General features: G+C 51.8%; 13 protein-coding genes and 1 pseudogene across 13 annotated transcripts; 2 read left to right on the top strand and 12 right to left on the bottom strand.

Annotated features, from left to right (window-relative positions):
• Positions 1-2,867: 2,867 nt before the first annotated feature.
• LOC128937059 (uncharacterized) lies at positions 2,868-14,798 on the bottom strand. The gene is made up of 4 exons (XM_054276416.1): positions 14,737-14,798; positions 10,698-11,331; positions 10,496-10,624; positions 2,868-3,812 (listed from the first exon to the last, which is right to left on the bottom strand). The coding sequence occupies exons 1-4, from the start codon at positions 14,796-14,798 to the stop codon at positions 2,868-2,870; spliced, it is 1,770 nt and encodes a 589-aa protein (XP_054132391.1).
• A 1,482-nt stretch (positions 14,799-16,280) lies between these two features.
• On the bottom strand, positions 16,281-17,200 carry LOC128937000 (mas-related G-protein coupled receptor member H-like; annotated as a pseudogene).
• A 24,660-nt stretch (positions 17,201-41,860) lies between these two features.
• Positions 41,861-42,778, bottom strand: LOC128936983 (mas-related G-protein coupled receptor member H-like). The gene has a single exon (XM_054276297.1). It carries the CDS (start codon positions 42,773-42,775, stop codon positions 41,861-41,863), a length of 915 nt encoding a protein of 304 aa, XP_054132272.1. The 5' UTR covers positions 42,776-42,778.
• A 6,141-nt stretch (positions 42,779-48,919) lies between these two features.
• Positions 48,920-49,840, bottom strand: LOC128936990 (mas-related G-protein coupled receptor member H-like). The gene has a single exon (XM_054276303.1). The coding sequence runs from the start codon at positions 49,838-49,840 to the stop codon at positions 48,920-48,922; it is 921 nt and encodes a 306-aa protein (XP_054132278.1).
• A 24,965-nt stretch (positions 49,841-74,805) lies between these two features.
• LOC128936977 (mas-related G-protein coupled receptor member H-like) lies at positions 74,806-75,726 on the bottom strand. The gene has a single exon (XM_054276289.1). It carries the CDS (start codon positions 75,724-75,726, stop codon positions 74,806-74,808), a length of 921 nt encoding a protein of 306 aa, XP_054132264.1.
• A 3,788-nt stretch (positions 75,727-79,514) lies between these two features.
• On the bottom strand, positions 79,515-80,483 carry LOC128937058 (mas-related G-protein coupled receptor member H-like). The gene has a single exon (XM_054276415.1). The coding sequence runs from the start codon at positions 80,481-80,483 to the stop codon at positions 79,515-79,517; it is 969 nt and encodes a 322-aa protein (XP_054132390.1).
• Positions 80,484-88,807: 8,324 nt separating this feature from the next.
• On the bottom strand, positions 88,808-89,725 carry LOC128936982 (mas-related G-protein coupled receptor member H-like). The gene has a single exon (XM_054276296.1). It carries the CDS (start codon positions 89,723-89,725, stop codon positions 88,808-88,810), a length of 918 nt encoding a protein of 305 aa, XP_054132271.1.
• A 3,157-nt stretch (positions 89,726-92,882) lies between these two features.
• On the top strand, positions 92,883-94,986 carry LOC128937057 (mas-related G-protein coupled receptor member A1-like; the record flags this gene model as incomplete). The annotated part of the gene is given in 5 exon segments (XM_054276414.1): positions 92,883-92,904; positions 92,907-93,185; positions 93,188-93,420; positions 93,423-93,600; positions 94,982-94,986. Coding segments are annotated over 5 exon segments (717 nt in total), but the record flags the coding sequence as incomplete, so codon positions are not given.
• A 1,366-nt stretch (positions 94,987-96,352) lies between these two features.
• On the bottom strand, positions 96,353-97,273 carry LOC128937056 (mas-related G-protein coupled receptor member H-like). Its single transcript, XM_054276413.1, has one exon. It carries the CDS (start codon positions 97,271-97,273, stop codon positions 96,353-96,355), a length of 921 nt encoding a protein of 306 aa, XP_054132388.1.
• A 3,401-nt stretch (positions 97,274-100,674) lies between these two features.
• LOC128937054 (mas-related G-protein coupled receptor member H-like) lies at positions 100,675-108,005 on the bottom strand. Its single transcript, XM_054276412.1, is given in 4 exon segments — positions 100,675-100,869; positions 100,872-101,254; positions 101,257-101,559; positions 107,939-108,005. Coding segments are annotated over 4 exon segments (948 nt in total).
• Positions 108,006-109,190: 1,185 nt separating this feature from the next.
• On the bottom strand, positions 109,191-110,075 carry LOC128936353 (mas-related G-protein coupled receptor member D-like). The gene has a single exon (XM_054275224.1). The coding sequence runs from the start codon at positions 110,073-110,075 to the stop codon at positions 109,191-109,193; it is 885 nt and encodes a 294-aa protein (XP_054131199.1).
• A 9,349-nt stretch (positions 110,076-119,424) lies between these two features.
• On the top strand, positions 119,425-120,142 carry LOC128937053 (mas-related G-protein coupled receptor member X2-like; the record flags this gene model as incomplete). Its single annotated transcript, XM_054276411.1, is given in 3 exon segments — positions 119,425-119,602; positions 119,605-119,837; positions 119,840-120,142. Coding segments are annotated over 3 exon segments (714 nt in total), but the record flags the coding sequence as incomplete, so codon positions are not given.
• A 3,256-nt stretch (positions 120,143-123,398) lies between these two features.
• On the bottom strand, positions 123,399-124,319 carry LOC128937015 (mas-related G-protein coupled receptor member H-like). Its single transcript, XM_054276348.1, has one exon. The coding sequence runs from the start codon at positions 124,317-124,319 to the stop codon at positions 123,399-123,401; it is 921 nt and encodes a 306-aa protein (XP_054132323.1).
• Positions 124,320-133,648: 9,329 nt separating this feature from the next.
• Positions 133,649-134,569, bottom strand: LOC128937036 (mas-related G-protein coupled receptor member H-like). The gene has a single exon (XM_054276391.1). It carries the CDS (start codon positions 134,567-134,569, stop codon positions 133,649-133,651), a length of 921 nt encoding a protein of 306 aa, XP_054132366.1.
• Between the last annotated feature and the right edge of the window lie 4,084 nt (positions 134,570-138,653).

The following is a 138,653-nucleotide window of genomic DNA, read 5'->3' as shown; positions in this document are numbered from 1 at the left end:
ACCTTATGCCATTGGTCTGGCTTGGAAGGCTGCCAAGGCTATAAAAGTAGCATACTGTACCCTACTAACCTTGAAGAAGAGGAGCTGAAACCCTTCACAGCACCCTGAATAAAGACATCGCTGTGGAATCACTCAGCCTCGGCTCCTTCTCCTCTCTCTCAGTCTGCTGGAGCCTCAAGGCAAAGCGCAAACTTCCTAGCAGCAAGCTGAAATCTAAAGCTGGCTAATCAGTATAAGAGCTGAATATATCACAAGCTTGCTAGGGGTTTGACTCTGTGGCCTTGGTCTGAGCAAGCAGCCTATGGCGCTCTCTCCCTCTGGGGAAGGAGCTCCCTGGATAATGCTCTGCTCTTGATAAGACCAGATTAAGGCTCATTACTGGGCCATCATGTCTGTGCCAGCCCAGCTCTGGGCACTGGGGATCATGGTTTCTCCAGGGATCACAAGCCATGGCTGTGTCCCCTCTGAAATCAAGACATTTTACGTCTAACCAAATAAGTGTGTTAGATTAATAACAATTTTCCATCAAAATTGTGAACATATTGGAAATTTATTTGCCATAGATACCTCCAAAGAAACAACAATTTTCAGGCATTTTTATACACCATAATATCCAACATTTTTTATAGATGCTCCCCAAAGTGCTCCAAATTTCTTACCTCATGGTACTGATGTCTTGTTTAATTCCTACCAGAACTTGCAGAATCTCTTTGTTTAATGGATAACCCGTGTTTTTCCCAGGCAAATAGTTTTGTACTGGCAGTACACCAATGCTAGCGAAGAACCCCCTTGCCCTGGCTCCCTGCAGTGTTTGTGGGTAGGAGGGAGAGGCTGGGGAAAAAAGGGTGGTTTAAAGTTTTATATTACTTCTCATTATCATCCTCTGACTCTGTATATAATAAATTTACTTAATACCATTAAATTTGAACAAATTTTTCTATTCTTGGGGTGTTTTTTCTCCCAGTCCTCATCTCAACTCATGAGCCCTTTCTTAATTTTTGTTTCCCTCTCCTCTGCCCAGCTGAGAGCAGGAGAAGGTGAGTGAATGTCTTTCATGGGTGCCTGGCGTTTGGCCAGTGCCAAACCACGACAGGCTTGCAGCAGGTTATCAGCATCAGAGCCCACATTTCTTACTGACAGTACCCTTGATGGTGCAATAAAAGTTATTGGAGATCAGATGTTGGGGTGCTGGGGTGCCCCTTGCAGCCCTTCACCAGAGCTCATCCTCCTCCTCCTCAGCCTTGGGAATACTTGTGGTTGTTTTTTCCTCATCTCACCCTTTGCAAGCAGGGACACCTTCCACTAGACTGGGCTGCTTCAAACCCCATCCAGCCTGGCCTGGAACAATTCCAGGGATGGAGTGGTCAGAGCATCTCTGGGAACCTGTGCCAGGGCCTCTCTGCCCTCACAGGGAGGAATTTCTTCCCAATATTCCATCTAACCCAGTTCTCTGGTAGTGGGAAGCCATTCCCCCTTGTCCTGTCACTTCAGGCCTTTGTCCAATGCGCCTCTCCAGTTCTTGGAGCCTTTTTAGGCCCTGGAAGGGGCTCTAAGGTCTCCCTGAAGCCTTCCCTTTTCGAGGCTGAACAGCCCCAGCTCAGAGACCTCAGAGAAGTCACAGGGAGGGGGTTGATGCCCCGTGGAGACAACGGTGACAAACACAGACATCACCCTGCTCCTGGAAGGGGGTGGCTGTGCTGAGGAGCACGGACGTCTCCTCCCCTTGGAGCTGCACCATCTGAGCCTGCTGAGGGAGAGGCCAAAGCCAGGGCAGAGGAAGAATTTCTGAAGGCACCAAAGAACCAGCAAGGATATCAGTAAAAACAGTAAAATCAGTAAAAAGGTTTAACAATGAGCAACAGCACACCAAAGCGCTGTCCCTGTGTGTGTTTTTGTGTGTGTTCAAGGGCATCTGACAAAAGGACACAGGGTAGGGATAAAAAGAAGGTTAAGGATAAAAAAGAAAAGAGCCTAAAAGATTTACAGCACTCCAACTTAACAGTATTCCATTTATAGTTTCAAGTTAGCCATTCAACAGAGGAACATCTCTTAACTGCTTTAACTTACGTCTTATACTTCCTTCCATGCCTGCCCCAGTGAGATGTCTCAGGTACTACTAACACAGCTGAGAGAGCAGCATTTCTGCCACATTTGCCAGAGCAGATGCAGACGTGTGTGCACACAGCCAGCCAGGCAGGCAGAGTGAGTGCAAGGTGCCTGTGAGCAATTGCCCTGGCAGGCAGTGAAATGCTCCCTGCGGATCCCTTTGCATCTCCCTGGGCCAAGGGCTGGGCCTGGAGCCCTGGCGGGATGGGCCCAGGAGCCGTGGGCGTTCGGGGATCAGCCCAGGGCAGCAGCCGGGAGAGATCCCAGCTGGGAGAGGCCCCAGTGCCAGGGAGCTTCTGCTCAGCGCTGCTGGGCCCAGCAGAGCTCCAAGGCTCTCCTTTGGGGCCGCTGCTCACAGGGCCCCAAGGCATGGGCGGCACTCACAGCAATGGCTCAGCCTGGCCACACTTGGGGCCGGCAGCTTCCTGGGACAGTGGCAGAGCAGGGATGCTGTGGCATCCAAGGCAGTACAATAATTTCCAAGGCTGTTGATAAAAGCCCAGGAGGTGGTTGGACAGCAGCAGTTGCTGGGAGCAGAGGGTGTTTCTGATCAGCGCCACAGGAGCTGAGCCCAGGGGCTGCTCCTCAAGGCTGAGGCCTCCCAAGCACAGATCAGAGCCCAGAGCGACCTGGAAAGGGGCTGGGGATGCAGCAGCACAGGGAGGGTGATCCTGTGGGTATTTATTGATCAGGAGACTCAAGGAATTTCTCAGCCACTGTCCCAGGGTCCTTCAGCAGTGCAGTGGAAGGGATCAAGAGGCTCAGGCCTCTCTGTACATGGTGGTCTCATGGCTGTGGGCAGTGTTTTCTTCTGGCTCCTCAAAGACCCTCTGGAGGGAGAGCAGGAGGGACTCCACAGAGCAGGGCCTCCAGCACCTCCCCACCAAGAAGCAAATGATGGGGTTGCTGCTTCTGTGGATGCAGATGAGCAGGAAAAGAACCTGGGAGGGCAAAATGGTGTAGCTGAGTTCCTGCAGGAAATGGCAGAGGATGAGGGGCAGAGTGAAGAGCACAAAGAGGCAGATAACAATATCGAGTCTCTTGGGCTGCTGCTGATGGGAGCCAGGCTTGAAATGAGTGAAGACAATTTTGCTGGAAATGAGGATGAAGGGAGCACAGAGGAGGAGGTTGAAGGCGTGCATGGAGATGTAAGAAACCCAGCAATGCTCAGATAACAAGACAATGCATGGAGAAAATATTATGGCAATGACAATGATGAAAGTGATGAAGAAGGCCCCGAGCATGGCATGGATCACCTTCAACAGCTGCTGGGGATGGTGGCAGCAGTGCCAGAGCGGGCAGTGGGTGGACCTGCACCTCTTGATGCTGATGAATGTCAGTGTGCACAACCACACGCTGTGTGACACTGCTGAGATCCTGAAAAGCAACCCCACGTACTGCAAGGGCATGATGCTAGAGCAGGACACATTCTCCAGCAGGAAGAGCAGAGTGGAGGGCAACACAAAGAGGAGGAGGAGGAAGTCCAAAAAAGTCAGCATCAGAATGTAAAGGATGGTGTTGTTCCTGGACAAAAAGTGGGACCCAAGGAGCCAGAGCACAGCCCCATTCCCAGCCAGCCCACAGAGGCAGATGACCAGGGTCACACTGTGGGTGGCCACACTGGTGACATCTGTCTCACAGAGATCATCTCCTTCAGTGGGTGAGGCAGGAGATGGGGACACGGTGGTCACCTCCAAGGGTGGACGCTGGGCAGGCAGTGGGATGTGGCCCCTGGCTGTGGTCAGAGTGGATGGGCAGTCAGTGCTTGGAGAATGCAGGGATGGACCATGTGGCTCCTCAGCATCTCCCTACTGTGGGAAGGGTTCAGTGGGGATGAGTGAGATGTGCAGGGGAGGAGGGCAGTGGGAAGAGGAGGGTAGTGGGAATTGTGGGTTGGGAGAGGGAAGCAGTGTGCTTGGACTGTTCAGCAGGAGATGCAGAAGGGAAGTGCTGGATAGAGGAGGGAGGATCTGGGGAGGGCCCTGCGGTCACTGGGAGAGGGTGGCAGGAATAGAGCAGCTGCTGCAGGAGAGGAAGGTGGGGTAGGGAGGAAGGCAAACATTCCACTGACCTGTTCCCTGTGGGGCAGCAGCAGGCAAAGGGGTCTGTGCAGATCAGCGGTGCTTCCTGGTCCCTCTTGCTCCTTTGGGATCCATGTCCTAAAGCAGCTCCTGCCAGGTCAGGGACATGAAGGAGAAAGTGCCCAGCTCACCAGGAGCTCCCCATTCCCGTCCTGCTGGCTCCTCTCTGTATGTTCTGTCCTGGTGTTGCTCCCCAGATGTCAGTGGAGTCAAAGGGGAGTTGGAAATTGCAGCTTTTGGTATTTCAGAACCTCACTTCCTCAGTGTTTTTGTCTTGGTTTTTATCTTCTACAGAGGAAGTAGCTTTTGAGAAAAGCACCAAATGAAACATTTTGCAAATGGCTCCTCATTTCCTTCTGATGAGAAACATTCCTGTCCTGCAGAGTGTCCCATTCTCCAACTGCCTTCCCTCTCCTGATAGGTTTCTACCATTCCTTGCTTCTCTCTCCTGCGGTGTCACTGTCCCTCCAGCAGCAGAGGGATGCTGGTGGTGCTGGTGGTACTGGAATGCTGGCAGTGCTGGCAGTGCTGGTGAGTCAGCTGGCTGCTTGTCAGAAGTAACTCCTATTTAGGGAGGAGCTCTGGGATCATTGCCAAAGCCTCCCCTGGGTGGAAAGAAGCAGAGCTGAGCTTGTCCCTATCCTATCCTATCCTATCCTATCCTATCCTATCCTATCCTATCCTATCCTATCCTATCCTATCCCAATCTCTGCACCCCATCCCCACCCCACTCTCCATCCTCACCCCATCCTATCACATCCCACAGCTTTCCCAGATGGAGCCGTTCCCCCACTCTGAGCGTGGCCTGTCAGGCTCTGCTCTCCTCTGCCTTTGCCAGCATCCAGACCCCCTCCAGCCCCCTCTGACCCTCTCCTGACCCCTCCAGCCTGCTCTGACACCCCAGAACCCACCCAGGGCTGATTTTTTCCCCTGACAGTCACAATCCTCCCCTGCTCCACCAGGGACCCTGGCAGTGTCCCTGCTCCTCTTGGCCACAGGGTTCTAGGACCCAGGAGGGAGGAGGAAAGCCCAACTCCAATGTGCTCCTCAGGATCACACAGGATGATAAATGTGGCTGGAGCCAGTGCAGAAACAGATTTGCAGGCCTGCAGTGGTTTTGGGGCAAGTTCTGTAACAAGAACTCTGTGAAGAAGCAAGAGCACATGGCCAAAGGAAAAGTTCAAGGCAAGGTCACCTTTAATATCTCAGCACTCAGTGAATGCAACCACCAGAGACCCCTCTGAATGATCCTTTAGGGTCAGGAAAGGACTTGGAGTGGGACACATGGATATTAGTTCTAGGAATATTATATTTATGTATTAGCTAAGAAACACACTTAAATGACCGTGTATGGTTATGATGGATAAAACCCCCGTTGTAACCCCTGTAACCACACACAGACTAGGGAGAGATCCTTCTGTATGTGCCTTGCAGCTAGGGAATTCCTGCTTCCTAATGCTTCCCATTGTGTTAGAAAGTTTATTTCAGCTGATCTCAGTGTCACGATATAGAGGGGAAGCACAGGGCAGAGGAGGGGGGAGCTTTGGAGGGCACTGGGGTCACCCAGAGAGGGTGTCAGGAACAGAGCAGCTGCTGCAGGAGAGGAAGGTGGGGTAGGGAGGAAGGCAAACATTCCACTGACCTGTTCCCTGTGGGGCAGCAGCAGGCAAAGGGGTCTGTGCAGATCAGCGGCGCTTCCTGGTCCCTCTTGCTCCTTTGGGATCCATGTCCTAAAGCAGCTCCTGCCAGGTCAGGGACATGAAGGAGAAAGTGCCCAGGTCACCAGGAGCTCCCCATTGCCGTCCCGCTGGCTCCTCTCTGTGCCCTGTCCTGGTGTTGCTCCCCAAGGCTTGGTGGAGTCAAGGGGGAGCAGGAAATTGCATCTTTGGCTACATCAGAATTTCCCTTACTCTGAGTTATTTGTCTTGACCATTTTTTTCTGTCATAGAGGAAGTGGCTTGATATGCAGATTTCTTTGAATGGCTCCTCATTTCCTCCTGATTATAAACTCTTTTCCAAATGGGACATTCTTCAAATGCTTTCCCTCTCTCAGCAAGTTTCTACCATTCCTCATTTATCTACCCTGAGGAGTCACTGTCCCTACAGGAGCAGAGAGCTGCTGGTGGGTCTGGTAGCACTGGAATGCTGCTGGCAGTGCTGGAAGTGCTCACAGCACTGTGCAAGCATCTGGGTGCTTCTCAGAAACAACTCCCATTCTGGGTTGATTTTCAGGATCATTGCCAAAACCTTCCCTGGCCCCAGGAAAGCAAACCGAGCAGAGAATTCCCATTTCTGTGATTGCAATGCAGACTCACACAGCCCAAGGGAAGGAGAGCACTGAGTTGCTTGCAACCAGGTCAGCAGCACTTAGAGCCCACCCTGATTACTGCAAATCCCCTTGATGATGCAATGAAAGCTATCAGGGACCAGGGTGATGTGATCCCCTTTCCAGCCCTTCATTAGGGCTCATCCTCCTCCTCCTTAGACACGGAAGCCCTTGTGTTTGTTTTTACCTGACCCCATCCCTCTGAGCAACCTGTGCCAGGGCCTCAGTGCCCTCACAGGGAAGGATTTCTTCCCAATGTCCAATCTGACCCCACCCTCTGTCAGTGGGAAGCCATTCCCCCTTGCCCTGTCACTCCATGCCCTTGTCCAAAATGCCTCTCCACCGGTTCTAGAGCCCCATCAGCTCCTGGATCATGAAGTGTTTGCCCTTGAAAGGATTGGGCTGGTGAGGGGTTGTGAGATTCCACAGCTAGGGACACAAACATGATGTCAGCAGGAAGAGAGGTGACAGTTGTGGTCCCAGGGCCAGCAGTTTCCAGCAGGAGCATCCCAGATCCCTGAGGCACATGTGAGACTGGGTGGGAATCATCTCACCTCAGCTTCTTAGGAATTCCTTGAATTCACTGTGGGCTGCTGTCTGACTGCCAAGAGAGTGTAGAGGATGACTCAGATGAAACCTGCAACTTTCTAAGGATCAATGCCGAGAGAGCAGCATGGATTTACCTTCTCTCTCAGAAGAAATGTAATTGGTGAAATCCTAAATCATCCCTCTGCTGTGTTCCTGTGCTCCAGCCAGCCCGGTGGGAAGGCATCCCAGGGGAGCTGGAATGAGGAGAGCCACAACAACTGGAGCCAGTGTGACAGCAGGCAGTGGAGCAAAGTGCCTGTCCCATTGCTGCTGCTGCTGCTGTGCCTGTGTGGGATGGTGGGAATGGGGCTGTGCTCTGGCTCCTTGGCCAACAGCAGTGCCCTCCCTCTGACTGACTTCCTGGCTGGGAGCTGTGCAAAGGAATTCACCCCCTCTGGTAGTGCTGCCTTCCAGAGGGCTTTTGATGTCTTTGTGCCAGAGCTAGGGAATAGGGACAATAGAGGGGAGTCATCATCAAGTGGAATCATCATGAAAAAGAGGCATCATAAAATAGAACAATAAAATATCCAGAGTTGGAATGGAGCCACAAACACCATGGAGTTGAGCTCCTGGCCCTGCACAGGACATCCCAGCAATCCCAGCCTGTGCCTAAGAGCATTGTCCAAATGCTCCTTGAGCTCTGTCAGGCTGGTGCTGTGTGCAGGAGGGGAACTCCTGCTTGGGGTGGTTGCTGGATGACCTGAGGAATCATCATGGAATAGTTTGGGTTGGAAGGAACCTTAGAGATCATCTCATTCCATCTCTCCTTCTGCCATGGGCAGGGAAACCCAGGAAAACTTTTGGTTTGAAGTCGGTGCTCTTTAGAAAGGAAGGTCAGGGAGGGAGTGGCCTGGGTGACAGTGGAGACAAGGAAGGTGCTGGGAACTTGGAAAAGTACAGTGAGGATCATGATCTTATTGCACTTGCCTTGAGAGAATCCCCTTGGCTGAAATGTCATTCCCTGGATAAGATGTTGTGGAAAGATCCTACTCTCCACTGGGCAGAAAAAGTGGAGACAGGGAGAGAAAACCCCTTTCAGAGGTCAAAGTGTCTCTGTTCTCTTAATTATAATCAACTTGTTAGGAGTTAGAAATGCTTATGAGCATTATAAATGTTCCTAAGATCTTAAACCTCATGTGTGTCTCAAAGTTTCACTCCACAGAAGGCTTTCACTCAGTTCCCTTTCCAGAAGCAGTGGTGCATTGGTTTCCCTGGATTTAAGGCAATGGGAAAAGGAGGGACAACTTCCCCCTGAGCAAGAGATGTGGCTGCTGCCCAGGTCTCTCCCAGCAGGAATCAGGAGCTCTTGGCACTGCCAACATCATCCCAATCATTGCAGGCACGTGCCTTAGGAAGGGCTCTGGTATGAGACAGGAACCTGCCCTGCTCCCAGAGCAGCCAGAGGCTTTAGAATGGGATAAAAGAAGGAAATGAGCCATGTTGGATGCTGTTCAACAGGGACAGGCTCAGCAGTCATGCCTGGATGCTTTTTATTCAACAAATTTTGGGTCCGATATTACCCCAATGCAGGCAAAAAACCCCCATGAATCCAAATCTGATTGAGGGGTAGTTTCAGAATGACAAAGATCAGGAGAGGCTGGACTGTGGCTGGAGCTGCTGTGCAGAGTGGCTGTGCAGCTCCTCCTGAGGGTGGCCAGGTTCAGGATGGAGGTGCTCAAGGGCTTCCCTGGACACTGATGCTGGGGAACCAGAGCATGGATGGCCCCATTCTGCAGAAGAGCAGCATAACCCCCTAATCTCTGTGCAATTCAATGGTCCGAGCATCTGGTGATGGGAATTTCCATATTCCATGTACTTTCTGGATACAGGCACAAAGGATCAGTGGAGTTCACTCTGAACACTGCATTTTACTCTGAAGGATTTGATTCTGGAATTGAAGAATGTGAGACATTCCCAGTGAAAGGATAAGGGAATGTTGCTGTCCCTCCCCAGCTCTGCAGCCCTACCTGGTGTCCCTTCCCATCAGCTGGGAATGCAGGGCCGGCTCTGCTGGACAGAAGGGGAAGGATGCTCCCTGTGATCCCAACCCCTCTCCTGCCATCCAGAGGCACCAGCCCTGCAGGGATTTGGGAAATCACTGCGACCCCATGCTGGGTGTGTCCCCAGGGATTAAGGTGTCCCATGCTTTGCAGGCAAGAGCTCCCTGGAAACACCAGGGAACTCATCTGCTGAGGCAAAGGAGATGGAGTTCATTCCCTGGGGCTGAGGCCATGAGGGTCATTGCATGGGGAATAGAGCTGGGGAACAGCACTGAGCCCAGCTGCACTGCTTGGAGCCATGTGGATCCAGGATCAAGGATGAAACCATGCTCTAATGTGCTCCCTGCAGAGCATCCCGCAAAAATCACCCAAGGCAATGCTCCTGCTCCCTTTTGCTGCAGGAATACAGCACCATGGGGAGGGTGATCCTGTGTGTATTGATTCATCAGGAGGCTCAAGGAAACCGTCAGCCATTCTCCTCAGGTCCTACAGCAGAGCAGTGGAAGGGATCAAAGTGCTGTGAGAGTCTGTTCGAAATATCCTTGATTTTTGCGTCATGATTGCCAGGAAGACCACCAAAAAGTCAAAAACTGTTGAGCGGGTGGGATATGGGGAATCACATTCTTCTTAGCTCAATGTGTCCACAGGTGTTGTTTGATAACACGCCACGCTGATCTTGAAGGGGCACCCTGCCCTTTCTGAACAATGGACCTGGACTTTCTCCCCACCTCCTGGCCTGTCTGGTTTGAGCTTTGGGGTGGTCCCTCTTCCTAGAGAAGACCCCTCTCGCCTGCCTTCCACCATCATGACAGACAAGCAGAGATGTAGGCCTCTTCATCAAGGAACCAAGACAAGAAACTCCTGTGCAAGAAAACCCCCCTCACACCTTCTTCCAGAGACTGGGATGGAACCGTTCTCAACTCGGGGGAGGTGTGCAGTGTGGGGAGGAAAAGCTGCCCAGAGTAAGCGCAGTGTGAGCACTGGGCCGTGAAAACAATGGTACCTGTTGCCTGGCTTGAGTTTGTGTACCCCCTATTCTTTTCCCCCTCGCAGACCTTTGTTTCGGCTGAGAAACCATTCCCCTTCCCCCAGTGAAAGATGGTATAACTGGGGTCCTGGTCAGCTGTGCCTTTTGAGATCTCCCTGGACGTGGCCTGGTGAGCTTTTGACGGCTGGACCTCAGAGGATAAAAGCAGCATCACGTTTCGGTAGCTATATCCATCTCCCATCCTTTCCTCCCTCTTTTCCTTATCTTCTCCTTTTTTCCCTGGTTCCCCCCTCACCAACGCATTTCTGTTGTGTTTAAGTCAATAAAACTGCATTTGTTGATTTTGTTACTGCAAATCCCCTGTGCCTCTGTGTGTTCTTTTTGCACCTTAAAATCACCACGTTACCGATTCACTAGGGCGGATCGCGAGAAGTGCCCCGACCGCTGAGTCCATGATGGACTCATCGCTGTGGGCGATGTGTTCTTCAGCCACCTCAAAGACCCTGTTTTCTTCTGCCTCCTCAAAGACCCTGTTCTGCCTCCTCAAAGACCCTCTGAAGGGAGAGCTGGAGGGGCTCCATGGAGCAGGGCCTCCAGCATCTCCCCACCAAGAAATAGATGAAGGGTTTGATGCTGCTGTGGATGCAAGTGAGCAGGAAAACAACTTGTGAGGACACAGTGCTGTAACCGAGCTGCTGCAGGAAATCACACAGATTGAGGAGGAGATTGAGGAGCACAATGAGGAAGATAATGATGGCGTACCTCTTGGGTTGCTGCTGCTGGGAGCTCTGCCTGGCGTTAATGAAGCTGACTGTGCTGGAAATGAACACGGGTGCAACGACGAGGAGAAGGATGAGGGTGTACATGGAGATGAGAGCTGCCCGGCAGTGCTGCTGCTCTTGTGATGGGCACAGGAATGTCACTGTGGGAATGACAACAAACAGAGCGAAGAAGGCACAGAATTGGAAACTAAGCACCAGCCACACCAGGCGCAGAGAAGGCTTCCAGCAGCAGCAGAGCCAGCAGAGCTTGTACCACATAAAGGTGTTCTGCATCATCCAGAGCACCCTGTAGGTGGAGACCACTGAGAGCTGGAAAAGGATGTCCAGGTACATCAAGGGCAGGATAGGAGGGCAGGACACATCCTCCACCAGGAAGAGGAGGGCGGAGGGGAGTGCAAAGAAGAGGAAGAGGAAGTCAGTGAAAGCCAGGTCAAAGATGCCAAGGTTGCAGGTTTTCAGTCTGAGGAGCCAGAGCACAGCCCCATTCCCAGCCAGCCCACAGAGGCCAATGAGCAGTGTCACACTGTGTATGGCCACGCTGGTGACATCTGTCTCACACAGATCATCTCCTTCAGTGGGTGAGGCAGGAGATGGGGACACGGTGGTCACCTCCATGGATGGACGCTGGCAGGCAGTGGGATGTGGCCCCTGGCTGTGGTCAGAGTGGATGGGCAGTCAGTGCTTGGAGAATCCAGGGATGGACCATGTGGCTCCTCAGCAGCTCCCTGCAGTGGGAAGGGTTCAGTGGGGAGGAGTGAGGTGCGAGGGTTTTCAGCAGGGCATGTGGAAGAAAAGCTCAGGGCAGAGGAGGGGGGAGCTGGAGGGGGCACTGGGGTCAGCGGGAGAGGGTGTCAGGAACAGAGCAGCTGCTGCAGGAGAGGAAGGTGGGGTAGGGAGGAAGGCAAACATTCCACTGACCTGTTCCCTGTGGGGCAGCAGCAGGCAAAGGGGTCTGTGCAGATCAGCGGCGCTTCCTGGTCCCTCTTGCTCCTTTGGGATCCATGTCCTAAAGCGGCTCCTGCCAGGTCAGGGACATGAGGGAGAAAGTGCCCACATCACCAGGAGCTCCCCATTCTCATCCTGCTGGCACCTCTCTGTGCCCTGTCCTCGTGCTGCTCCCCAAGGCTAAATGGGGTCATAGGGCAGGCGGAAATTGTTTTACAACTTCAGCTACGTCAGAGCTCCACTCCCTCATAGTTATTTATCTTGATTATTTTTTTTTCTTGGCCCCAAAGGAACTGGCTTTTGTCACAAGTCCACATGAAGGATTTTGCAAATGGCTCCTCTATTTCTTCTGATTAGAAACATTCCTTCCCTGCACAATGTCCCATTCTCCAACTCTCTTCTCTCTACCATTCCTCATTTCTCTTCCCTGAGGGGTCATTGTCCCTCCAGCAGCAGAGGGATGCTGGTGGTGCTGGTGGCACTGGAATGCTGCTGGCAGTGCTGGCAGTGCTGGTGAAGAGTCTGGCTGCTTGTCAGAAACTGCTCCCATTTTGGGAAAAGCTCCAGAATCATTGCCAGAACTACCCCTTTGCCCAATGAAGCAAAACTGAGGCAAGAATTCCCATTTTTGCATTCTCCCGCAGGCTCACACAGCTCAAGGGAAGGACAGCACTCTGTTGCTTGCAGCCAGGCTATCAGCAATTGGGGCCCACCCTAATTACTGCCAATCCCCTTGATGATGCAATGAAAGCTATCAGGGACCAGAGTGCTGTGAACTCCCTGCCAGCCCTTCTCCAGAGCTACTCCTGCTCCTCCTCAGTCCTCGGAACGCTTGGGGTTGTTTGTGACACCTGATCCCAGACTGTCCCTTTGCAAGCAGAGATAACTGCCACTATACCAGATTGCTCCAAACCCCATCCAGCCTGGCCTTGGTGACTTTCAGGGATCCAGGGACAGCCACAGCCTCACAGGGCAACCTGTGCCTGGGCCCCAGCACCCTCACAGGGAAGGATTTCTTCCCAATATCCAATCTGACCCCACCCTCTGTCAGTGGGAAGCCATTGCCCCTTGTCCTGTCACTCCATGCCCTTGTCCAAAGTCCCTCTCCACCTCTCCTGGAGCCCCATCAGCTCCTGGATCATGAAGTGTTTGCCCTTGAAAAGATTGGGGTGGTGAGGGGATGTGAGATTCCATAGCTGGGGACACAAACACGGTGTCAGCAGGGAAGAGAGGTGACAGTTCTGGTCCCAGGGCCAGCAGTTTCCAGGAGGAGCATCCCAATCCCTGAGGCACATGTCAGCCTGGGTAGGAATCATCTCACCTCAGCTTTCTAGGAATTCCTTGGAATTCACTGTAGGCTGCTGTCTGACTGCCAAGGGAGTGTAGAGGATGACTCAGAGGAAACCTGCAACGTTCCAAGGATTAAAGCCACGGTGTTGTCAATGCAGAGAGATGGGGAGACTGACTTGGTGATCAGAATCCAATTTTATTGTGGGATACAAATCTTTATATACTATTTCAGGGGGACTAGTAATGTGTACTACAATGATTAGGTTAAAATCACATACACAATGTTATGCATCTAACAACATCTCTTGCTTCCAGAGTTTAATGGGATTTTCTTTTTCCGGTAAACCTGCCTTATTAATTCTTTTTGCAATCTAGGTCTAATTTTCAAAGTTCTGTTTGCTTTTGCCAAGGCATTCTGTTATCAAACTCCTATGTTAACCAGGTCCAAAGTCCATCATCTGTCTTGTGTCCCCCAACATTCCAATACCATGGGAGTAGCATTGATTTGCCTCTTCTCAGAAGAAATGACCTGGCAGAACTCCTAAATCATCCATCTGCTCTCTGCCAGTGCTCCAGCTCATGCACAGAATTTATTATTGTATGAATCCTCTTGGAAACTGAATGTTTAAGGTGAAGTACCACTGAACTTGCAGTATACAAGTGGGAAAAATAGATTTGAATCAGAAATCAAAGTTTAACAGGACATTTGTACTGCAGGGTACCAAAGATCCACCTCAAGAATGAGAGGGGGCAAGTTCAGGCTGTTCAAAAGACAAGATTTTGGGATTGAGGTTGCTATAAAATAGAATAGAAGCTGAGATGGAGCCCAAGTGCTTTGGGCACAGGTGTGGTTGCTGAGGCTCTCTCCCGTTGCTCATTTCCCGGGCAGAGTGAAGAGCAGCTGAGGAGCAGAGCCCTGAGCCCGTGGCAGGCTCTGAGGCAGCTGCCTGTGTGTGAGAGCCCTGGAGAACACGAGGCAGCACGGAGAGCAGGGGCTGTGGCAGGAGCTGGGACAGAGCCCGCGCCGGACGCTGCTCGGGCTCAGCCCGCGGGCTGCGCTCCCCTTTGCCAAGGGACCATTCCAGGGAACCTCCTGCAGATCCCGGCCCAGGGACAGCAGCTGGAGCCTGGCAGCTGCGCAAAGGAATTCACCTCTTCTGTAATTGTTGTATTGCAGAGCTCTCTTGAGCATGTACCTAGGGAATAGGGACAACACCTGGGAGTCATCATCAAGTGGAATGATCATGAAAGAGAACCATCATGAAATAGAGCCACTCTAACCCAGTGTTGGAAGGGAGCCACAAGGTTCATGGAGTTGAGCTCCTGGCCCTGCACAGGACATCTCAACAATCCAGCCTGTGCCTGAGAGCATTGTCCAAATGCTCCTTGACCTCTGTCAGGCTGCTGCTGTGTGCAGCAGGAGAACTCCTGCCTTGGCTGGATGCAGACTGACGTGAGGAATCCTCATGGAATTGTTTGGGTTAGAAGGAACGTTAGAGATCATCTCATTCCATCTTTCCTTCTACCATGGTACAGGACATCCAGGAAAACTTATGTTTGAAATCTTTGCTCTTTTGAAAGGAAGCTCAGGTAGGGGTAGGCCTGGGTGACTGGGAAGTAGAAAACGTACATTGGAGGATCATGATCCTCCTGCATTTGCCTTCGGAGAAATTCCCTGGCTGAGTTGTTCATCCCTGGAAAAGAGGTTGCACCTTGGAAAGTGTCTTTCCAATAAACAGGAAAATGGGAGACAGAGAGAGAAAAACCTTCTCAGATGTCCAGGTGTCTCACTCTCATGTGTATGTCCAAAGCCTGACTCACCGCACAGGGCTTTCACTCTCACCTGCCTTTGCAGAAGCAGTGGCACGTTGTTTTCCCCTGGATTTAAGGCAGTGGGAAAGGAGGGACAACTTCCCCCTGAGCAAGAGATGTGGCTGCTGCCCAGGTCTCTCCCAGCAGGAATCAGGAGCTCTTGGCACTGCCAACATCATCCCAAGCATTGCAGGCACGTGCCTTAGGAAGGGCTCTGGTATGAGACAGGAACCTGCCTTGCTCACAGACCAGCCAGAGGCTTTAGAATGGCATAAAAGAAAGAAATGAACCATTTTGGAAACTGTTTAACAGGGACAGGCCCTGCAGTGAAGCCGGGATTTTGTTTATTCAACAAATTCAGAGGCTGGGACTACCACAGGGGAAAGCAACAAAAACCATGAATGCAAATCTGATTGAGGGGTGGTTACAGAATGACAAAGATCAGGAGAGGCTGGGCTGTGGCTGGAGCTGCTGTGCAGAGTGGCTGTGCAGCTCCTCCTGAGGGTGGCCAGGTTCAGGATGGAGGTGCTCAAGGGCTTCCCTGGACACTGATGCTGGGGAACCAGAGGATGGATGGTCCCATTCTGCACAAGAGCAGCATAACCCCCTAATTTCTGTGCAATTCAATGGTCCAAGCATCTGGTGATGGGAATTTCCATATTCCATGTACTTGGCACAGGAGTTCAGTGGAGTTCAGAATTGACCCTGCACTTTACTCCGAAGAATTCAATTCTGGAATTGAAGAATGTAAGAAATTCCCACTGAAAGGATAAGGGAATGTTGCTGTCCCTCCCCAGCTCTGCAGCCCTACCTGGTGTCCCTTCCCATCAGCTGGGAATGCAGGGCCGGCTCTGCTGGACAGAAGGGGAAGGATGCTCCCAGTGATCCCAACCCCTCTACTGCCATCCAGAGGCACCAGCCCTGCAGGGATTTGGGAAATCACTGCCACTCCATGATGGGTGTGTCCCCAGGGATTAAGGTGTCCCATTCTTTGCAGGCAAGAGCTCCCTGAAAACACCATGGAACTCATCTGCTGAGCCAAAGGAGATGGAGTTCATTCCCTGGGACCGAGGCCATGAGGGTCATTGCATGGGGAATAGAGCTGGGGAACGGCACTGAGCCCAGCTGCACTGCTTGGAGCCATGTGGATCCAGGAGGGAGGAGGAAAGCCATGCTGCAATGTGCTCCCTGCAGAGATCCCACAAAAATCAGCCAAGACAATGCCCCTGCTCCCTTCTCCTGCAGGAGTACAACATGACGGGGAGGGTGATGCTCTGGATATTTATTGATCAGGTGACTCAAGGAATCCCTCAGTCACTGTCCTAGGGTCACTTAGCAGTGCAGTGGGAGGAATTAACAGGTTCAGACCCCCGTGTTCATGGCAGGATCATTTCTCCATGCAGTTTCTTTTTCTGCTCCTCAAAGACCCTCTGGAGGGAGAGCCGGAGGGACCCCATGGAGCAGGGCCTCCAGCACCTCCCCAACAAGAAGTAGATGAAGGGTTTGATGCTGCTGTTGATGCAGGCGAGCAGGAAAAAAACCTCTGATGACACAACGATGTAACTGAGTTGCTGCAGGAAATTCCAGAGGCTGAGGAGGAGAGTGAAAAGCGCAATGATGAGGATAACGATGTCGCGCCTTTTGGGCTGCTGCTGCTGGGAGCCCACCTTGGAATTAATGAAATCAACTGTGATTGAAATGAGCATGGGTATAACAAAGAGGAGCAGCATGATGATGTACATGGGGATGAGAGCTGCCCGGCAGAGCTCCTGCTCATCTGATGGGCACAGGAATGTCACTGTGGGGATGACAGCAAAGAGAGCAAAGAAGGCCCAGTATTGGACACTTTCCACCGCCCACGTCAGGCGTAGAAGAAGGTTACAGCGACAGCAGAACTAGCAGAGCTTGTCCATATATACAACACGTCTCCTGGGCATCAGCCATAACAGCGCCCAGTAGTAGGAGACCACTGAGAGCTGGAAAAGGAAACTCAGGTAGAGCAGGGGCATAACAGGAGAGCAGGACACATCCTCCACCAGGAAAAGGAGGGCAGAGGGGACTGTGAGGAGGAGGAAGAGGAAATCAGTGACAGCCAGGACAAAGAAGCCATAGTTGGGGATTTTCAGGTTGAGGAGACCGATGACAGCCCCGTTCCCAGCCAGCCCACACAGGCAGATGAGCAGGGTCACACTGTGTATGGCCACGCTGGTGACATCTGTCTCACACAGATCATCTCCTTCAGTGGGTGAGGCAGGAGATGGGGACACGGTGGTCACCTCCATGGATGGACGCTGGGCAGGCAGTGGGATGTGGCCCCTGGCTGTGGTCAGAGTGGATGGGCAGTCAGGGCTTGGAGAATCCAGAGATGGACCATGTGGCTCCTGAGCAGCTCCCTGGAGTGGGAAGGGTTCAGTGGGGAGGAGTGAGATGTGTAGGGGAGGAGGGCAGTGGGAATGGTGGGGTGTGAGAGAGAGGTGGGAGGGTTGGGCTGTTTGGCACAGGGCAGAGGAGGGGGGACCTAGGGAGGGCCGTGTGGTCACCAGGAGAGGGTGTCAGGAACAGAGCAGCTGCTGCAGGAGCGGAAGGTGGGGTAGGGAGGAAGGCAAACATTGCACTGACCTGTTCCCTGTGGGGCAGCAGCAGGCAAAGGGGTCTGTGCAGATCAGCGGCGCTTCCTGGTCCCTCTTGCTCCTTTGGGATCCATGTCCTAAAGCAGCTTCTCCTAGGTCAGAACCATGCAGAAGAATGTCTCCACATCACCAGGAGCTCCCCACTCCTATCCCTCTCTGCCCTGTCCTGGTGATGCTCCCCAAGACTCAGTGGGGTCACAGGGCAGTCGGAATTGGTTTTACAACTTTGTCTGTATCAGATTTCCACAGCTTAGTGTTACTGATCTTGACTTTTTTTTCCTTTGCTACAAAGGAGGTCGATTTTTAAATGGCTGTGCAATATTTTCTGATAAGAAACAGTCCTTCCCAGCTTAAGGTGCATTCTGTAACTGCCTTCCCTCTCACAGTAGGTTTCTACCATTCCTCACTTCTCTTCTTTGAGAGGTCATGCTCCCTCCTGCAGCAACAGAATGCTGGAGCTGCTGGTGGCGCTGGAGTGCTGGCAGTGCTGGTGAGGCAGCTGGGTGCTTCCCACAAGTAACTCCCAGTCTAGGAATGGCTCCATGATACTTGCAAAAAGATGCCCTGGGCCTAAGGAAGCACAGTTGAGCTGCTTCCTTGTTCTAACCCCATACCATCCTCATTCCTGCCCCCACTCCCCATCCCCACCCCGCTCTCCATCCTCACCCCATCCTATCACATCCCACAGGTTTCCCAGATGGAGCTGTTCCCTCACTCTGAGCGTGGCCTGTCAGGCTCTGCTCTCCTCCAGTGCGGAGATTTGGGATTCACGGCTTCCAGACCCCCTGCAACCCGCTCTGACCCTCTCCTGGCCACTCCAAAAATGACTCCAATACCCCAGATGCCCCTGGGACCCCGTCCCCCCCCGAACACCATTGATCTTCCCCTGCTCCACCAGGGACTCCTGGCAGTGCCCTGCTCCTCCTGGCCATAGGGTTCTTGGACCCAGGAGGGAGGAGGAAAGCCCAGCTCCAAGGTGCTCCTCAGGATCACACAGGATGATAAATGTGGCTGGAGCCAGTGCAAAAACAGATTTGGAGGCCTGCAGGGGTTTTGGGGCAAGTTCTGTAACAAGCAGCAAGAGCACATGGCCAAAGGAAAAGTTCAAGGCAAGGTCACCTTTAATATCACAGCACTCAGTGAATGAGACCACCAGAGACTCCTCTGAATGATCATCCAGGGCCAGGAATGGACTTGGAGAAGGAGGTGGATGCATGGAAATGAGTCCTAGGAAAGTGATGTTTATATATTAGATAAGAAACACACTTTATTGACTCTGTGTGGTTGTGATGGATAAAACCCCTGTTGTAAAGTCTCACCCCAAACAGAAATTTGGAGTGATCCTTCTGTGTGTCGTCTGCTTCCTCATGCTTCTCATTGTGTTGGAAAGTTCATTCTGGCTGATTTTGGTATCACTCCAAATTCCCATCTCCACTCCTCATGCCATGCCATGCCATGCCATGCCATGCCATGCCATGCCGTGCCATGCCATGCCATGCCATGCCATCCCATCCCATGGCCGCTCCCCATGTTGAAGCTCTGTCCCTCAGGCTCTGCTGCTCTCCCATCAGGACATTTGGGATCAGCACCATCCAGATCCTTCCTGGCTCCTCCTGCTCCCTCCCACACGCCCAGACCCCCGGGGATGCTGCCCCCCCTGCCCGCCAGCCCCGCTGCACCCGGGAGCAGGGACATCTCTGCTGTGACACTCACAGAGCCCTCGGGGTGGGGAATGCTGAGCGCCTGGGCCATCGTGTCCGTGCCAGCCCAGCTCTGGCACTGGGGATCATGGCTGCTGCAGGGAGCACAAGCCATGGCTGTGTCCCCTCCCTCCAGCCACATTCCCGGCTGGCAGCAGCAGCCAGAGGAAGCCGGGAAGCGCTGGCAGAGGGGGCAAAGGCAGCTCAGGGTTCATGGTGCTGTTTATTGATATCAGACCTCAGTGGGATGCAGGAACCAGGTGCCAGGGGGAATTCTGGGGTCACAGCCGTGTTGGGAAGGATCCCTTTCAGGAAAGCAGGTTTTAAGTGTTCTGGGAGGTGTGAGAGAGGAGGGAAAGCCATGCTCCAATGTGCTCCCCGCAGAGCATCCCTCCCACATGGCCCTTGGCAATGCCCCTGCTGCCTTCCCCTGCAGGAATTGAGGTGGGAGGGTGACCCTGTGGATGTTTATTAATCAAGTGACTCAAGGAAACCCTCAGGCAATGTCCTGGGGTGCTTCATCAGTGCAGTGGAGGGGATCAACAGGCTCAGACTGCCATGGAATCACTGAAATCATTCCCTGGTGGAACCATTGCTGCTGGCAGTGTTTTCTTTTGGCACCACAAAACCCTCCAGAGAGATTTCCTGAGGACCTCAAGGAGCAGTTCTTCCAGCATCTCCCTGCCTGGCATTAGATTATGAGTTTGATGATGCTTTTGATTCAGGCAAGCAGGAAACCAGACTGGGAAGGCAGAATGGTGTAGCTGAGCTGCTGCAGGAAATTCAGAGGCTGAGGGGGAGAGTGATGAGGAGAGAGAGGAAGAAAATAATTTGGAGCCTTTTGGGCTTGCCCTTGTCTGAGCAACATGAGTCCTGAATGCAGAAGAATATACTGGAAATGAGCATGAAGGGAGCAAAGAGGAGGAGGTGGAGGGTGCGCATGGAGATGAGAGGCCATGGCAGTGCTCTTCATGAAACTGGCCCAGGGAAGCCACTGTTGGATTGAGAGCAATGACACCAAAGAAGGCCACTGCAGGGCACTCATCACCATGCATGGCAGGTGCTCAGAAAAGAAAGAGGAGCAGCAGCAGAAGAAACTGAAGGCTGCAGAGCCTAACCCTGACTTGTTCATGAAGAGCACACAGTACAGCCCCAGCACATGAGTGACAGCGGGAAAAGGAAGCTCAAGGACCCCAGGGGCATAATGGCAGAGCAGACCACATCCTCTACAAGGAGGAGCAGTGTGGGTGGGAGCGTGAGGAGGAGGAAGAGGAAGACAGCACTAGCCACGGTGAAGATGAAGTTGGTGGTGAAGCCGATGCGGAGGAGGCAGATTACAGCCCCGTTCCCAGCCAGCCCACAGAGGCAGATGAGCAGGGTCACACTGTGTATGGCCACATCAGTGACATCTGTCTCAAACAGATCATCTCCTTCGGTGGGTGAGGCAGGAGATGGGGACACGGTGGTCACCTCCATGGATGGGTGCTGAGCAGGCAGTGGGATGTGGCCCCTGGCTGTGGTCAGAGTGGATGGGGAGTCAGTGCTTGAAAAATCCCAGTATGTGGCTCCTCAGCAGCTCCTGGCAGTGGGAAGTATTCAGTGGGGAGGAGTGAGATATGCAGGGGAGGAGGGCAGTGGAAATTGTGGGATGGGACAGGAAGGCAGTAAGTTTGGGCAGTTCAGCAGGGGATGTGGTAGGAAAGCGGAGGACAGAGAAGGGGGGAGCTGTGGAGTGCACTGCGGTCACTGGGAGAGGGTGTCAGGAACAGAGCAGCTGCTGCAGGAGAGGAAGGTGGGGTAGGGAGGAAGGCAAACATTCCACTGACCTGTTCCCTGTGGGGCAGCAGCAGGCAAAGGGGTCTGTGCAGATCAGCGGCGCTTCCTGGTCCCTCTCGCTCCTTTGGGATCCATGTCCAAAAGCGGCTCCTGCCAGGTCAGAGAGATGAAGGAGAAACTGCCCCGATCACCAGGAGCTCCCCATTCCCATCCTGCTGGCTCCTCTCTGTGCCCTGTCCTGGTGTTGTTTCACAAGGCTCAGTGGGAGAGACAGAAATTAAATCTTTTGCAATGTCAGAATTTCCCGTCCTCTGAGTTATTAGTGTTGACTATTTTTTCCATAGAGGAAGTAGGTCAACATACAGATTTCTTTGAATGGCTCCTCATTTCCTCCTGATTATAAACTCTTTTCCAAATGGGACATTCTCCAAATGCTTTCCCTCTCTCTGCAGGTTTCTACCATTCTGCATTTATCTACCCTGAGAGGTCATTGTCCCTCCTGCAGCAGAGAGCTGCTGGTAGGGCTGGTGGCACTGGAATACTGCTGGCAGTGCTGGAATTGCTCGCAGCACTGTGCCAGCAAGTGGGTGCTTCTCAGAAACAACTCCCATTCTGGGAAGGGCTCTGGGATCATTGCCAAAACCTTCCCTGGCCCCAAGAAAACAAATTGAGCAGAGAATTCCCATTTCAGTCATTCCAATGCAGGCTCACACAGCCCAAGGGAAGGACAGCACTCAGTTGCTTGCAGCCAGGTCAGCAGCACTTAGAGCCCACCCTAATTACTGCCAATCCCCTTGATGATGCAATGAAAGCTATTAGGGACCAAATTTTGGGGTGTTGTGATCCCCTTTCCCGCCTTTCATTAGAGCTCATCCTCCTCCTCCTCAGACATGGGAGCCCTTCTGTTTGTTTTTACCTGACCCCATCCCTCTGGGCAGCCTGTGCCAGGGCCTCAGCACCCTCACAGGGAAGGATTTCTTCCCAATATCCAATCTGACCCCACCGTCTGTCACTGGGAAGCCATTGCCCCTTGTTCTGTCACTCCCACTGCTGCTGCTGCTGCTGTGCCTGTGTGGGATGGTGGGAATGGGGCTGTGCTCTGGCTCCTCAGCTTCTGCATCCACAGGAACCCCATCACCCCCTGTGTGCTCAGCCTGGCCATGGCTGCCTCCACCTTCCTGCTCTCCATCACCATCACCCTGGGGATATTTTCTGTCCCAGAGAGCTTCTGCCACCAGCTGGGCTCGTGGGCTGTGCCAGCTGGGCTGAAGGTCCCCATCCTCTTGGCTTTCACTGCTGCTGTCTCCTCTCTGACAGCCCTCAGTGCTGTCACAGCTCTGTTTGTCCTCCCGTGTCCTGCTGGCCCTGCCACTGCTCCCAGTGCTTCCCGGTGCTCCTGTGTGCCCTGCTCTGGCTGCTCTCCTTGCTGCTCACTGCCACCCTCCATTGCTGCCCTTTGGTGCCCATGGCCTTGGTGCTGAGCTGCCCCTTCTCAGTGCTCAGCCTGCCCTGTTCTGCTCTGGCCATGCTGGGCAGGCTCCTGTGCTGCTCATGGAAACAGCTCCCAGGGAAGCTCTGTGCCCTGCTCCTGCTGCTCCTGTCATCTCCTTCCCCTTCTTCACTGCTGATTTTGGGCACTGGCTCTTGCTGAGGGCGTTTGACTTCTCTGTCTTTGCCCCCAGCCCCTCTCTCCTGCTCACCTGTGCCCAGAGCAGTGCCCTCCCTCTGACTGACTGCCTGGCTGGGAGCTGTGCAAAGAATTCACCCCCTCTGGTAGTGTTGCCTTGCAGAGGGCTTTTGAGGCTTTTGTGCCAGAGCCAGGGCATAGAGATAACACGGAGCAGTCATCATCAGGTGGAATCATCATGCAAGATAGTCAGCATAAAATAGAAGCATAAAATATCCAGAGTTGAAAGGGACCCACAAGGATCATGGAGTTGAGCTCCTGGCCCTGCACAGGACATCCCAACAATCCCAGCCTGTGCCTGAGAGCATTTTCCAAATGCTCCTTGGGCTCTGTCAGGCTGGTGCTGTGTGCAGCAGGGGAACTCCTGCCTGGGGCAGTTGTGGGTGACAGGAGGAATCATCATGGAATGGTTTGTGTTGCATGCTGGTTTAGGGAAAATTTGGAGGAAACCTTCAAATGGGATCCCTCTAGTAAACAAATTCAAGCAGCCTCTCCCTCCCAGCTGGTTCAGGCAAAGATTTCCTTAGAGAAGGTGAAAAAACTGTTTAATTAATAAGCAAAGTACTCAGAAGCATAAGGAATTAAAACAATATTAAGCAATAACATCTATTTCTGTTCTGAAGAGTTGGCAAATTCAGACATTCCTTGTTGTGGAGTGTAGTTTGGCTCACTCAGTCCCTTATCAGTCCCTCTGGTGCTGGAAAATGCCGCGTCCCAGGCCCTGGTGGGCCACAGGTGTGAGCTCCCAGTGCTCTTCTGGGTTTTCAGTCCAGAGCAGGTTTGAACAGTTCCAAGCCAAAGGAAAACCACAGTCCAGGGAACTTCTCTGCCTCAGCCAGCTGAAAATAGCTAAAAGCAAAGGAGAGCTCTGTGCTGCATGTCTGTGCTGCAGACAGCACGGTCTGGGAGCAGGAATGGGGAGGAGTGAGCGCAGCTTCTGAAAACAAACTGCTGCATCTGCTCTGCCTCTCTTTGCTCAAGAGCCAGTCTGAAATGTGCAAAACCTATTTCTGGGCTAAACAGATGAATGGGGACACAATTCAGCATCATAAAGTCATCCCAGGACAGGTTGGAACCAATGGTAGAGATCATCTCATTCTATCTGTCCATCTTCCATGGGAATGGACAGCCAGGAAACGTTTTGCTTTGAAGTCTTGTTCTTTTGAAAGGAAGCTCAGGTAGGGAGTGGCCTGGGTGACACTGGACACAAGGAAGGTGCTGGGAAGTAGAAAAATGAGATTGGAGGATCATGATCGTTCTGCACTTGCCTTGGGAGGGACGCTCTGGCTGAGTTGTTCTTCCCTGGACAAGATGTTTCACCATGGAAAGTTTTGTCTCTCCAGTGGACAGTAAATGGGAGACCGAGAGAGAAAAACCCTCTAAAATGTCAAAGTCTCTCTCTTCTATTAATTATTAACACATCTGTTAATACATGATCCTATGGTGTTTAACCTCATGTGTGTATCCAAAGCCTGACCAGCCACATCTTTCATTCTCACTTCCCTTTCCAGAAGCAGTGGCACGTTGCTTTCCCCTGGATTTAAGGCAGTGGGAAAAGGAGGGACAACTTCCCCCTGAGCAAGAGATGTGGCTGCTGCCCAGGTCTGTGCCAGGAGGAATCAGGAGCTCTTGGCACTGCCAACATCATCCCAAGCATTGCAGGCACGTGCCTTAGGAAGGGCTCTGGTATGAGACAGGGACCTGCCCTGCTCCCAGAGCAGCCAGAGGCTTTTGAATGGGAAAAAAAGTCTGAAATGAGCAATTTTGGACACTGTTTAACAGGGATAGGCTCTACAGTGAAGCCTGGATGTTGTTTCTTCAACAAATTCAGAGGCTGGGACTACCACCGTGGAAAGAAACAAAAACCATGAATGCAAATGTGATTGAGGGGTAGTTACAGAATGACAAAGATCAGGAGAGGCTGGGCTGTGGCTGGAGCTGCTGTGCAGAGTGGCTGTGCAGCTCCTCCTGAGGGTGGCCAGGTTCAGGATGGAGGTGCTCAAGGGCTTCCCTGGACACTGATGCTGGGGAACCAGAGGATGGATGGCCCCATTCTGCACAAGAGCAGCATAACCCCCTAATTTCTGTGCAATTAAATGATCCAAGCATCTGGTGATGGGAATTTCCATATTCCATGTACTTTCTGGATACAAGCACAGGAGTTCAGTGGAGTTCCCCATGGACCCTGCATTTTACTCAGAAGGATTCAATTCTGGAATTGAAGAATGTGAGACATTCCCAGTGAAAGGATAAGGGAATGTTGCTGTCCCTCCCCAGCTCTGCAGCCCTACCTGGTGTCCCTTCCCATCAGCTGGGAATGCAGGGCTGGCTCTGCTGGACAGAAGGGGAAGGATGCTCCCTGTGATCCCAACCCCTCTCCTGCCATCCAGAGGCACCAGCCCTGCAAGGATTTGGGAAATCACTGCCATCCTGTAGTGCTGGGTCTGTCCCCAGGGATTAAGGTGTCCCATTCTTTGCAGGCAAGAGCTCCCTGAAAACACCATGGAACTCATCTGCTGAGCCAAAGGAGATGGAGTTCATTCCCTGGGGCTGAGGCCATGAGGGTCATTGCATGGGGAATAGAGCTGGGGAACAGCACTGAGCCCAGCTGCACTGCTTGGAGCCATGTGGATCCAGGAGGGAGGAGGAAAGCCATGCTGCAATGTTCTCCCTGCAGCGCATACCACAAAAATCACCCAAGGCAATGCTCCTACTCCCTTCTCCTGCAGGAATACAACATGACGGGTAGGGTGATCCTCTGGGTATTGATTAACTGGGAAGAGCCAGGAAACCTTCAGCCTCTGTGCCGAGGTCCTTCAGCAGAGCAGTGGAAGTGATAAGCAGGCTCACACCCCCATGTCCATGGCAGGATCATCTCTGTGGGCATTGTTTCCTTCTGGCTCCTCAAAGACCCTCTGGAGGGAGAGCCGGAAGGACTGCACAGAGCAGGGCCTCCAGCACCTCCCTGCCAAGAAGTAGATGAAGGGTTTGATGCTGCTGTTGATGCAGGTGAGCAGGAAAAAAACCTGTGAGGACACAGCGATGTAACTGAGCTGCTGCAGGAAATTGCAGAGGTTGAGAAAGAGAGTGAAGAGCACCATGATGAGGATAACAATGTCGCGCCTCTTGGGTTGCTGCAGCTGGGGGCACCACTTGGCCTTAATGAAATCTGTGCTGGAAACAAGCATGGGTGCAACAAAGAGGAGAAAGATGATGATGTTTGTGGAGATGAAAACTGCCTGGCAGTGCTTCTGCTGGTGTGATGGGCACAGGAATGTCACAGTGGGAATGACAGTGAATACAGCAAAGATGGCACAGTATTGGACACTGTCTACCACCCACCTCAGGCGCTCGGGAAGCTCCCTGCAGCAGCAGCGCCAGCAGAGCTTGTAAGCATTCAGCAGAGGGCTGCCGAGCATCAGCCAGAACAGTGCCCAGTAGTAGGAGACCACTGAGAGCTGGAAAAGGAAACTGAGGTGCAGCGGGTGCAAGATAGGAGAGCAGGACACTTCCTCCACCAGGAAGAGGAGGGTGGAGGGGACTGTGGAGAGAAGGAAGAGGAAATCAGTGACAGCCAGGACAAAGAAGCCATAGTTGGGGCATTCCCGGTTGAGGAGGCCGATGACAGCCCCGTTCCCAGCCAGCCCACAGAGGCAGATGAGCAGTGTCACACTGTGTATGGCCACGCTGGTGACATCTGTCTCACACAGATCATCTCCTTCAGTGGCTGAGGCAGGAGATGGGGACACGGTGGTCACCTCCATGGATGGACGCTGGGCAGGCAGTGGGATGTGGCCCTGGCTGTGGTCAGAGTGGCTGGGCAGTCGGTGCTTGGAGAATCCAGGGATGGACCGTATGGCTCCTCAGCAGCTCCCTGCTGTGGGAAGGATTCAGTGGGGAGGAGTGAGATGTGCAGGGGAGGAGGGCAGTGACAATGGTGGGGTGTGAGAGGGAGGTGGGAGGGTTTGGCTGTTTGGCAGAGGATGCAGAAGCAAAGCTCAGGGCAGACAAGGAGGGACCTGGGTAGGGCCCTGCGGTCAGCAGGAGTGGGTGTCAGGAACAGAGCAGCTGCTGCAGGAGAGGAAGGTGGGGTAGGGAGGAAGGCAAACATTCCACTGACCTGTTCCCTGTGGGGCAGCAGCAGGCAAAGGGGTCTGTGCAGATCAGCAGCGCTTCCTGGTCCCTCTTGCTCCTTTGGGATCCATGTCCTAAAGCGGCTCCTGCCAGGTCAGGGACATGAAGGAGAAAGTGCCCAGGTCACCAGGAGCTCCCCATTCCCGTCCTGCTGGCTCCTCTCTCTGTGCCCTGTCCTGGTGTTGCTTCCCAAGGCTTGGTGAAGTCATGGGGGAGTAGGAAATTGCCTCTTTGTCTATAGCTGTATTTCACTTCCTCTGAGTTGTCTTGAACATTTTTTCCTGCCATAGAGGAAGTAGCTTGACATGCAGATTTCTTTTCATGGCTCCTCATTTCCTCCCGATTAGAAACTCTTTTCCAAATTGGACATTCTCAAAACGCTTTCCCTCTCTCAGCAAGTTTCTACCATTCCTCATTTATCTACCCAGAGGAGTCACTGTCCCTCCAGCAGCAGAGAGCTGCTGGTGGTGCTAGAATGCTGCTGGCAGTGCTGGAAGTGCTCACAGCACTGTGCAAGCATGTGTGTGCTTCTCAGAATCAACTCCCATTCTGGGTTGATTTTCAGGATCATTGCCAAAAGCTTCCCTGGCCCCATGAAAGCAAAGAGAGCTGAGAATTCCCATTTCTGTCATTGCAATGCAGGCTCACACATCCAAGGGAAGGACAGAACTCAGTTGCTTGCAGTCAGGTAAGCAGGTCAGCAGCACTTAGAGCCCACCCTGATTGCTGCCAATCCCCTTGATGATGCAATGAAAGCTATTAGGGACCAGGTTTTGGGGTGCTGTGATCCCCTTTCTACCCCTTCATTAGAGCTCAACCTCCTCCTCAGACATGGGAGCCCTTGTGTTTGTTTTTAACCTGACCCCATCCCGCTGGGCAACCTGTGGCAGGGCCTGAGCACCCTAACAGGGAAGGATTTCTGCCCTAATTTCCAATCTTACCCCACCCTCTGTCAGAGGGAAGCCATTCCCCCTTGTCCTGTCACTCCATGCTCTTGTCCAAAGTCCCTCTCCACCTCTCCTGGAGCCCCATCAGCTCCTGGATCATGAAGTGTTCGCCCTTGAAAGGATTGGGCTGGTGAGGGGATGTGAGATTGCATAGCTGGGGACACAAACAGGGGCCAGCAGTTTCCAGCAGGAGCATCCCAGATCCCTGAGGCACATGTCAGCCTGGGTAGGAATCATCTCACCTCAGCTTTCTGGGAATTCCTTGTAATTCACTGTACGCTGCTGTCTGACTGCCAGAGGAGTGTAGAAGATGACTGAAATGAAATCTGCAGTTTTTTAAGGATTAAAGCCAAGAGAGCAGCATGGATTTGCCTCTGAGAAGAAGTGACATTGCTGACATCCTAAATAATCCATCAGCTGTGTGCCACTACTCCAGCCCACAAACAGAATTTATTATTGCACAAATCTGTTTGGAAACTGTGTGGTGAAGGAGATGTGCCACTGAAATTGTGACATATACACGGCAAAATTAGATTTGATTTAGAAAGAAAAGTTTAACAGGGCATTTGTAGTGCAGGGTCCTAAGGATCCAGCCAAGGAATGAGAGGGAAGAAGTTCAGGCAGTTCAAAAGACAAAAATTTTGGAACTGGGGTTGCTTTAAAAATCGAAGAGAAGCTGAGATGGAGCCCAAGTGCTCTGGGCACAGGTGTGGTTGCTGAGGCTCTCTCCCGTTGCTCATTTCCCGGGCAGAGTGAAGAGCAGCTGAGGAGCAGAGCCCTGAGCCCGTGGCAGGCTCTGAGGCAGCTGCCTGTGTGTGAGAGCCCTGGAGAACACGAGGCAGCACGGAGAGCAGGGGCTGTGGCAGGAGCTGGGACAGAGCCCGCGCCGGACGCTGCTCGGGCTCAGCCCGCGGGCTGCGCTCCCCTTTCCCAAGGGACCATTCCAGGGAACCTCCTGCAGATCCCGGCCCAGGGACAGCAGCTGGAGCCTGGCAGCTGAGGGCAGTGCACTGCGGGCAAGTTCTCCAGGCTGCCAGAGGAAACCAGGTCAGACTCTTCCCTTCCACCTTCGTCAGGGCCCCCTCATTGGGTGGAACCTGGTTATTGATTTTGGGGGCAGAACTGAGGTCTGTAGGGAATTAAGACCTATAAACACTGTGGGAAAAGGGAGGGAATATTGTAATGAGTGTCCTGCTGAAGGAATGCAGCAGCTCAGTGATATCAACTGACACCTGAGAGTCCAGCTCAGATCCATCCCAAAGCCATTTGCTCTCTGATATCTCCATGGGCAATCCTCTCCTTCTCTAGTTGTTTTCCTGCTCCAGCTCTGTCCTGTCCACAGCCAGGAAGGAGGTATCTCCCTGGCTTTTGTGCCAGGCACACAGGACCAGGCTCCCACATCCTCCTTGCCATCTGTCCTGTCCCTCACCCTTCCCTGTGCTGCTCCACATGGAAGCTGTGGGTGGGAAAAGATGGGAAAGCCACGTTTGGGGGACAGCAGCGTTGCTCTGGTGTGTCTGTTTGTCAGCCCTGCAGCTGTGTGAGGGCAGGAGAAGCAGCAGAGGTGTCACCATGAGCACTTTGTCCCCTGGCACGGAGGGAGCCAGCCCTGCCTGCTGGAGCCAGCCCGGTGGGAAGGCATCCCAGGGGAGCTGGAATGAGGAGAGCCACGACAACTGGACCCAGTGTGACAGCAGGCAGTGGAGCAAAGTGCCTGTCCCGCTGCTGCTGCTGCTGCTGCTGCTGTGCCTGTGTGGGATGGTGGGAATGGGGCTGTGCTCTGGCTCCTTGGCCAACAGCAGTGCCCACCCTCTGATTGACTTCCTGGCTGGGAGCTGTGCAAAGGAATTCACCCCCTCTGTTAGTGCTGCCTTCCAGAGGGCTTTTGAGGCTTTTGTGCCAGAGTCAGGGCATAGAGACAATACAGTGGAATCATCAACAGGTGGATTCATTATGAAAGATAGTCAGCATAAAATAGAACCATAAAATATCCAGAGTTGCAAGGGAGCCACAATGAGCTTGGAGTTGAGCTCCTGGCCCTGCTCAGGACATCCGAACAATCCCAGCCTGTTCCTGAGAGCATTGTGCAAATGCTCCTTGAGCTCTGTCAGGCTGGTGCTGTGTGCAGCAGGGGCACTCCTGCCTGGCTGGATGCTTGATGTTATGAGGATTTCTCATGGAATGGTTTGGGATGTGTCCAGAATTAGGGTAAATTTGGGAGGAAACCTTAAAATGGGATCTTTCTAGAAAACAAATTCAAGCAGTTCCCCCCTCACCCCCAGCTGGTTCAGGAAAAGATTTCCTGAGAGAAAAGTGGAAAACACTGTTTATTTAACAAGGAAAGTATTCACAAGCACAAGAAATGGAAACAATATTCAACAATAAAATCTCTTGATGTTCTGAAGCGTTGGCAAATTCAGGAAGTCCTTGTTGTGGAGTGTAGTTTGGCTCACTCAGTCCCTTATCAGTCCTTCTGGTGCTGTAAATTCCCTGGCCCAGGCCCGGCCTGGTGGGCCACAGGTGTGAGCTCCTGGTGCTCTGCTGGGTGTTCAGTCCTGGGTAGATTTGAACAGGTCCAAAGAAAAAGCAAAAAATCCCACAGTCCAGGGAATTTCTTTTCCTCAGCTAGCTAAAACTAACTAAAAGCAAAGGAGAGTTCTGTCCCAATGTCTGTCCGTCTGGAGACAGCACAGTCCATGAGCAGGAATGTGGAGGAGGATGTGCAGTGTCTGAAAACAAACTGCAGCTTCTTCTCTTCCCCCATTCACTCTCTGAAACTAGTCTTAAAGGTGCAAAACTACTTTTCAGCATGAACAGAACAAGATGATTGGGGATAAAAGCATCATAATATCAATCTAGGACAGATGGGAATTTCCATGTTTAAAGCTCTTTTTGGTCGCCTGCACAAGGGTTCAATGGAGTTCAACTTTGATCCTGCACTTTGATATTCAGAAGGATTTATTTCTGGAATTAAAGAATGTAACAAATTCCCAGTGAAAGGATAAGGGAATGTTGCTGTCCCTCCCCAGCTCTGCAGCCCTACCTGGTGTCCCTTCCCATCAGCTGGGAATGCAGGGCCGGCTCTGCTGGACAGAAGGGGAAGGATGCTCCCTGTGATCCCAACCCCTCTCCTGCCATCCAGAGGCACCAACCCTGCAGGGATTTGGGAAATCTCTGCCACCCCGTGCTGGGTGTGTCCCCAGGGATTAAGGTGTCCCATTCTTTGCAGGCAAGAGCTCCCTGAAAACACCATGGAACTCATCTGCTGAGCCAAAGGAGATGGAGTTCATTCCCTGGGGCTGAGGCCATGAGGGTCATTGCATGGGGAATAGAGCTGGGGAACAGCACTGAGCCCAGCTGCACTGCTTGGAGCCATGTGGATCCAGGAGGGAGGAGGAAAGTTCTCCAATGTTCTCCCTGCAGAGCATCCCACAAAAATCACCCAAGGCAATGCCTGTGCTCCCTTCTCCTGCAGGAATACAACATGACGGGTAGGGTGATCCTATGGATATTGATTAACTGGGAAGAGCCAGGAAACCTTCAGCCTCTGTGCCGAGGTCCTTCAGCAGAGCAGTGGAAGTGATCAGCAGGCTCACACCCCCATGTCCATGGCAGGATCATCTCTGTGGGCACTGTTTCCTTCTGGCTCCTCAAAGACCCTCTGGAGGGAGAGCCGGAAGGACTGCACAGAGCAGGGCCTCCAGCACCTCCCTGCCAAGAAGTAGATGAAGGGTTTGATGCTGCTGTTGATGCAGGTGAGCAGGAAAAAAACCTGTGAGGACACAGCGATGTAACTGAGCTGCTGCAGGAAATTGCAGAGGTTGAGGAGGAGAGTGAAGAGCACCATGAGGAGGATAACAATGTCGCGCCTCATGGGTTGCTGCAGCTGGGGGCACCACTTGGCCTTAATGAAATCTGTGCTGGAAACAAGCATGGGTGCAACAAAGAGGAGAAAGATGATGATGTTTGTGGAGATGAAAACTGCCTGGCAGTGCTTCTGCTGGTGTGATGGGCACAGGAATGTCACAGTGGGAATGACAGTGAATACAGCAAAGATGGCACAGTATTGGACACTGTCTACCACCCACCTCAGGCGCTCGGGAAGCTCCCTGCAGCAGCAGCGCCAGCAGAGCTTGTAAGCATTCAGCAGAGGGCTGCCGAGCATCAGCCAGAACAGTGCCCAGTAGTAGGAGACCACTGAGAGCTGGAAAAGGAAACTGAGGTGCAGCGGGTGCAAGATAGGAGAGCAGGACACTTCCTCCACCAGGAAGAGGAGGGTGGAGGGGACTGTGGAGAGAAGGAAGAGGAAATCAGTGACAGCCAGGACAAAGAAGCCATAGTTGGGGCATTTCCGGTTGAGGAGGCAGAGCACAGCCCCATTTCCAGCCAGCCCACAGAGGCTGATGAGCAGTGTCACACTGTGTATGGCCACGCTGGTGACATCCGTCTCACACAGATCATCTCCTTCAGTGGCTGAGGCAGGAGATGGGGACACGGTGGTCACCTCCATGGATGGACGCTGGGCAGGCAGTGGGATGTGGCCCTGGCTGTGGTCAGAGTGGCTGGGCAGTCGGTGCTTGGAGAATCCAGGGATGGACCGTATGGCTCCTCAGCAGCTCCCTGCAGTGGGAAGGATTCAGTGGGGAGGAGTGAGATGTGCAGGGGAGGAGGGCAGTGACAATGGTGGGGTGGGAGAGGGAGGTGGGAGGGTTTGGCTGTTTGGCAGAGGATGCAGAAGCAAAGCTCAGGGCAGACAAGGAGGGACCTGGGTAGGGCCCTGCGGTCAGCAGGAGTGGGTGTCAGGAACAGAGCAGCTGCTGCAGGAGAGGAAGGTGGGGTAGGGAGGAAGGCAAACATTCCACTGACCTGTTCCCTGTGGGGCAGCAGCAGGCAAAGGGCTCTGTGCAGATCAGCGGCGCTTCCTGGTCCCTCTTGCTCCTTTGGGATCCATGTCCTAAAGCGGCTCCTGCCAGGTCAGGGACATGAAGGAGAAAGTGCCCAGGTCACCAGGAGCTCCCCATTCCCGTCCTGCTGGCTCCTCTCTCTGTGCCCTGTCCTGGTGTTGCTTCCCAAGGCTTGGTGAAGTCACGGGGGAAATTACCTCTTGGTCTATATCTGTATTTCACTTCCTCTGAGTTGTCTTGAACATTTTTTCCTGCCATAGAGGAAGTAGCTTGACATGCAGATTTCTTTTCATGGCTCCTCATTTCCTCCCGATTAGAAACTCTTTTCCAAATTGGACATTCTCAAAACGCTTTCCCTCTCTCAGCAAGTTTCTACCATTCCTCATTTATCTACCCAGAGGAGTCACTGTCCCTCCAGCAGCAGAGAGCTGCTGGTGGGGCTGGTAGCACTGGAATGCTGCTGGCAGTGCTGGAAGTGCTCACAGCACTGTGCAAGCATGTGTGTGCTTCTCAGAATCAACTCCCATTCTGGGTTGATTTTCAGGATCATTGCCAAAAGCTTCCCTGGCCCCATGAAAGCAAAGAGAGCTGAGAATTCCCATTTCTGTCATTGCAATGCAGGCTCACACATCCAAGGGAAGGACAGAACTCAGTTGCTTGCAGTCAGGTAAGCAGGTCAGCAGCACTTAGAGCCCACCCTGATTGCTGCCAATCCCCTTGATGATGCAATGAAAGCTATCAGGGACCAGGTTTTGGGGTGCTGTGATCCCCTTTCTACCCCTTCATTAGAGCTCAACCTCCTCCTCAGACATGGGAGCCCTTGTGTTTGTTTTTAACCTGACCCCATCCCGCTGGGCAACCTGTGGCAGGGCCTGAGCACCCTAACAGGGAAGGATTTCTGCCCTAATTTCCAATCTGACCCCACCCTCTGTCAGAGGGAAGCCATTCCCCCTTGTCCTGTCACTCCATGCTCTTGTCCAAAGTCCCTCTCCACCTCTCCTGGAGCCCCATCAGCTCCTGGATCATGAAGTGTTCGCCCTTGAAAGGATTGGGCTGGTGAGGGGATGTGAGATTGCATAGCTGGGGACACAAACAGGGGCCAGCAGTTTCCAGCAGGAGCATCCCAGATCCCTGAGGCACATGTCAGCCTGGGTAGGAATCATCTCACCTCAGCTTTCTGGGAATTCCTTGTAATTCACTGTACGCTGCTGTCTGACTGCCAGAGGAGTGTAGAAGATGACTGAAATGAAATCTGCAGTTTTCTAAGGATTAAAGCCAAGAGAGCAGCATGGATTTGCCTCTGAGAAGAAGTGACATTGCTGACATCCTAAATAATCCATCAGCTGTGTGCCACTACTCCAGCCCACAAACAGAATTTATTATTGCACAAATCTGTTTGGAAACTGTGTGGTGAAGGAGATGTGCCACTGAAATTGTGACATATACACGGCAAAATTAGATTTGATTTAGAAAGAAAAGTTTAACAGTACATTTGTAGTGCAGGGTCCTAAGGATCCAGCCAAGGAATGAGAGGGAAGAAGTTCAGGCAGTTCAAAAGACAAAAATTTTGGAACTGGGGTTGCTTTAAAAATCGAAGAGAAGCTGAGATGGAGCCCAAGTGCTTTGGGCACAGGTGTGGTTGCTGAGGCTCTCTCCCGTTGCTCATTTCCCGGGCAGAGTGAAGAGCAGCTGAGGAGCAGAGCCCTGAGCCCGTGGCAGGCTCTGAGGCAGCTGCCTGTGTGTGAGAGCCCTGGAGAACACGAGGCAGCACGGAGAGCAGGGGCTGTGGCAGGAGCTGGGACAGAGCCCGCGCCGGACGCTGCTCGGGCTCAGCCCGCGGGCTGCGCTCCCCTTTCCCAAGGGACCATTCCAGGGAACCTCCTGCAGATCCCGGCCCAGGGACAGCAGCTGGAGCCTGGCAGCTGAGGGCAGTGCACTGCGGGCAAGTTCTCCAGGCTGCCAGAGGAAACCAGGTCAGACTCTTCTCTTCCACCTTCACCAGGGCCCCCTCATTGGGTGGAACCTGGTTATTGATTTTGGGGGCAGAACTGAGGTCTGTAGGGAATTCAAACCTATAAACACTGTGGGAAAAGGGAGGGAATATTGTAATGAGTGTCCTGCTGAAGGAATCCAGCAGCTCAGTGATATCAACTGATACCTGAGAGTCCAGCTCAGATCCATCCCAAAGCCATTTGCTCTCTGATATCTCCATGGGCAATCCTCTCCTTCTCTAGTTGTTTTCCTGCTCCAGCTCTGTCCTGTCCACAGCCAGGAAGGAGGTATCTCCCTGGCTTTTGTGCCAGGCACACAGGACCAGGCTGCCACATCCTCCTTGCCATCTCTCCTGTCCCTCACCCTTCCCTGTGCTGCTCCACATGGAAGCTGTGGGTGGGAAAAGATGGGAAAAGCCACGTTTGGGGGACAGCAGCGTTGCTCTGGTGTGTCTGTTTGTCACCCCTGCAGCTGTGTGAGGGCAGGAGAAGCAGCAGAGGTGTCACCATGAGCACTTTGTCCCCTGGCATGGAGGGAGCCAGCCCTGCCTGCTGGAGCCAGCCCGGTGGGAAGGCATCCCAGGGGAGCTGGAATGAGGAGAGCCACGACAACTGGACCCAGTGTGACAGCAGGCAGTGGAGCAAAGTGCCTGTCCCACTGCTGCTGCTGCTGCTGCTGCTGTGCCTGTGTGGGAGGGTGGGAATGGGGCTGTGCTCTGGCTGCTTGGCCAACAGCAGTGCCCATCCTCTGATTGACTTCCTGGCTGGGAGCTGTGCAAAGGAATTCACCCCCTCTGTTAGTGCTGCCTTCCAGAGGGCTTTTGAGGCTTTTGTGCCAGAGTCAGGGCATAGAGACAATACAGTGGAATCATCAACAGGTGGATTCATTATGAAAGATAGTCAGCATAAAATAGAACCATAAAATATCCAGAGTTGCAAGGGAGCCACAACGAGCTTGGAGTTGAGCTCCTGGCCCTGCTCAGGACATCCGAACAATCCCAGCCTGTTCCTGAGAGCATTGTGCAAATGCTCCTTGAGCTCTGTCAGGCTGGTGCTGTGTGCAGCAGGGGCACTCCTGCCTGGCTGGATGCTTGATGTTATGAGGATTTCTCATGGAATGGTTTGGGATGTGTCCAGAATTAGGGTAAATTTGGGAGGAAACCTTAAAATGGGATCTTTCTAGAAAACAAATTCAAGCAGTTCCCCCCTCACCCCCAGCTGGTTCAGGAAAAGATTTCCTGAGAGAAAAGTGGAAAACACTGTTTATTTAACAAGGAAAGTATTCACAAGCACAAGAAATGGAAACAATATTCAACAATAAAATCTCTTGATGTTCTGAAGCGTTGGCAAATTCAGGAAGTCCTTGTTGTGGAGTGTAGTTTGGCTCACTCAGTCCCTTATCAGTCCTTCTGGTGCTGTAAATTCCCTGGCCCAGGCCCGGCCTGGTGGGCCACAGGTGTGAGCTCCTGGTGCTCTGCTGGGTGTTCAGTCCTGGGTAGATTTGAACAGGTCCAAAGAAAAAGCAAAAAATCCCACAGTCCAGGGAATTTCTTTTCCTCAGCTAGCTAAAACTAACTAAAAGCAAAGGAGAGTTCTGTCCCAATGTCTGTCCGTCTGGAGACAGCACAGTCCATGAGCAGGAATGTGGAGGAGGATGTGCAGTGTCTGAAAACAAACTGCAGCTTCTTCTCTTCCCCCATTCACTCTCTGAAACTAGTCTTAAAGGTGCAAAACTACTTTTCAGCATGAACAGAACAAGATGATTGGGGATAAAAGCATCATAATATCAATCTAGGACAGATGGGAATTTCCATGTTTAAAGCTCTTTTTGGTCGCCTGCACAAGGGTTCAATGGAGTTCAACTTTGATCCTGCACTTTGATATTGAGAAGGATTTATTTCTGGAATTAAAGAATGTAACAAATTCCCACTGAAAAGATAAGGGAATGTTGCTGTCCCTCCCCAGCTCTGCAGCCCTACCTGGTGTCCCTTCCCATCAGCTGGGAATGCAGGGCCGGCTCTGCTGGACAGAAAGGGAAGGATGCTCCCTGTGATCCCAACCCCTCTCCTGCCATCCAGAGGCACCAACCCTGCAGGGATTTGGGAAATCACTGCCACCCCATGCTGGGTGTGTCCCCAGGGATTAAGGTGTCCCATTCTTTGCAGGCAAGAGCTCCCTGGAAACACCATGGAACTCATCTGCTGAGCCAAAGGAGATGGAGTTCATTCCCTGGGGCTGAGGCCATGAGGGTCATTGCATGGGGAATAGAGCTGGGGAACAGCACTGAGCCCAGCTGCACTGCTTGGAGCCATGTGGATCCTGTAGGAAGCAGGAAAGCCATGCTCCAATGTTCTCCCTGCAGAGCATCCCACAAAAATCACCCAAGGCAATGCCTGTGCTCCCTTCTCCTGCAGGAATACACTAATAAAGGCAGGGTGATCCTGTGGATATTGATGAATCAGGAGGTTCAGGCCTTAATGAAATCAGTTGTGCCAGAAATGACCACAGGTGCAACAAAGAGGAGCAGCATGATGATGTACATGGAGATGAGAGGAACACGGCAGTGCTCCTGCAATAGTGGGCACAGGGATGTTACCATGAAAATGACAATGATGAGAAGACCGAAGGCCCACTTATGGACACTGATCTGCCCCCGCCTCGGGCACTCGGGAAGCTCCCTGCGGCAGCAGAGCCAGCAGATCTTGCACATATACAGCATTGTGCTGTTGACTATCAGCCACAACAGCCCTATGTAGTAGGAGATCGCTGATATAATGAAAAGGACACTCAGGTACAGCAGGGGCAGAATAGGAGAGCAGGACACGTCCTCCACCAGCAGGAGGAGGGCAGAGGGGACCACAAAGAGGAGGTAGAGGAAGTCAATGACAGCGAAGCCAAAGATGCCAGAGTTCCTCGTTTTCAGGCTGAGGAGGCCGATGACAGCCCCATTCCCAGCCAGCCCACAGAGGCAGATGAGCAGTGTCACACTGTGTGTGGCCATGCTGGGGACATCTGTCTCTCACAGATCATCTCCTTCAGTGGGTGAGGCAGGAGATGGGGACACGGTGCTCACCTCCATGGATGGACGCTGGGCAGGCAGTGGGATGTGGCCCCTGGCTGTGGTCAGAGTGGCTGGGCAGTCAGTGCTTGGAGAATCCAGGGATGGACCATGTGGCTCCTCAGTAGCTCCCTGCAGTGAAAAGTGTTCAGTGGGGAGGAGTGAGATGTGCAGGGGACGAGGGCAGTGGAAATGCTGGGGTGGGAGAGAGATGTCGGAGGGTTGGGCTGGTGTGCCAGATCGAGAAATAACAGAGAACAACATTTTCAACTCTTTTGGACTTGCTTAAAGACTAACTGGGGAAAAAGATAAAAATATGTAAGGATGTGGAGCCCAGGGATAAACGTGGCTGGAGCCAGTGCAGAAATAGATAAGGAGGTCCGCAGTATTTTTAGAGAAAGTTCTGTAACACGAAGCAACAGTCCATGGCTGAAGGAAAAGTTCAAGACATGGTCACCTTTAATGTCTCAGCAATTAGGGAATACAACCACCAGAAGCCCCTCTGAAAAAACCTCCAGGATCAGAAAAGGACTTCCAGAAGGAAGAGTTTGCATGGAAATGAGTTCTAGGAAAATAATGTTTATGTTCTAGATAAGAAAAACTTTTAATGTATGGTTATAATGAATAAAAAGGATGTTGTGAAGTCTCACAACACAAACAGAAATAAGGAGAGATCCTTCTGTGTGTCCTGCTGCCCAATAATTCCCTTGGTAACAACATTGGTTGATGTTAGGAACTTTATTCTGTCTGATTTTGATATCACTCCAGATCCATCCCATCCCATCCCATCCCATCCCGATGGGTTCCCAGTCCCCGGCCTCTCCCTGGCTGCAGGTGTGGCCTGTTGGGCTCTGCTGCTGTCCAGTGGCAGATTTGGGATTGGTGGCACCCAGAGCCCTCCTGCCCCCTCCAGCCCCTGTCTGCCTCATGCCTTGGGCTGGCTCCCTGGAACAGAGGCCAGAGCAGGTGAAGAGAATAAAAGGAGGCATTGATGAAAGGCCTTCAAAAGGTTCACCTTGGGCTCTCAAAGCCTCCGAGAGGGGCTGCACCCAAAATGGACAATGGTCATGAGTTTTCCAGACAGATATCAGTTTGGTCCATTTACAAATCTGGGGTTAATCCTCCAATGACAGCTTCAGGTAATGAAGTCATTTAGCCCCAGTTTGCCCTCCCCAATTCACTTTTGTCTGTACTTTTCTAGGCCTGAGGCAGTAGAGTGTCCGTGAATTTCAGGCCTAGAGGGATTGTTTTGTCTGACCAAAATGTGCAGACAGTTAAATAACACTTTTCCATGGAGTTTAGAGTAATGCACTAATGCAGTACAGGATATGAAAAATAGAAAGGCTAAAATCCTAAGGCATCATGCCCCCTCTGACATCCTCTAGAAATTGCCCCCAGGCTGCCTTCCCCTCCAGACAGCCCCGCTCCTCTCCTGCCCCACTCAGGAGCCCCAGCAGTGTTTCTGCTCCTCCTGGCAATTCCATGCTTCTCCAGCCCAATGAACAGCAGTGGAGCCATCCCTGTAGTGCCTCTGGTTTGTGTCCAGAGGAGATTGGGGGGCTGGAGAGCAGGGATGGAGCTTGGCAAGGGGCATCTCCAAGAGAAAGACGGCCCCAAAGCCTTCCGGGGCAGGCTGGGGTGAGCAGCCCGTGGGGAGGGACTGGAGCCTGAGGCCCGGGGCTGGGAGGGATGGGAAGGATGGGAGGTGGGTGGGCTGCATGGGGAGTGGGATGGGAGGGTGGTGTGGGAGGGGTGGGACATGATGGAGCTGCTGGGAAGATGTGGTGGGAAGGTGTGGGGTGTGGTGGGGCTGGAGAGAAGGTGTGGGGTGTGGTGGGGCTGGTGGCCTCAGGGAAGCCCCAGGGAGGGGGGTGATGCCCTGTAGAGCCCATGGTGACAAACACAGGTGTCACCCGGCTCCTGGAAGGGGGTGGCTGTGCTGAGGATCACGGCCTCCTCCTCTCCTTGCTGCTGCACCACCTGAGCCTGCTGAGGGAGCAGCTGAAGGCAGTGGAGAGGAAAAATTTCTGAAGGCAGAGACACCTTTGCACCTGGGTCACAAAATTGAAAACTGAATATCTTTGAGGAGATCTCTGCTGTGACACTCACAGAACACTCGGAGTGGGGAATGCTGAGCCCCTGGGCCATCCTGTTTGTGCCAGCCTAGCTCTGGGCACTGGGGATCATGTTTGCTCCAAGGAGCACAAGCCACAGCTGTGTCCCCTCTGACACTCAGACTTCTAAGTCTTACAGCAAATGTGTCTTAGACTAGTAACAATTTTGAATCAAAATTGTGAACATAATGGAAATATATTTGCGATAGATATGTCGAAAGAAAGAAGAGTTTTCAGGCATTTTTATACACTACTGCGAGAAACAGAATTCACTGCTTAGAGTTTTTAATATTTAATAATAATAATAATGATAGTTTTTAAATGTTCAATAATATTAATAGTAATAGCATAAAAAAGGACACTTTCCAGGGCTGGGTTGCTCCTGGCAAAGAGCCAAATAATAGGGAGAGAAGGGAATGTTGTGTATACAGACAATATTATTTTTGTACTGTTACATTGCTGAAATGCATGCATATTCATGTGTTTCATGCATTATTCAAACAGTCTTGCGAGCTTTCTGATGTTTCAGCAACTCCTTTGCCTGATTTTTTCACACTCCGGCTTCTCTGCATGACATCCTGGGTTCAGGTCAATGTGTTTTATTTCTTCTTGTGCCTCCACGCTGCTGTTTCCCATCCTCTGATGAGATTTTACTGCGTCCTCCTTAAATCTAACATGGTATTCTCTAATTGTCCTCCTGGGCTGTGGTTTGAGTCATGGTTATCACTTGGACAGGTTGGTCAGTGGATGCCTTACACTGTTTTTAGTTACACAAAACCATTTTTCATATCTTATGTTTTGCTGAGGTCTGTTATACAATACATTCCTCACAGTATTATTTCCAAAAGTGATACATAGATATTATATTCATTACACTACTATTTCTGTGAGCAATACAGTGCATACATAAGTTGATAGATTATATTATACTAAGATGCAGCTAAAAATAGTTCTAATTCATACGATTTCTAAATAATTATAATCAATAACAACATGCTAGGCTAATACATAAATGCAAAAGCCAATATTATCTGGTCAATTCCAGACTACAATATCCAAGATTTTTTAATAGATACACCCAAAAGTGCCCCCAGTTTCTTACACCAAGGTATAGATGCTTTGTTTCTTTTAATTACTACCAGAATAGGTTGTCTGAGTTTAATGCATAACCCAGGATTTTCCAGCTAAACAATGTTTTATTAAATTTGATGTCTTGGTTAGACAGTTGCCACTGATTATGTCTTCTGAGGTGTACAAGCTTAGGAAATGGCTCTCTTATTGCCATTGCAATTTAACTCTTGCCATTTATTAATCAAGTCCTCTGGTGTGTATAGGCTTCCAAATTCCTAGTTCTCTCAAGATATCATTCTTATTCTTTGGCATCCAATTAATTTTCTAGTTATATGATGACCATGCAAATACTTTATTGAATTTTCTTCTCCAACTATTAAGTAAGATCTCTAAGGCCTATGGGTCAATTGAGTTTTCTACTGACACTCAGCCAACACAGATCTAAATCAAAACCAGCTAAAATCTAGAGTCAAATATGCCTTGACTAATTAAACATAGTTCATTATGAAATTTCTAAACAGTCACAGAATTCCTGGCTAACTACCTCTCTGTCCCCTCCCTCCAGCCACATTCCCAGCTGGCAGCAGCAGCCAGAGGAAGCCGGGAAGCGCTGGCAGAGGGGGCAAAGGCAGCTCAGGGTTCACGGTGCTGTTTATTGATATTAGTCCTCAGTGGGATGCAGGAACCAGGTGCCAGGGGGAATTTTGGGATCACAGCCGTGTTGGGAAGGGTTCTTTTGGGGGTAAAGTGCTCCAGGACCTCTGAGGAAGGAGCAAATCCATGCTCCAATGCGCTCCCTGCAGAGCATCCCTCCCACATGGCCCCTATCACTGTCCCTGCTCCCTTTCCCTGCAGGAATAAGGGTGGGAGGGTGATCCTAAGTCGCTGCCCCATGGTCCTGCATGGGGGCACTTGAGGGGTTCAGCAGGCTCAGACCCCCCTGTCCATGGTGGCATCATTACTGGGGGCAGTGCTCCCTTCTGGCTCCTCAAACACCTTCTGGAGGAACCCCCTGAGGGACCCCATGGAGCAGCGCCTCCAGCACTTTGTTACTGAGATGTAGATGAGGGGGTTGATGCTGCTGGGCATGCAGGCAAACAGGAGAACAACCTGGGGGGACACAGTGGTGTAGCCGAGCTGCTGCAGGAAATTCCAGAGACTGAGGGGGAGAGTGAGGAGCACAGCCAGGAAGAAAATGATGTCAAGCCTCTTGGATTGCTGCTGCTGGGAGCTACCCCTGAAGTGAATGAAGAGGATTGTGCTGGAAATGACCATGGATGGAGCAAAGACGAGGAAGTTGAGGATGTACAGGGAGATGAGAGCTCCCTGGCAGAGCTTGTGTTCCTGTGACTGGCACAGGGAATTCACCGCAGAAATGGCAGCAATGGCAGTGATGGAAAGGGCCCAGAGCATGGCACTGACCACCACCCATGAGAGGCCCTGGGGAAGGTGGCAGAAGAGCCCAGGTGGGCAGAGCATGGACCTGCCCCTCTCGATGCTGATGGCCGTCAGCCGGTACAGCCCTACGCTGTGGAACATCGGGAAGAGGAGGAAAAGGAAGCGTATGGATGCTGGGGGCATGATGGAGGAGCAGGAGAAATTCTCCTGCAGGAAGAGCAGAGCGGAGGGGACCATGAAGATGAGGAAGAGGAAGTTGATGAGGGCCAGGTCAAGGATGTAGGCAGTGATGGGTTTCATAGTGTCCCTGTGGATGCGGAACCCGAGGACCCAGAGCACAGCCCCGTTCCCAGCCAGCCCACAGAGGCAGATGAGCAGGGTCACACTGTGTGTGGCCATGCTGGGGACATCTGTCTCACACAGATCATCTCCTTCAGTGGGTGACATGGCAGGGGGGACGTAATGCTCATCCACATGGATGGAAGCTGGGCAGGCAGTGAGATGTGGCCCTGGCTGTGGTCAGAGTGGATGGGCAGTGAGTGCTTGGAGAATCCAGGGATGGACTATGCAGCTCCTCAGCAGCTCCCTGCAGTGGGAAGGATTCAGTGGGGAGGAGTGAGATGTGCAGGGGAGGAGGGTGGTGGAAATTGTGGAGTGGGAGAGGGAGGTGGGAGGGTTGGGCTGTTTGGCAGGAGGCTGATAAATAACACAGAGAATAAACATTTTCAGTTCTTCTGAATTTCTTCAAAAGCAAAGTGGCCAAAATTTAGAATGATGTGTTATAGATGGATAATGGGATGATTGGCTCTCAGTTAAGGGATGAATACAGTGTGAATATTACGAGAAGCTTTATTTATATATAATTATGTCATTGCAGTCTGTTGTTTAGATGTCCCCTGTTCTCCCCATAGTCCCCTTCTCTCCCCTCTGTACTGTTGCCATCAGAGATCCTGAGTCATCTAGGACAGGTAGAAAGAAGGGGTGTACAAAATCTTGTTGCTGGGGGGGGGAAGAGGTGCAGCATGAGGACACCTGACCCTCCAGTCAAGCTGCAGGAAAGCAGGCTCCAGCAATAAACACAAAGAAGGGCTGACTGACAGACTTTGGGAGGGGCCAGGTTTAGCTGATGCAACCCCCCGGGGTATCAAAGGTGAAGCATCCATCCTGAAGATCAGCCAGCCACGTGGTGGGCAGCCATGAGGGAAGCTCCCAGGCCTGCTTCTCCTTATTTAGTCCTTTTGTTGCATTTTTATTAAGGTTTATTGACCATTTAAAATTAAAAAAGTGGGTGATTGTTTCTCACAGGATGTAAAGGCTGGCACACAGGATGGCAAACATGGCAGGAACCAGTGCAGAAACAGATAAGGAGGCCTGCAGTGATTTTGGGGCAAATTCTGGAACAAAAAACAACAGTGCATGGCCAGAGGAAAAGTGCAAGGCAAGGGTACCTTTAATATGGCAGCATTCATTGAAAGTGAGCACCAGAGAGACACTGCTTAATAAACTTCCAGGATCATAAAACGACTTCCAGGGGAAGGTGGATGCATGGAAATGAGTAGTAGGAAACTGGTGTTTGTGTATTAGATAAAATAACTTCTAAATGGCTACATATGTTTCTAATGGATTAATTCTGTGTTGTAAAATCTCACCATACACACAATACAAGGAGAGATCCCTCTGTGTCCTGTGCAGGTCAAGAATTCCTGCTTCCTCATGCTTTGCATTGTGTTAGGAAGTTTGTTGTGGCCCATTTCAGTATTAGGATACAGACGGGATGCACAGGAAAACAGAGAGGATCTGGGGAGGGCCCTGCGGTCACTGGGAGAGGGTGTCAGGAACAGAGCAGCTGCTGCAGGAGAGGAAGGTGGGGTAGGGAGGAAGGCAAACATTCCCCTGACCTGTTCCCTGTGGGGCAGCAGCAGGCAAAGGGCTCTGTGCAGATCAGCGGCGCTTCCTGGTCCCTCTTGCTCCTTTGGGATCCATGTCCTAAAGCGGCTGCTGCCAGGTCAGGGACATGAAGGAGAAAGTGCCCAGGTCACCAGGAGCTCCCCATTCCCATCCTGCTGGCTCCTCTCTCTGTGCACTGTCCGGGTGCTGCTTCCCAAGGCTTGGTGGAGTCAAAAGGGAGTAGGAAATTTCATCTTTGGCTACATCAGAATTTCTCTCACTCTGAGTTATTTGTCTTGCCCTTTTTTTTTCTGCCATAGAGGAAGCAGCTCGACATGCAGATTTCTTTGAGTGCCTCCTCATTTCCTCCTGATTGGAAACTCTTTTCCAAATTGGACATTCTCCAAATGCTTTCCCTCTCTCAGCAGGTTTCTACCATTGCTTATTTATCTCCCCTGAGAGGTCATTTTTCCTCCAGCAGCAGAGAGCTGCTGGTGGGGCTGGTAGCACTGGAATGCTGCTGGCAGTGCTGGAAGTGCTCACAGCACTGTGCAAGCATCTGGGTGCTTCTCAGAAACAACTCCCATTCTGGGTTGATTTTCAGGATCATTGCCAAAACCTCCCCTGGCCCCAAGAAAGCAAACTGAGCTGAGAATTCCCATTTATGAAATTCCAACGCAGGCTCACACAGCCCAAGGGAAGGACAGCACTCAGTTGCTTGCAACCAGGTCAGCAGCACTTAGAGCCCAACCTGATTGCTGCCAATCCCCTTGATGATGCAATGAAAGCTATCAGGGACCAGGTTTTGGGGTGTTGTGATCCCCTTTCCCGCCTTTCATTAGAGCTCATCCTCCTCCTCCTCAGACATGGGAGCCCTTCTGTTTGATTTTACCTGACCCCATCCCTCTGGGCAACCTATGCCAGGCCCTCAGCACCCTCACAGGGAAGGATTTCTTCCCAATATCCAATCTGACCCCACCCTCTGTCAGTGGGAAGCCAATCCCCCTTGTCCTGTCACTCCATGCCCTTGTCCAAAGTCCCTCTCCATCTCTCCTGGAGCCCCATCAGCTCCTGGATCATGAAGTGTTTGCCCTTGAAAGGATTGGGCTGGTGAGGATTAAAGCCAAGAGAGCAGCATGGATTTGCCTCTTCTCAGGAGAAATGCCATTGCTGACATCCTAAATCATCCCTATGCTGTGTACCAGCGCTCCAGCTCACACAGAGAATTTATTATCGCATGAATCTTCCAGGAAACTGTATGGTGAAGGTGAAATACCACTGAAATTTCAGTATACATGTGGGAAAACTAGATTTGAATCAGAAATCAAAGTTGAACAGTACAGTTATAGTGCAGGGTCCTTAGGATCCACCTCAAGAATGAGAGGGGGCAAATTCAGGCTGTTGAAATGACAGGATTTCAGGACTGAGGTTGCTATAAAATAGAATGGAAGCTGAGTTGGAGCCCAAGTGCTTTGGGCACAGGTGTGGTTGCTGAGGCTCTCTCCCGTTGCTCATTTCCCAGGCAGAGTGAAGAGCAGCTGAGGAGCAGAGCCCTGAGCCCGTGGCAGGCTCTGAGGCAGCTGCCTGTGTGTGAGAGCCCTGGAGAACACGAGGCAGCACGGAGAGCAGGGGCTGTGGCAGGAGCTGGGACAGAGCCCGCGCCGGACGCTGCTCGGGCTCAGCCCGCGGGCTGCGCTCCCCTTTCCCAAGGGACCATTCCAGGGAACCTCCTGCAGATCCCGGCCCAGGGACAGCAGCTGGAGCCTGGCAGCTGAGGGCAGTGCACTGCGGGCAAGTTCTCCAGGCTGCCAGAGGAAACCAGGTCAGACTCTTCCCTTCCACCTTCACCAGGGCCCCCTCATTGGGTGGAACCTGGTTATTGATTTTGGGGACAGAACTGAGGTCTGGAGGGAATTAAGGCCTATAAACACTGTGGGAAAAGGGAGGGAATATTGAAACGAGTGTCCTGCTGAAGGAATCCAGCAGCTCAGTGATATCAACTGACACCTGAGAGTCCTGGTCAGATCCATCCCAAAGCCATTTGCTCTCTGATATCTCCATGGGCAATCCTCTCCTTCTCCAATTGTTTTCCTGCTCCAGCTCTGTCCTGTCCACAGCCAGGAAGGAGGCATCTCCCTGGCTTTTGTGCCAGGCACACAGGACCAGGCTCCCACATCCTCCTTGCCATCTGTCCTGTCCCTCACCCCTCCCTGTGCTGCTCCACATGGAAGCTGTGGGTGGGAAAAGATGGGAAAAGCCACGTTTGGGGGACAGCAGCGTTGCTCTGGTGTGTCTGTTTGTCAGCCCTGCAGCTGTGTGAGGGCAGGAGAAGCAGCAGAGGTGTCACCATGAGCACTTTGTCCCCTGGCACGGAGGGAGCCAGCCCTGCCTGCTGGAGCCAGCCCGGTGGGAAGGCATCCCAGGGGAGCTGGAATGAGGAGAGCCACGACAACTGGAGCCAGTGTGACAGCAGGCAGTGGAGCAAAGTGCCTGTCCCGCTGCTGCTGCTGCTGCTGCTGTGCCTGTGTGGGATGGTGGGAATGGAGCTGTGCTCTGGCTCCTCGGCCAACAGCAGTGCCCTGCCTCTGATTAGTTCCTGGCCGGGAGCTGTGCCAAGGAACTCACCCCCTCTGTAATTGTTGCATTGCAGAGGGCTTTTAAGTATGTGCCTAGGGAATAGGGACAACACAGGGGAGTCATCATCAAGTGAAATCATCATGAAAGAAAACCATCATAAAATAGAGCCACTCTAACCCAGAGTTTGAAGGGAGCCACAAGGAGCATGGAGTTGAGCTCCTGGCCCTGCACAGGACATCCCAACAATCCCAGCCTGTGCCTGAGAGTAATGTCCAAACGCTCCTTGAACATTGTCAGGCTGGTGCTGTGTGCAGCAGGAGAACTCCTGCCTGGCGTGGTTGCTGGATGAAGTGAGGCATCCTCATGGAATGGTTTGGGTTGGAAAGAACCTTAGAGATCATGTCATTCCATCTCTCCTTCTGGCATGGGCAGGGAAACCCAGGAAAACTTTTGGTTTGAAATCGTTGCTCTTTTGAAAGGAAGCTCAGGTGGGGAGTGGCCTGGGTGACACTGGAAACAAGGAAGGTGCTGGGAAGTTGGAAAAGTACATTGAGGATCATGATCCTCCTGCATTTGCCTGGGGCGAAACCCCCTTGGCTGAACTGTCATTTCCTGGACAAGAGGTTGCACCATGGAAAGTTCCTACTCTCCACTGGGCAGGAAAACAGGAGACATGGAGAGAAAAACCCTCTCAGATGTCAAAGTGTCTCTGTTCTCTTAATTATAAACAAGTCCTTAGGAGTTAAAAATGCTTATGAGCATTATAAATGCTCCTAAGGTGTTTAATCTCATGTGTGTCTCAAAACGTGACTCTACACAAGGCTTTCACCCTCACTTCCCTTTCCAGAAGCAGTGGCACATTGGTTTCCCTGGATTTAAAGCAGTGGGAAAAGGAGGGACAACTTCCCCCTGAGCAAGAGATGTGGCTGCTGCCCAGGTCTCTCCCAGCAGGAATCAGGAGCTCTTGGCACTGCCAACATCATCCCAACCATTGCTGGCACGTGCCTTAGGAAGGGCTCTTCTATGAGACAGGGACCTGCCTTGCTCACAGTCCAGCCAGAGGCTTTAGAATGGGATAAGAGAAGGAAATGAGCCATTTTGGACACTGTTTAACAGGCACAGACTTTGCAGTGAAGTCTGGATGTTGTTTATTCAACAAATCTGATTGAGGCATAGTTACAGTAATGACAAAGATCAGGAGAGGCTGGGCTGTGGCTGGAGCTGCTGTGCAGAGTGGCTGTGCAGCTCCTCCTGAGGGTGGCCAGGTTCAGGATGGAGTTGCTCAAGGGCTTCCCTGGACACTGATGCTGGGGAACCAGAGGATGGATGGCCCCATTCTGCAGAAGAGCAGCAGAACCCCCTAATTTCAATTAATTAAATTAAATGGTCCAAGCATGGGGTGATGGGAATTTCCATATTCCATGTACTTTCTGGATACAGGCACAGGAGTTCAGTGGAGTTCACTATCGACCCTGCACTTTACTCAGAAGGATTCAGTTCTGGAATTCAAGAATGTGAGAAATTCCCACAGAAAGGATAAGGGAATGTTGCTGTCCCTCCCCAGCTCTGCAGCCCTACCTGGTGTCCCTTCCCATCAGCTGGGAATGCAGGGCTGGCTCTGCTGGACAGAAGGGGAAGGATGCTCCCTGTGATCCCAACCCCTCTCCTGCCATCCAGAGGCACCAGCCCTGCAGGGATTTGGGAAATCACTGCCACCCCGTGCTGGGTGTGTCCCCAGGGATTAAGGTGTACCATGCTTTGCCGGCAAGAGCTCCCTGAAAACACCATGGAACTCATCTGCTGAGCCAGAGGAGATGGAGTTCATTCCGTGGGGCTGAGGCCATGAGGGTCATTGCATGGGGAATAGAGCTGGGGAACAGCACTGAGCCCAGCTGCACTGCTTGGAGCCGTGTGGTCCAGGAGGGAGGAGGAAAGCCATGCTGCAATGTGCTCCCTGCAGAGCATCCCACAAAAATCACCCAAGGCAATGCCCCTGCTCCCTTCTCCTGCAGGAATACAGCACCATGCGGTGGGTGGTATTGATTAATCAGGAGGCTCAAGGAAACCTTCAGCCTCCTTGGGCCCTACTGGGATCCTTGAGGAGAGCAGTGGAAGTGATCAGCATGTTCAGACCCCCGTGTCTATGGCAGGATAATTTCTGCAGGCTGTTTTTACTTTTGGCTCCTCAAAGACCCTCTGGAGGGAGAGCTGGAGCGACTGCACGGAGCAGGGCCTCCAGCGCCTCCCTGCCAAGAAGTAGATGAAGGGTTTGATGCTGCTGTGGATGCAGGTGAGGAGGAAAACAACTTGTGAGGACACAGCGATGTAACCGAGCTGCTGCAGGAAATTGAAGAGGTTGAGGAGGAGAGTGAAGAGTGCAATGATGACGACAACGATGTTGCGCCTCTTGGGTTGCTGCTGCTGGCAGCCCTGCTTGGACTTGATGAAATCGACTGTGTGAGAAATGGCCACAGGTGCAGCAAAGAGGAGCAGGATGACGGTGTACATGGAGATGAAAACTGCCCGGCAGTGCTCCTGCTGCTGTGATGGGCACAGGAATTTCACCGTGGGAATGACAGTGAAGACAGCAAAGAAGGCCCAGTATTGGACAGTGCCCAGCACCCACAACAGGCGCTCGGGAAGCTCCCAGTGGCAGCAGAGCCAGCAGAGCTTGTACACACACTGCACATTACTGCCACCTATCAACCACAACAGCCCCCAGTAGGGGGACACCACTGACAGCTGGAAAAGGAAATTCAGGTACAGCAGGGGCAAGATATGAGAGCAGGACACGTCCTCCACCAGGATGAGGAGGGCAGATGAGACCGCAAAGAGGAGGTAGAGGAAGTCCATGACAGCCAGGTCAAAGAAGTCAGAGTTCCTGCTTCTCAGGCTGAGGAGGCCGATGACAGCCTCATTCCCAGCCAGCCCACAGAGGCAGATGAGCAGTGTCACACTGTTTATGGCCACATCAGTGACATCTGTCTCACACAGATCATCTCCTTCAGTGGGTGAGGCAGGAGATGGGGACACGGTGGTCACCTGCATGGATGGACGCTGGGCAGGCAGTGGGATGTGGCCCCTGGCTGTGGTCAGAGTGGATGGGCAGTCAGTGCTTGGAGAATCCAGGGATGGACCATGTGGCTCCTCAGCAGCTTCCTGCAGTGGGAAGGATTCAGTGGGGAGGAGTGAGGTGGGAGGGCAGTGGCTATTTGGCAGGGAATGTGAAAGAAAAGCTCAGGGCAGAGGATGGATGACCTTGGGTTGGCCCTGCGGTCACTGGGAGAGGGTGTCAGGAACAGAGCAGCTGCTGCAGGAGAGGAAGGTGGGGTAGGGAGGAAGGCAAACATTCCACTGACCTGTTCCCTGTGGGGCAGCAGCAGGCAAAGGGGTCTGTGCAGATCAGCGGCGCTTCCTGGTCCCTCTTGCTCCTTTGGGATCCATGTCCTAAAGCGGCTCCTGCCAGGTCAGGGACATGAAGGAGAAAGTGCCCAGGTCACCAGGAGCTCCCCATTCCAATCCTGCTGGCTCCTCTCTGTGCCCTGTCCTGGTACTGCTCCCCAAGGCTTGGTGGGGCCATAGGGCAGGTGGAAGTTGTTTTACAACTTTGGCTATGTCACAGCTCCACTCCCTCTGAGGTATTTATCTTGATTTTTTTTTTCTTTGCCACAAGGGAATTGACTTCTGTCAACAGTCCGCCTGAAGAATTTGCAAATGGCTCCTCATTTCCTTCTCATTAGAAATACTCCTTCCCTGCCAAATTTCCCATACTCCATTCACTTTCTCTCTACCATTCCTTATTTTTCTTGTCAGAGGTGTCAATGTCCCTCCTGCAGCAGAGGGATGCTGGTGGTGCTGGTGGCACTGGAATGCTGCTGGCAGTGCTGGCAGTGCTGGTGAAGAGTCTGGCTGCTTGTCAGAAACTGCTCCCATTCTGGGAAGAGCTCCAGAGCCATTGCCAAAATCTTCCCTGGGCCCAAGGAAGGACAACTGAGGCAAGAATTCCCATTTTTGTCATTCCAATGCAGGCTCCCAGAGCCCAAGGGAAGAACAGCACTCAGTGTCTTGTAGCCAGGCTATCAGTAATTGGAGCCCACCTTAACTACTGCCAATCCTCTTGATGATGCAGTGAAAGCTATCAGGGACCAGGGTGCTGTGAACTCCCTGCCAGCCCTTCTCCAGAGCTGCTCCTCCTCCTCCTCAGTCCTGGGAACACTTAGGATTGTTTTTGTGGCTGTCTGATCCCAGACTGTCCCTCTGCCAGCAGAGACACCTTCCACTATGCCAGGTCTCTCCAAACTCCATCCAGCCTGGCCTTGGACGCTTTCAGGGATCCAGGGACGGCCATTGCCTTACTGAGCAACCTGTGCCAGGGCCTTGCCACCCTCAGGGAAGGATTTCTTCCCAATATCCAAGCTATCCAATGGCTTCCCACCCTCTGTCAGTGGGAAGCCATTGCCCCTTGTCCTGTCATTCCATGCCCTTGTCCAAAGTCCCTCTCCACCTCTCTTGGAGCCCCATCAGCTCCTGGATCATGAAGCGTTTGCCCTTGAAAGAATTGGGCTGGTGAGGGGATGTCACATTCCATAGCTGGGGACACAAACACGGTGTCAGCAGGAAGGGAGGTGACAGTTCTGGTCCCAGGGCCAGCAGTTTCCAGCAGAAGCATCCCAGATCCCTGAGGCCCATGTCAGCCTGGGTGGGAACCATCTTGGAATCCACTGTAGGCTGCTGTGTGAGTCCAAATGGAGTATAGAGGATGACTCAGATGAAACCTGCAACTTTCTAAGGATTAAAGCCATGAGAGCAGCATTCATTCTCAGAAGAAATTTCATTGCTCAAATCCCAAATCATCCCTCTACTGTGTGCCAGTGCACCAGCTCACACTGAATTTATTATTGCATGGATCCTCTTGGACGCTGCGAGGTGCGTGTCCAGTGCCAAATTATGGTATACACGTGGGAAAACTAGATTTGAACAAGAAATCAAAGTTTAGCAGCACATTTGTCGTGCAGGGTCCTAAGGACCCACCCCAGGAAATAGAGGGGACAAGTTCAGGCTTGACCATTCCAGGGAACCTCCTGCAGATCCCGGCCCAGGGACAGCAGCTGGAGCCTGGCAGCTGAGGGCAGTGCACTGCGGGCAAGTTCTCCAGGCTCCCAGAGGAAACCAGGTCAGACTCTTCTCTTCCACCTTCGTCAGGGCCCCCTCATTGGGCTGTGTGGTGGTTTTGCACGGGAGGTGTTTACAGAAGTGGCGTCAGTTTCTGTTGAACGCTCAATCTGTAGAGCGACTGGGAAAGCTGTGTACGCCTCTGTGAAAAACACATGTTAAAGATGGAGAATCTCGGGAAAGCCCTTTCTCTTGTGGCAGGTACAGCGGTATCCCAGCTGGGCGGCCCTGCCGTGGAGCCGCCCCCTTCCCGGGGCTGCCCCGGCCCAGCCTCGCCTCTCGGCCTCAGGCAGGGCAGGGCAGGGCAGGCCGCAGAGCCGATGCTGAGCTGAGCTGTGACTCTGACATCTTGCTCAGCCTCGCCTCTGCCTTAGCCTGAGCCCCATGGCCCGAGCCGGACCCCAGGAACAGCCCCGGGCCGGGGCCAGAGGTTCGCCCATCAACTCCTCCCCTCTGGTCCCAGCTCCCCAAAACACCGAGCCCCGTCTGACCATCTACAAGCCTTCAGCAAGGTATTAACTCGTTCAGTCCTTCAGTCCTCCCTTGAGTGAGAGAAAGGAACTACATACAAGCATGTAAAAAGCAACATAAAAACATCAAAGTCAGTAAAGGAACTGTTAGATCCCAGACAGGAGGGATAAGGAGATACCTTGATCTTAAGGCTGCAATCCTCTTGTAAAGTTATAAAGAAAAGACTCTGTTTCCCTATAACACATGAAAACATGAAGAGATGAAGAGTTCCAATTGTGATAAGTAGGTATGATTCGTGCTGATAAAAATTGAAACAATAATCAATATTGATACACTAATTAATATTTGAGAATAATAAAATAGTTAATAGTTAAAAGTTGTAATGCCAAAGAAGAGAGGGAAAGGAGGGGCTCCACCCCCCCTTCCCAGCAGATGCCCTCAAGGACCACAAGAAAGAAGCTGAAGATACAGTTGCTAAAAATGACCAAGAACCTGGTTGGGTCCCAAGAAAAGGCTAATTATAAGGGATTTATTGTCTTGATATGTAGATGCAGTGATACGTTAGTCTTGGCTTACATTGTTCTGGCTTGGTGCGCATGTGTAACCCAAAGGTGAATTAAAGGACAACGAAGAAGACTACAGAGCCTTCATCAGTGACGACCCCCAAAGACTTGTGCGACCACCAAACCGAGTGGTGGCGCATGCGTGATAAGCAAGGTAATGAGGGCAGAGATAGAGATATGACGAACCAAAAATAGGAGGAGATGGTATTGACACATGGTATATAAAGGGTAATTTTACTTAGCAAGCTCGTACGTGAGGTGGCAAGGGCCCCAGAACCCTGCCCTCTGTACCCCCCTCCCCCCCCCCGGTTATCGTTTGCTTATGCGCTATTATTGGAAACACATTATGCCTTATTTTAATCAAATTATACTGTATCCAATTTTTTATTTTTTATTTTACTATTAAATTAAAATTGTTACTACTTTTAATATTGTTTGGGTTTTTTTATGATGGGATAATTGGGCAAACAAAATGATCCCAAAGCCATTTGCTCTCTGATATCTCCATGGGCAATCCTCTCCTTCTCCAATTGTTTTCCTGCTCCAGCTGTATCGTGTCCACAGCCAGGAAGGAGGTATCTCCCTGGCTTTTGTGCCAGGCACACAGGACCAGGCTCCCACATCCTCCTTGCCATCTGTCCTGTCCCTCACCCCTCCCTGTGCTGCTCCACATGGAAGCTGTGGGTGGGAAAAGAGGGAAAAGCCACGTTTGGGGGACAGCAGCGTTGCTCAGGTGTGTCTGTTTGTCAGCCCTGCAGCTGTGTGAGGGCAGGAGAAGCAGCAGAGGTGTCACCATGAGCACTTTGTCCCCTGGCACGGAGGGAGCCAGCCCTGCCTGCTGGAGCCAGCCCAGTGGGAAGGCATCCCAGGGGAGCTGGAATGAGGAGAGCCACGACAACTGGAGCCAGTGTGACAGCAGGCAGTGGAGCAAAGTGCCTGTCCCGCTGCTGCTGCTGCTGCTGCTGTGCCTGTGTGGGATGGTGGGAATGGGGCTGTGCTCTGGCTGCTTGGCCAACAGCAGTGCCCATCCTCTGATTGACTTCCTCAGGGGCTGGGAGCTGTGCAAAGGAATTCACCCCCTCTGTTAATGTTGCCTTGCAGAGGGCTTTTGAGGATGTGCCAGAGCCAGGGCATAGGGACAACACAGTGGAATCATCATCAAGTGGAATCATCATGAAAGAGAGACATCACAAAATAGAACCATAAAATATCCAGAGTTGGAAGGGAGCCACAAGGATCATGGAGTTGAGCTCCTGGCCCTGCACAGGACATGCCAACAATCCCAGCCTGTGCCTGAGAGCATTGTGCAAATGCTCCTTGAGCTCTGTCAGGCTGGTGCTGTGTGCAGCAGGGGAACTCCTGCCTGGGGCTGTTGTGGGTGACACGAGGAATCATCATGGAATGGTTTTGGTTGTGTCCTGGTTTAGTGAATATTTGGGAGCAAACCTTTAAATGGGATCCCCTTTCAGAGGCTTTCTCAAGAAAACAAATTCAAGCAGCCTCTTCCCCAGCTGGTTCAGGAAAAGATTTCCTGAGAGAAAAGTGGAAGAACTGTTTATTTAACAAGGAAAGTATTCACAAGCATAAGAAATGAAAACAATATGAAACAATAAAATCTCTTGCTGTTCTGAAGAGTTGGCAAAATTCAGCCAGTCCTTGTTGTGGAGTGTAGTTTGGCTCACTCAGTCCCTTATCAGTCCCTCTGGTGCTGGAAAATGCCGTGTCCCAGGCCCCGCTGGGCCACAGGTGTGAGCTCCCAGTGCTCTCCTGGGTTTTCAGTCCAGAGCAGGTTTGAACAGTTCCAAGCAAAAGGAAAACCACAGTCCAGGGAACTTCTCTGCCACAGCAAGCTGAAAAAACCCAAAAGCAAAGGAGAGCTCTGTGCTGCATGTCTGTGCTGCAGACAGCACGGTCTGGGAGCAGGAATGGGGAGGAGTGAGCGCAGCTTCTGAAAACAAACTGCTGCATCTGCTCTCCCCCTCTTTGCTCAAGAACCAGTCTGAAATGTGCAAAACCTATTTCTGGGCTAAACAGATGAGTGGGGATACAATTCAGCTCATAAAGTCACTCCAGGACAGGTTGGAAGGAACAGCAGAGATCATCTCATTCCATCTCTCCTTCTTCCATGGGCTGGGAAAACCAGGAAACCTTTTGCTTTGAAGTCTTGGTCATTTGAAAGGAAGCTCAGGTAGGGAGCTGTCTGGGTGACAGTGGAGACAAGGAAGGTGCTGGGAAGGAGAAAAAGTACATGGACGTATAATGGTCCTTCTGCACTTGTCTTGGGTGGGACTTCCTGGCTGTGCTGTTCTTCCATGGACAAGAGGTTGTACATTGGAAAGATTTGCCTTTCCAATGGACAGGAAATGGGAGTCAGGGAGAGAAAAACCCTCTCAGATGACCAAGTCTCTCTCTTCTGTTAATAATCAACAACTCTGTCAATAAATGCTCCTTAGGTGTTTAACCTCACATGTGTCTCCAAAGCCTGACTCATCACCCACAGCTTTCACTCTCACTTCCCTTTCCAGAACCAGTGGCATGTTGGTTTTTCCTGGATTTATAGCAGTGGGACAAGGAGGGAGAACTTCCCCCTGAGCAAGAGATGTGGCTGCTGCCCAGGTCTCTCCCAGGAGGAATCAGGAGCTCTTGGCACTGCCAACATCATCCCAAGCATTGCAGGCACGTGCCTTAGGAAGGGCTCTGGTATGAGACAGGAACCTGCCCTGCTCCCAGACCAGCCAGAGGCTTTAGAGTGGGATAAAAGAAGGAAATTAGCTATTTTGGACACTGTTTAGCAGGCACAGGCTCTGCAGTGAAGCCTGGATGTTGTTTATTCATCAAATTCAGAGGCTGGGACTACCACAGTGGAAAGAAACAAAAACCATGAATCCAAATCTGATTGAGAGGTGGTTACAGAATGACAAAGATCAGGAGAGGCTGGGCTGTGGCTGGAGCTGCTGTGCAGAGTGGCTGTGCAGCCCCTCGTGAGGGTGGCCAGGTTCAGGATGGAGGTGCTCAAGGGCTTCCCTGGACACTGATGCTGGGGACACAGAGGATGGATGGCCCCATTCTGCAGAAGAGCAGCAGAACCCCCTAATTTCTGTACAATTAAATGGTTCAAGCATCTGGTGATAGGAATTTCCATATTTCGTGTACTCTCTGGTACAGGCACAAAGGATCAGTGGAGTTCACAATTTACTCACAAGGATTTAGTTCTGGAATTGAAGAATGTGAGACATTCCCACTGAAAGGATAAGGAAATGTTGCTGTCCCTCCCCAGCTCTGCAGCCCTACCTGGTCTCCCTTCCCATCAGCTGGGAATGCAGGGCCGGCTCTGCTGGACAGAAGAGGAAGGATGCTCCCAGTGATCCCAATCCCTTTCCTGCCATCCAGAGGCACCAGCCCTGCAGGGATTTGGGAAATCACTGCCACCCCGTGCTGGGTGTGTCCCCAGGGATTAAGGTGTCCCATTCTTTGCCAAAAAGATCTCCCTGGAAACACCATGGAACTCATCTGCTGAGCCAGAGGAGATGGAGTTCATTCCCTGGGCCCGAGGCCATGAGAGCCATTCCAGGGGGAATAGAGGTGGGGAGCAGCACTGAGCCCAGCTGCACTGCTTGGAGCCATGTGGATCCAGGAGGGAGCCTGAAAGCCATGTTCCAATGTGCTCCCTGCAGAGCATCCCACAAAAATCACGCAAGCCAATGCCCCTGCTCCCTTCTCCTGCAGGAATACAACACCACAGGGAGGGTGTTCCTGTGGATATTTATTCATCAGTTATTCCTGAATAATATAAACGAAAGCTCTCAGCCTCTGGCCCAGGTCCTTCAGCAGAGCAGTGGAAGGCATCCACAGGCTCACATCCCCATGTCCCTGGGGGACTCAATGCTGTTAGCTGTTCTTTCTTTCTGCTACTCAAACACCCTCTGAAGGGAGAATCGGAGGGACCTCACTGTACAATGCCTCCAGTAGCTCACAATGGAAAAGGTCCTCCAGGAACTCCCTGCAAGAAGTAGATTAAGGGTTTCATGCTGCTGTTGGTAGGGTGAGCAGGTAAACAGCCTGGGAGGGCACATCGATGTACCCAAGCTGCTGCAGGAAATGGCAGAAGCTGAGGAGGAGAGTTGACAGTGCAGTGAGGTGGAGAACCATGTCACACCTCTTGGGGTGCTGCTGCTGGGAGCCCCACTTTGCTCTAATGAAATCAATTGTGCCAGAAATGGCCACGGGAGCAGCCATAAGGAACAGGATGATGGTGTACATGGAGATGAGAGGCAGCCGGCAGTGCTCCTGCTCTTGTGAGTGGAACAGGAATGTCACCATGGGAATGACAGTGAGAAGAGCAAAGAAGGCCCAGGACTGGACACTTCCCACCACCAGCTACATTGGCTCGGAAAGGTCCCAGTGGCAGCGCGGGAAGATCTTGTACATGTAGAGCACAGTGCCAGCCGGCGTGAGCAAGAACAGCCCCCTGTAGCACAGACCACTGAGAGTTGGAAAGGCAAACGCAGGTACAGCAGGGGCATTACAGGAGAGCAGGACACGTCCTCCAGCAGGAAGAGGAGGGCAGAGAGGACGGTGAGGAGAAGGAAGAGGAAGTCGGCAACAGGCAGCTTGAAGATGCCAATGTTATGGGTTTTCAGGCTGGGAATGGGACTGTGCTCTGACTCCTCAGATGAGCAGTGTCACACTGTGTATGGCCGCACTGGTGACCTCTATCTCACACAGATCATCTCCTTCAGTGGGTGAGGCAGGAGATGGGGACACGGTGGTCACCTCCATGGATGGACGCTGGGCAGGCAGTGGGATGTGGCCCCTGGCTGTGGTCAGAGTGGATGGGCAGTCAGTGCTTGGAGAATCCAGGGATGGACCATGTGGCTCCTCAGCAGCTCCCTGCAGTGGGAAGGATTCAGTGGGGAGGAGTGAGATGTGCAGGGGAGGAGGGCAGTGGAAGTTGCTGGGAGACAAAGGTAGGAGGCTTGGGAGTTCAGAAGAAGACACAGAAGGGAAGCTCTGGGCAGAGGAGAGGAGAGCTGGGGAGGGCCCTGCAGTCACCGGGAGAGGGTGTCAGGAACAGAGCAGTTGCTGCAGGAGAGGAAGGTGGGGTAGGGAGGAAGGCAAACATTCCACTGACCTGTTCCCTGTGGGGCAGCAGCAGGCAAGGGGTCTGTGCAGATCAGCGGCGCTTCCTGGTCCCTCTTGCTCCTTTGGGATCCATGTCCTAAAGCGGCTTCTGCCAGGCCAGGGACATGAAGGAGAAAGTGCCCAGGTCACCAGGAGCTCCCCACTCCTATCCCTCTCTGCCCTGTTCTGGTTTTGCTCCTCAAGACTCAGTGAGGTGACATTGCAGTCGGAATTGGTTTTACAACTTTGGCTGTGTCAGAGTTCCACAGCTTAGTGTTACTGATCTTGATTTTTTTTTCCTTTGTCTCAAAGGAGGTGGGGTTTTTAATGCTATGCAATTCCTTCTGATAAGAAACACTCCTTCCCAGCTCAAGGTGCATTCTGTAACTGCCTTCCCTCTCACAATAGGTTTCTACCATTCCTCACTTCTCTTCCTTGAGAGGTCATGCTCCCTCCTGCAGCAACAGAATGCTGGAGCTACTGGTGACACTGGAATGCTGGCAGTGCTGGTGAGGCAGCTGGGTGCTTCCCACAAGTAACTCCCAGTCTAGGAATGGCTCCATGATACTTGCAAAAAGATGCCCTGGGCCTAAGGAAGCACAGCTGAGCTGCTTCCTTGTTCTATCCCTTTACCATCCTCATCCCTGCCCCCACTCCCCATCCCCACCCCGCTCCATCCTCACCCCATCTGTGGGATTTCTGGGCTGTTCAGATGGTCTGGGGAAAAGCCCAAAGATGGCCTTGGGCCCCCGGGTTCGAAAGGACGAGAGGAAGCTTCGGATTTGTTCTCGGTCTCGGTGTTTATTAATTGCTTATCTAAAAGATTTTCTCTTGGCCTGACAGAGTTCTGCTCAGCAGTCAGCCATGGGCACACACTGAAAGCCCCTGGGGCGGTCACCTATCTTTATACCCGGAGTTACGTATACAATATTTATCATTTTTCTCCAATACCCTCTACCCTTATTAACCAGTGTTCCCCTAGTAAGGTCCAATCCCGGAGTGCCAACATCACCACAGAAGATGGAGGTCTAGAGGAAGAAGAAGAAGGAGAAGGGCACGCCCCAATTCCTCCATCTTACTTCTCTAGACCCCCCTGTACAGAAATCTTAAACCCTGTATCTCACACTCCAATTAACTTGTCCCTTCACCATTCACCCCAGTGAAATCCTCCCGTCCTCATACTGATGTCATCTCCCATGTGGGATCAAAGTCCAGCCACCAGACATCTCTGGCAGCATTCCAGGACTCCCGAGCCCCCCAGGGGGGGTCTTGTTCACCCTGCACCCCAGTTCTGAGAGACTGAGATCCCACATCTCCCCCTTCTGTTTGCACCAAAAAGATCTTTTTCGCCATCCGATTCATTGCATGTTTTAAACATGCAAATATGCATGGGACAACAAGTATGAGGACTAGGAGAACTATTAAAACATAAAACCCTATTTTTAAGATTCCTCTCCAAATGGGAGAGATGTCAAAGAATTCTGCCAATTGATCGATCCATGATCCTGTGATCTCACCAAGCTTATTTATGCTGTCCTTTATATTTTTGATATTTTCATGAATTGACTTTGAATGATCTGAGAGATTCATGCAGCACATCCCTTCGAACTCTTCACACCCATGTCCATGAGCGAGCAATAGATAATCGATTGCTGCTCTATTTTGAAGAGTCGCCTGTCTCACACTACCGACGTCTTTTAACATATCATCCAATGTGACAGACACAGACTGCGCATGTTTGCTCAACCAACAACCCATGCGGTCGATCTGAGTCAAGGCCACCCCCGATGCTGTCTGAGGTGAGAAAATTGCTGTAGCAATACTCGTTTTCTTGTCCCAAGAAAACATTTCATCATTGCAATCTGCTGCATATTGCTGTATTGATCTTTTTTCTCTGTGCCTTCCCTCTCTTAACATGTTTAAATCAGGCGATAGCATTGAAATTTCCCCAATGCTGCATGGACCTCCCGTGGCATTAGCAGGAATGCCGTGCCAAATTCTGTCCCCGCAAATTAAGAACAGACCCCGCGGCAATTGCACCGGAACTTGGATCGATCCTTTGGTAGTTCTCTTTGTATATTTACACCAAGCTGAGGCATTCTTATAAAATTCATGAGTGGGAGTTAAATCAATAGTTTTCACCTTTGTGTCTTCTGGAGCCTCAAACCGCATGCAGAGTTTCATTGTCATGGACCCAAAAATCTCCAATTCCTGAGGTTCTGTAGAAGCCACAGGAAGCAGGTGTGTCCAAGCACACCACTCTTTTATAGGATTTTTAATGACCTGCGAAATGTTAATTGCAGAGTGCCCTGGAACTGGCCATTGGTCCACTGGCAATCCAACCATGCATGCTGAAAACGGTTTACCTGGTCTTGAATGTGTCAGGCAGATGCTGTCTAAATTCGCTGCCCGAGCTAAAGCCTCCCATACATTTTGCCTTGGTTGACTAACAGGTAAATCTCCCCCACTGCTTACTGCAATGAATGAAAAAACAATGCACATAAGCATCATGAAACCCATTACTTTGCTTTTGTGTGAAAACCCCCCAAGGTCCTTGGTTTCTTTTTTATTTCTCTTCTGGGTCGTTTTTCGCAGTCTGAGTCTCGACTTCTGTCTGAGTACTCGTCTCTTTGTTTCTTGGATCAGCGTTCTCGTGCTCTCGTGTTCGGAATGGCTTCACATGCCGCACCGACACCCACTTCAGACCTCGATCTGTGGAGATACAAGCGAAACCCTTTCCCCAAGAGATTAGTCTGAAAGGACCCTCTATTTGACCTGTTTCTGGGTTTCTGACCAAAACCAAAGGATCTCCCTTTAGCTTTGCCTGTGTGTTGTTTAGAAAATGTCTCACGATCGGTGGATCAGATGGATAATCCCTTTGTTGTGTTAACATTGTTTTCTTCGAGGTGCTTTTCTTTTTATATATTGTTGGAAAAAATTGCTGCATTGTTGCAGTCTCGCCACGAGATGGCGCTGTGGCTCCGCCGAGCCGACCCGGCATGTCGTGCACTTCTGCCCTCCTGCCACTAGGTGGCGCTGTCACCGGCCCCCCTGGCTCGGATGACGGTGCAATCTCGACTACCCTACTTCCTCTTCCGGCTCGGCGTCTCCCGTGAGGGGAAGGAACTGAAACTCCGAGGCTCGAGACTAAAGGCACCAGATCTGGAGACGGTGTGGAGCCGCGGGACGTAGAATCCCTAACACGGCCCCTCCTCACCCGCGACGTCGCAGGGGACCGGGCTCGGGCCCGCCCGCGTCTTACTCTCTGCGCGTGCGTGCTCTCTGAGCTACTTCCGGTGTCCCCCAGGGTGACGTCATCATCGTCTCCCCCCTGTTTCACCTCCGAAGTTCCCGCCCCTCGGTCTGTCCCAGAATCCGACCCCTCCTCCTCTGATGTTGTGTTCGCCTCCCCCGCCGGCACCCCGGCTCTACCCGCGATTCGAGCTGATCGTCGCACCGGCTCTGACATCACACCCGCGCGCCTCCTGCGTCCCGCCGCGGCGGCCCTCCGGGGCTGCGCGTTTTCCCTCAGCCCGCCTTGCGCGCTCGCCGCCCCCGCGCTGGTATGTGAGTCTATCCCCCGGTTTTTGCGAGTTTCGCCCTCCGCGGGCGTGTCCTCATCCTCACCGGCGCTGCTCGCGCCCGCCGCCGCCGCCGCGTCGCCGCTTTCGCCGCGAGCAGGCCCCCCCCCCGATCCCTTATCTTCCTGCTCCCCCCCTTCTGCTCCTGACTCCTCCACACTCTCTGGAGTTTCAGGACGCCCTTGGGGTTTGTTGCATTTTTTGATCGGGGGTTTTAATATTTTTTCCTGCTCTCTTTTTTCGAGAGCCTTTTCCCCCTGGCCTTTTAAAGCCAGAGCAATTTTTTTCCCGGAGCTCTGCCGCTCCGCCCCCTGCTCTGAGGGTGCCGCAGCTTCTCGCTGCTTCTCCAGTTTTTTAGACTGGACTGCAATACCTTGTAACATGATTCTTGCCGGCGAGAGTAGCTTTAACGCTGTCTCATCTTTTTTTGTTGCTAAAATATATAAATGCCTATTAATCTCTTGCCAAAACCCGACTTCGAACAACAGACAAGTCTCTGCAAGTGGGTAATTGAGCCTTGCCCATAATAACAGCTGTTTTAATTCTTTCTTTGGGATCCCTTCTGTATATAATTCTGCTACACTTTGTAAGGTGGATAAGATTTCCCGTTGTTCTTGGGAGAGTGTTGCCCCCATAGTATTATTTTGGCCTTCTTACCGAATTTGTCGCCAGCGTGGTCTGGAGGCCCTTGTTCTCCGTCCAGCAGATTACGAGGGATGGATCAGAGGCGCCTTTCTGGTCCCAGTCCAGGCCGCTCTGCTACGAGCTGTCTTCAGCAGAAGCTGAGAGATGGGATTTCTCAGTGACTGCTGATTTTTGCAGCTTCTCCCGGCCGGTTTTTTCTTTTTCTTCTTTCTTTCTTCAGGCTTCCCTCCTCTGGAGTTATCAGTGCTGTTCTCTTGGCTCTTCAGCTCTTCAGGGCTTTCCCCCCCCCGAAAGGTTTGGTGGGAGATAGCCCGCACAGCGGACACCAGTTGTGGGATTTCTGGGCTGTTCAGATGGTCTGGGGAAAAGCCCAAAGATGGCCTTGGGCCCCCGGGTTCGAAAGGACGAGAGGAAGCTTCGGATTTGTTCTCGGTCTCGGTGTTTATTAATTGCTTATCTAAAAGATTTTCTCTTGGCCTGACAGAGTTCTGCTCAGCAGTCAGCCATGGGCACACACTGAAAGCCCCTGGGGCGGTCACCTATCTTTATACCCGGAGTTACGTATACAATATTTATCATTTTTCTCCAATACCCTCTACCCTTATTAACCAGTGTTCCCCTAGTAAGGTCCAATCCCGGAGTGCCAACATCACCACAGAAGATGGAGGTCTAGAGGAAGAAGAAGAAGGAGAAGGGCACGCCCCAATTCCTCCATCTTACTTCTCTAGACCCCCCTGTACAGAAATCTTAAACCCTGTATCTCACACTCCAATTAACTTGTCCCTTCACCATTCACCCCAGTGAAATCCTCCCGTCCTCATACTGATGTCATCTCCCATGTGGGATCAAAGTCCAGCCACCAGACATCTCTGGCAGCATTCCAGGACTCCCGAGCCCCCCAGGGGGGGTCTTGTTCACCCTGCACCCCAGTTCTGAGAGACTGAGATCCCACACCCATCCTATCACATCCCACAGGTTTCCCAGACGGAGCTGTTCCACCACTCTGAGCATGGTCTGTCAGGCTCTGCTCTCCTCCAGTGGGGAGATTTGGGATTCACAACCTCCAGACCATGTCCAACCCGCTCTGACCCTCTCCTGGCCACTCCAAAACAGACTCCAATACCCCAGATGCCCCAGGGACCTCGTCCCCCCTGAACAGCCTTGATCTTCCCCTGCTCCACCAGGGACCCCCGGCAGTGCCCTGCTCCTCCTGGCCATAGGGTTCTTGGACCCAGGAGGGAGGAGGAAAGCCCAGCTCCAATGTGCTCCTCAGGATCACACAGGATGATAAATGTGACTGGAGCCAGTGCAGAAACAGATTTGGAGGCCTGCAGTGGTTTTGGGGCAAGTTCTGTAACAAGCAGCAAGAGCACATGGCCAAAGGAAAAGTTCAAGGCAAAGTCACCTTTAATATCTCAGCACTCAGTGAATGAGACCACCAGAGACCCCTCTGAATGATCCTCCAGCGCCAGGAAAGGACTTGGAGAAGGAGGTGGATGCATGGAAATGAGTCCTAGGAAAGTGATGTGTATGTATTAGATAAGAAAGACTCTGTAATGACTGTGTGTGGTTATGATGGGTATAACCCCTGTTGTAAAGTCTCACCCCAGACAGAAATATGGAGAGATCCTTCTGTGTGTCCTCTGCTTCCTAATGCTTCTCATTGTGTTGGAAAGGCTATTCTGGCTGATTTTGCTATCACTCCAAGTCCCATCTCCACTCCTCATGCCACGCCACGCCCCGCCCCGCCCCGCCCCGCCACGCCACGCCATGCCATGCCGTGTGGTGCCATCCCATCCCATCCCATCCCATCCCATCCCATCCCATCGCATCCCATTCCATCCCATCCCATCCCATCCCATCCCATCCCATGGCCGCTCCCCGTGTTGAAGCTCTGCTCGTCAGGCTCTGCTGCTCTCCAATCAGGACATTTGGGATCAGCACCATCCAGATCCTTCCTGGCGCCTCCTGCTCCCTCCCACACGCCCAGACCCCCCCGGGGACACTCCCACCCCTGCCCGCCAGCCCCGCTGCACCCGGGAGCAGGGACATCTCTGCTGTGACACTCACAGAGCACTCGGGGTGGGGAATGCTGAACCCCTGGGCCATCGTGTCCGTGCCAGCCCAGCTCTGGCACTGGGGATCATGGTTGCTGCAGGGAGCACAAGCCATGGCCGTGTCCCCTCCCTCCAGCCACATTCCCGGCTGGCAGCAGCAGCCAGAGGAAGCCGGGAAGCGCTGGCAGAGGGCGCAAAGGCAGCTCAGGGTTCATGGTGCTGTTTATTGATATCAGACCTCAGTGGGATGCAGGAACCAGGTGCCAGGGGGAATTCTGGGGTCACAGCCGTGTTGGGAAGGATCCCTTTCCGGAAAGCAGGTTTTAAGTGTTCTGGGAGGTGTGAGAGAGGAGGGAAAGCCATGCTCCAATGTGCTCCCCACAGAGCATCCCTCCCACATGGCCCTTGGCAATGCCCCTGCTGCCTTCCCCTGCAGGAATTGAGGTGGGAGGGTGACCCTGTGGATGTTTATTAATCAGGTGACTCAAGGAAACCCTCAGGCAATGTCCTGGGGTGCTTCATCAGTGCAGTGGAAGGGATCAACAGGCTCAGACTGCCATGAAATCACTGGAATCATTCCCTGGTGGAACCATTGCTGCTGGCAGTGTTTTCTTCTAGCACCACAAAACCTTCCAGAGAGATTTCTTTAGGACCTCATGGAGCAGTTCTTCCAGCATCTCCCTACCTGGAATTAGATGATGAGTTTGATGATGCTTTTGATTCAGGCAAGCAGGAAACCAGGCTGGGAAGGCAGAATGGTGTAGCTGAGCTGCTGCAGGAAATTCCAGAGGCTGAGGGGGAGAGTGATGAGGAGAGAGAGGAAGAAAATAATTTGGAGCCTTTTGGGCTTGCCCTTGTCTGAGCAACATGAGTCCTGAATGCAGAAGAATATGCTGGAAATGAGCATGAAGGGAGCAAAGAGGAGGAGGTGGAGGGTGCGCATGGAGATGAGAGGCCATGGCAGTGCTCTTCATGAAACTGGCCCAGGGAAGCCACTGTTGGATTGAGAGCAATGACAGCAAAGAAAACCACAGCAGGACACTCACCACCATGCATGGCAGGCACTCAGAAAAGAAAGAGGAGCAGCAGCAGAAGAAACTGAAGGCTGCAGAGCCTAACCCTGACTTGTTCATGAAGAGCACACAGTACAGCCCCAGCACATGAGTGACAGCGGGAAAAGGAAGCTCAAGGACCCCAGGGGCACAATAGCAGAGCAGACCACATCCTCTACAAGGAGGAGCAGTGTGGGTGGGAGCATGAGGAGGAGAAAGAGGAAGACAGTGACAGCCAGGTTGAAGATGAAGTTGGTGGTGAAGCCAATGCGGAGGAGGCAGAGCACAGCCCCGTTCCCAGCCAGCCCACAGAGGCAGATGAGCAGTGTCACACTGTGTATGGCCACATCAGTGACATCTGTCTCAAACAGATCATCTCCTTTAGTGGGTAAGATGGGAGACTGTTGAAAGCGAAGGGAGAAGACCCATCTTTTTGTTGATCAGCATCGACTCCGATTTATTGACCAAATCAGCCACTTTATATAACAGTGTTAATTAACTTCATGCATATTGGAAAATTCAAGCTCACGATAGGTTACAGAGAAAACTCTAACCCCTCCTTTTGTTTTACAATACCTGTGGTTTGTTTATTGAAAACAGGACCAGCGTTCTCACTGTGATATGAAAAGTTCTCAAAATCTCCACATCTGTTCCCAAAGCAGCTATCTGTTCCCAGAGAGCCCAAGGACAGAATGTTTTGCCTGTTATGGGAAGACTGTCTGAGAATCTTATTGTTTATAAAGTGGTGCCTGAGAGCCTAATTATTTACAGAACGAAGCCTGGGAAATGCTGTTTTACAGCTACCTTTTTTTACTTTTCCCTCAGCTGTATACCTTCATGGCCTCTTTCTTTTAACCATGCTTTAACCAGACTCTCCACAGGAGACGAGGATTCAATGGTCACTCCATGGATGGAGACGTGGCAGATAGTGGGATGTGGTCTGTCCTGGGGTGACGTTATGATGCTTGTATCCCCATTCATCTGTTCTGTGCCTTTAAGACCGGCTCTGAAGAGTGGAAGTTTTGTTTGGGTTTCTCTTATCAGGGACACAGAGACGAACAGTACATAGGGCTGTTTTTCACTTCTTGCTTTCAGCTTGCTGCTTTGCTTGCTCTCTTTGCTGCTCTCGCTTCTGCTCTGCTTTGGCCTCTGCTTATTAGCTAGTTCTAGCTAAACAGTCCACATCCCTTCCTGGACTGTTTCTCCCCTCCTGTTCCTGTGACCATCTCGAACCTGCTCCGGACTGGGACCCAGGAACACCGAGGTTTGGCTGCAGCAGTTGCCCAGCACCGAAGGGACTGAGAACAGAGCAATCACCCCCGAAAGAGACTTTCTGATTTTGTCATCTTCCTCAGAGCGGTGTCATCGGGTATAGTTCATTTTGTGTGTTGGGGGGTGCTGTGCCTGAAATAAACAGGTTCTTTCCACCTCTCTCCAAGGAATTTTTTCCCAAACCGGTTGTGGGGAGGGGCCGTGTGGGTTTTGCTTTCTGGAGGGGCCCTCCTTTGCAGATTCTTTAACAAATTTGCCCTAAACCAGGACAGGTCCCAACTTCAGATCTCTTGTGTTTGTTTTTACCTGACCCAACCTCTCTGGGCAGCCTGTGCCATGGCCCCAGCACCCTCACAAGGAAGGATTACTTCCCAAGATCCAATCTGACCCCACACTCTGTCAGTGGGAAGCCAGTCCCCCTTGTCCTGTCACTCCATGCCCTTGTCCAAAGTCCTCTCCACCTCTTCTAGTACCCCATCAGCTCCTGGATCATGAAGTGTTTGCCCTTGAAAGGACTGGGCTAGTGAGGGGATGTGACATTCCATAGCTGGGGACACAAGCACAGTGTCAGCAGGGAAGGGAGGTGACAGTTCTGGTCCCAGGGTCAGCAGTTTCCAGCAGGAGCATCCCAGATCCCTGAGGCACATGTCAGCCTGGGTAGGAAGCATCTCACGTCAGCTTGTTAGGAATTCCTTGGAATTCACTGTAGGCTGCTGTCTGACTGCCAGGGGAGTGTAGAGGATGACTCAGAGGAAACCTGCAACTTTCTAAGGATTAAAGCCAAGAGAGCAGAATGGATTTACCTTCTCTCAGACGAAATGTAATTGCTGAAATCCTAAATCATCCCTCTGCTGTGTGCCAGTGCTCCAGCTCATGCACAGAATTTATTATTATATGAATCCTCTTGGAAACTGTGTGCTGAAAGTGAAATACCACTGAACTTGCAGTATACAAGGGGGAAAACTAGATTTGAACCAGAAATCAAAGTTTACCAGCACATTTGTAGTGCAGGGCCCTAAGGATCCACCTCAAGAATGAGACGGGACAAGTTCAGGCTTTTCAAAAGACAAGATATCGGGATTGAGGTTTGTATAAAATAGAAGGGAAGCTGAGATGGAGCCCAAGTGCTTTGGGCACAGGTGTGGTTGCTGAGGCTCTCTCCCGTTGCTCATTTGCCGGGCAGAGTGAAGAGCAGCTGAGGAGCAGAGCCCTGAGCCCGTGGCAGGCTCTGAGGCAGCTGCCTGTGTGTGAGAGCCCTGGAGAACACGAGGCAGCACGGAGAGCAGGGGCTGTGGCAGGAGCTGGGACAGAGCCCGCGCCGGACGCTGCTCGGGCTCAGCCCGCGGGCTGCGCTCCCCTTTCCCAAGGGACCATTCCAGGGAACCTCCTGCAGATCCCGGCCCAGGGACAGCAGCTGGAGCCTGGCAGCTGAGGGCAGTGCACTGCGGGCAAGTTCTCCAGGCTGCCAGAGGAAACCAGGTCAGACTCTTCTCTTCCACCTTCACCAGGGCCCCCTCATTGGGTGGAACCTGGGTATTGATTTTGGGGGCAGAACTGAGGTCTGGAGGGAATTCAAACCTATAAATAGTGTGGGAAAAGGGAGGGAATATTGAAACGAGTGTCCTGCTGATGGAATCCAGCATCTCAGTGATATCAACTGACACCTGAGAGTCCAGCTCAGATCCATCCCAAAGCCATTTGCTCTCTGATATCTCCACAGTCAATCCTCTCCTCTCTCCTACAATTGTTTTCCTGCTCCAGCTCTGTCCTGTCCACAGCCAGGAAGGAGGTATCTCCCTGGCTTTTGTGCCAGGCACACAGGACCAGGCTCCCACATCCTCCTTGCCATCTGTCGTGTCCCTCACCCCTCCCTGTGCTGCTCTACATGGAAGCTGTGGGTGGGAAAAGATGGGAAAAGCCACGTTTGTGGGACAGCAGTGTTGCTGTGGTGTGTCTGTTTGTCACCCCTGCAGCTGTGTGAGGGCAGGAGAAGCAGCAGAGGTGTCACCATGAGCACTTTGTCCCCTGGCACGGAGGGAGCCAGCCCTGCCTGCTGGAGCCAGCCCGGTGGGAAGGCATCCCAGGGGAGCTGGAATGAGGAGAGCCACGACAACTGGAGCCAGTGTGACAACAGGCAGTGGAGCAAAGTGCCTGTTCCGCTGCTGCTGCTGCTGCTGCTGCTGCTGCTGTGCCTGTGTGGGATGGTGGGAATGGGGCTGTGCTCTGGCTCCTTGGCCAACAGCAGTGCCCACCCTCTGATTGACTTCCTGGCTGGGAGCTGTGCAAAGGAACCCAACCCCTCTGGTAGTGTTGCCTTCCAGAGGGCTTTTGAGGATGTACCAGAGCCAGGGAATAGGGACAACACAAGGGAGTCACCATTTAGTGGAATCATCATGAAACAGAGGCATCATAAAATAGAACCATAAAATATCCAGAGCTGGAACGGACCCAAAAGGATCATGGAGTGCTATAGTTGTTACCCTCTGCAAGAGGCCCAGGTAAAACCCGAGTGGGAACAAACATGCGATACATTAAAATCATGCTGCTGGCTGTTAATCAAAGTTCAACATATTCTTAACTCTGTCAACAAAAGATGTTATTAACATGTTTTAAATAGAAGATTTTAAAATGGAACACAACATTGGCAGCATATGTAGAATTAGTTCTGATATTTTGTTTTTCTGTGAAAATAACTGAAAGGTGTATCTGATAACAGCCAAATCTAAAATCTGCACAGAGGCATCCTTTAACATTGATACCCTCTTATGCCACTGGGCAGAGTCGCCTCCATGCCAAATCATAGCAGCTTTGTGTGTTTTGATGGATGCCTCTTTAAAAACAGTTGGTCCATTGACAGGGGTCTGTACTGTGGTGGCAGCTTTCCATACAGGGGGAGGTTTCCCATATCTGTCCATAAATGATGTGAGAGATAGTGGATAGGTAATTGGCGAAAAAATTTTGCAAGCATGATTTGAAAATTGGTGTCCTCTGATAGCAGCCATGCCACATTGTCTTTTCTTGCCGGCATGTAGATGGTATGTGGATCCTGGCCATGGAGAATTTGTAGTCGCTCTCTACCTTTCTTAACTGAGAACATATCATTAACAGTGCACACAGTCTTTGTTGCTGTGTAAGGCAAGCATAACCATTCTAACACTTGCAAAGGGTCTTTATCATTAACAAACCATTGAAACAAAACAGCTGAAGGTTAAAATTTGCTAGCAGTTATAGCAAGGTACACAGATTTGTCAGGATCCAATCTCCAATTCTTTCAGTTTTCTATTGCTTGAGCACAGTGTGCAAGGGCAGTTTTAGCTTCTGGGGTCAATTGTCGAAGTGAGTACAGGTGGGGGTTTCTTCTGAGTAAGCCAAATAATGGGTATAAAAGCTCTGTAGACAAACCAAAAATAGGACACAACCAATTCAAGGAACCTACCAGTTTCTGTAATTAATTTCAAGTTAGGGTATCTTTAACACAAATCCTTAAAGACTGAGGGCTGATGGTCTGTTGAGTAATTCTCCATCCTAGATAATGCCATGGGGACTCACAGTGAGTCCTGCATTTTGAATTGTCTGCATGACAGCTACCTGAATAGAACATAAAATGGATTGATCATGAGCTGCGAGTAAAATGTCATCCATATGGTTGCAGTAGGAAATTTATGACAAACAGGCTGTAGGGCAAGATCCCTCTGGCAACACCTGCCTTGTGGCAGTACAGTCCAGTGAAATCTCTTCATTGGTTCTGTGTGGTTTAAGGCAGGCATGGAAGAGGCAAACTGAGGTGCATCATCAGGATGTAGAGGGATGGGAAAAAACCAGATTTCTAGCTCTAAAATTAGTAAGGGCCAATTGAGGGGAATCATTGTGGGTGATGGAAGCCCAGGCTGCAGAGCCCCCATAGGTTCAACAATTGCATTTACTGCCCATAGATCCTGTAATAATTGTCGCTTGCCATTTTGCTTATGTGCACAGTATATAAGGGTGTGCCAGGGGCTAGAAGATGGACTGATATGGCCTAAGGACAAGCGTTCTTCCATAAGCTGTTTTAAATTTAGTAGCTGTTCCTTTCCTAGGGGCCATTGGTCGACCCACACAGGGTCCTCAGTCTGCCATGTGAATTTACATGTGTCCAGTACTTGTGTTTGGAATGGCTGATCAATGGCCCCTATGAAAAAGGCCCTGCTGTGAGGTTGAGTCTATTTGTATGGTTGTTCCAAATTGTTCTGGGACAATTTGGAACAACCATACAAATAACATTACATGTATGGTATAGAGGCAAGGAATGGGGCAGTCCAGGCAGTTTGCCCATCAGAGCCAAGGACAAGGCAAAGGTGAGTGCTCTGTCTAGGGTGCTGCATCCCTCCCACCCCAATTAGGGATGATGCACAGCTGATTGTGGGCCATTCATTACTTTTAATGATACAGACATCAGCTCCCCTATCAACAACCCCTTTAAATTTTTTGCCATCTAACATTGGGCTAATTAAAATTGGCTGAGCTGATCTAATAGAGCTTGTCCAGAAAATTTGTGGCTGACCTGTGGTGTCAAAGTTATCTGTAGCACTTTTGCCCTTGCCACTAGGGGTTTTGTTGGAGAAGGGAATAAGTTGTGTATAGGTTGACCTGCAGGTATAAAGCAGGGTGGCATGGGGGCCCATTGTATAATCTGTATTTTGCCCTCATAATCTGAATTAATAATATTGGACAGTACAAAAAGTCCCAACCTGGTGGCAGAGGAATGCCCTGTTAACAAAGCATGAGTGTTATTACCAAGGGGTCCCCAGACCTAAATGTACCAAACATGTCATTGGAGTTATGGATTCTTGGGAGGCAAGATCCAGCCTGGCACTGCCTGCAGTTGTAGGCAGGAGCTCGCTTGCTAAAAGTCTTGTCTTGAATTGTATTTGGTTCTCCGGGGCAAGTGGACCAGCCCCCAGTTGGAAGTTTCCTGGCTGTGTAGCATTCCAATTCACAGAGTACTGGGAGCGGCAGTCAACAGCCCAATGCTTTCTCCTTCCACACCTGGGACAATCTTTAGATGGTATTTTTATCCCACCCCCTTGTTGAAGGCAATCCTTTTTAAAATGACCCATCGAACCACATTTAAAACAGCCCCCTGCCCGCGTGTCCGGAATGCAGAAATGTACGGTTAAAGCCGCTGCCAGAGAATTAGTGTTACCAGCAGTCATTCCCATATTTTGGCATGCTCTGACCATATCTGCTGTGTGGGTTATGAACAGCGAGCAATGCATTTCTACAATCTTTGTTTGCATTTGTAACATCAAGCAGCTGCAACAGAATAACTCTGGCGGCTTGCAGTCTGTCCAGGAACTGCATTATTAACTCTGCTGGAGCCTGTAAAGTCTTAGCAAAACACAGGTTAGAATCTATACCCGTCCCTGGGAGTCGCCGCAGGGCCTGCAGGGCTAGGCAAGCAATGATATCACATGCATCACGTGGGTGGCCTGCCTGCACTGCACAGACTGCAGAGGGACCCTCTCCGGTCAGCTGCACAACAGCGACTGGTGCATTTCTGTCCTGCAGCGCTTCTGCCTGCACTGTACACAGCTCTTGCTGATCTGAGCCAGACTGCAAACTGAGTCACTGTTAGGATCATTTTCGAGATGCTTTTCCATTATGCTTTTCGTGGGGAGTGAGGATGTACGTGGTCCTGAAAGATTGTAGGTGGTTTAGGGTGAGATGGGAGGATGTCGCTTTCTTTTACTAACACCCTCAGTTCTGTAATTACTTTATAGTCTAGCTCCTGATGTGCCGGCCGATGCTTCAGCTCATCTATTACTGGGTAGGCTGTAACGACCACCAAATCACCCTCCTCAATGGCAGCTTCCTTCCATTTTTGCCAGAGCTGGACTGCTGCATCGCCATTTAGGGCAGGAAGTGAGCCACTGCCCACTTGAGAGATGAGAGTTCCGCGCCCAGGGGTCCTGCCGTGCAGGAATTTTTATCGGGATAAGGCAATCCCCCAGGGCCTGGGTTGATCTCAGGGTAAAGCAATTCTCCAGGGTTTGGATTATTCTTGGGGTCAAATACGGGTTCTAGTGGCACTGAGGGTTTGGGGGAATTAATGGCCAAAGCTGCGAAATGGCCGACATTCGCGTGACTTCCTTTAATGGCCGCCATGATTGTCCCCCACGTAGTGAGGTGCCCGCAAGCTTCGGCACTGCTGTACCTGGCAATATCAAAAAGTCTCTGCTGTATTGCTTGCCAGGTTGCTAATCCCGCTAAAGGGAAAATCTTTAACTTGATTAGACATCCAGTCCAGCAAGGTCCTTAGTTTCACATCAGCCATATTAATCGATTGCTGATGTAGGAGCTGCCTTGCCTAGCCCAAGCTCCTACTTTGTTCCAGGGATATTCCACCTCCAACACATTCTCTCACAGGCCTACTCACCTCCTTGGAGAGGTTGGCGCACTTTTAAATTCCTGAGTTCCTTCCCAAACTTCTCTCGGATCCTTCACCGAATCCTTTTCCCAGACTTTTCTCAGCTGGCTCCTTGCCCTAGTGGAAGCTGCTACTGGACTGGACAGCACATCCTGTGCCGCGTTTGTAGGTCCCGATTCGGGCCTGCCATTTGTAGCACTTGGAACAAAGCGACATGGACTCCCTTATACATCCAAAGGAGATTGCTTCATTGTAAAAATTGGCTGCTGTTTATACCTTTAATCTCAACCTGACATAATGGAAATTAAACTGAGGCCTAATAGAACTTAACAGAAGGAGGGCACCCATTGACTGGCTCAGCTGCATTGCTGCTATGAACATGTCCTACCATCCAATCAGCTTCCTGCTCATACGCTGTCTGCATGTTCCGCCAGCCAATCAGTTTCCTGCTCACATGCTGTTCATGTGTTCCCCCAGCCAATCACAATCTCACTCCCATCTGACTCTCCCCTCACTCCTGACTGCCTCTCAGCCCTCAGGCACCTCCCACCCGCCCAGCCTGCAGCTCTGCCTTTCCCTCAGGGCCTTCTGGCAAGCACAAGGCTTAAAAACTTCAGCAATTATAACAACTATAACCCCGTGTCCTACAGTCAGTTGTACCACACTGGAATCAAACTGAAACCAGAAATCCAAATCTGATTGAGGGGTAATTTCAGAATGACAAAGATCAGGAGAGGCTGGGCTGTGGCTGGAGCTGCTGTGCAGAGTGGCTGTGCAGCTCCTCCTGAGGGTGGCCAGGTTCAGGATGGAGGTGCTCAAGGGCTTCCCTGGACACTGATGCTGGGGAACCAGAGGATGGATGGCCCCATTCTGCACAAGAGCAGCACAACCCCCTAATTTCTGTGCAATTCAATGGTCCAAGCTTCTGATGATGGGAATTTCTATATTCCATGTACTTTCTGGATACAGGCACAGGAGTTCAGTGGAGTTTGCTATCGATCCTGCACTTTACTCAGAAGGATGTAATTATGGAATTCAAGAATGTGAGACATTCCCATTGAATGGATAAGGGAATGTTGCTGTCCCTCCCCAGCTCTGCAGCCCTACCTGGTGTCCCTTCCCATCAGCTGGGAATGCAGGGCTGGCTGTGCAGGACAGAAGGGGAAGGATGCTCCCTGATCCCAATCCCTTTCCTGCCATCCAGAGGCACCAGCCCTGCAGGGATTTGGGAAATCACTGCCACCCCGTGCTGGGTGTGTCCCCAGGGATTAAGGTGTCCCATTCTTGCCCCAGGGAGCAGGCAAGAGCTCCCTGAAAACACCATGGAACTCATCTGCTGAGCCAAAGGAGATGGAGTTCATTCCCTGGGGCCGAGGACATGAGGGTCATTGCATGGGGAATAGAGCTGGGGAACGGCACTGAGCCCAGCTGCACTGCTTGGAGCCATGAGGGAGGAGGATCCAGGAGGGAGGAGGAAAGCCATGCTCCAATGTGCTCCCTGCAGAGCATCCCACAAAAATCACCCAAGGCAATGCTCCTGCTCCCTTCTCCTGCAGAAATACAACACGACGAGGCGGGTGATCCCATGGATATTGAGTAATAAGGAGACTTAAGGAATCTCTCAGCCACTTTCCCCGGGTCCTTCAGCAGATCAGTGGAAGGGATCAGCAGGCTCAGACTCCCGTGTCCATGGCACTATCCTTTCTGCGGGCTTTTTTTTCTTTTGGCTCCTCAAAGACCCTCTGGAGGGAGAGCTGGAGGGACTCCACAGAGCAGGGCCTCCTGCACCTCCCTGCCAAGAAGTAGATTAAGGGTTTGATGCTGCTGTAGATGCAGGTGAGCAGGAAAACAACCTGGGAGGGCACAACCGTGAAACCGAGCTGCTGCAGGAAATTGCAGAGACTAAGGAGCAAAGTGAAGAGCACAATGATGACGATAACGATGTCACGCCTCTTGGGTTGCTGCTGCTGGGAACCCCACTTGGCCTTAATGAAATCAACTGTATGAGAAATGACCACAGGTACAGCAAAGAGGAGCAGGGTGATGGTGTACACAGGGATAAGAGCTGCCCAGCAGAGCTCCTGCTGCTGTGTTGGGCACAGGAATGTCACCGTGGGAAGGACAGTGAAGACAGCAAAGATGGCCCAGTATTGGACAGTGTCCACCACCCACACCAGACGCAGAGGAAGGTCGCAGTGGCAGCAGAGCTTGCAGAAGTTGTGCATATAACGCACTGGGCTGCTGCGTGTCAGCCGGAACAGTGCCCAGTAGTAGGAGACCAATGACAGATGGAAAACGAAGTTCATGTACATCATGGGCAGGATGGGAGAGCAAGACAAATCTTCCACTAGGATGAAGAGGGCAGAGGGTACTGCAAAGAGGAGGAAGAGGAAGTCAATGACAGCCAGGTCAAATATGCCAGCGTTCCTGCTTTTCAGGCTGAGGAGGCCGATGACAGCCCCGTTCCCAGCCAGCCCACAGAGGCCAATGATCACTGCTGCACTGTGTATGGCCACATCGGTGACATCTGTCTCACAGAGATCATCTCCTTTAGTCGGTGAGGCAGGAGATGGGGACACGGTGGTCACCTCCATGGATGGACGCTGGGCAGGCAGTAGGATGTGGCCCTGCCTGTGGTCAGAGTGGATGGGCAGTCAGTTCTTGGAGAATGCAGGGATGGACCATGTGGCTCCTCAGCAGCTCCCTGCAGTGGGAAGGATTCAGTGGGGAGGAGTGAGATGTGCAGGGGAAGAGGGCAGTGGAAATGCTGGGGTGGGAGTGAGGGTGGGAGGGTTGGGCTGTTGTGCAGGGGATTGATAAAGAAGAGAGAATAAACTTTTTCAACTCTCCTGAAGTTGCTTAAAGATTAACTGGGCAAATTGATAAACATACGTAAAGATGTGGACCCTGGCGGCTGGAGGCAGTGCAAAAACAGATTTGGAGGCCTGCAATAGTTTTGGGGCAAGTTCTGTAACAAGAAGCAAGAGCACATGGCCAAAGGAAAAGTTCAAGGCAAGGTCATCTTTAATATCAGAGCACTCAGTGAATACAACCACTAGAAGCCCCTCTCAATGAATCTCCATTGCCATCAGAGGACTCCCAGTAGGAAGTGGATGCATGGAAGGGAGTTCTAGGAAACTGGTATTAATGTTTTTCTTTAAGGTGTTGTGAAAAATGCATGTATTTTATGATTGGCTTTTCGCAAATATTAAAATGAATATTGCATGTGTTGTGTTAGAAAGTAATGCTGTATTAATTCTCTTAAGTCCTGTGTCAAATACAGTTTTCGGTTATGAAAATTGTTAAAATAGAAACTATGCTGTGTAAGATGCTTTGTTTAACAGAAAGGGCTTGCAGCGAGATAGCAGCCACAGGACACCTAAATCTTTCAGAGAAAGGGAATTTATTGCCTTCTTATCAGAAGAAACTAACTTCTTTCCGCCTTGGAGGGGCTGTTAGGATTAGAAGGAAGAAGCTGACACTGACCAGATGGAATCCTGTGTTTGAATGGAATTTATACATCATGCATGAAGTGTATGAATATGCAACGGGCTATTGTTCTTAAGGGTTAATCCTTTGTTAACAAGTGTCCTTTTTCGGGCTCGTGATGACCAGAAAAAGGTACCCGGATGTCCGTAACTCTTTGTTTTTATTGTCTCATGTTGTCTTAATTCAATATGTCCAAATTGTTATTACTCTAATTGTGGTACCATTTTTTAAACCATTTTATTATTATTAAACTTTTAAAAATTTTAGAAACAAGTGATTGGCGTTTTTCACAGTGTTCTTAAGAAAAGAAAAACTTTTTAATGTCTATATATGGTTATAGTGAATAAAAACATGGTTATAAAGTCTCACAACACACACAAAAAAATTGAGAGATCCTTCTGCATGTCCTGCTGCATAATACTTCCCTTGGTAACACCACTGGTGTGTGTTAGCAACTTTATTCTGTCTGATTTTGTTATCATTCCTCATCCATCCCATCCCATCCCATCCCATCCCGATGGGTTCCCAGTCCCTGGCCTCTCCGTGGCTGCAGGTGTGGCCTGTTGGGCTCTGCTGCTGTCCAGTGGCAGATTTGGGATTGGTGGCACCCAGAGCCCTCCTGCCCCCTCCAGCCCCTGTCTGCCTGATGCCTTGGGCTGGCTCCCTGGAACAGAGGCCAGAGCAGGTGAAGAGAATAAAAGGAGGCTTTGATGAAAGGCCTTCAAAAGGTTCACCTTGGGCTCTCCAAGCCTCCGAGAGGGGCTGCACCCAAAATGGACAATGGCCATGAGTTTTCAGACAGATATACATTTGATCCATTTACAAATCTGTGGTTAATCCTCCAATTTCAGCTTCAGGTAATGAAGTCATTTAGCCCCAGTTGGCCCTCCCTCAATTCAATTTTGTCTGTACTTTTCTGAGCCTGAGGCAGTAGAGTGTCCTTGAACTTCATGCCTAGAGGGATTGTTTTCTCTGACCAAAATGTGCAGACAGTTAACTAACACTTTTACATGGAGTTTAGAGTTATGCACTAATGCAGTACAGGATATGAAAAATAAAAAGGCTAAAATCCTAAGGCATCATGCCCCCTCTGACATCCTCTAGAAATTGCCCCCAGGCTGCCTTCCCCTCCAGACAGCCCCGCTCCTCTCCTGCCCCACTCAGGAGCCCCAGCAGTGTTTCTGCTCCTCCTGGCAATTCCATGCTTCTCCAGCCCAATGAAGAGCAGTGGAGCCATCCCTGTAGTGCCTCTTGTTTGTGTCCAGAGGAGGTTGGGGGGCTGGAGAGCAGGGATGGAGCTGGGGAGGGGCATCTCCAAGAGAAAGACGGCCCCAAAGGCTTCTGGGGCAGGCTGGGGTGAGCAGCCCGTGGGGAGGGACTGGAGCCTGAGGCCCGGGGCTGGGAGGGATGGGAAGGACGGGAGGTGGGTGGGCTGCATGGGGAGTGGGATGGGAGGGTGGTGTGGGAGGGGTGGGACATGATGGAGCTGCTGGGAAGATGTGGTGGGAAGGTGTGGGGTGTGGTGGGGCTGGAGAGAAGGTGTCGGGTGTGGTGGGGCTGGTGGCCTCAGGGAAGCCCCAGGGAGGGGGTTGATGCCCCGTGGTGCCCGTGGTGACAAACACAGGTGTCACCCTGCTCCTGGAAGGGGGTGGCTGTGCTGAGGATCACGTCCTCCTGCTCTCCTTGCTGCTGCACCACCTGAGCCTGCTGAGGGAGCAGCTGAAGGCAGTGGAGAGGAAGAATTTCTCAAGGCAGAGAAGCCTTTGCACCTGGCTCACAAAATTAAACAATAAATATCTTTGAGGAGATCTTACCTGTGACACTCACAAAGCGCTCGGGGTGGGGAATGCTGCGCCCCTGGATCATCATGTCCATGCCAGCCCAGCTCTGGGCACTGGGGATCATGGTTGCTGCAGGGAGCACAAGCCATGGCTGTGTCCCCTCTGACACCAAGAAGTTTAAGTCTATCAGCAAAATTGTGTTAGACTAATAAGAATTTTTTAGTCCAAATTTTGAATATATTGGAAATATATATGCCATAGACAGGTTCACAGAAACAACACATTTCATGCATTTTTATGCATTATAATATCTCAGACTTTTTATAGATACTCCCAAATGTGGACCCAGTTTCTTACGTCATGGTATAGGTGTTTTGTTTCTTTTAATTAGTACTAGAATATGCCATCGATCTTAGTTAAATCAATAACCTGGGGTATTTTTCAGTAAACAATATTTTATTAAATTTGATGTACAAGCCTAGGAAATGCCTCTCTTATTGCCATTGCAATTTATGTCTTGCAATTTATTAATTATGTCTTTTGGTATGTATAGGCCTCTGAAATACTAAGCCTCTCAAGATATCGTTCTTATTCTTTCACATCCAATTATTTCTAGTTATATGATAACCGTTAAAAATACTTTATTGAGTTTTTTCTCCACCTATTAAGTTCTCTATGGGGTATGCGCTGATAAAGTTTTCTACTAGCACTCAGCCAACAGAGATCTAAATCAAAACCAGCTAAAAAAACACAGTCAAAAAAGCCTTGACTAATTAAACATAGTTCATTATAGAAATTCCTAAACAGTCACAGAATTCCTGACTAACCACCTCTCTGTCCCCTCCCTCCAGCCACATTCCCGGCTGGCAGCAGCAGCCAGAGGAAGCCGGGAAGCGCTGGCAGAGGGGGCAAAGGCAGCTCAGGGTTCACGGTGCTGTTTATTGATATCAGACCTCAGTGGGATGCAGGAACCAGGGGCCAGGGGGAATTCTGGGGTCACAGCCATGTTGGGAAGGATCTATTTGGGGAAAAGTGCTCCAGGACCTGTGAGGGAGGAGCAAATCCATGCTCCAATGTGCTCTGTGCAGAGCATCCCTCCCACATAGCCCTTTTCACTGCCTCTGCTCCCTTTCCCTGCAGGAATAAGGGTGGGAGGGTGATCCTGAGTCACTGCCCCATGGTCCTGCATGGGGGCACTTGAGGGGTTCAGCAGGCTCAGACCCCCTGTCCGTGGTGGCATCATTACTGGGGGCACTGCTCCCTTCTGGCTCCTCAAACACCTTCTGGAGGCACTCCCTGAGGGACCCCATGGAGCAGCGCCTCCAGCACTTTGTTACTGAGATGTAGATGAGGGGGTTGATGCTGCTGTGCATGCAGGCAACCAGGAGAACAACCTGGGGGGACACAGTGGTGTAGCCGAGCTGCTGCAGGAAATTCCAGAGACTGAGGGGGAGAGTGAGGAGCACAGCCAGGAAGTCAATGATGTCAAGGCTCTTGGATTGCTGCTGCTGGGAGCTACCCTTGAAGTGAATGAAGAGGATTGTGCTGGAAATGACCATGGATGGAGCAAAGACGAGGAAGTTGAGGATGTACAGGGAGATGAGAGCTCCCTGGCAGAGCTTGTGTTCCTGTGACTGGCACAGGGAATTCACTGCAGAAATGGCAGCGATGGCAGTGATGGAAAGGGCCCGGAGCGTGGCACTGACCACCACCCATGAGAGGTCCTGGGGAAGGTGGCAGAAGAGCCCAGGTGGGCAGAGCATGGACCTGCCCCTCTCGATGCTGATGGCCGTCAGCCGGTACAGCCCTACGCTGTGGAACATCGGGAAGAGGAGGAAAAGGAAGCGTATGGATGCTGGGGGCATGATGGAGGAGCAGGAGAAATCCTTCAGCCGGAAGAGCAGAGCGGAGGGGACCATGAAGATGAGGAAGAGGAAGTTGATGATGGCCAGGACAAGGATGTAGGCAGTGATGGGTTTCATGGTGTCCCTGTGGATGCGGAACCCGAGGATCCAGAGCACAGCCCCGTTCCCAGCCAGCCCACAGAGGCAGATGAGCAGTGTCACACTGTGTGTGGCCATGCTGGGGACATCTGTTTCACATAGATGTTGCCCTTCAGTGGATTAGTTGGCAGGGGGGGACACGATGTTCATCCCCTGGATGGATGCTGGGCAGGCAGTGGGATGTGGCCCCTGGCTGTGGTCAGAGTGGATGGGCAGTGAGTGCTTGGAGAATCCAGGGATGGAGCATGTGGCTCCTCAGCAGCGCCCTGCAGTGGGAAGGATTCAGTGGGGAGGAGTGAGATGTGCAGGGGAGGAGGGCAGTGGAAATTGTGGGGTGTGAGAGGGAGGTGGGAGGGTTGGGCTGTTTGACAGGAGGCTGATAAATAACACAGAAAATAAACATTTTCAGTTCTTCTGAATTTTTTTAAAAGGAAAGTTGCCGAAATTAAAACAATGTGTTATAGATGGATAATGGGATGATTGGCTCTCACAGTTAAGGGATGAATACTTTGTGAATATTAAGAGAAGCTTTATTGATATATAATTATTATTATTGCAGTCTGTTGTTTAGATGTCCCCTGTTGTCCCTAGAGTCCCCTTGTCTCCCCTCTGTACTGTTGCCATCAGAGAGCCTGAGTCATCTAGGACAGGTGGAAAGAAGGGCTGTACAAAAGCTTGTTGCTGGGGAGGTAGAGGTGCAGCATGAGGACACCTGACTCTCCAGTCAAGCTGCAGGAAAGCAGGCTCCAGCAATAAACACAAAGAAGGGCTGACTGACAGACTTTGGGAGGGGCCAGGTTTAGCTGATGCAACCCCCAGGGTATCAAATGTGAAGCCTCCATCCTGAAGATCAGCCAGCCACGTGGTGGGCAGCCATGAGGGAAGCTCCCAGGCCTGCTTGTCCCTATTTACTCCTTTTGTCACATTTTTTGTTAAGGTTTATTAAACCTTTAGAAATTTTAAAAAGTGGGTGGTTGTTTCTCACAGGATGTAAAGGCTGGCACACAGGATGGCAAACATGGCAGGAACCCGTGGAGAAACAGATCAGTAGAGCTGCAGTGATTTTGGGGCAAATTCTGGAGGAAGAAACAACAGTGCTTGGCCAGAGGAAAAGTTCAAGGCAAGGGCACCTTTAATATGGCAGCATGCATTGAATATGACCACCAGAGAGACCCCTCTTAATAAACCTCCAGGATCATAAAAGGGCTTCCAGGAGGAGGTGGATGCATGGAAATGAATTCTAGGAAAATGGTGTTTGTGTATTGGATAAAAAAAAAACTTATTACTGCCTACATCTGGTTCTAATGTGTGGGAACTCAGCACAGCATTCCTGATGTGCAGAGTCACCGAGACAACCCTTGGGGGACTCGGAAGTCCTGGAACGTTGCCAGAAGTGTTTGGTGGTTGGACTTTGATCCTGCACAGGAAGCAACACCTGTATGAGGATGGGAGGATCACACGGGGATAAATGGTGAAGGGATAGATTAATTATAGAGTGAAAACACAGGTTTTAGAATCTCGGTACAGGGGGGTTCTCGGGGACAAGATGGAGGAATTAGGGTGTGTCCTGTCCTCCTTCTTCTTCTTCTTGTCATCCATCTTTGGTGGTGATGGTGGCACTTTGAGATTGATTCTTACTGAATGTGCACTTGTCAATAAGGGTGAAAGGTACTGGGGAGAAAAGGTAAATATCTGCCACGTAGTTTTTGGTATAAAGATATGTGACCGCCCTGAGGGCAGTCAGTGTGCTCATGGCTGGCTTGCTGTGGGGAACTCTGTCGGGCCGGGAGAAAATATTGTAGATAAGAATTAATAAACAACACCGAAGAACTGAAAAACCTGAAGACTCCTTTGGTCCTTTGGAGCGCGGGCTGCCCCAAAGCCATCCAGACCCTTTCCAGGCCATTAGAACAGCCGAGGAACGGGACACTAATGGATTAATACCCCGTTGTAAAGTCTCACCATACACACCACACAAGGAGAGATCCCTCTGTGTCCTGTGCAGGTCAATGATTGCTCATGCTTTGAACTGTGTCATAAAGTTTGTTCTGGCCCATTTCAGTATTAGGATGCAGATGGGATGCACAGGAGGAGAGAGAGGAGATGAGGAGGACACTGCGGTCACCGGGAGAGGGTGTCAGGAACAGAGCAGCTGCTGCAGGAGAGGAAGGTGGGGGAGGGAGGAAGGCAAACATTCCACTGACCTGTTCCCTGTGGGGCAGCAGCAGGCAAAGGGCTCTGTGCAGATCAGCGGCGCTTCCTGGTCCCTCTTGCTCCTTTGGGATCCATGTCCTAAAGCAGCTCCTGCCAGGTCAGGGACATGAAGGAGAAAGTGCCCAGGTCACCAGGAGCTCCCCATTGCTGTCCTGCTGGCTCCTCTCTGTGCCTTGTCCTGTTGTTGCTCCCCAAGGCTTGGCGCAGTCATGGGGGGAGTGGGGTAATCAAAAATTGCAACTTTGCCTACTTCAGAAATTGAGTTCCTCTGAGGTATTTATGTTGGGTGTGGGTTTTTTTTGGTATATTTTTTTTCCTACAGCGGATGTGGGTTTTTTCAGATGCTCTAAATGAATTTTTGTGATTGGCTCCTCTTTCTCTCCTGATGAGAAACACTCCATCTCTGCAGAGTGTCCCATTCTCCAATTGCCTTCCGTCTCTAGATAGGTTCCTACCATTCCTCATTTCTCTTCCCCAAGGGGTCATTGTCCCTCCAGCAGCAGAGGGATTCTGGTGGTGCTGGTGGCACTGGCAGTGCAGGCAGTGCTGCTGAGGCAGCTGCGTGCTTGTCATAAACAACTCCTGTTCCGGAAAGGGCTCTGAGATCATTGCAAAAACATGCTCTGGGCTGAGGAAGCACAGCTGAGTGGCTTGCTCCTATCCCGATCCCATCCTCATCCCCGCTCTCCATTCTCACCCCATCCTATCACATCCCACAGGTTTCCCAGACGAAGCCGTTCTGCACTCGGAGCGTGGCCTGTCAGGCTCTGCTCTCCTCCGGTGGGGAGATTTGGGGTTGTCGGCATGCAGCCCCCCTCCAACCCGCTCCGAACCTCTCCTGACCCCTCCAAAACCGCCTCGAACAGCACACACCATCCCTGGGGCCCCCTTTTCACCCCCAACAGCCCTGATCCTGCCATGATCCTTCTGGGACCCTCTGCAGTGTCCCTGCTCATCCTGGCCATAGGGTTCTAGGACCCAGGAGGGAGGAGGAAAGCCCAGCTCCAATGTGCTCCTCAGGATCACACAGGATGATAAACGTGGCTGTAGCCAGTGCAGAAACAGATTTGGAGGCCTGCAGTGGTTCTGGGGCAAGTTCTGTAACAAAAAGCAAGAGCACATGGCCAAAGGAAAAGTTCAAGGCAAGGTCACTTTAATGTCTCAGAGAATACAGCCACCAGAGACACCCTCTGAACGATCCTCCAGGATCAGGGAAGGACTTGGAGAAGGAGGTGGATGCCTTTGAATGGGTACTAGGAATGTGATGTTTATGTAATAGATAGCAAACACATTAATGACTGTGTGTGGTTACGATGGATAAAACCCCTGTTGTAAAATCTCACGGCACAGACATCAGGGAGAGAACCTTCTGTGCAGGTAGGGAATTCCTGCTTCCTAATGCTTCCCAATGCTTCCCATTGTGTTAGAAAGTTTATTTCAGCTGATTCAATGACAGATGGAATGCACAGGGCAGGGAAGGGGTGGCTTGGGAGGGCCCAGCTGTCACCAGGAGAGGGTGTCAGGAACAGAGCAGCTGCTGGAGGAGAGGAAGGTGGGATAGGGAGGAAGGCAAACATTCCACTGACCTGTTCCCTGTGGGGCAGCAGCAGGCAAAGGGGTCTGTGCAGATCAGCGGCGCTTCCTGGTGCCTCTTGCTCCTTTGGGATCCATGTCCTAAAGCGGCTCCTGCCAGGTCAGGGACATGAAGGAAAAAGTGCCCAGCTCACCAGGAGCTCCCCATTCCCGTCCTGCTGGCTCCTCTCTGTGCCCTGTCCTGGTGTTGCTCCCCAAGGCTTGGTTGAATCACATGGGAGTGGGGAAGTCAAAAATTGTAACTTTACCTGCTTCAGAAATTCAGTTCGTCTGAGTCATTTATCATGTATGTGGTTTTTGGTTTCTTTTTATTTTTTTTTTTTTGTCTTCAGAGGAAGTAGCTTTTCTCAGAAGCTCTAAATGAAATTTTTTGTGATTGTGTCCTCATTCCCTCTTGCTGAAAAACACTCTTCCCTGCAGAGTGTCCCATTGTGCATCTGCCTTCCCTCACCTGACAGGGTTTTATCATTCCTCGTTTCTCTTGCCTGAGGGGTCATTGTCCCTGCAGCACCAGCTGGTGGTGCCGGTGGCACAGAAATGCTGCTGGCAGTGCTAGCAGTGTGGGTGAGGCAGCTGGGTGCTTCTCAGAAACAACTCCTGTTCCGGGAAGGGCTCTGAGATCATTGCAAAAACATGCTCTGGTCCCAAGGAAGCACAGTTGAGCTGCTTCCTCCTCCTATCCTGATCCCATCGTCATCCCTGCTCCCCATCCCCATCCCCATCCCACCCCACTCCCCATCCTCACCCCATCCTATCACATCCCACAGCTTTCCCAGATGGAGCTGTTCCCCCACTCTGAGCGTGGCCTGTCAGGCTCTGCTCTCCTCCAGTGGGGAGATTTGTGATTGCCGGCATCCAGACCCCCTCCAACCCACTCTGAGCCTCTCCTGACCCCTTCAAAACTGCCTGCAACACCCCAGTCCATCTCTGGGGACCCCTGTGCCCCGGAAGAGCCCCGATCCTTCCCCGCTCCACCAGGGAGCCCTGGCAGTGTCTCTGCTCCTCCTGGCCATGGGGTTCTTAGACCCAGGAGGCAGGAGGAAAGCCCAGCTCCAATGTGCTCCAGAGCAGGACAGAGGATGGTAAATGTGGCTGGAGCCAGTGCAGAAATGGATTTGGAGGCCTGCAGTGGTTGGGGGCAAGTTCTGTAACAAAAAGCAAGAGCACGTGGCCAAAGGAAAAGTTCAAGGTACGGTAACCTTAAATATCAGAGCACTCAGTGAATACAATCACCAGAGACCCCTCCGAATAATCCTCCAGGGCCAGGAACGGACTTGGAGAAGGAGGTGGATGCATGGAAATGAGTATGGGGTGTGGTGGGGCTGGAGAGAAGGTGTGGGATGTGGTGGGGCTGGAGAGAAGGTGTGGGGTGTGGTGGGGCTGGTGGCCTCAGGGAAGCCCCAGGGAGGGGGGTGATGCCCTGTAGAGCCCATGGTGACAAACACAGGTGTCACCCTGCTCCTGGAAGGGGGTGGATGTGCTGAGGATCACGGCCTCCTCCTCTCCTTGCTGCTGCACCACCTGAGCCTGCTGAGGGAGCAGCTGAAGGCAGTGGAGAGGAAGAATTTCTGAAGGCAGACACACCTTTGCACCTGGCTCACAAAACTAAAAATTAAAGATCTTTGAGGAGATCTTTGCTGTGACACTCACAGAGCACTTGGGGTGGGGAATGCTGAGCCCCTGGGCCCTCGTGTCCTTGCCAGCCCAGCTCTGGGCACTGGGGATCATGGTTGCTGAAGGGAGCACAAGCCATTGCTGTTTCCCCTCTGACATCACAAAGTTTAAGTCTAAAATCAAAAGTGTATTAGACTAATAATAATTTTGAGTTGAAATTGTGAACATATTGGAAGTTTATTTGCTATACTTATATACAAAGAAACAACAATTTTCAGGCATTTTTATACACTATAATAGTCAAGATTTTTAATAGATTCTCCTCTTAGTGCTCCCAATTTATTATATTATGATATTGGTGTTTTGTTTGTTTTAATTCCTACCAGAACATGCCCTCCATCTTAGTTTAATGAATAACCTGTTTTTTCCCAGGCAAACAGTGTTTCGTAGGCAGTGCTTCAATGCCGGTGAAGAAACCCCTTGCCCTGTCTCCCTGCACTGTCGCTGGGAATGAGCGAGGGCCTGGGGAAAAAAAAGTGCTTTAAAATTTTTTATTACTTCTCATTATCATCCTCTGACTCTGTATATAATAAATTTCTTTATTACCATTTAATTTGAACCCATTTTCTATTCGTGAAAAGTTTTTTCTCCCAGTCCTCATCTCAACTCACAAGCCCTTTGTTAATTTTTGTTTCCCTCTCCTCTGCCCAGCTGAGAGCAGGAGAAGCTGAATGAACGGCTTTCGTGGGTGCCTGGCATTTGGCCAGTGCCAAACCACGACAGGCTTGCAGCAGGTTATCAGCATCAGAGCCCACATTTCTTACTGACAGTACCCTTGATGATGCAGTAAAAGCTATTGGAGACCAGATGTTGGGGTGCTGGGGTGCCCCTTGCAACCCTTCACCAGAGCTCATCCTCCTCCTCCTCAGCCTTGGGAATACTTGTGGTTGTTTTTTCCTGATCTCACCTTTTGCAAGCAGGGACACCTTCCACTAGACCGGGCTGCTTCAAAACCCCATCCAGCCTGGCCTGGAACACCTCCAGGGATGGGGAGGCCAGAGCATCTCTGGGAACCTGTGCCAGGGCCTCTTCACCCTGACAGGGAGGAATTTCTTCCCAATATTCCCCCTAACTCTGTTCTCTGGCAGTGGGAAGCCATTCTGCCTTGTCCTGTCAGTTCAGGCCTTTGTCCAACGCGCCTCTCCAGTTCTTGGAGCCTCTTTAGGCCCTGGAAGGGGCTCTAAGGTCTCCCTGAAGCCTTCCCTTCTCCAGGCTGAACAGCCCCAGCTCAGAGACCTCAGAGAAGCCACAGGGAGGGGGTTGATGCCCCATGGAGACAATGGTGACAAACACAGATGTCACCCTGCTCCTGGAAGGGGGTGGCTGTGCTGAGGAGCACGGACGTCTCCTCCCCTTGGAGCTGCACCATCTGAGCCTGCTGAGGGAGAGGCCAAAGCCAGGGCAGAGGAAGAATTTCTGAAGGCACAAAACCACCAGCAAGGAAATCAGTAAAAAACAGCTTTATTATTAAGCAAACCAATGTGCTATCCCTATTTGTGTGTTTGTGTGTATTCAAGGGCATATGACAAAAGGACAGCGTGGGTAAGGATTAAAAGGAAAATAGCTTAAATGCTTTCCAACACTCAAACAGTACTTCACTTACAGCTTAAACTTATCAATTCAGAAGAGCAATATCACTTAGCAGCTTTTAACCCTATTTATGCCTGATAGAGAGAGCAGCATTTCTGCCCCATTTGCCAGAGCAGATGCAGACGTGTGTGCACACAGCCAGCCAGCCAGGCAGAGTGAGTGCAAGGTGCCTGTGACCAATTGCCCTGGCAGGCAGTGAAATGCTCCCTGCGGATCCCTTTGCATCTCCTCCCTGGGCCAAGGGCTGGGCCTGGAGCCCTGGCGGGATGGGCCCAGGAGCCGTGGGCGTTCGGGGATCAGCTCAGGGCAGCAGCCGGGAGAGATCCCAGCTGGGAGAGGCCCCAGTGCCAGGGAGCTTCTGCTCAGCGCTGCTGGGCCCAGCAGAGCTCCAAGGCTCTCCTTTGGGGCCGCTGCTCACAGGGCCCCAAGGCATGGGCGGCACTCACAGCAATGGCTCAGCCTGGCCACACTTGGGGCCGGCAGCTTCCTGGGACAGTGGGAGAGCAGGGATGCTGTGGCATCCAGGGCAGTACAATAATTTGCAAGGCTGTTGATAAAAGCTCAGGAGGTGGTTGGACAGCAGCAATTGCTGGGAGCAGAGGGTGTTTCTGATCAGCGCCACAGGAGCTGAGCCCAGGGGCTGCTCCTCAAGGCTGAGGCCTAAGGAGCCTTTCTGAGATCCCAGTGCAGCCTGATTTTAGGAAAATTGATCCACAAACATCAGAGGTTTATGTACGAACAGGAGACTGAGGAGTCCTTTGACTTTATTTGAGTAAAGGTAGAGGCTATGAGGCATTCCCCTGGGATCTCTCCAATTTTTGTGAGGGCACAGCCTCCCTTTTTGTTCTAATTTCCTGGGTGCGTTTCCCTACTCTCTTTCCCCACTGGCCCAGGTACTTGAGAGGTACAGACTCCCCTATACACCTGACACTAAAGAGTTCCCTCTTATGTATAACCCACCCTTTCAATTTTTAATTCTTACACAATTTAGGGGTTTTTCTTCCCCATTCTTTCTTTCACGTTTTGATGTCTAATTTCATTTATCAGCATACCTAAAGTTTCTTTGTAAATGGAAATATCTTCTTCCATTCATCAATCAGTGGAATCCTTCCCATTGTTTCTTTTATCTCCCAGTGCTAGTTGTATCTGCCAGCAGACCCACAGCATGTTTGTAAAGACAAATCCGCCATTGCTCTCATTGGAAAGGGGTTGGGTGATGCACCAGCACAGGGAGGGTGACACTTTAGATATTTATTCATCAGGTGAATTAAGCAGTCCCTCAGCCACAGTCCCAGCGTCCCTCAGCAGTGCAGCGGGAAGATTCAACAGGCTCAGAGCACTGTGTCCATGGCAGGATCATGGCTGTGGGCAGTGTCTGTCTCCTCAAAGACCCTCTGGAGGGAGAGCTGGAGGGACCCCACAGAGCAGGGCCTCCAGCACCTCCCCACCATGAAGTAGATGAAGGGTTTGATGGTGCTGTGGATGCAGGCGAGCAGGAAAACAACCTGGGAGGGCACAATGGTGTAGCCGAGGTACTGCAGTAAATTCCAGAGGCTGAGGGGCAGAGTGAAGAGCACAATGAGGCAGATAACAATGTTGAGTCTCTTGGGTTGCTGCTGATGGGAGCCAGGCTTGACCTTAATGAAGAGGATTGTGCTGGAAATGAGCACGACGGGAGCACAGAGGAGAAGGCTGAAGGCATCCACAGAGATGAGAGACACCCAGCAGTGCTCAGATAGCTGGACAAAACACAGAGAAATCATGGTGGCAAAGACAGTGATGAAAGTGATGAGCAATGAAAGCACCAGCCATGACAGGTGTTGGGGACGGCGGCAGCAGAGCCAGAGCGGGCAGTGGATGGAGCGGCACCTCAGGATGCTGATGCATGTCAGTGTGTACAGACAAAAGGTGTGTGACACCAGTGGCACCCTGAAAAGAAACCACACATACTGCAAGGGCATGATGATAGAGCAGGACACATTCCCCAGCAGGAAGAGCAGAGGGGAGGGCAACAGAATAAGGAGGAAGAGGAAGTCCAGAAGAGTCAGCACGAGAATGTAAAGGATGGTGCTGTTCCTGGACAAACAGCGGGAGCCAAGGAGCCAGAGCACAGTCCCGTTCCCAGCCAGCCCACAGAGGCAGATGAGCAGTGTCACACTGTGGGTGGCCACGCTGGTGACATCTGTCTCACACAGATCATCTCCTTCAGTGGGTGAGGCAGGAGATGGGGACATAGTGGTCACCTCCATGGATGGACGCTGGACAGGCAGTGGGATGTGGCCCCTGGCTGTGGTCAGAGTGAATGGGCAGTCAGGGCTTGGAGAATCCAGAGATGGACCATGTGGCTCCTCAGCAGCTCCCTGCAGTGGGAAGGATTCAGTGGGGAGGAGTGAGGTGGGAGGGTTGGGCTGTTCAGCAGGAGATGTGGTAGGGAAGCACAGGGCAGAGGAGGGGGGAGCTGGGGAGGGCACTGCGGTCACCTGGAGAGGGTGTCAGGAACAGAGCAGCTGCTGCAGGAGAGGAAGGTGGGGTAGGGAGGAAGGCAAACATTGCACTGACCTGTTCCCTGTGGGGCAGCAGCAGGCAAAGGGCTCTGTGCAGATCAGCGGCGCTTCCTGGTGCCTCTTGCTCCTTTGGGATCCATGTCCTAAAGCGGCTCCTGGCAGGTCAGGGACATGAAGGAGAAAGTGCCCAGGTCACCAGGAGCTCCCCATTCCCGTCCTGCTGGCTCCTCTCTCTGTGCCCTGTCCTGGTGTTGATCCCCAAGGCTCAATGGGGTCATAGGGCAGGTGAAAGTTGTTTTATAACTTCAGCTACGTCAGAGCTCCACTCCCTCAGAGTTATTTATCTTGATTATTTTTTTTTTCTTGACCCCAAAGGAATTGGCTTTTGTCAAAAGTCCACATGAAGAACTGTGAAAGTGGCTCCTCATTTTCTTCTCATTAGAAACACTCCTTCCCTGCACAATGTCCCATTCTCCAACTGTCTTCTCTCTACCATTCCTTATTTCTCTTCCCTGAGGGGTCATTGTCCCTCCAGCAGCAGAGGGATGCTGGTGGTGCTGGTGGCACTGGAATGCTGCTGGCAGTGCTGGCAGTGCTGGTGAAGAGTCTGGCAGCTTGTCAGAAACTGCTCCCATTCTGGGAAGAGCTCCAGAACCATTGCCAAAGCTAGCCCTTTGCCCAACGAAGCAAAACTGAGGCAAGAATTCCCATTTTTGCATTCTCACCCAGGCTTGCAAAGCTCAAGGTAAGGACAGCACTCAGTTGCTTGCAGCCAGGCTATCAGCACTTGCAGCCCACCCTAATTACTGCCAATCCCCTTGATGATGCAATGAAAGCTATCAGGGACCAGGGTGCTGTGAACTCCCTGCCAACCCTTCACCAGAGCTGCTCCTGCTCCTCCTCAATCCTGGGAACACTTGGGGTTGTTTGTGACACCTGATCCCAGACTGTCCCTTTGCAAGCAGAGATAACTGCCGCTATGCCAGATTGCTCCAAACCCCATCCAGCCTGGCCTTGGGGACTTTCAGGGATCCAGGGACAGCCACAGCCTCACAGGGCAGCCTGTGCCAGGGCCTCACCACCCTCACAGGGAAGGATTTCTTCCCTATATCCAATCTGACCCCACCCTCTGTCACTGGGAAGCCATTGCCCCTTGTCCTGTCACTCCATGCCCTTGTCCAAAATGCCTGTCCACCAGTTCTAGAGCCCCATCAGCTCCTGGATCATGAAGTTTTTGCCCTTGAAAGGATTGGGCTGGTGAGGGGATGTGAGATTCCATAGCTGGGGACACAAACATGGTGTCAGCAGGAAGAGAGGTGACAGTTCTGGTCCCAGGGCCAGCAGTTTCCAGCAGGAGCATCCCAGATCCCTGAGGCACATGTCAACCTGGGTAGGAATCATCTCACCCCAGCTTTCCAGGAATTCCTTGGAATTCTCTGTAGGCTGCTGCCTGACTGCAAAGGGAGGATGTAGAGGATGTAGCGGATGACTCAAGGGAAACCTGCAACTTTCTAAGGATTAAAGCCCAGAGAGCAGCATGGATTTGCCTCTTCTCGGAAGAAATGCCATTGCTGACATCCTAAATCATCCCTCTGCTGTGTGCCAGGCCTCCAGCTGAGCCAAAGAATTTTTTATTGCATAAATCTTCTTGGAAACTGTGTGGTGAAGGTGAAGTACCTCTGAAATTGTGGCATACACATGGCAAAACTAGATTTGAATCAGAAATCAAACTTTAAGAGGACATTTGTAGTGCAGGGTCCTTAGGATCCACCTCAGGAATGACAGGGAGCAAGTTAAGGCAGTTCAAAAGACAAGATTTCAAGATTGAAGTTGCTATAAAATAGAAGCTGAGATGGAGCCCAAGTGGTTTGGGCACAGGTGTGGTTGCTGAGGCTCTCTCCCGTTGCTCATTTCCCGGGCAGAGTGAAGAGCAGCTGAGGAGCAGAGCCCTGAGCCCGTGGCAGGCTCTGAGGCAGCTGCCTGTGTGTGAGAGCCCTGGAGAACACGAGGCAGCACGGAGAGCAGGGGCTGTGGCAGGAGCTGGGACAGAGCCCGCGCCGGACGCTGCTCGGGCTCAGCCCGCGGGCTGCGCTCCCCTTTCCCAAGGGACCATTCCAGGGAACCTCCTGCAGATCCCGGCCCAGGGACAGCAGCTGGAGCCTGGCAGCTGAGGGCAGTGCACTGCGGGCAAGTTCTCCAGGCTGCCAGAGGAAACCAGGTCAGACTCTTCTCTTCCACCTTCACCAGGGCCCCCTCATTGGGTGGAACCTGGTTATTGATTTTGGGGGCAGAACTGAGGTCTGTAGGGAATTCAAAGCTATAAATAGTGTGGGAAAAGGGAGGGAATATTGAAAGGAGTGTCCTGCTGAAGGAATCCAGCAGCTCAGTGATATCAACTGACACCTGAGAGTCCAGGTCAGATCCATCCCAAAGCCATTTGCTCTCCGATATCTCCATGGGCAATCCTCTCCTTCTCCAATTGTTTTCCTGCTCCAGCTCTGTCATTTCCACAGCCAGGAAGGAGGTATCTCCCTGGCTTTTGTGCCAGGCACACAGGACCAGGCTCCCACATCCTCCTTGCCATCTGTCCTGTCCCTCACCCTTCCCTGTGCTGCTCCACATGGAAGCTGTGGGTAGGAAAAGATGGAAAAGCCATGTTTGGGGGACAGCAGCGTTGCTCTGGTGTGTCTGTTTGTCACCCCTGCAGCTGTGTGAGGGCAGGAGAAGCAGCAGAGGTGTCCCCATGAGCACTTTGTCCCCTGGCACGGAGGGAGCCAGCCCTGCCTGCTGGAGCCAGCCCGGTGGGAAGGCATCCCAGGGGAGCTGGAATGAGGAGAGCCACGACAACTGGAGCCAGTGTGACAGCAGGCAGTGGAGCAAAGTGCCTGTCCCGCTGCTGCTGCTGCTGCTGTGCCTGCGTGGGATGGTGGGAATGGGGCTGTGCTCTGGCTCCTCAGCTTCTGCATCCACAGGAACCCCATCACCCTCTATGTGCTCAGCCTGGCCATGGCTGGCTCCACCTTCCTGCTCTCCATCACCATCACCCTGGGGATATTTTCTGTCCCAGAGAGCTTCTGCCACCAGCTGGGCTCGTGGGCTGTGCCAGCTGGGCTGAAGGTCCCCATCCTCTTGGCTTTCACTGCCACTGTCTGCTCTCTGACAGCCCTCAGTGCTGTCACAGCTCTGTTTGTCCTCCCGTGTCCTGCTGGCCCTGCCACTGCTCCCAGTGCTTCCCGGTGCTCCTGTGTGCCCTGCTCTGGCTGCTCTCCTTGCTGCTCACTGCCACCCTCCATTGCTGCCCTTTGGTGCCCACGGCCTTGGTGCTGAGCTGCCACTTCTCAGTGCTCAGCCTGCCCTGTTCTGCTCTGGCCCTGCTGGCCAGGCTCCTGTGCTGCTCATGGAAACAGCTCCCAGGGAAGCTCTGTGCCCTGCTCCTGCTGCTCCTGTCATCTCCTTCCCCTTCTTCCCTGCTGATTTTGGGCACTGGCTCTTGCTGAGGGCGTTTGACTTCTCTGTCTTTGCCCCCAGCCCCTCTCTCCTGCTCACCTGTGCCCAGAGCAATGCCCTCCCTCTGATTGACTGCCTGGCTGGGAGCTGTGCAAAGGAATTCACCCCCTCTGGTAGTGTTGCCTTGCAGAGGGCTTTTGAGGCTTTTGTGCCAGAGCCAGGGCATAGGGACAGCACAGGGGAGTCATCATCAAGTGGAATTATCAGGAAAATACTCAGAATAAAACAGAGCCATAAAATATCCAGAGTGGGATGTGACCAACAAGGATATTGGTGTCGAGTTCCTGGCCCTGCACAGGACATCCCAACAATCCCAGCCTGTGCCTGAGAGCATTGTGCAAATGCTCCTTGAGCTCTGTCAGGCTGGTGCTGTGTGCAGCAGGGGAACTCCTGCCTGGGGCAGTAGTGGGTGACACCAGGAATCCTCATGGAATGGTTTGGGTTGTGTCCTGGTTTTCGGTAAATTTGGGAGGAAACCTTCCAATGGGATCCCTCTAGAAAATAAATTCAAGCAGCCTCTCCCTCCCAGCTGGTTCAGGAAAAGATTTCCTGAGAGAAAAGTGGAAAAAACTGTTTATTTTACAAGCAAAGTATACACAAGGATAAGAAATGAAAACAATATTAAAGAATAACATCTCTTGCTGTTCTGAATGCTTGGCAGATTCAGACAGTCCTTGTTGTGGAGTGTAGTTTGTCTCACTCAGTCTCTTATCAGTCCCTCTGGTGCTGGAAAATGCCGCGTCCCAGGCCCCGGTGGGCCACAGGTGTGAGCTCCCAGTGCTCTTCTGGGTTTTCAGTCCAGAGCAGGTTTGAACAGTTCCAAGCAAAAGGAAAACCACAGTCCAGGTAACTTCTTTGCCTCAGCCAGCTGAAAAAACCCAAAAGCAAAGGAGAGCTCTGTGCTGCATGTCTGTGCTGCAGACAGCACGGTCTGGGAGGAGGAATGGGGAGGAGTGAGCGCAGCTTCTGAAAACAAACTGCTGCATCTGCTCTGCCCCTCTTTGCTCAAGGACCAGTCTGAAATGTGCAAAACCTATTTCGGGGCTAAACAGATGAATGGCGACACAATTCATCTGATAAAGTGGCCCCAGGGCAAGTTGGAAGGAATGGTAGAGATCATCTCATTCCATCTGTCCATCTGCCATGGGAAGGGACTGTCAGGAAACCTTTTGCTTTGAAGTCTTGCTCTTTTGAAAGGAAGCTCAGGTAGGGAGTGGCCTGGGTGACACAGGAGTGAAGGAAGGTGCTGGGAAGTAGAAAGATACATCGAAGGATAATGGTCCTTCTGCACTTGCCTTGGGAGGGTCTCCCTGGCTCAGGTGTTATTCCATGCACAAGAGCTTGGACCATGGAAAGTTTTGTCTTTCCAATGGACAGGAAATGGGAATCAGGTAGAGAAAAACCCTCTCAGAAGTCAAAGTCTCTTCTGTTAATTATTAACACATCTGTTAATAAATGTTCCTTAGGTGTTTAACCTCACCTGTGTCTCCAAAGCCTGACTCACCACCCACGGCTTTCACTCTCACTTCCCTTTCCAGAAGCAGTGGCACGGGTGTTTCCCCTGGATTTAAGGCAGTGGGAAAAGGAGGGACAACTTCCCCCTGAGCAAGAGATATGGCTGCTGCCCAGGTCTGTGCCAGGAGGAATCAGGAGCTCTTGGCACTGCCAACAGCATCCCAACCATTGCAGGCACATGCCTTAGGAAGGGCTCTGGTATGAGACAGGGACCTGTCCTGCTCCCAGAGCAGCCAGAGGCTTTAGAATGGGATAAAAGAAGGAATTGAGCCATTTTGGACACTGTTTAACAGAGACAGGCTCTGCAGTGAAGCCTGGATGTTGTTTATTGAACATATTCAGAGGCTGGGACTACCACAGCGGATAGAAACACAAACTATGGATCCAAATCTGATTGATGGGTAGTTACAGAATGACAAAGATCAGGAGAGGCTGGACTGTGGCTGGAGCTGCTGTGCAGAGTGGCTGTGCAGCTCCTCCTGAGGGTGGCCAGGTTCAGGATGGAGGTGCTCAAGGGCTTCCCTGGACACTGATGCTGGGGAACCAGAGGATGGATGGCCCCATTCTGCAGAAGAGCAGCACAATCCCCTAATTTCTGTGCAATTCAATGGTCCAAGCATCTGGTGATGGGAATTTCCATATTCCATGTACTTTCTGGTACAGGCACAAAGGATCAATGGAGTTCCCTATTGACCCTGCACTTTACTCAGAAGGATTCAATTCTGGAATTCAAGAAAGTGACAAATTGCCACTGAAAGGATAAGGGAATGTTGCTGTCCCTCCCCAGCTCTGCAGCCCTACCTGGTGTCCCTTCCCATCAGCTGGGAATGCAGGACTGGCTCTGCTGGACAGAAGGGGAAGGATGCTCCCTGATCCCAATCCCTCTCCTGCCATCCAGAGGCACCAGCCCTGCAGGGATTTGGGAAATCACTGCCACCCCGTGCTGGGTGTGTCCCCATGGATTAAGGTGTCCCATGATTTGCAGGCAAGAGCTCCCTGAAAACACCATGGAACTCATCTGCTGAGCCAAAGGAGATGGAGTTCATTCCCTGGGGCCGAGGCCATGAGGGTCATTGCATGGGGAATAGAGCTGGGGAGCATCACTGAGCCCAGCTGCACTGCTTGGAGCCATGTGGATCCAGGAGGGAGGAGGAAAGCCATGCTGCAATGTGCTCCCTGCAGAGCATCCCACAAAAATCACCCAAGCCAATGCCACTGGTCCCTTCTCCTGCAGGAGTACACCACCATGGGGAGTGTGATCCTGTGGTATTGATTACTAAGGCGACTCAAGGAATCCCTCAGTCACTCTCCTGGGGTCACTCAGCAGAGCAGTGGGAGGAATCAACAGACTCAAACCCCCGTGTCCCTGGTGGCATCATTTTTGCGTGCATTTTTTATTTTCTGCCCCTCAAAGACCCTCTGGAGGGAGAGCTGGAGGGACTCCATGGAGCAGGGCCTCCAGCACCTCCCCATCAAGAAGTAGATGAAGGGTTTGATGCTGCTGTTGATGCAGGTGATCAGGAAAACAACCTGGGAGGGCACATCGATGTAACCAAACTCCTGCAGGAAATTCCAGAGGCTGAGGAGGAGAGTGAGGAGCCCAATGACGAAGATAACGATGTCGCGCGTCTCAGGCTGCTGCTGCTGGGAGCCCCACTTGGCCTGAAAGAAATCACCTGTGCTTGAAATGAGCATGGGTGCAGCAATGAGGAGCAGGATGATGAGGTACATGGAGATGAGAGCTGCCTGGCAGTGCTCCTGCTGGTGTGATGGGCACAGGAATGTCACCGTGGGCATGACAGTGAAGACAACAAAGAAGGCCCAGTATCTGATATGGACCAGTACCCACAGCAGGCGCAGAGGAGGGTCACAGTGGCAGCAGAGCTTGAAGAAGTTCCGCATATATCGCTCGTTGTTGCCGACCGTCACCCGGTACAGTGCCCAGTAGCAGGAGAAAACTGAGAGCTGGAAAACGAAGTTCATGTACATCAAGGGCAAGACAGGAGAGCAGGACACGTCCTCCACCAGGATGAGGAGGGCAGAGGGGATTGCAAAGAGGAGGAAGAGGAAGTCGACAAGAGCCAGGAGAAAGATGCCAGAGTTGTTGACTTTCAGGCTGAGGAGGCTGATGACAGCCCCGTTCCCAGCCAGCCCACAGAGGCAGATGAGCATGGTCACACTGTGTATGGCCACACTGGTGACATCTGTCTCACACAGATCATCTCCTTCCGTGGCTGAGGCAGGAGATGGGGACACGGTGGTCACCTCCATGGATGGACGCTGGGCAGGCAGTGGGATGTGGCCCCTGGCTGTGGTCAGAGTGGATGGGCAGTCAGTACTTGGAGAATCCAGGGATGGACCATGTGGCTCCTCAGCAGCTCCCTGCAGTGGGAAGGATTCAGTGGGGAGGAGTGATATGTGCAGGGGAGGAGGGTGGTGAAAATGGTGGGGTGGGAGAAGGAGGAGGGGGGTGGGCTGATGTGCAGGGAGTTGATAAGGAGGGGAGAATACACATTTTCAACTCTCCTGAAGTTGTTTAAAGACTAAATGGGCAAATAGATAAAAATACATAAAGATGTGGACCCTGTGTTATAAATGTGGTTTGAGCCAGAGCAGAAACACATAAGGAGGTCCACAGTATTTTAAGGGCATGTTCTGTAACAAGAAGCAAGAGCCCATGGCCAAAGGAAAAGTTCAGGGAAGGGTCACGTTTAATATCTCAGCACTCAGTGAATGCAACCACCAGAGACCCCGCTGAATGAACCTCAAGGGCCATCAGAGGACACTCAGTAGGAAGTGGATGCATGGAAATGAGTTCTAGGAAAATGGTATTTACGTTTATGTTTAAGGTGTTCTTTAGATAAGAAAAACTTGTAATGTCTATGTATGGTTATAATGAATAAAAACACTGATGTAAAGTCTCACAACACACACAGAAATAAAGAGAGAACCTTCTGCGTGTCCTGCTGCCTAATAGTTAACTGGTAAAACCATTACTTGGTGTTAGGAAATTTATTCTGTCTGATTTTCGTATCACTCCTCATCCATGCCATGCCATGCCATGCCATGCCGTGGAATGCCATGCCATGCCATGCCATGCCATGCCATGCCATGCCATGCCATGCCATGCCTTGCCGTGCCATGCCATGCCATGCCATGCCATGCCATATCATCCCATCCCATCCCATGCCGATGGGTTCCCAGTCCCTGACCTCTCCCTGGCTGCAGGTGTGGCCTTTTGGGCTCTGCTGCTGTCCAGTGGCAGATTTGGGATTGGTGGCATCCAGAGCCCTCCTGCCCCCTCCAGCCCCTGTCTGCCTGATGCCTTGGGCTGGCTCCCTGGAACAGAGGCCAGAGCAGGTGAAGAGAATAAAAGGAGGCATTGATGAAAGGCCTTCAAAAGGTTCACCTTGGGCTCTCCAAGCCTCCGAAAGGGGCTGCACCCAAAATGGACAATGGTCATGAGTTTTTCAGATAGATATAAGTTTGGTCCATTCACAAATCAGGGGTTAATCCTCCAATTACAGCTTCAGGTAATGAAGTCACTTAGCCCCAGTTTGCCCTCTCCAATTCACTTTTGTCTATACTTTTCTGGGCCTGAGGCAGTAGAGTGTTCTTGAATTTCAGGCCTAGAGGGATTGTTTTGTCTGACCAAAATGTGCAGACAGTTAACTAACACTTTCCATGGAGTTTAGAGTTATGCACTAATGCAGTACAGGATATGAAAAATAGAAAGGCTAAACTCCTAAGGCATCATGCCCCCTCTGGCATCCTCTAGAAATTGCCCCCAGGCTGCCTGCCCCTCCAGACAGCCCCGCTCCTCTCCTGCCCCACTCCGGAGCCCCAGCAGTGTTTCTGCTCCTCCTGGCAATTCCATGCTTCTGCAGCTCAATGAAGAGCAGTGGAGCCATCCCTGTAGTGCCTCTTGTTTGTGTCCAGAGGAGGTTGGGGGGCTGGAGAGCAGGGATGGAGCTGGGAAAGGACATGTCCAAGAGAAAGACGGCCCCAAAGCCCTACAGGGCAGGCTGGGGTGAGCAGCCCGTGGGGAGGGACTGGAGCCTGAGGCCCGGGGCTGGGAGGGATGGGAAGGACGGGAGGTGGGTGGGCTGCATGGGGAATGGGATGGGAGGGTGGTGTGTGAGGGGTGGGACATGATGGAGCTGCTGGGAAGATGTGGTGGGAAGGTGTGGGGTGTGGTGGGGCTGGAGAGAAGGTGTGGGGTGTGGTGGGGCTGGTGGCCTCAGGGAAGCCCCAGGTATGGGGGTGATGCCCCGTGGAGCCCATGGTGACAAACACAGGTGTCACCCTGCTCCTGGAAGGGGGTGGCTGTGCTGAGGATCATGGCCTCCTCCTCTCCTTGCTGCTGCACCACCTGAGCCTGCTGAGGGAGCAGCTGAAGGCAGTGGAGAGGAAGAATTTCTCAAGGCAGACACACCTTTGCACCTGGCTCACAAAATTGAAAATTAAAGATCTCAGGGGTGATCTCTGCTGTGACACTCACAGAGTACTCGGGGTGGGGAATGCTGAGCCCCTGAGCCATCCTGTCTGTGCCAGCCCAGCTCTGGGCACTGGGGATCATGGTTGCTGCAGGGAGCACAAGCCATGGCTGTGTCCCTTCTGAAATCAAGACGTTAAAGTCTAAAATCAAAAGTGTGTTGGACTAATAACAATTGTGAGTGAAAATTGTCAACATATTGGAAATATATTTGCGATAGACAGATCAAAGAAACAACACTTTTCAGACATTTTTATGCCTTATAATATCCAAGATTTTTTATAGATACTTACAAATTTGGTCCCAATTTCTTACGTCATGGTATAGGTGTTTTGTTTCTCTTAATTAGTACTAGAATATTCCATCAATCTTAGTTTAATGGATAACTTGGGGTTTTTTCCAGGAAAGAATGTTTTATTAAATTTAATGTACTAGCCTAGGAAATGACTCTCTTATTACCATTGCAATTTCTGTCTTGCAATTTTTTAATTACATCTTTTGGTATGCATAGGCCTCTGAATCCTAAACCTCTCGAGATATCATTCTTGTTCTATGATGTCCAATTAATTTCTAGCTGTATGATAACCATCAAAAATACATCATTAAATTTTGTTCTCCAACTATTGAGTACATTCTCTAAGGGCTATGGGTCAATAGAATTTTCTAATTACACTCAGCCAACACAGATCTAAATCAAAACCAGCTAAAATCCACAGTCAAATAAGCCTTGACTAATTAAACATAGTTCATTACAGAAATTTCTAAACAGTCACAGATTTCCTGGCTAACTACCTCTCTGTCCCCTCCCTCCAGCCACATTCCCGGCTGGCAGCAGCAGCCAGAGGAAGCCGGGAAGCGCTGGCAGAGGGGGCAAAGGCAGCTCAGGGTTCACGGTGCTGTTTATTGATATCAGACCTCAGTGGGATGCAGGAACCAGGTGCCAGGGGGAATTCTGGGGTCACAGCTGTGTTGGGAAGGATGCATTTGTTGAACAATGCCCTAGGACCTGTGAGGGAGGAGCAAATCCATGCTCCAATGAGAATCCTGCAGAGCATTCCTCCCATATGGCCCTTTTCACTGCCTGTGCTCCCTTTCCCTGCAGGAATAAGGGTGGGAGGGTGATCCTAAGTCACTGCCCCATGGTCCTGCATGGGGGCACTTGAGGGGTTCAACAGGCTCAGACCCCTGTGTCCATGGTGGCATCATTACTGGGGGCAGTGCTCCCTTCTGGCTCCTCAAACACCTTCTGGAGGCACTCCCTGAGGGACCCCATGGAGCAGCGCCTCCAGCACTTTGTTACTGAGATGTAGATGAAGAGGTTGATGCTGCTGTGCATGCAGGCAAATAGGAGAACAACCCGGGGGACACAGTGGTGTAGCCAAGCTGCTGCAGAAAATTCCAGAGACTGAGGGGGAGAGTGAGGAGCACAGCCAGGAAGACAATGATGTCAAGGCTCTTGGATTGCTGCTGCTGCTGGGAGCTACCCTTGAAGTGAATGAAGAGGATTGTGCTGGAAATGACCATGGATGGAGCAAAGACGAGGAAGCTGAGGATGTACAGGGAGATGAGAGCTCCCTGGCAGAGCTTGTGTTCCTGTGACTGGCACAGGGAATTCACCGCAGAAATGGCAGCGATGGCAGTGATGGAAAGGGCCCAGAGCGTGGCAGTGACCACCACCCATGAGAGGTCCTGGGGAAGTTGGCAGAAGAGCCCAGGTGGGCAGAGCATGGACCTGCCCCTCTCGATGCTGATGCCATCAGCCGGTACAGCCCTACGCTGTGGAACATCGGGAAGAGAAGGAAAAGGAAGCGTATGGATGCTGGGGACATGATGGAGGAGCAGGAGAAATCCTCCTGCAGAAAGAGTAGAGTGGAGGGGACCATGAAGATGAAGATGAGGAAGAGGAAGTTGATGATGGCCAGGTCAAGAATGTAGGCAGTGATGGGTTTCATGGTGTCCCTCTGGATGCAGAACCCGAGGAGCCAGAGCACAGCCCCGTTGCCAGCCTGCCCAGAGAGACAGATGAGGAGGGTCACACTGTGTGTGGCCACGGTGGCGACATCTGTCTCACACAGATCATCTCCTTCAGTGGGTGAGGCAGGAGATGGGGACAGGGTGGTCACCTCCATGGATGGACACTGGGCAGGCAGTGGGATGTGGCCCCTGGCTGTGGTCAGAGTGGATGGGCAGTCAGTGCTTGGAGAATCCAGGGATGGACCATGTGGCTCCTGAGCAGCTCCCTGCAGTGGGAAGGATTCAGTGGGGAGGAGTGAGATGTGCAGGGAAGGAGGGCCGGGGAAATTTTGGGGTGGGAGAGGGAGATGGGAGGATTGGGCTGTTTAGCAGCAGGCTGATAAAGAGCACAGAAATAAACAATTTCAGTTTTTCTGAAGTTTTTGAAAAGCAAAGTGGCCAAAATTTCAAGAGATGTGTCAGAGATGGATAATGAGATAATTGTCTCTCACAGTTAAGGGATGAATACTGTGTGAATATTAAGAAAAGCGTTATTGATATATAATTTTATTATTCTTGTCTGTTGTTCAGATGTCCCCTGTTCTCCCCATAGTCCCCTTCTCTCCCCTCTGTACTGTTGCCATCAGAGAGCCTGAGTCATCTAGGACAGGCAGAAAGAAGGGGTGTACAAAAGCTTGTTGCTTTGGGCAGGGGGAAGAGGTGCAGCATGAGAACACCTGGCCCTCCAGTCAAGCTGCAGGAAAGCAGGCTCCAGCAATAAACACAAAGGAGGGCTGACTGACAGACTTTGGGAGGGGCCAGGTTTAGCTGATGCAACCCCCAGGGTATCAAAGGTGAAGCATCCATCTTGAAGATCAGCCAGCCATATGGTTGGCAGCCATGAGGGAAGCTCCCAGGCCTGCTTCTCCTTATTTAGCCCTTTTGATGCATTTTTTGTCAAGGTTTAATAAATCCTTAAAAATGTTAAAAATACTAAAAAGTGGGTGGTTGTTTCTGGCAGGATGTAAAGGCTGGCACACAGGATGACAAACATGGCAGGAACCAGTGCAGAAACGGATAAGGAGGCCTGCAGTGAATTTGGGGCAAATTCTGGAACAAGAGGCAGCTGTGCTTGGCCAGAGGAAAAGTTCAAGGCAAGGGCACCTTTAATATGGCAGCATGCATTGAATGTGACCACCAGAGAGACCCCTCTTAAAAAACCTCCAGGATCATAAAAGGACTTTCAGGAGGAGTTGGATGCATGGAAATGAGTTCTAGGAAAATGGTGTCTGTATGTTAGATAAGAAAAACTGTTAATGCCTACATGTGGTTGTAATGGATTAATACCCTGTTGTAAAGTCTCACCATACACACAATACAAGGAGAGATCCCTCTATGTCCTGTGCAGGCCAAGAATTCCTGCTTCCTCATGCTTTGCATTGTGTTAGAAAGTTTGTTCTGGCCCATTTCAGTATTAGGATAGAGACGGGATGCACAGGAGAAGAGAGAGGATCTGGGGAGGGCACTGCGGTCACTGGAAGAGGGTGGCAGGAACAGAGCAGCTGCTGCAGGAGAGGAAGGTGGGGTAGGGAGGAAGGCAAACATTGCACTGACCTGTTCCCTGTGGGGCAGCAGCAGACAAAGGGGTCTGTGCAGATCAGCAGCACTTCCTGGTCCCTCTTGCTCCTTTGGGATCCATGTCCTAAAGCGACTCCTGGCAGGTCAGGGACATGAAGGAGAAAGTGCCCACGTCACCAGGAGCTCCCCATTCCCGTCCTACTGGCTCCTCTCTGTGCCCTGTCCTTGTGTTGTTACTCAGGTCTTGGTGCAGTCATGGGGGGAGTGGGGGAATCGAAAATTGCAACTTTGCCTCCTTCAGAAATTCAGTTCCTCTGAGTTATTTCTGTTGGGTGTGGGGGGAGGTTTTGGTGGTTTGTTTCGTATAGCGGAAGTGGCATTTGTCAGAAGCTCTAAATGATGATTTTTGTGATGTGCTTCTCTTTCTGTCCTGATGAGAAACACTCCTTTCCTGCAATGTGTCCCACTCTCCAACTGCCTTCCCTCTCTAGATAGGTTTCTACCGTTCCTCGTTTCTCTTTCCTGAGGAGTCATTGTCCCTGCAGCAGCAGAGGGATGCTGGTAGTTCTGGTGGCACTGGAATGCTGCTGGCAGTGCTGGCAGTGCTGGTGAGGCAGCTGGGTGCTTCTCAGAAACAACTCCTGTTCCGGGAAGGGCTCCGAGATCATTGCCAAAACAAGCTCTGGTCCAAGGAAGCACAGTTGAGCTGCTGTCTCCTCCTATCCTGATCCCATCCTCATCCCTGCTCCCCATCTCCACCCCGCTCTCCATCCTCACCCCATCCTATCACATCCCACAGCTTTCCCAGACGGAGCTGTTTCCCCACTCTGAGCGTGGCCTGTCAGGCTCTGTTCTTCTCCATTGGGGAGATTTGGGATTTTCGACATCCAGACCCCCTTCAACCTGCTCCAAGCCTCGCCTGAGCCCTCCAAAACCGCCTGCAACACCCCACACCGTCCCCGGGGCCCCCATTTGCACCCAACAGCGCTGATCCTGCTCTGATGCATCTGGGACCCCTGGCAGTCCCTGCTCCTGTGGGCCATAGGGTTCTTACCCCCAGGAGGGAGGAGGAAAGCCCAGCTCCAATATGCTTTTCAGGAGAACACAGGATGATAAATGTGGCTGGAGCCAGTGCAGAAACAGATTTGGAGGCCCGCTGTGGTATTGGGGCAAGTTCTGTAACAAGAAGCAAGAGCACGTGGCCAAAGGAAAAGTTCAAGACAAGGTCGCCTTTAATATCAGAGCACTCAGTGAATGTGACCACCAGGGACCCCTCTGAATGATCCTCCAGGATCAGGAGAGGACTTGGAGAAGGAGATGGATGCCTGCGAATGGGTCCTAGGAAAGTGATGTTTATGTATTAGATAAGAAAGACACTTTAATGACTGTCTGTGGTTATGATCAAAAAAGCCCCTGTTGTAAAGTCCCACCCCAAACAGAAATATGGAGAGATCCTTCTGTGTGTCCTCTGCTTCCTAATGCTTCTCATTGTGTTGCAAAGTTTATTCTGGCTGATTTTGGTATCACTCCCAAGTCCCATCTCCACTCCTCATGACACACCACGCCACCCCATCCCATCGCATCCCATCGCATCCCATCGCATCCCATCGCATCCCATCCCATCCCATCCCATCCCATCCCATCCCATCCCATCCTATCCCATGGCCGCTCCCCGTGTTGAAGCTCTGCCCGTCAGGCTCTGCTGCTCTCCAATCAGGACATTTGGGATCAGCACCATCCAGATCCTTCCTGGCGCCTCCTGCTCCCTCCCACACGCCCAGACCCCCGGGGACGCTGCCCCCCCTGCCCGCCAGCCCCGCTGCACCCGGGAGCAGGGACATCTCTGCTGTGACACTCACAGAGCCCTCGGGGTGGGGAATGCTGAGCCCCTGGGCCATCGTGTCTGTGCCAGCCCAGCTCTGGCACTGGGGATCATGGTTGCTGCAGGGAGCACAAGCCATGGCCGTGTCCCCTCCCTCCAGCCACATTCCCGGCTGGCAGCAGCAGCCAGAGGAAGCCGGGAAGCGCTGGCAGAGGGGGCAAAGGCAGCTCAGGGTTCATGGTGCTGTTTATTGATATCAGACCTCAGTGGGATGCAGGAACCAGGTGCCAGGGGGAATTCTGGGGTCACAGCCGTGTTGGGAAGGATCCCTTTCAGGAAAGCGGGTATTAAGTGTTCTGGGAGGTGTAAGAGAGGAGAGAAAGCCATGCTCCAATGTGCTCCCCACAGAGCATCCCTCCCACATGGCCCTTGGCAATGCTCCTGCTGCCTTCTCCTGCAGGAATTGAGGTAGGAGAGTGACCCTGTGGATATTTATTAATCAGGTGACTCAAGGAAACCCTCAGCCAATGCCCCAGGTGCTTCATCAGTGCAGTGGAAGGGATCAACAGGCTCAGACTTCCATGGAATCACTGAAATCATTCCCTGGTGGAATCATTGCTGCTGGAAGTGTTTTCTTCTAGCCCGCCAAAGACCTTCTGGAGAAATTTCCTGAGGAACACATGGAGCAGTTCGTCCAGCATCTCTGTGAAAAACACCAATCACTTGTTTTTAAAATGTTAAAAGTTTAATAGTAATGAAACGGTTATAAAATAGTAATATAATTAGAGTAATAAAAATGTGGACAATTAGGATTTAGCATAATATGGGACAATAAAAACAAATAATTACAGACAGTCCAGGTGCCTCTTTGTGGGCAAAATAAGCCTGAAAAAGACACATATTAACAGAGGATTAACCCTTAAAAGCAATAGCTTTTTGCATATTCAAACATCTCATACATGGTGCATAAATTCCACTCAAACAAAGGGTTCTGTCTGGTCATCGTCAACTTCTCCCTCATAATCCTGACGGCATCTTCAGGACTGAGTGAGGCAGGAAGAAGTTCGTTTCTTCTGATAAGGGAGCAATAAATTCTTTTTCTCTGAAAGAATTAGGTGTCCTGTGGTTGCTATCTCAGTGAGAGTACCTTATTCCTCTCTTTTAAAAAAAGTATCTTAACACCATTACATTTGAAACTATTTTTCTATTCTTGTAGTGTTTTTTCTACCAGTCCCCATCTCACCTCAGGAGCCCTCTGTTAATTTTTGTTTCCCTTTCCTCTGCCCAGCTGACAGCAGGAGAAGGTGAGTGAACGGCTTTCGTGGGTGCCTGGCGTTTGGCCAGTGCCAAACCACGACAGGCTTGCAGCAGGTTATCAGCATCAGAGCCCACATTTCTTACTGACAGTACCCCTGATGATGCAATAAAAGCTATTGGAGACCAGATGTTGGGGTGCTGTGGTGCCCCTTGCAGCCCTTCACCAGAGCTCATCCTCCTCCTCCTGAGCCTTGGGAATACCTGTGGTTGTTTTTTCCTGATCTCACCCTTTGCAAGCAGGGGCACCTTCCACTAGACCGGGCTGCTTCAAAACCCATCCAGCCTGGCCTGGAACACTTCCAGGGATGGGGAGGCCAGAGCATCTCTGGGAACCTGTGCCAGGGCCTCTCCACCCTGACAGGGAAGAATTTCTTCCCAATATTCCACCTAACCCTGTTCTCTGGCAGTGGGAAGCCATTCCCCCTTGTCCTGTCACTTCAGGCCTTTGTCCAACGCGCCTCTCACACAGAAATCACAGAAATCATAGAAGTTCTAGGCTGGAAGAGACCTGTAAGATCATCGAGTCCAACCCATGTTCTAACACCTTAACTAGATCATGGCACCAAGTGCCACATCCAGTCTTTTGTTAAACTCTTCAAGGGATGATGACTCCACCACCTCCCTGGGTAGATGATTCCAGTATTTGACCACTCTTTCTGTAAAATACTTCCTCCTTAATTCTAGCTTGCATCCCTTGGTGCAGCTTGAGACTGTGTCCTCTTGTTCTGTCTGTTGTTGCCCGGAGAATGAGACCGACCCCCAGCTCATCACAGCCACCCTTCAGGAAGTTGAAGAGAGTGATAAGGTCACCCCTGAGTCTCATTTTCTTCAGGCTGAACAACCCCAGCTCCCTCAGTCGTTCTTCATATGCCTTGTGCTCCAAGCCCCTCACCAGCCTCGTTGCTCTCCTTTGGACACGCTCAAGCATCTCAATGTCCCTCCTAAAATGAGGGGCCCAGAACTGGAAGCAATACTCCAGGTGAGGCCTCACCAGTGCTGAGTACAGGGGAAGAATGACCTCCCTGCTCCTGCTGGCCACACCGTTCCTGATACCGGCCAGGATGCCATTGGCCTTCTTGGCCACCTGGGCACACTGCTGGCTCATATTCAGCCGACTGTCAACCAGCATCCCCAGGTCGCTTTCCACCTGAACACTGTCCATCCACACCGTTCCTAGCTTGTATCGTTGCAGGGGGTTATTATGGCCAAAGTGGAGGACTCGGCACTTGGATTTATTGAAATTCATCCCATTAGATTCTGCCCATCCATCCAACCGTTCCAAGTCCCTCTGCAAAGCCCTACGTCCCTCTAACAGATCAACACACATTCCCAGCTTAGTGTCGTCTGCAAATTTGCTGATAAAAGACTCTAAACCCTCATCCATGTCATCAATAAAAATATTAAACAGAACTGGCCCCAGCACAGACCCCTGAGGGACACCACTGGTGACTGGTCGCCAGCTGGATGCAACACATTTCACCACCACTCTCTGGGCCCGGCCATCCAGCCAGTTCTGAACCCAGCATAGAGTGCTGCTGTCCAAGCCACGGCCTGTGAGTTTGTCTAGGAGTATGCTGTGGGAGACAGTGTCAAAGGCCTTGCTGAAATCTCTCCAGTTCTTGGAGCTTCTTTAGGCCCTGGAAGGGGCTCTAAGGTCTCCATGAAGCCTTCCATTCTCCAGGATGAGCAGCCCCAGCTCAGAGACCTCAGAGAAGCCACAGGGAGGGGATTGATGCCCCGTGGAAACAACGGTGACAAACACAGATGTCACCCTGCTCCTGGAAAGGGGTGGCAGTGCTGATGAGCATGGACTCCTCCTCCCCTTGAAGCTGCACCATCTGAGCCTGCTGAGGGAGAGGCCAAAGCCAGGGCAGAGGAAGAATTTCTGAAGGCACAAAACCACCAGCAAGGAAGGCAGTAAAAACCATTAAAATCACTAAGAAGGTTTAATAATAAACAACAGCACACCAAAATGCTGTCCCTGTGTGTCTGATGGTGTGTGAGTGCAAGGGCGTGTGAGAAAAGGATGCAAGATAAGGATAAAAAGGAGGGTAAGTATAAAAAGGAAAATGGCCTAAAAGATTGACAGCACTCCTACTTAACAGTACTTCAGTTATAGCTTAAAGTTAGCCATTCAACAGAGGAATATCCCTTAACAGCATTTCACCTGTATCTTATAGTTCCTTACAGGCCTGCCCCAGTGAGATCTCTCAGGTACTAACACAGCTGAGAGAGCAGCATTTCTGCCACATTTGCCAGAGCAGATGCAGACGTGTGTGCACACAGCCAGCCAGGCAGGCAGAGTCAGTGCAAGGTGCCTGTGAGCAATTGCCCTGGCAGGCAGTGAAATGCTCCCTGTGGATCCCTTTGCATCTCCTCCCTGGGCCAAGGGCTGGGCCTGGAGCCCTGGCGGGATGGGCCCAGGAGCCGTGGGCGTTCGGGGATCAGCCCAGGGCAGCAGCCGGGAGAGATCCCAGCTGGGAGAGGCCCCAGTGCCAGGGAGCTTCTGCTCAGCGCTGCTGGGCCCAGCAGAGCTCCAAGGCTCTCCTTTGGGGCCGCTGCTCACAGGGCCCCAAGGCATGGGCGGCACTCCCAGCAATGGTTCAGCCTGGCCACACTTGGGGCCGGCAGCTTCCTGGGACAGTGGCAGAGCAGGGATGCTGTGGCATCCAGGGCAGTACAATAATTTGCAAGGCTGTTGATAAAAGCCCAGGAGGTGGTTGGACAGCAGCAGTTGCTGGGAGCAGAGGGTGTTTCTGATCAGCACCACAGGAGCTGAGACCAGGGGCTGCTCCTCACGGCTGAGGCCTCCCAAGCACGGATCAGAGCAAGAGCCACCTGGAAAGGGGCTGGGGATGCAGCAGCACAGGGAGGGTGATCCTGTGGGTATTTATTGATCAGGAGAATCACGGAATCTCTCAGCCACTGTCCCGGGGTCCTTCAGCAGTGCATTGAAAGGGATCAAGAGTCTCAGATCCCGGTGTCCATGATGGGATCATGGCTGTGGGCAGTGTTTTTTCTGGCTAGTCAAAGACCCTCTGGAGGGAGAGCCAGAGGGACCCCACAGAGCAAGGCTTCCAACACCTCCCCACCAAGAAGCAAATGATGGGGTTGATGCTTCTGTGGATGCAGATGAGCAGGAAAAGAACCTGGGAGGGCAAAACAATGTAGCCGACTTCCTGCAGGAAATTGCAGAGACTGAGGGGCAGAGTGAAAAGCACAATGAGGCACATAACAATATCGAGTCTCTTGGGCTGCTGCTGCTGGGAGCCAGGCTTGAAATGAGTGAAGACAATTTTGCTGGAAATGAGGATGAAGGGAGCACAGAGGAGGAGGTTGAAGGTGTGCAGGAAGAGGTAAAAAACCCAGCAGTGCTCATATAGCAGGACAATGCATAGAGAAAATATTATGGCAATGACAATGATGAAAGTGATGAAGAAGGCCCCAAGCAGGGCATTCATCACCTTCAACAGCTGCTGGGGATGGTGGCAGCAGTGCCTGAGCAGGCAGGGGGTGGACCTGCACCTCTTGATGCTGATGAATGTCAGTGTGCACAGCCACACGCTGTGTGACACCGCTGACAGCCTGAAAAGCAACCCCACGTACTGCAAGGGCATGATGCTAGCGCAGGACACATTCTCCAGCAGGAAGAGCAGAGTGGAGGACAACACAAAGAGGAGGAGGAGGAGGAGGTCCAAAAAAGTCACGACAAGAATGTAAAGGATGGTGCTGTTGCTGGATGAACAGTGTGAGCCAAGGACCCAGAGCAGAGCCCTGTTCCCAGCCAGCCCACAGAGGCAGATGAGAAGTGTCACACTGTGTATGGCCAAGCTGGTGACATCTGTCTCACACAAATCATCTCCTTCAGTGGGTGAGGCAGGAGATGGGGACACGGTGGTCACCTCCATAGATGGACGCTGGGCAGGCAGTGGGATGTGGCCCCTGGCTGTGGTCAGAGTGGATGGGCAGTGAGTGCTTGGAGAATGCAGGGATGGACCATGTGGCTCCTGAGCAGCTCCCTGCTGTGGGAAGGATTCAGTGGGGAGGAGGGAGATGTGCAGGGGAGGAGGGCAGTGGGAATTGTGGATTGGGAGAGGGAAATGGGAGGGTTGGGCTGTTTGCCAGGACATGCAGAAGCAAAGCACAGGGCAGAAGACGGAGTAGCTGGGGAGGGCCTTGCGGTCACCGGGAGAGGGTGTCAGGAACAGAGCAGCTGCTGCAGGAGAGGAAGGTGGGGCAGGGAGGAAGGCAGACATTCCACTGACCTGTTCCCTTGTGGGGCAGCAGCAGGCAAAGGGGTCTGTGCAGATCAGCGGCGCTTCCTGGTCCATCTTGCTCCTTTGGGATCCATGTCCTGAAGCGGCTCCTGGCAGGTCAGGGACATGAAGGAGAAAGTGCCCAGGTCACCAGGAGCTCCCCATTCCCATCCTGCTAGCTCCTCTCTGTGCCACGACCTCATGTTGTCTCCCAAGGCTTGGTGGAGCCAGGGAGGAGTAGGAAATTATATCTTTGTCTACTTCCTCCAAGTTATTTGTATTGACTGTTTTTCTGCCATTGAGGAAGTAGGTCGACATGCAGATTTCTTTGCATGGCTCCTGGTTTCCTCCTGATTAGAAACTCTTTTCCAAATGAGAATTTCTCCAAATGCTCCCCCTCTCTCTGCAGGTTTTGACCATTCCTCATTTATCTACCCTGAGGGGTTACTCTCCCTCCAGCAGCAGAGAGCTGCTGGTGGGGCTGGTGGCACTGAATTCTGCTGGCAGTGCTGGAATTGCTCACAGAATCTGGATGCTCAGAAACAACTCCCCTTCTAGGAAGAGGTCTGGGATCATTGCCAAAATTTTCCCTGGCCCCAAGACAGAAAACTGAACTGAGAATTCCCATTTCTGTCATTGCAATGCAGGCTCACACAGCCTAAGGGAAGGACAGCACTCAGTTGCTTGCAGCCAGGTCAGCAGCACTTAGAAACCACCCTGATTCCTGCCAATCCCCTTGAGGATGCAATGAAAGCTATCAGGGACCAGGGTGCTGTGATCCCCTTTCCAGCCCTTCATTAGGACTCATCGTCCTCCTCCTTGGACTTCGGAACTCTTGTGTTTGTCTTTACCTGACCCCATCCCTCTGGGCAGCCTGTGCCAGGGCCTCATCACCCCCACAGGGAAGGATTTCTTCCAAATATACAATCTGACCCCATCCTCTGTCAGTGGAAGCCATTTCCCCTTGTCCTGTCACTCCATGCCCTTGTCCAAAGTCCCTCTCCAACTGTCCTGAAGCCGCATCAGCTCCTGGATCATGAAGTGTTTGCCCTTGAAAGGATTGGGCTGGTGAGGGGATGTGAGATTCCATAGCTGGGGACACAAACATGGTGTCAGCAGTAAGAGAGGTGACAGTTCTGGTCCAGGGCCAGCAGTTTGCATCAGGAGCATCCCAGATCCCTGAGGCACATGTCAGCCTGGGTAGGAATCATCTCACGTCAGCTTTTTAGGAATTCCTTCTAATTCAGTGTAGGCTGCTATCTGATTGCCAAGAGATTGTGGAAGATGGCCCAAATGAAACCTGCAACTTTCTAAGGATTAAAGCCAAGAGAGCAGCATGGATTTGCCTCTTCTCAGAAGAAATGCCATTGCTGACATCCTAAATCATCCCTCTGCTCTGTGCCAGTGCTCCAGCTTATGCACTGAATTTATTGTTGCACAAATCTTTTTGGAAACTGTGTGGGGAAGGCCATGTGCCACTGAAATTGTGACATACACAGGGCAAAACTAGATTTGAATCAGAAATCATTGTTAAACAGGACATTTGTAGTGCAGGGTCCTTAGGATCCAGCCCAGGAATGAGAGGGAGCAAGTTCAGGCAGTTCAAAAAACAAGTTTTTGGGATTGAGGTTGCTATAAAAGACAATAGAAGCTGAGATGGAGCCCAAGTGCTTTGGGCACAGGTGTGGTTGCTGAGGCTCTCTCCCGTTGCTCATTTCCCGGGCAGAGTGAAGAGCAGCTGAGGAGCAGAGCCCTGAGCCCGTGGCAGGCTCTGAGGCAGCTGCCTGTGTGTGAGAGCCCTGGAGAACACGAGGCAGCACGGAGAGCAGGGGCTGTGGCAGGAGCTGGGACAGAGCCCGCGCCGGACGCTGCTCGGGCTCAGCCCGCGGGCTGCGCTCCCCTTTCCCAAGGGACCATTCCAGGGAACCTCCTGCAGATCCCGGCCCAGGGACAGCAGCTGGAGCCTGGCAGCTGAGGGCAGTGCACTGCGGGCAAGTTCTCCAGGCTGCCAGAGGAAACCAGGTCAGACTCTTCTCTTCCACCTTCACCAGGGCCCCCTCATTGGATGGAACCTGGTTATTGATTTTGGGGGCAGAATTGAGGTCTGTAGGGAATTAAGAGCTATAAATAGTGCGGGAAAAGGGAAAGAATGTTTAAATGAGTGTCCTGCTGAAGGAATCCAGCAGCTCAGTGATATCAAGTGACACCTGAGAGTTCAGCTCAGATCCATCCCAAAGCCATTTGCTCTCTGATATCTCCATGGGCAATTCCTATTTCTCTGATTGTTTTCCTGCTCCAGCTGTGTCCTGTCCACAGCCAGGGAGGAGGTATCTCCGTGGCTTTTGTGCCAGGCACACAGGACCAGGCTCCCACATCCTCCTTGCCATCTGACCTGTCCCTCAGCCCTCCCTGTGCTGCTCCACATGGAAGCTGTGGGTGGGAAAAGATGGGAAAAGCCACGTTTGGGGGACAGCAGCGTTGCTCTGGTGTGTCTGTTTGTCAGCCCTGCAGCTGTGTGAGGGCAGGAGAAGCAGCAGAGGTGTCACCGTGAGCACTTTGTCCCCTGGCATGGAGGGAGCCAGTCCTGCCTGCTGGAGCCAGCCCGGTGGGAAGGCATCCCAGGGGAGCTGGAATGAGGAGAGCCACGACAACTGGAGCCAGTGTGACAGCAGGCAGTGGAGCAAAGTGCCTGTCCCGCTGCTGCTGCTGCTGCTGTGCCTGTGTGGGATGGTGGGAATGGGGCTGTGCTCTGGCTCCTTGGCCAACAGCAGTGCCCATCCTCTGATTGACTTCCTGGCTGGGAGCTGTGCAAAGGAATTCAGCCCTTCTGTTAGTGTTGCCTTGCAGAGGGCTTTTGAGGATGTGCCGGAACCAGGGCTTAGGGACAACACAGGGGAATCATCATCCAGTGTAATCATCATGATAGATAGTCAGCATAAAATAAAGCATGCAATATCCAGAGTTGGAAAGGAGCCAGGAGCACCATGGAGTTGAGCTCCTGGCCCCTGCACAGGACATCCCAACAATCCCAGCCTGGGCCTGACAGCATTGTCCAAATGCTCCTTGAGCTCTGTCAGGCTGGTGCTGTTTGCAGCAGGGGAACTCCAGCGTGGTGTGGTTGCTGCATGACCTGAGGAATCCTCATGGAATGGTTTGACTTTGAAGGAACCTTAGCTATCATCTCATTCCATCTCTCCTTCTGCCATGGGTAAGGAGACCCAGGACAACTTTTGGTTTGAACTGGTTGCTCTTTTGAAAGGAAGCTCGGGGAGGGAGTGGCCTGGGTGACAGTGGAGACTAGGAAGGTGCTGGGAAGCAGAAAAAGTACATTGAGGATCATGATCTTGCTGCACTTCCCTTGGGAGAAACACCTCTGCTGAAATGTCTTTCCTGGATAAGAGGTTCCACCATGGAATGTTTCTGCTTTCCAAATGGCAGGAAAATAGGAGACCAGGAGAGAAAAACCCTTTCAGATGTCAAAGTCTCTGTCTCTCATGTGTGTCTCCAAAGCCTGACTCCACCCACGGCTTTCACTCTCACTTCCCTTTCCAGAAGCAGTGGCACATTGGTTTCTCCTGGATTTAAGGCAGTGGGAAAAAGAGGGACAACTTCCCCCTGAGCAAGAGATGTGGCTGCTGCCCAGGTCTCTCCCAGGAGGCATCAGGAGCTCTTGGCACTGCCAACATCATCCCAACCATTGCAGACACGTGCCTTAGGAAGGGCTCTGGTATGAGACAGGGACCTGCCCTGCTCCCAGACCAGCCAGAGGCTTTAGAATGGGAAAAAAGAAGGAATGAGCCATTTTGGACAATGTTTTACCAAAGCAGGCCCTGCAGTGAAGCCTGAATGTTGTTTATTCAACAAATTCTTGGCTGGGAATTACCGCGCTGTAAACAAAGGTCAGGAGAGGCTGGGCTGTGGCTGGAGCTGCTGTGCAGAGTGGCTGTGCAGCTCCTCCTGAGGGTGGCCAGGTTCAGGATGGAGGTGCTCAAGGGCTTCCCTGGACACTGATGCTGGGGAACCAGAGCATGGATGGCCCCATTCTGCAGAAGAGCAGCACAACCCCCTAATCTCTGTGCAATTCAATGGTCCAAGCATCTGGTGATGGGAGCTTCCATGTTTAAAGCTCTTTTTTTTCACCTGCATGAAGCTTCAGTGGAGTTCACCTTTCATCCGGCACTTTGATATTCAGAAGGATTTGATTCTGGAATTCAAGAATGTGAGACATTCCCACTGAAAGGATAAGGGAATGTTGCTCTCCCCAGCTCTGCAGCCCTACCTGGTGTCCCTTCCCATCAGCTGGGAATGCAGGGCCGGCTCTGCTGGACAGAAGGGGAAGGATGCTCCCTGTGATCCCAACCCCTCTCCTGCCATCCAGAGGCACCAACCCTGCAGGGATTTGGGAAATCACCGCTACCCTGTGCTGGGTGTGTCCCCGAGGATGAAGGTGTCCCATTCTTTGCAGGCAAGAGCTCCCTGAAAACACCATGGAACTCATCTGCTGAGCCAGAGGAGATGGAGTTCGTTCCCTGGGGCCGAGGCCATGAGGGTCATTCCATGGGGGATAGAGCTGGGGAACAGCACTGACCCCAGCTGCACTGCTTGGAGCCATGTGGATCCAGGAGGGAGGAGGAAAGCCATGCTGCAGTGTGCTCCCTGCAGAGCATCCCACAAAAATCACCCAGGGCAATGCCCCTGCTCCCTTCTCCTGCAGGAATACCGCACCAGAGGGAGGGTGATCCTGTAGATAATGAATAATCAGGTGACTCCAGAAAACCTTCAGCCTCTGTGCTAAAGTCCTTCAGCAGAGCAGTGGAAGGGATCAAAAGGCTCAGATCACTGTATCCCTGGTGTCATCATCCCTGTGGTCAGTTTTTTCTTTCTGCTTCTCGAAGACCCTCTGGAGGGAATCCCTGGGGGCCCCCACTGTACAGTGCTTGCAGCAGCTCGCCATGGAGCAGGACCTCCAGGAGTTCTGCATGGAGTTGTCTGTCATCCAGCTATCAACCAAGAAGTAGATGAAGGGTTTGATGCTGCTGTTGATGCTGGCGAGCAGGAAAAAAAACTGGGATGGCACAACGATGTACCCGAGCTGCTGCAGGAAATGGCAGAAGCTGAGGATGACAGTTAACAGTGCAGTGAGGTGGATAACGATGTCACGCCTCTTGGGCTGCTGCTGCTGGGAGCCACACTTGGCCTTAATGAAATCACTTGTGATTGAAATGAGCAGGGGTGCAGCAAAGAAGAGCAGGACAAAGGTGTATATGGAGATGAGAGCTGCCCAACAGTGCTTCTGCTCATGTGATGGGCACAGGAATGTCACAGTGAGAATGACAGTGAAGAGAGCAAAGAAGGCCCAGTATTGGACACTGATCACCAAAAGCCACAGGCGCTTGGGAAGGTCCCAGTGGCAGCAGAGCTTGCAGGACATGTATATGTACTGCACGTTGCTCATGGGTATCAGCTGGAATAACCCCCAGTAGTAGGAGACCACTGTAAGCTGGAAAAAGAAATTCTGGTACAGCAGGGGCACAATAGAGGAGCAGGAGGCATCCTCCACCAGGAAGAGGAGGGCAGAGGGGACTGTAAAGAGAAGGAAGAGGAAGTCAGCAACAGCCAGGTTAAAGATGCGATAATTACCGCTTTTCTCTGTGAGGAGGCAGATGACAGCCCCGTTCCCAGCCAGGCCACAGAGGCAGATGAGCAGTGTCACACTGTTTATGGCCATGCTGGTGACATCTGTTTCACACAGATCATCTCCTTCAGTGGGTGAGGCAGGAGATGGGGACACGGTGCTCACCTCCATGGATGGATGCTGGGCAGGCAGTGGGATGTGGCCCCTGGCTGTGGTCAGAGTGGATGGGCAGTCAGTGCTTGGAGAATCCAGGGATGGACCATGTGGCTCCTCAGCAGCTCCCTGCAGTGGGAAGGATTCAGTGGGGAGGAGTGAGATGTGCAGGGGAGGAGGGCAGTGGAAATTGTGGGGTGGAGAGGGAGGTGGGAGAGTTGGGCTGTTTGGGCACTGGGCAGAGGAGCGGGCAGCTGGGGAGGGCACTGCAGTCACCCGGAGAGGGTGTCAGGAACAGAGCAGCTGCTGCAGGAGAGGAAGGTGGGGTAGGGAGGAAGGCAAACATTCCACTGACCTGTTCCCTGTGGGGCAGCAGCAGGCAAAGGGGTCTGTGCAGATCAGCGGCGCTTCCTGGTCCCTCTTGCCCCTTTGGGATCCATGTCCTAAAGCGGCTCCTGCCAGGTCAGGGACATGAAGGAGAAAGTGCCCAGCTCACCAGGCGCTCCCCATTCCTGTCCCTCTGGCTCCTCTCTGTGCCCTGTCCTGGTGCTGTTCCCCAAGGCTCGGTGCGGCCATAGGGCAGACGGAAATGGCTTTACAACTTTGGGTACGTCAGAGCTCCACTCCCTCAGAGTTATTTATCTTGAATATTTTTTTTCTTTGCCACAAAGGAATTGGCTTTTGTCACAAGTCCACATGAAGATTTTTGCAAATGGCTCCTCTTTTTCTTCTGATTATAAACACTTCTTCCCTGCAGAATGTCCCTTTCTCCAACTGGTTTCTCTCTCCCAAGAAGTTCCTACCATTCCTTTTTTCTCTTCCTATAGGAATCATTGTCCCTCCAGTACCAGAGGGTTACTGGTGGCACTGGAATGCTGGCAGTGCTGTTGAATTATCTGTCTGCTTGTCAGAAACAACTCCCATTCTGGAAATAGCTTCAGAATCATTGGTAAAACCTGCCCTGTGCCCAAAGAAGCAAAACTGAGACAAGAATTCGCATTTTTGACATTGTCCCCAGGCTCACACAGCCCAAGGGAAGAACAGCACTCAGTTGCTTACAATCAGGTCATCAGCACTTAGAGCCCACCCTAATTGCTGCCAATCCCCTTGATGATGCAATGAAAGCTATTACAGACCAGGTTTTGGGCTGCTGTGATTACCTTTCCAGCCCTTCATTGGGGCTTATCCTCCTCCTCAGACTTAGGTGCACTTATGATTGTTTTTACCTGACCCCATCCATCAGGGCAACCTGTGCCAGGGCCTCAGCACCCTCACAGAGAAGGATTTCTTCCCAATATCCAATCTGACCCCACCCTCTGTCAGTGGGAAGCCATTCCCCCTTGTCCTCTCACTCCATGCCCTTGTCCAAAGTTCCTTTCCATCTCTCCTGGAGGCCCATCAGCTCCTGGATCATGAAGTGTTTGCCCTTGAAAGGATTGGGCTGGTGAGGGGATGCGAGATTCCATAGCTAGGGACACAAACACGGTGTCAGCAGGGAAGAGAGGTGACAGTTCCGGTCCCAGGGCCAGCAGTTTCCAGCAGGAGCATCCCAGATCCCTGAGGCACATGTCAGCCTGGATAGGAATCATCTCACCTCAGTTCTCTAGGAATTCCTTCTAATTCAGTGTAGGCTGCTATCTGATTGCCAAGAGATGGTGAACGATGACTCAGATGAAACCTGCAACTTTCTAAGGATTAAAGCCAAGAGAGCAGCATGGATTTGCCTCTTGTCAGAAGAAATGCCATTGCTGACATCCTAAATGATGCCTCTGCTGAGTGTCTGTGCTTAAGCTCACACACAGAATTTATTATTGTATTAATCTTCTTGGAAACTGTATGGTGAAGCTGAAATACCACTGAAATTGCACTGTACACGTGGGAAAACTAGATTTGAATCAGAAATAAAAGTTTAAGAGGACTTTTTTAGTTCAGGGTCCTAAGGATCCAACCCAGGAATGAGAGGGAGCAAGTTCAGGCAGTTCAAAAGACAAGATCTTGGGATTGTAGTTGCTTTAAAGTAAAAGATGCAGCTGAGATGGAGCCCAAGTGCTTTGGGCACAGGTGTGGTTGCTGAGGCTCTCTCCCGTTGCTCATTTCCCGGGCAGAGTGAAGAGCAGCTGAGGAGCAGAGCCCTGAGCCCGTGGCAGGCTCTGAGGCAGCTGCCTGTGTGTGAGAGCCCTGGAGAACACGAGGCAGCACGGAGAGCAGGGGCTGTGGCAGGAGCTGGGACAGAGCCCGCGCCGGACGCTGCTCGGGCTCAGCCCGCGGGCTGCGCTCCCCTTTCCCAAGGGACCATTCCAGGGAACCTCCTGCAGATCCCGGCCCAGGGACAGCAGCTGGAGCCTGGCAGCTGAGGGCAGTGCACTGCGGGCAAGTTCTCCAGGCTGCCAGAGGAAACCAGGTCAGACTCTTCTCTTCCACCTTCACCAGGGCCCCCTCATTGGGTGGAACCTGGTTATTGATTTTGGGGGCAGAACTGAGGTCTGTAGGGAATTAAGAGCTATAAACACTGTGGGAAAATGGAGGGAATATTTAAATGGGTGTCCTGCTGAAGGAATCCAGGATCTCAGTGATATCAACTGACACCTGAGAGTCCAATTCTGATCCATCCCAAAGCCATTTGCTCTCTGATATCTCCATGGGCAATCCTCTCCTTCTCCAATTGTTTTCCTGCTCCAGCTGTGTCCTGTCCACAGCCAGGAAGGAGGTATCTCCCTGGCTTTTGTGCCAGGCACACGGGACCAGGCTCCCACATCCTCCTTGACATCTGTCCTGTCCCTCACCCCTCTTTTTGCTGCTCCACATGGAAGCTGTGGGTGGGAAAAGATGGAAAAGCCACGTTTGGGGGACAGCAGCGTTGCTCTGGTGTGTCTGTTTGTCACCCCTGCAGCTGTGTGAGGGCAGGAGAAGCAGCAGAGGTGTCACCATGAGCACTTTGTCCCCTGGCATGGAGGAAGCCAGCCCTGCCTGCTGGAGCCAGCCCGGTGGGAAGGCATCCCAGGGGAGCTGGAATGAGGAGAGCCACGACAACTGGAGCCAGTGTGACAGCAGGCAGTGGAGCAAAGTGCCTGTCCCACTGCTGCTGCTGCTGCTGCTGTGCCTGTGTGGGAGGGTGGGAATGGGGCTGTGCTCTGGCTCCTCAGCTTCTGCATCCACAGGAACCCCATCACCCCCTGTGTGCTCAGCCTGGCCATGGCTGGCTCCACCTTCCTGCTCTCCATCACCATCACCCTGGGGATATTTTCTGTCCCAGAGAGCTTCTGCCACCAGCTGGGCTCGTGGGCTGTGCCAGCTGGGCTGAAGGTCCCCATCCTCTTGGCTTTCACTGCTGCTGTCTCCTCTCTGACAGCCCTCAGTGCTGTCACAGCTCTGTTTGTCCTCCCGTGTCCTGCTGGCCCTGCCCCTGCTCCCAGTGCTTCCCGGTGCTCCTGTGTGCCCTGCTCTGGCTGCTCTCCTTGCTGCTCACTGCCACCCTCCATTGCTGCCCTTTGGTGCCCATGGCCTTGGTGCTGAGCTGCCCCTTCTCAGTGCTCAGCCTGCCCTGTTCTGCTCTGGCCCTGCTGGCCAGGCTCCTGTGCTGCTCATGGAAACAGCTCCCAGGGAAGCTCTGTGCCCTGCTCCTGCTGCTCCTGTCATCTCCTTCCCCTTCTTCACTGCTGATTTTGGGTACTGGCTCTTTCTGAGGGCGTTTGACTTCTCTGTCTTTGCCCCCAGCCCCTCTCTCCTGCTCACCTGTGCCCAGAGCAGTGCCCTCCCTCTGACTGACTGCCTGGCTGGGAGCTGTGCAAAGGAATTCACCCCCTCTGGTAGTGTTGCCTTGCAGAGGGCTTTTGAGGCTTTTGTGCCAGAGCCAGGGCATAGGGACAACACAGGGGAGTCATCATCAAGTGAAATCATCATGAAAGATATTCAGCATGAAATAGACCCATAAAATATCCAGTGTTTGAGGTGATCTACAAGGATCATGGTGTTGAGCTCCTGGCCCTGCACAGGACATCCCAACGATCCCAGACTGTGCCTGAGAGCATTGTGCAAATGCTCCTTGAGCTCTGTCAGGCTGGTGCTGTGTGCAGCAGGGAACTCCTGCCTGGGCTGGATTCTGCATGTCATGAGAAATCCTCATGGAATGGTTTGGGTTGTTTCCTGGTTTAGGGTGAATTTGGGAGGAAACCTTGAAATGGGATCCCTCTAGTAAACAAATTCAAGCAGCCCCTCCCCCAGCTGGTTCAGGAAAAGATTTCCTGAGAGAAAAGTGGAAAAAACTGTTTATTTAACAAGCAAATTATTCACAAGCATAAGAAATGAAAACAATATTTAAAAATAAAATCTCCTGCTGTTCTGAAGAGTTGGCAAATTCAGACAGTCCTTGTTGTGGAGTGTAGTTTGTCTCACTCAGTCCCTTATCAGTCCCTCAGTGCTGGAAAATGCCGCGTCCCAGGCCCCGGTGGGCCACAGATGTGAGCTCCCAGTGCTCTTCTGGGTTTTCAGTCCAGAGCTGGTTTGAACAGTTCCAAGAAAAAGAAAAATCACAGTCCAGGGAACTTCTCTGCCTCAGCCAGCTGAAAAAAGCCTAAAAGCAAAGGAGAGCTCTGTGCTGCATGTCTGTGCTGCAGACAGCACGGTCTGGGAGCAGGAATGGGGAGGAGTGAGCGCAGCTTCTGGAAACAAACTGCTGCATCTGCTCTGCCCCTCTTTGCTCAAGAACCAGTCTGAATTGTGCAAAACCTTTTTCTCGGCTAAACAGATGAATGGGGACATAATTCAGGTCATATAGTCACCCAGGACAGGTTGCAAGGAACGGTAGAGGTCATCTCATTCCATTTCTCCTTCTGCCATGGGCAGGGACAACCAGAAAACCTTTGAAGTCTTGCTCTTTTGAAAGGAAGCTCAGGTAGGGAGCTGTCTGGGTGACAGTGGAGACAAGGAAGGTGCTGGGAAGTAGAAAAAGTACATGGAAGGATAATGGTCCTTCTGCACTTGCCTTGGGAGGGATGCCCTGGCTGAGTTGTTCTTCCCTGGACAAGAGCTTGTAGCTTGGAAAGTTATGTCTTTCCAATGGACAGGAAACGGTAGAGATGGGCAGAAAACCCCTCTCAGATGTCCAAGTCTCTCTCTTATGTTATCTATTAACAACTCTGTTAATAAATGCTCCTTAGCTGTTTAACCTCACTTGTGTATCCAAAGCCTGACTCACCACCCAGAGCTTTCACTCTCACTTCCCTTTCCAGAAGCAGTGGCACATTGTTTTTCCCTGGATTTAAGGCAGTGGGAAAAGGAGGGACAACTTCCCCCTGAGCAAGAGATGTGGCTGCTGCCCAGGTCTCTGCCAGGAGGCATCAGGAGCTCTTGGCACTGCCAACATCATCCCAAGCATTGCAGGCACGTGCCTTAGGAAGGGCTCTGGTATGAGACAGGGACCTGCCCTGCTCCCAGACCAGCCAGAGGCTTTAGAATGGGATTAAAGAAGGAAATGAGCCATTTTGGACACTGTTTAACAGAGACAGGCTCTGCAGTGAAGCCTTGATATTGTTTGCTTAGCAAATTCAGAGGCTGGGACTACAACAGTGGAAAGAAACAAAAACCATGAGTCCAAACCTGAGTGTCCTGGGGTGACGTTATGATGCTTGTATCCCCATTCATCTGTTCTGTTTCTTTAAGACTGTCTCTGAAGAGTGAAAGTTTTGTTTGGGTTTCTCTTATCAGGGACACAGAGACGGGCAGTACATAGGGCTGTTTTTGCTTTTTGCTTATTGCTTTTCTGCTTTGCTTGCTGTCTCTCTGCTCTTGCTTTTGCTTGCTTTTGCTTGCTTTTGCTTCTGCTTATTGGCTAGTTCTAGCTAAACAGTCCAAATTCCTTCCTGGACTGTTTCTCCTCTCTTTTTTCTGCAACCATCTTGAACCTGCTCTGGACTGGGACATGAGAACACCGAGGGTTTGCAACGTTTGGCTGCAGAAACTGCTCCAGGACTGGAGGGACTGACAGCAACCACCCCCGAAAGAGACTTTATGATTTTGTCATCTTTCTCAGAGCGGTGTCATCTGGTATTGTTCATTTTGTGTGCTGGGGGGTGCTGTACCTGTCAAATAAACAGGTTCTTTCCACTTCTCTCCGAGGAATTTTTCCCGAACTGGTTGGGGGGACGGGCTGTGTGGGTTTGCTTTCTGGAGGGGCCCTCCTTTGGAGGTTCTCTACCAAATTTGCCCTAAACCAGGACACTGAGTGAAGGGTAGTTAGAGAATGACAAAGATCAGGAGAGGCTGGACTGTGGCTGGAGCTGCTGTGCAGAGTGGCTGTGCAGCTCCACCTGAGGGTGGCCAGGTTCAGGATGGAGGTGCTCAAGGGCTTCCCTGGACACTGATGCTGGGGAACCAGAGGATGGATGGCCCCATTCTGCACAAGAGCAGCACAACCCCCTAATTTCTGTGCAATTCAATGGTCCAAGCATCTGGTGATGTGAATTTCCATATTGCATGTACTTTCTGGATACAGGCACAGGAGTTCAGTAGAGTTCATCATCGACCCTGCACTTTACTCAGAAATATTCAGTTCTGGAATTCAAGAATGTGAGAAATTCCCACAGAAAGGATAAGGGAATGTTGCTGTCCCTCCCCAGCTCTGCAGCCCTACCTGGTGTCCCTTCCCATCAGCTGGGAATGCAGGGCTGGCTGTGCAGGACAGAAGGGGAAGGATGCTCTCTGTGATCCCAACCCCTCTCCTGCCATCCAGAGGCACCAGCCCTGCAGGGATTTGGGAAATCAGTGACACTCCATGATGGGTGTGTCCCCAGGGATGAAGGTGTCCCATTCTTTGCAGGCAAGAGCTCCCTGGAAACACCATGGAACTCATCTGCTGAGCCAGAGGAGATGGAGTTCATTCCCTGGGGCTGAGGCCATGAAGGTCATTGCATGGGGAATGGAGCTGGGGAACAGCACTGAGCCCAGCTGCACTGCTTGGAGCCATGTGGACCCAGGAGGGAGGAGGAAAGCCATGCTCCAATGTGCTCCCTGCCGAGCATCCCACAAAAATCAGCCAAGGCAATGCTCCTGCTCCCTTCTCCTGCAGGAATACAGCACCACAGGGAGGGTGAACCTGTGGATATTGATTAATCAGGAGGCTCAAGGAAACCCTCAGCCTCCTCGGGGCCTCCTGGGGTCCTTCAGCAGAGCAGTGGAAGGGATCAACAGGCTCAGACCCCCGTGTCCATTGTAGGATCATCGCTGTGGGCAGTGTTTTCTTCTGCCTCCTCAAAGACCCTCTGGAGGGAGAGCCGAAGGGACTTTATGGAGAAGGGCCTCCTGCACCTCCCTGCCAAGAAATAGATGAAGGGTTTGATGCTGTTGTGGATGCAGGTGAGCAGGAAAACAACCTGTGAGGACACAGTGATGTAACCGAGCTGCTGCAGGAAATTGCAGAGGCTGATGATGAGAGTGAACAGCACAGTGATGATGATAACGATGTCGTGCCTCTTGGGCTGCTGCTGCTGGGAGCCTCGTTTGGAATTAATGAAATAGATTGTTCCAGAAATGACCACAGTTGCAGCAAAGAGGAGCAGGATGAGGGTGTACATGGAGATGAGAGCTGCCCGGCAGTGCTTTTGCTCGTGTGATGGGCACAGGAATGTCACTGTGGGAGTGACAGTGAAGAGAGCCAAGATGGCCCAGTATGGGATAGTGTCCACCACCCACAGCAGGCGCAGAGGAAGGTCCCATCGGCAACAGAGCTTGCACAGGTTGTGCATATACCACACAGGGATGCTGCTCATCAGCCTGAACAGCACCCAGTAGTAGGAGACCAATGACAGCTGAAAAACAAAGTTCATGTACATCAAGTGCACAATAGGAGAGCAGGACACATCCTCCATCAGGCTGAGGAGAGCAGAGGGGACTGCAAAGAGGAGGAAGAGGAAGTCAATGACAGCCAGGTCAAATATGCCAGCGTTCCTGCTTTTCAGGCTGAGGAGGCCGATGACAGCCCCATTCCCAGCCAGCCCACAGAGGCAGATGAGCAGTGCCACAGTGTGTGTGGCCACATCGGTGACATTGATAACACAGGCATTGTCTCCTTCAGTGGGTGAGGCAGGAGATGGGGACATGGTGCTCACCTCCATGGATGGACGCTGGGCAGGCAGTGGGATGTTGGCCCCTGGCTGTGGTCAGAGTGGATGGGCAGTCAGGGCTTGGAGAATGCAGGGATGGACCATGTGGCTCCTCAGCAGCTCCCTGCAGTGGGAAGGATTCAGTGGGGAGGAGTGAGATGTGCAGGGGAGGAGGGCAGTGGGAATAGTGGGGTGGAAGAGGGAGGAGGGGGGGCGGGGCTGGTGTGCAGGGGATTGATAAAGAAGAGAGAATAAACATTTTCAAGTCTCTTGAAGTTGTTTAAAGTCTAACTGGGCAAATAGGTAAAAATATGTAAAGATGTGGACCCTGTGTGATAAACGTGCCTGAAGCCAGCGCAGACAAAAATAAGGAGGTCCACGTTATTTCTGGGGAAAGTTCTGTAAGAAGAAGCAAGAGCACATGGCCAAAGGAAAAGTTCAGGGCAAGGTCACCTTTAATATCACAGCACTCAGTGAATGTGACCACCAGAGACTCCTCTCAATGAACCTCCAGGGCCATCAGAGGACTCCCAGCAGGAAGTGGATGCATGGAAATTAGTTCTAGGAAAATGGTATTTACATTTATGTTTAAGGTGTTCTTTAGAGAAGAGAAACTTTTTAAAGTCTATGTATTGCTGGCCAGGGGTATATGTACAAATGATAAACTGGACGGGACTGTTGTGAAACGTGCCTTGAGCTGTTTTATTTTTCAGCATCACTCTCATTACATTGTTATGACAATGGCAACATGCCACCAGCTCACATCCCAGCAGCAGAGTAAGAACTTAATGTTACAACTTACTTTGTAAGCCTCTTGACCAATCACACAAAGCAAAAGCATATTGACAGTAGCTCTATCTAACTACTATAGCACACGTACCTTTAGTTAAAACAATGCTTTCTTATTTCGAATACAATACCTACTTGTAAGCCTTAAAACACAATGCACACAGCTATATTATTCAGCTTCAAACTTCTTAATATCTTGATAGATAAACTTTTCTGTAGCTTAGGGAAATATTCTAGACAAGCATTAATACACAGACTGTTGTTGTAATGGTCCTTCCTTTCCTACTTTTTAAATATTTTTTCTGCTGGCCTATATCATGGCTGCTGCTTAGCTCTAATCACAGTTCTGTCTCTGAGGCCTGCCTTTTGCAGCTTTCCCAAAACCCTCTGATTATGTGGATTACCACATCCATGTATAGTTTTAGTGGATATAAACACTGTTATAAAATCTCACAACACTTACAGAATTAATGAGAGATCCTACTGCGTGTCCTGCTGCCTAATAATTCACTTGGTAACACCATTGATTGGTGTTGGGAAGTTTATTCTATCTGATTTTCTTATCAGTCCTCATCCATGCCATGCCATGCCATTGCGATGGGTTCCCAGTCCCTGGCCTCTCCCTGGCTGCAGGTGTGGCCTGTTGGGCTCTGCTGCTGTCCAGTGGCAGATTTGGGATTGGTGGCACCCAGAGCCCTCCTGCCCCCACCAGCCCCTGTCTGCCTGATGCCTTGGGCTGGCTCCCTGGAACAGAGGCCAGACCAGGTGAAGAGAATAAAAGGAGGCATTGATGAAAGGCCTTCAAAAGGTTCACCTTGGGCTCTCAAAGCCTCCGAGAGGGGCTGCAGCCAAAATGGACAATGGTCATGAGTTTTTCAGACAGATAAAAGTTTGGTCCATTTACAAATCAGGGATTAATCCTCCAATTACAGCTACAGGTAATGAAGTCATTTAGCCCCAGTTTGCCCTCCCCAATTCATTTTTGTCTATATTTTCTGGGCCTGACACAGTAGAGTGTCCTTGAATTTCAGGCCTAGAGAGATTGTTTTGTCTGACGAAAATGTGCAGACAGTTAACTTAACACTTTCCATGGAGCTTAGAGTTATGCACTAATGCAGTACAGGATATGAAAAATAGAAAGGCTAAAATCCTAAGGCATCATGCCCCCTCTGACATCCTCTAGAAATTCCCCCCAGGCTGCCTGCCCCTCCAGACAGTCCCGCTCCTCTCCTGCCCCACTCAGGAGCCCCAGCAGTGTTTCTGCTCCTCCTGGCAATTCCATGCTTCTCCAGCGCAATGAACAGCAGTGGAGCCATCCCTGTAGTGCCTCCTGTTTGTGTGCAAAGGAGGTTGGGGGGCTGGAGAGCAGGGATGGAGCTGGGAAGGGGCATCTCCAAGAGAAAGACGGCCCCAAAGCCTTCCGGGGCAGGCTGGGGTGAGCAGCCCGTGGGGAGGGAGTGGAGCCTCAGGCTCGGGGCTGGGAGGGATGGGAAGGACGGGAGGTGGGTGGGCTGCATGGGGAGTGGGATGGGAGGGTGGTGTGGGAGTGGTGGGACATGATGGAGCTGCTGGAAAGATGTGGTGGGAAGGTGTGGGGTGTGGTGGGCCTGGAGAGAAGGTGTGGGGTGTGGTGGGGCTGGAGAGAAGGTGTGGGATGTGGTGGGGCTGGAAAGAAGGTGTGGGGTGTGGTGGGGATGGTGGCCTCAGGGTAGCCCCAGGGAGGGGGGTGATGCCCCGTGGAGCCCATGGTGACAAACACAGGTGTCACCCTGCTCCTGGAAGGAGGTGGCTGTGCTGAGGATCACGGCCTCCTCCTCTCCTTGCTGCTGCACCACCTGAGCCTGCTGAGGGAACAGCTGAAGGCAGTGGAGAGGAAGAATTTCTGAAGGCAGAGACACCTTTGCACCTGGCTCACAAAATTAAAAGTTAATTATTTTTGGGGAGATCTCTGCTGTGACACTCACAGAGCACTCGGGGTGGGGAATGCTGAGCCCCTAAGCCATCCTGTGTGTGCCAGCCCAGCTCTGGGCACTGGAGATCATGGTTGCTGCAGGGAGCACAAGCCATGGCTGTGTCCCCTCTGACACCAAGAAGTTTAAGTCTAAAATCAAAAGTGTATTCGACTAGTAATAATTTTGAGTTGAAATTGTGAACATATGTGAAATTTATTTGCTATATGTATGTACAAAGAAACAACAATTTTCAAGGATTTTTATACACTATAATATTCAAGTTTTTTTCAATACATACTCCCCAAATGCTCCCAATTTCTTATATTTTGATATCGGTGTTTTTTTTGTTTTAATTCCTACCAGAATATGCCCTCTCTCTTAGTTTAATGAATGACCTGCTTTTTTCCCAGGCAAACAGTGTTTTATTGTCAGTGCTTGAATGCTGTTGAAGAACGCCCTTGCCCTGTCTCCCTGCACTGTTAGTGGGACGGAAGGAGGGCCTGGGAAAAAAAAAGTGGTTTAAAGTTTTTTATTACTTCTCATTGTCATCCTCTGTCTCTGTATATAATAAATTTATTTAATACCATTTAATTTGGACTCATTTTCTATTCGTGAAATGTTTTTTCTCCCAGTCGTCCTCTCAACTCATGAGCCCTTTGTTAATTTTTGTTTCCCTCTCCTCTGCCCAGCTGAGAGCAGGAGAAGGTGAGTGAACGGCTTTCGTTGGTGCCTGGCGTTTGGCCAGTGCCAAACCACGACAGGCTTGCAGCAGGTTATCGGCATCAGAGCCCACATTTCTTACTGACAGTACCCTTGATGATGCAATAAAAGTTATTGGAGACCAGATGTTAGGGTGCTGGGGTGCCCATTCCAGCCCTTCACCAGAGCTCATCCTCCTCCTCCTCCTCAGCCTTGGGAATACTTGTGGTTGTTTTTTCCTCATCTCACCCTTTGCAAGCAGGGACACCTTCCACTAGACTGGGCTGCTTCAAACCCCATCCAGCCTGGCCTCGAGCACCTCCAGGGATGGGGAGGCCAGAGCATCTCTGGGAACCTGTGCCAGGGCCTCTCCACCCTGACAGGGAGAAATTTCTTCCCAATATTCCCCCTAACCCTGTTCTCTGACAGTGGGAAGCCATTCCCCTTGTCCTGTCACTTCAGGCCTTTGTCCAACGCTTGTCTCCAGTTCTTGGAGCCTCCTTAGGCCCTGGAAAGGGCTCTAAGGTCTCTTTGAAGACTTCCCTTCTCCAGGCTGAACAGCCCCAGCTCAGAGACTTCAGAGAAGCCACAGGGAGGGGGTTGATGCCCCGTGGAGACAACGGTGGCAAACACAGATGTCACTCTGCTCCTGGAAGGGGGTGGCTGTGCTGAGGAGCACGGACTCCTCCTCCCCTTGGAGCTGCACCACCTGAGCCTGCTGAGGGAGAGGGCAAAGCCAGGGCAGTGGAAGAATTTCTGAAGGCACAAAACCACCAGCAAGGAAATCAGTAAAAACCAGTAAAATCAGTGAAAAGGTTTAATAATAAGCAACAGCACACTAAAGTTCGATCCCTGTTTGTGTGTTTGTTTGTGTGTTCAAGGGTGTGTGAAAAAAGGACACAGGGTGGGGATAAAAAGGAGGGTAAGGATAAAAAAGAAAAGAACCTAAAAGATTTACAGCACTCCAACTTAATACTACTTCAGCTAATACTACTTCAGCTACAGCTTAAACTTAGCCATTCAACAGAGGAATAGCCCTTAATAGCATTTAACCTACGTCTTACAGTTCTTTGCAGGCCTGCCCCAGTCAGATGTCTGAGGTACTAACACAGCTGAGAGAGCAGCATTTCTGCCACATTTGCCAGAGCAGATGCAGACGTGTGTGCACACAGCCAGCCAGGCAGGCAGAGTGAGCGCAAGGTGCCTGTGAGCAATTGCCCTGGCAGGCAGTGAAATGCTCCCTGCGGATCCCTTTGCATCTCCTCCCTGGGCCAAGGGCTGGGCCTGGAGCCCTGGCGGGATGGGCCCAGGAGCCGTCGGCGTTCGGGGATCAGCCCAGGGCAGCAGCCGGGAGAGATCCCAGCTGGGAGAGGCCCCAGTGCCAGGGAGCTTCTGCTCAGCGCTGCTGGGCCCAGCAGAGCTCCAAGGCTCTCCTTTGGGGCCGCTGCTCACAGGGCCCCAAGGCATGGGCGGCACTCACAGCAATGGCTCAGCCTGGCCACACTTGGGGCCGGCAGCTTCCTGGGACAGTGGCAGAGCAGGGATGCTGTGGCATCCAGGGCAGCACAATAATTTCCAAGGCTGTTGATAAAAGTCCAGGAGGTGTTTGGACAGCAGCAGTTGCTGGGAGCAGAGGGTGTTTCTGATCAGCGCCACAGGAGCTGAGCCCAGGGGCTGCTCCTCAAGGCTGAGGCCTCCCAAGCACGGATCAGAATCCAGAGCGGCCTGGAAAGGGGCTGGGGATGCAGCAGCACAGGGAGGGTGATCCTGTGGGTATTTATTGATCAGGAGACTCAAGGAATTTCTCAGCCACTGTCCCAGGGTCCTTCACCAGTGCAGTGGAAGGGATCAGCAGGCTCAGGCCTCTCTGTCCATGGTGGGATCATCACTGTGGGCAGTGTTTTCTTCTGGCTAGTCAAACACCATCTCGAGGGAGAGCCAGAGAGACTCCACAAAGCAGGACCTCCAGTACCTCCCTGCCAAGAAGTAGATGAAGGGTTTGATGCTGCTGTTGATGCAGGTGAGCAGGAAAAAAAAAAAGGGAGGGCACAGCAATGTAACCAATCTGCTGCAGGAAATTGCAGAGGATGAAAAGGAGAGTGAAGAGACCAATGGAGACGATAACAATGTCGAGCCCCTCGGGTTTCTGCTGCTGGGAGCCCCACTTGGCCTTAATTATATTAATTGTGCTGGAAATGACCAGCACAGTTATAGGTGTGACAAGGAGCAGCAGGATGATGACCCACACGGCGATGAGGGCTGCCCGGCAGTGCTCGTGATCATTTGATTGGCACTGGGATGTCAGTGTGGGAATCTCAGTGAAGAGAGCAGAGAAAGCCCAAAACTGGACAATCATCACCACCCAAAGCAGATGATCAGGAAGGTCACGGCAGCAGCAGCGCTTCAAGAGCTTTTTGATATACATTTCAAGGCCGAAAGTCATCAGCCAGAGCGGCACCCAGTGGCAGGAGAACAAAGAGAGCCGGAAAAGGAAACGCAGGTACAGCATGGGCAGGATAAGAGAGCAGGAGACGTCCTCCACCAGGAGGATGAGGGCGGAGGGGACTGTGAGGAGAAGGAAGAGGAAGTTGGTGACAGCCATGCCACGGATGAAAAAGTTATCACCCTTCAGGCTGAGGAGGCCGATGACAGCCCCGTTCCCAGCCAGCCCACGGAGGCAGATGAGCAGGGTCACACTGTGGGTGGCCACGCTGGTGACATCTGTCTCACACAGATCATCTCCTTCAGTGGGTGAGGCAGGAGATGGGGACACGCTGGTCACCTCCATGGATGGACGCTGGGCAGGCAGTGGGATGTGGCCCCTGGCTGTGGTCAGAGTGGATGGGCAGTCAGTGCTTGGAGAATCCAGGGATGGACCATGTGGCTCCTCAGCAGCTCCCTGCAGTGGGAAGGATTCAGGGGGGAGGAATGAGATGTGCAGGGAAGTAGGGCAGTGGAAATTGTGGATTGGAGAGGGAGGTGGGAGGGTTGCGCTGTTCAGGCACAGGGCAGAGGAGGAGGGAGCTGGGGAGGGCACTGCGGTCACCGAGAGAGGGTGTCAGGAACAGAGCAGCTGCTGCAGGAGAGGAAGGTGGGGTAGGGAGGAAGGCAAACATTCCACTGACCTGTTCCCTGTGGGGCAGCAGCAGGCAAAGAGGTCAGTGCAGATCAGCGGCGCTTCCTGGTCCCTCTTGCTCCTTTGGGATCCATGTCCTAAAGCGGCTCCTGCCACGTCAGGGACTTGAAGGAAAAAGTGCCCAGGTCACCAGGAGCTCCCCATTCCCATCCTGCTGGCTCCTCTGCCTGTGCCCTGTCATGGTGTTGCTCCCCAGGGCTCCATGGAGTCTCAGAGGAACTGGAAATTGCAGCTGTGGTTATGCTAGAACCTCACCTCCTCTGAGATATTTATGTTTTTTTTTTTTTTTTGCTACAGAGGAAGTGACTTTTGTCAAAATCTCCAAATGAAATATTTTGCAAATGGCTCCTCATTTCCTCCTGATGAGAAACATTCCTGTCCTGTAGAATGTCACATTCTGCGACTGCCTTCCCTCTCCTGACAGGTTTCTACCATTCCTTGCTTCTCTTTCCTGCGGGGTCACTGTCTCTCCAGCAGCAGAGGGATGTTGGCGGGGCTGGCAGTGCTGATAAATCAGCTGGGTGCTTGTCAGAAGAAACTCATATTTAGGGAGGAGCTCTGGGATCATTGCCAAAGCCTCCCCTGGGCCCAGGGAAGCAGAGCTGAGCTGCTCCCTATCCTATCCTATCCTATCCTATCCTATCCTATCCTATCCTAATCCCATTCCCATCTCTGCACCTCATTCCCACCCCACTCTCCATCCTCACCCCATCCTATCACATCCCACAGCTTTCCCAGATGGAGCTGCTCCCCCACTCTGAGCGTGGCCTGTCAGGCTCTGCTCTCCTCTGGCTTTGCCAGCATCCAGACCCCCTGTAGCCCCCTCTGACCCTCTCCTGACCCCTCCAGCCTGCTCTGACACCTCAGAACACATCCGGGGCTGATTTTTTTTCCCCTGACAGCCCCACTGCTGCTCCAGTCCACCAGGGACCCCGGCAGTGTCCCTGCTCCTGCAGGCCAAAGGCTTCTAGGACCCAGGAGGGAGGAGGAAAGCCCAGCTCCAATGTGCTCCTCAGGATCACACAGGATGATAAATGTGGCTGAAGCCAGTGCAGAAACAGATTTGGAGGCCTGCAGGGGTTTTGGGGCAACTTCTGTAACAAGAAGCAAGAGCACAAAAAGTTCAAGGCAAGGTCACTTTTAATATCTCAGCACTCAATGACTGTGACCACCAGAGAGCCCTCTGAATGATCCTCTAGGGCCCGGAAAGGACTTCAAGAACAAGGTGAATGCATGGAAATGAGCCCTAGGAAAGTGATATTTATGTATTAGCTAAGAAACACTCGTTAATGGCTGTGTGCTTATTATGGATAAAAATCCTGTCACCACACACAGATCAGGGAGAGATCCTTCTGTGTGTCCTGTGCAGGTAAAGAATTCCTGCTTCCAAATGCTTCCCATTGTGTTAAAAAAATTATTTCAGCTGAACTCAGTGTCAAGATATAGAGGGGATGCACAGGGCAGAGGATGGGAGAGCTGGGAGGGCCCTGCAGTCACTGGGAGAGGGTGTCAGGAACAGAGCAGCTGCTGCAGGAGAGGAAGGTGGGGGAGGGAGGAAGGCAAACATTCCACTGACCTGTTCCCTGTGGGGCAGCAGCAGGCAAAGGGGTCTGTGCAGATCAGCGGCGCTTCCTGGTCCCTCTTGCTCCTTTGGGATCCATGTCCTAAAGCGGCTCCTGCCAGGTCAGGGACATGAAGGAGAAAGTGCCCAGGTCACCAGGGGCTCCCCATTCCCATCCTGCTGGCTGCTCTCCGTGCCATGACCTGCTGTTGTTTCCTAAGTCTCAGTGCCTGGGTCATGGTGGTTTTACAACTTTGGCTTGCTTGGAGTTCTACCGCCTCTGAGTTACTGATCTTGATTGTTTTCATTTTCCCCTAAAAATCAGGTGTTCTTTTTCTTTGTTGTAAGAAACGACACCTCACTTCAAATTTTTAGAATTTTATTAAACTACAGCAAGGGACAAAATACGGTAAAAGTAAAAATGCTCGGTGCTCACTCGCAGCCAGAAGCACGGCCAGAGGCACACGGCCCAAAATACTAACAGGATTTGTAGACTCTTTGTAATCCACCCCCCACATTCAGACACGTTCTGCTTTTCCAACACAGCTCATCCTCCTTCCCGCCTTCCCAGAGCTTGTGCAGCGCTTCGGGCTTTGGCTCCCCACCATTGTCAGAGATCAGCATTACAACTCTCAGCGTGAACACAGTACTCGTGTTGGAAAAACTCCAAAGCTTAATTTTTTTTTTTTTTTTAAGAAGACAGAAGAGGAAGGATGGTCCCTGTGATCCCAGCCCCTCTCCTGCCATCCAGAGGCACCAGCCCTGCACGGATTTGGGAAATCACTGCCACTCCATGATGGGTGTGTCCCCATGGATGAAGGTGTCCCATTCTTTGCAGGCAAGAGCTCCCTGAAAACACCATGGAACTCATCTGCTGAGGCAAAGGAGATGGAGTTCATTCCCTGGGGCCAAGGCCATGAGGGTCATTCCATGGGGAATAGAGCTGGGGAACAGCACTGAGCCCAGCTGCACTGCTTGGAGCCATGTGGATCCAGGAGGGAGCAGGAAAGCCATGCTGCAATGTGCTCCCTGCAGAGCATCCCACAAAAATCACCCAAGGCAGAGCTCCGGCTCCCTTCTCCTGCAGGAATACACCACCACAGGAATGGTGATCTTATGGATATTGATTAATCAGGAGGCTCAAGGAAATCTTCAGCCACTCTTCTGGGTTCCTTCAGCAGAGCAATGGAAGGGATCAGCAGGCTCAGAGCACTGTGTCTCTGGTGGTATCATTCCTGGGGTCAGTTTTTTCTTTTGGCTCCTCAAAGACCCTCTGGAGGGAGAGGCGGAGCAACTGCACTGAGCAGGGCCTCCTGCACCTCCCTACAAAGAAGTAGATGAAGGGTTTGATGCTGCTGTGGATGCCGGTGAGCAGGAAAAGAACGTCTGGGGGTATAGTGATGTAACCGAGCTGCTGCAGGAAATTGCAGAGGCTGATGATATAAGAGAGGAGCACAGTGATGATGATAACGATGTCATGGCTCTTGGGCTGCTGCTGATGGGAGCTCCACTTGGCCTTAATGAAATCAATTGTGTTGGAAATCAAAATGGGTGCTACAAAGAGGAGCAGCATGAGGGTGTAGATGGAGATGAGAGCTGCCCGGCAGTGCTCCTGCTGGTGTGATGGGCACAGGAATGTCACTGTAGGAGTGACATTGAAGAAAGCAAAGAAGGCCCAGTATTGGACACTTTCCACCACCCACAACAGGTTCAGAGGAAGCTCACAGTTGCAGCAAAGCTTGCAGAGCTTATCCATTAACAGCACATTGCTCCTGGGCATCAGCCAGGACAGCCCCCAATAACAGGAGACCATTGACAGCTGTAAAAGGAAATTCAGGTACAGCATGGGCAAGATAGGAGAGCAGGACACGTCCTCCACCAGGAAGAGGAGGGCGGAGGGGACCGCAAAGAGGAGGAAGAGGAAGTCGGCAACAGCCACGTCAAAGATGCCATAGTTACGGCTTTTCATTCTGAGGAGGCTGATGACAGCCCCGTTCCCACAAAGCCCACAGAGGCAGATGAGCAGGGTCACACTGAGTACGGCCACATCGGTGACATCTGTCTCACACAGATCATCTCCTTCAGTGGGTGAGGCAGGAGATGGGGACACGGTGGTCACCTCCATGGATGGACACTGGGCAGGCAGTGGGATGTGGCCCCTGGCTGTGGTCAGAGTGGATGGGCAGTCAGTGCTTGGAGAATCCAGGGATGGAGTATGTGGCTCCTCAGCAGCTCCCTGCAGTGGGAAGGATTCAGTGGGGCGGAGTGAGATGTGCAGGGGAGGAGGGCAGTGGGAATTGTTGGGAGAGGGAGGTGGGAGGGTTGGGCTGTTCAGGCACAGGGCAGAGGAGGGGGGAGCTGGGGAGGGCCCTGCAGTCACCGGGAGAGGGTGTCAGGAACAGAGCAGCTGCTGCTGGAGAGGAAGGTGGGGTAGGGAGGAAGGCAAACATTCCACTGACCTGTTCCCTGTGGGGCAGCAGCAGGCAAAGGGCTCTGTGCAGATCAGCGGCGCTTTATGGTCCCTCTTGCTGCTTTGGGATCCATGTCCTAAAGCGGCTCCTGCCAGGTCAGGGACATGAAGGAGAAAGTGCCCAGGTCACCAGGAGCTCCCCCCTCCCGTCCCTCTGGCTCCTCTCTGTGCCCTGTCCTGGTGCTGCTCCCCAGAGTCAGTGGGGTCACAGGGCAGTCAGAAGTGGTTTTGCAAGTTTGGCTACATAATAGTTCTGCAGCCTTGGGGTTACTGATCTTCATTTTTTTTCAATTTTTTCAAATGGACTTTGTGAATTGCTGTGCAATTCCTTCTCATAGGAAACTGTACTTCCCAGGAGAAGATCCATTCTTGGACTGCCTTCCCTCTCCCAACAGGTTTGTAGCATTCCTCATTTCTCTTCCCTGAGAGGTCATGCTCCCTCCAGCAGCAGTGGGATGCTGGTGGTGCCGGTGGCACTGAAATGTCGGCAGTGCTGGCAGTGCAGGTGAGGCAGCTGGGTGCTCTCCAGAAGTAATTTCCAATCTGGGAATAGCGCTCCATGATCATTGCCAAAACATGGCCTGGGCCCAAGGAAGCAGAGCTGTGCTTCTCCCAATTCTATCCCCATCCCATGCTCATCTTTGCTTCCTATCCCCACCCCATTCTCCATCCTCACCCCACCCTATCACATCCCACATGTTTCCCAGACAGCTGCTGCTCCCTCAGTCTGAGCGTGGCCCATGAGGCTCTGTTTTCCTCTGGGACTGCTGGGATCCAGACCCCTTCCACCCCCCTCTGACCCTCTCCTGACCCCTCTGAAACCACCTCCAACACCCCAGATCCTCCCGGAGCTCCCCTTTCCCCCCCAATATCATGATCCTGCCCCACTCCAACTGGGAACCTGTCAGTGTCTCTGCTCCTCCTGGCTTTAGCGTTCTAGGACCCAGGAGGGAGGAGGAAAGCCCAGCTCCAATGTGCTTCTCAGGAGAACAGAGGATGGTAATAGTGGCTGGAGCCAGTGCAGAAACAGATTTGGAGGCCTGCAAAGGTTTTTGGGAAAGTTCTGTAACAAGCAGCAACAGTGCATGGACAAAGGAAGACTTCAAAGGTCACCTTTAATAGCACAGCACTCAGGGAATGCGACTGCCAGGGACTGTCTCAGTGAACCTCCAGGGCCATCACAGGACTTCCAGAAGGAAGAGGGTGCATGGAAATGAGTTCTAGGAAAATGGTGTTAATGTACTAGATAAAAAAAATTTAATTTCTGTGTATGGTTATAGTGGATAAAAACACTGTTGTAAAGTCTCATAACACACACAGAAATAAGGAGAGATCCTTCTGCATGTCCTGCTGCCTAATATTTCACTGATAACAGCATTAGTTGGTATTAGGAAACTTATTCTGTCTGATTTTCGTATCACTCCACATCCCCATCTCCGCCACACTCCTCATGCCATGCCATGCCATGCCATGCCATGCCATGCCATGCCATGCCATGCCATGCCATGCCATCCCATCCTATCCCGATGGGTTCCCAGTCCCTGGCCTCTCCGTGGCTGCAGGTGTGGCCTGTTGGGCTCTGCTGCTGTGCAGTGGCAGATTTGGGATTGGTGGCACCCAGAGCCCTCCTGCCCCCTCCAGCCCCTGTCTGCCTGATGCCTTGGGCTGGCTCCCTGGAACAGAGGCCAGAGCAGGTGAAGAGAATGAAAGGAGGCATTGATGAAAGGCCTTCAAAAGGTTCACCTTGGGCTCTCAAAGCCTCCAAGAGGGGCTGCACCCAAAATGGACAATGGCCATGAGTTCTTCAGACAGATATAAGTTTGGTCCATTTACAAATCTGGGGTTAATCCTCCAATTACAGCTACAGGTAATGAAGTCATTTAGCCCCAGTTTGCCCTACCACAATTCACTTTTGTCTGTACTTTTCTGGGCCTGAGGCAGTAGAGTGTCCTTGAATTTCAGGCCTAGAGGGATTGTTTTGTCTGACCAAAATGTGCAGACAGTTAAATAACACTTTTCCATGGAGTTTAGAGTAATGCACTAATGCAGTACAGGATATGAAAAATAGAAAGGCTAAAATCCTAAGGCATCATGCCCCCTCTGACATCCTCTAGAAATTCCCCCCAGGCTGCCTTCCCCTCCAGACAGCCCCGCTCCTCTCCTGCCCCACTCAGGAGCCCCAGCAGTGTTTCTGCTCCTCCTGGCAATTCCATGCTTCTGCAGCCCAATGAACAGCAGTGGAGCCATCCCTGTAGTGCCTCTTGTTTGTGTCCAAAGGAGGTTGGGGGACTGGAGAGCAGGGCTGGAGCTGGGGAGGGGCATCTCCAAGAGAAAGACGGCCCCAAAGCCTTCTGGGGCAGGCTGGGGTGAGCAGCCCGTGGGGAGGGACTGGAGCCTGAGGCCCGGGGCTGGGAGGGATGGGAAGGACGGGAGGTGGGTGGGTGTTATGGTTTAGGCCTGGCAAAGCCAGGGCCCCCATAAATATACCTTTTACCTGATATCTGCTGTGAGATGTGGCCAGGAAATAAGCAAAGCAGGCTCCAACTTAAACATAAAGAGAAGTTTATTAACTAAACTACACACACAATTACTAAACTACACACACAATTACTAACCTACACACACACAGGGGAAAAAAAACAAGGAGAATGAGAACTACACAGAAACACTTCCTTATCCTCCTCCCACCAAATTCCCAAACACATTTACATTTCCCAAAAATTATCCACACTCGATCTGGCACCACCCTTTGGAAAAAAAATCAAATCTTCAGCTCATAAGGGATAGACGGAGTCCTTCCTTGTGCCACGGGCTTCTTGTCACAATCAGCAATCCGCCCAGTATCTTGCTATCTCGTGACATCTCCTTTCCATGCCGAGGTGCTCTCACCCCCTGGCATGGGATGGGGCAGGGGCCTGCCTTCAGGGCCTTTTAAGAATGCCTCGTCTCGTTCCAAGCAGAGTACAGTCACAATCCTGGGACCTCTGTCCCCCCCATGTCTTCTATACCCCCTGGGGCCGAGGGGTCTCAAAACCAAACTCTCTTGACGCCGAGCCTCCGCTTCCCCCTGCAATACAGCCTCTGCCTCACCAGGAAACAGTCCATGGAAATACAACAAAAAAGAGTCCAGCAAAAACTGCCACTCCATCTTCCTCCATTCCTTCAACATCTCTCTTCTCCCTTTGCCAGACCCTCCTTACTGGCCTGATTTTCTTCCTTCATCTTCCACTCCTGTCCCTTTCCCACGAAAGGCAATGTTCTGCGAAGCCTTCATTCCCCAAAGGGTTAAAAGTTCTCCCAGGCGGCCGGACTGCCCGCTGCCCCCCCCCCCCCCTTTCTCCTCCCAGCCGTGCTGCCTGCCAGCACATGATATCAAGTTTCAAGATATACAGTTCGAGCACGGGCTGCATTCTCTGGGGGGGGAATAAACAGGTCGCTCAAGGGTCTGCCACCCTTCCTCCGAACCCGGGCCTACCGTAGATGGGCCACGTGGCTTTCCCCTCCCCCAGCCCAGCCAGAAACTGGGCCGGGGGAGAGACTTCCCAAGAGAGCTCCGAAGGCCAAGGGCCCTGCTTTTAACCCCTTGGGTTCGTAGTCTCAAGAGGCGGATCCAAATGTACCACTGGTCAAACTAGGTGCCCATCTTAAATTCCAATTACCCATTGGTAACCACAGCAAAACAACATATCCCAGATGTCCCATTTCCGGTCAAACCACGACAGTGGGCTGCATGGGGAGA

This window comes from Melozone crissalis, unplaced genomic scaffold (assembly GCF_028551555.1).
Source record: "Melozone crissalis strain CALT ecotype California unplaced genomic scaffold, PUWL_Pcris_2 ptg000018l_1, whole genome shotgun sequence".
Taxonomy (NCBI): Eukaryota; Metazoa; Chordata; class Aves; order Passeriformes; family Passerellidae; genus Melozone; species Melozone crissalis.
Note: the sequence above shows the minus strand (reverse complement) of the source record. Positions and strands in the feature narration are given on the sequence as shown.

Excerpts from the sequence above, each read along its gene's own strand:
- LOC128936990 (XM_054276303.1), bottom strand. The coding sequence starts at position 49,840 with ATGCAGGTGACCACCGTGTCCCCATCTCCTGCCTCACCCACTGAAGGA.
- LOC128936977 (XM_054276289.1), bottom strand. The coding sequence starts at position 75,726 with ATGGAGGTGACCACCGTGTCCCCATCTCCTGCCTCACCGACTAAAGGA.
- LOC128937015 (XM_054276348.1), bottom strand. The coding sequence starts at position 124,319 with ATGGAGGTGAGCACCATGTCCCCATCTCCTGCCTCACCCACTGAAGGA.
- LOC128937059 (XM_054276416.1), bottom strand. The coding sequence starts at position 14,798 with ATGAACAACTCAGCCAGGGAATTTCTCCGAAGGCAAATGCAGGAGGAT. Across the intron at positions 11,332-14,736 it reads GAGGATCATGATCCTCCAAT|ACTGAAAACCTGCAACCTTG; the intron begins GTACGTTTTCTA and ends CTGGCTCCTCAG. Across the intron at positions 10,625-10,697 it reads AACCCTTCATCTATTTCTTG|AACAGGGTCTTTGAGGAGGC; the intron begins GTGGGGAGATGC and ends TTGAGGAGGCAG.
- LOC128936982 (XM_054276296.1), bottom strand. The coding sequence starts at position 89,725 with ATGGAGGTGACCACTATGTCCCCATCTCCTGCCTCACCCACTGAAGGA.
- LOC128937056 (XM_054276413.1), bottom strand. The coding sequence starts at position 97,273 with ATGGAGGTGACCACCGTGTCCCCATCTCCTGCCTCAGCCACGGAAGGA.
- LOC128936983 (XM_054276297.1), bottom strand. The coding sequence starts at position 42,775 with ATGTCACCCACTGAAGGAGATGATCTGTGTGAGACAGATGTCCCCAGC.
- LOC128937058 (XM_054276415.1), bottom strand. The coding sequence starts at position 80,483 with ATGGCCACACACAGTGTGACACTGCTCATCTGCCTCTGTGGGCTGGCT.
- LOC128936353 (XM_054275224.1), bottom strand. The coding sequence starts at position 110,075 with ATGGAGGTGACCACCGTGTCCCCATCTCCTGCCTCACCCACTGAAGGA.
- LOC128937036 (XM_054276391.1), bottom strand. The coding sequence starts at position 134,569 with ATGGAGGTGACCACCGTGTCCCCATCTCCTGCCTCACCCACTGAAGGA.